This window comes from Mus musculus, chromosome X (assembly GCF_000001635.26).
Source record: "Mus musculus strain C57BL/6J chromosome X, GRCm38.p6 C57BL/6J".
NCBI lineage: Eukaryota > Metazoa > Chordata > Mammalia > Rodentia > Muridae > Mus > Mus musculus.
The window spans coordinates 150,913,966-151,035,861 of record NC_000086.7 but is presented as its reverse complement, the minus strand read 5'-3'; the positions used below and the strand labels follow the sequence as shown (position 1 = coordinate 151,035,861).

The window sequence follows — 121,896 nt, the reverse complement described above, 5'->3', positions numbered from 1 at the left end:
TTTGTTTGTTTGTTTTTTTTTTTTTTTGAGGAAGACACAGTTTAAAACAAACAAACACATAGAAGCCAGTGGGAAGGTAAAGGCCCTGTAACAGTTGTTTGGTTGGTTGGTTTGGTTTGTTGGTTTGGTTTTCTAGACAAATTCCCAAATGCTAAAATTAAAAGGGAAGTGCTACAATGCCCCTCTCTGTAATAATTCTTAGGAGCTGATGGCTTCTATTTTGCCACCGAAGCATGAGATGATAATGTCTTCTACTACAGAGGGAATAAAAGTAGTATTCAATTCTCAATACTGTGGTTGACAGAAATTTCTCTCTCTCTCTCTCTCTCTCTCTCTGTGTGTGTGTGTGTGTGTGTGTGTGTGCGCACGCCATAATGCATGATTGGAGGTCAGGGAATGAATTTCAGGAGTCAGTTCTTTCCTACCACTATACGGGGCCTGGAGATCTAACTTGGATCCTCAGATTGATGGCTGGTGTGTTTTCCACTCAAGCCCCTCACTGGCCCCACAAATATGCTCGTTTATTTAATTTTTCTTATTAATTAATTAATTAATTTACTTACTTACTTACTTACTTATAGGATTTTCAAGACAGGGTTTCTCTATATAGCCCTGGCTGTCCTGAAATTCTGTAGACCCGACTAGCCTCAAACTCGGACTTCTGCCTGCCTCTGCCTCCTGAGTGCTGCAATTAGAGGCATGTGCTGTCACCACCTGGCCAATGTTTTTTTTTTTTAACATTGGTAGTTTAAAAAAAGTTTTACAGCCGGGCGTGGTGGCACACGCCTTTAATCCCAGCACTCGGGAGGCAGAGGCAGGTGGATTTCTGAGTTCGAGGCCAGCCTGGTCTACAAAGTGAGTTCCAGGACAGCCAGGACTACACAGAGAAACCCTGTCTCAAAAACACCAAAAAAAAAAAGTTTTAATTTCATAATAACAATGTGTATATTTTAAAACCAGTGTCAAATTTGATAGAACATGTTTTGTTGCCTTTTATCTATGAAGTATAAGATTTTGGGGTATTTCCATCTGTTTTCCAGACTGGGTCTTGCTCACCAGGTACCCCTGGCTGGACTTGAGCTCCTTCAGCCTCCCAAGTGCTGGGATTACAGGTATGTATGAGCTACCACAACCAGCTGAGAGCTCACTTTTCTTACAGTAAGATAAGTTAGTACCTATGGAAATGAGATTTTTTTTTTTTTATTATATGTAAGTACACTGTAGCTGTCTTCAGACACACCAGAAGAGGGAGTCAGATCTCGTTATGGATGGTTGTGAGCCACCATGTGGTTGCCGGGATTTGAACTCAGGACCTTCAGAAGAGCAGTCGGGTGCTCTTACCTGTTGAACCATCTCACCAGCCCCGGAAATGAGATTTTCAACTCTTATGTAAATCTGTCCCTAATCTATCCGACTTGAGGAAGCTTTCTTTGCCTTCTCTTGGCCAACATTCTACCAGAGTGGGTTACTTCTACAATTCATAGAACTTTCCCACTCTGACGAAACTAGTTCTGTCTCTACCAGGAGATAGCAGAAGCTCCAGAGGACCAAGACCACTTGTCCTGGAGTGTCCAACAAGCCTTCATCGAAGCAGAATGCCCTGGTCAAAGATGTAGCCCTAGAAGCAGATTGACTGGACTCTGGCTTTTTAAAATAAAAGGTTTATTTATTCATTTTACAGTACACTGTAACTGTCTTCTTGCACACCAGAAGATGCACATACATCCCATAACAGGTGTTTGTGAGCCACCATGTGTGTGGTTGTTAGAAATTGAACTCAGGATCTCTGGAAGAGCAGCCACTCTCCCTCCCTCCCTCCCTCTCCCTCCCTCTCCCTCCCCCTCCCTCTCCCTCCCTCTCCCTCCCCCTCTCCCTCTCTTTATTTTATGTGTGTAGGTGTTTTTTTAAAGATTTATTTATTTTTATTATATATAAGTACACTGTAGCTGTCTTCAGACACTCCAGAAGAGGGAGTCAGATCTCATTATGGATGGTTGTGAGCCACCATGTGGTTGCTGGGATTTGAACTTCGGACCTTCGGAAGAGCAGTCGGGTGCTCTTACCCACTGAGCCATCTCACCAGCCCCGTAGGTGTTTTGCATACGTGTGTATCATTGCATCACATACATGATTGCTGCCCATTTAGGCCAAAAGAGGGTGCCAAATCCCCTGGAACTGGAGTTACAGACCATTGTGAGCTGCATGTGGGTGCTGGGAATTGAACCCTGGTCTCTCCAGGTCTTCTGCTCTTCTTCTAAGATTCTCTCTTCATCTTGTTCTTTTTTCTGTTACTGTCTTTATGTTTTGGGGCACCTTGTCTATGACATGTCTCTAATGCATGGTCTTCATCTTGGTCTGTCTCTTTGTCCTTATACAGGCTACATTGCTCTTGCAGAATTTGTGTCTTATTTCTCTTTCAGTTTCCACTGGTTTCTTGGTTTCTTTTGCATCCTGTACCTATGCTTTGTTCTGATCTGTCTTCTCTCTGCTTATCTCCAACTCATCTTCCTAATTGTGTTGCTGCATTCAGCCCCGCATCTCCTACTGTCTTTCTCTATTGTAGCTTTTCTCTTTCAATTTCCATATCTGTCTTCACCTCCGTCTTCCCTACTCACATCCTTTGTCCCTATCAACATGTTCATGGCATGAACATGACAGAACAGTGAAATGCATGTTCCCTGTGCTAAGTTGTCTGGATTCTATCTTAGCAGTTGTGTCACTGCCTTGCTGTGCTGTCCTTATCTGTAGAATAAGACAAATGATAACAGTCCTTACTCACTTGTTACTGTGAGGGCTAATGAGTTACTATATGGATAACTGGGAGAATGATACCTCAGAAAGAACAAATGCTCAACATCAATACCTTTCTGCCTATTGTCACCAGCTTATATCCATCTTTGTCTAATTTCATGTACTCCTTCCCAACCTACGTTTCTTACCCTTCATTTATTTATTCTTTCCTATTTATTTATTTATTTATTTATTGTTTTCCAGAAAAATTCCTCTATGTAACAGACCTGGTTGTCCTGGAACTTGCTCTGTAGACCAGACTGGCCTCAAAATCAAAGATCCACCTGCCTTTGACTCCTGAGTGCTGGGATCAAAGGTCTATGCCACTGCCGCCTGGGATGCAGTGATTTATTTTTATTTTATGTGTATAAATTCTGTCTGAATGCATGCATGAGCACCACATGTATACAGTACCCAACAAGGCCTGGAGGACACCAGATTACCCTGCAACTGGAGTTATAAACCTGGGTCCTCTGCAAGAGCCGCAAGCGCTTAACCACTAGGCCATCTCTCCAGCCTTCTTTTATTCCTCTTTTACACTATAGCTCAGGCTGTACTACAACTCACTACGTAGTCCAAGTTGACCTCGTGATGATCATCCTGCCTCAGTTTCTTGAATGTTGGGATAATAGAGAAAAGACATCATATTTAGCTTTTTATTTTGATAGGGTCTCACTGTATAGCCCAGGATGCCCTCAAAAATTCCTAGTCCTTCTGCTTCAGCCCACTGAGTGCTGGGATTACAGGGGTGTACCTTAATGTCGTTGTTGTCTTCTTCTTCTTCTTCTTCTTCTTCTTCTTCTTCTTCTTCTTCTTCTTCTTCCTCCTCCTCCTCCTCCTCTTCCTCTTCCTCTTCTTCTTCTTCCTCCTCCTTCTCCTCCTCCTCCTCTTCCTCCTCTTCTGCTTCTTCTGCTTCTACTTCTGCTTCTTCTTCTTCTTCTCCTCCTCCTCTTCCTCCTTCTCCTCTTCCTCCTCCTCCTCCTCCTTTTCCTTCTTGATTTTTCAAGACAAAGTTTCTCTGTGTAGCCCTGACTGTCCTGGAACTCACTCTGTACACCAGGCTAGCTCCAAACTCAGAGAGCCTCCAGCTTCTGCCTCCTTAGTGCTGGGACTAAAGGTATGAACCACCACACCTGGCTGAATGTGTCTCTTCTACATTTGGTCTCATCTAAGCTATGTCCTCTTTCTGCATAAACTTAACTTTATCTCTGTGTATCTTCCTCTACCTATTGCTTGCTTTGCTCTCCATTTCTGTCTGCCCCACTCTTTCAGAATCCTATTTTTTGTATCTGTCCCTTGTCCCCCTGTATAAATGTATTTGCTAGAAACAAAACTATAAAACCTGGTGCTGTTCTTTTGTCCCATTGTCCTGTGTCTTCATCTGGCCACTCTGAACAGTTTAGACTGGAATTAGTCTGGTAGATAATGTGAGGCTATAAAAGGGTTCAGGAGGAAGAAGTAGGCCTGGCAAGAGGCAAGTGGCAGGGTGTGGAATTTCATGGTTCTGCCAAAACCTCCTGAAAGGCATGGCCTTCGAGGTCAAGGTTAGCATACACCCCCTCAACTCAGCCTCTTGAAGAAAGACAAAGAATGCTGCATTTATTGAGAGGACTGGGAAGGAGTATTTTTGAGAGTGAAATTCCATCCGGAAGCCGGAATCTAGACTATTTCCTGTTGTAATGTTTCTTCCAGACGGGGAGAGTCTAAACTTGCCACGTAGCAGTGCACTTTTTACATATATATCTACAGTGAAACTCAGAGGTGCACTTAGAACCCCCCCCCCCCTTTAGCAAACCCCACACAAGCAGAGACATACCAATACTCAGAAACACTAACTTTTACAGATGCAGATTCTTAGGCACGGAAAAGCACGCAGAATTCATCACTCACTGGCAGAGATGCAAGAATACACAGGGACATTCAAAACTCATGGAATTGCCCCTTCCAGCTCAGAGATCTGTGCAAACTGGTACAGAAGAATAGCTACACAGAGTCATCCCACTGACTCCTTTCCTTTGAAAACTTCTCCTTCAGTCTTCTAATTGCTGTCTAACTGTGAGGGCAGCAGGGCATCACGTATAAACACACACACTCATAGACGAGTGTACACAATTATGGAGTCACAAATATTCAAAGTCAGGGAATTACACATAGCCAAGTTTTGGAAGTGCAAAGGAACAAAACTCCTTCCAGCCCCAAAATGAGAGGCAGGCTGTCCCTGCGGTGCCTTCCTCTTGCTTTTGTGAAGGCACTGCCAAGCACTCCAGCCAGAACCCTGACTTTTAGAAACTAGACAGAAAGCATCTGGAACCTTGGGTAAGAGAGGGAAATATAAAAGAACAAGAATGTTATAAAGTACTATAAAATCAACTTGAACAGATCAACACGAATCAGCAAAATTAGCTGTGAGGGGGTGGTGCACATCTTTAATCCCAGCACTTGGGAGGCAGAGGGAGGTGGATCTCTGAGTTCGAGGCCAGCCTGGTCTACAGAGCTAGTTCCAAGATAACCAGAGCTACACAGAGAAACCTGGTCTTGAGAAAAAGCAAAAAACAAACAAAACAAACAAACAAACAACAACAACAACAAATCAAACCAAACCAAAAGAATAACAATAAAAAGAATTGACAAAATTGAAATGTAACTCATGAACTGGGGATTTAACTCAATTGGTAGAGTGCTTATCCAGCATGTCCGAAGCTTTGGGTTTGTGGCTCATGCCTGTGATCCTCTGGGAGGTAGAGGCAAGAGTATCAGACATTCAAAGACATCCTTGGCTACATAGGGAGTTCAAGGCCAACCTACGGTATGTAAGAGATCACCTCAAGAAATCAAATCTGATACTGGCAGTCAGGAACCTCCCTTCTCCACCAACCTAGACCTAGCTGGGTTTACAGGTGCCTTGAAGTAGACTCTCAGGAAACAAGTTCCTCCTCTTTCCCCTCCCCCTCCCCCTCTCCCCTCCCTCCTCCTCCTCTTCCTCCTCCTCCTCCTCCTCTTCTTCTTCTTTTAAAGATTTATTTATTTATTATATGTAAGTACACTGTAGCTGTCTTCAGACACTCCAGAAGAGGGCGTCAGATCTCGTTACAGATGGTTGTGAGCCACCATGTGGTTGCTGGGATTTGAACTCCTGACCTTCGGAAGAGCAGTCGGGTGCTCTTACCCACTGAGCCATCTCACCAGCCCCTCCTCCTCCTCCTCCTCCTCCTCCTCCTCCTCCTCCTCCTCCTCCTCCTCCTCCTCCTCCTCCTCCTCCTCCTCCTCCTCTTCTTCCTCCTCCTCCTCCTTCTTCTTCTTCTTCTTCTTTTCTTCTTCTCCTCCTCCTCCTCCTCCTCCTCCTCTGATGCTAGACAGACTCTGAACCCAGGGCCTCATGAGCAAGGCTAACTGTGCTATACTTTTGACCAATTCTCTTTATTTTTAATTCATTATTTTATGTCTAGGAGTGTGTATGGTGTATGTGTATGCCGTGTACATGTGAGTGTAAGTACATATGGGCCACAGAATTCGTGTAGTCAGCACTTAAGAAGCAGAAGCAGGTGGATCCCTGTGAGTTGGAGGCATCCTGGGGATACAGGGTAAGTTGTAGGCTAGCCAGTGTTATATAAATGAGACCTTGTCTCAAAACAAAGCAAAACAAAAAACCAACCTGAGCAAATGGTTCCAATAGGGTTTGGGTTCCAGTTGTGGAAATGGGCAGAAGCTCAGCTAACATCTTTACAGCAGCCATTGCTAGCTGCGGATAAGAATTGCAACAGGTGGAATCCCTCACTGGTTCGACTTCATAACAGTAAAATCAGCTTGTCCAACTAAAGGTTGGATTGGAGACCATCTAATCAAGCCTCTTTCTGGGGTGATGATGGATAATCAGTCAACTTGACAAAAGCTAGAGTCTTCAGTGTAGAGGGGCCTCAATTGAGAAAATGGCTCTGTAAAAGATCAAGCTGTAGGCAAGCCTGTAGGATACTTTCTTAATTAGTTATTGAATAGGGAGGGCTCAGCCTATTGTGGGTGATGCCACCCCTGGGCTGGTGGTCCTGAGTTCTGGAAGTAAGCAGGTTGAGCAAGCCATGGAGAGACAGTCAGTAAGCAGCACTCCTCCATGGCCATGCAGCAGCTCCTGTCTTCAGGTTTCCACCCTGTTCGAGTTCCTGTCCTGACTTCCTGTAGTGATGAACAATCATATGGAACTGTGAGTGAAATAAACCATTTTCTCCCCAAATTGCTTTTTGGTGTATCATCACAGCAATAGTAACTCTAAGACAGGTGGCAGAGAACTAGACTCTGCAAAGGTGGCATACACATTTATAACAACTTAGAGCAGTGTCTTCGAGCCCTGTCATCAATACCATCCAGAAAGGGTTGGAACAATTGTCATTTTAAGTCACTGGTTCTCTCCAATAATGAACCAACAGCTAAGGTTGATATAATTTTGGAAGGAACATTACACGTTCCTGTCTCATACATAGATGGCATAAATCAGGGCACTAACAGGACTGGGTTGCTGTGGTGGCTTGGCTAAGAAATGTTCTGAATAGGCTCAGTATTTAAATACTTGATTCCCAGTTTGTGGTGCTGTTTGTGGAGGCTATGTAACCTTTTAAAGGATGAGCTTTGCTACAGGAAATACATATATATTACTTGGGGGCAGGCTTTGAGGGTCTGAGTCTCAGCCAACTCCCCCCTCATTTCCTGTGTATAGATGAAAATATGATGGGCCAGCTTCCTGTTCCTGATATTATGTCATACCTTTCCTGACATGATAGACTCCAGATATACAGCATATCCTGATTAGAATCTTGACAGATGGAGGCTCTGATGGGGACAGGCACATAAATTAACCTGTTCTGTGCAGGTGGACATCATAAGACCTAATGGCTGTCAGTGAGGGATAGCAATATGCCCTCATTTGTATGGATACTGCCACAAGTTTTTCAGTGTAAATAACCTTGATAAACTCACTGGTTCACTGAGTGGAATTCATTCTCCCTCCCTCCCTCCCTTCCTCCCTCCCTCCCTCCCTCTCTCTCTCTCCTTCCCTCTCTCTCTCTCCTTCCCTCTCTCTCTCTCTCTCCCTCCCTCCCCTCCTCCTCCTCCTCCTCCTCCTCCTCCTTCTCCACCTCCTTCTCTCTCTCTGTTTTTTGATCAGAGTTTCTCTGCATAGACCTGGCTGTTCTGGAGGCTGGCCTCCAAAATTAGAGATCCACCTGCCTCTGACTCCCAGATTCTGAGATTAAAGATATGTGCCACCAACACCTGTCTGTTTCTTTGGTTTCTTGTTGGTGTCCTATCTGCTATTCAATAGATAGTGTTCATGTCTCTCCAGGAAATGTCACATGCCAGCCAGCAATAATATAGAAAACCTAAACAACAAGTTAATTTTAACCATAAGAAAATTTCAGTGAGTTCCAAAAAGCAACACGAAGACAAATTTCTTTGCTTACAACTGGATAAATCAAGCCCTCAATATTAAACGTATCTTCCATTTGAATACACAAAAACTCTCAACTCCTGGGCCAAAGGAGAAATCTAACTAAAGATCTGAATCTCTAGACCACAGTACTACACAGAGAAACCCTGTCTCACCCCCCACACACAAAAAAGTAAGAAAGACAAAGGTGATTCTGTTTTTTAGAAGGCTATTATATAAAATAACTTATATGTTCAAGAAGAGGAAAAAGTACAAAAGCACCAATATACAAAAATAAGAAATGAAAAATTTGGATACAACTATAGTAAGAGGATGGTTTAAATATCATAAAGGTTTTTCTTTTTTTATTCCCTTTTTGGTTTTATAAGACAGAGTTTCTCTGTGTGGCCTTGGATGTCCTAGAACTGACTTTGTAGACCAGGCTGGCCTTGAACTCAGAGATCCACCTGCCTCTGCTTCCCAAGTGCTGGAATTAAAGGTGTGAGCCTCCAGTGCCCTGCATTGAGTGAAGTGATGAACACATTTTATTTATTTTTTTCATAAATGTTTTTGAGATAATCTTCCTATAGCTGGCCTCAAACTTGTCCAAGCTGGCCTCAGACTTATGGCTGGTCTCAAACTTGCCCAAGCTGGCCTCAGACTTGCTATGCCATCTTAGCTGGTTTGAACAAGCTGTGACTTTCTAGCCTTAGACTCCTGAGTGCAGGATTTGGAGAAATGTAGCATCATGCCCACCCATGAATCCTTTATGTAACTCCATACAAAAGGTTTCAAAGACCAGGAAGAAATGGATAATGTCATAGGAAAATGTTGTGTACCAGAGTGACCCTAAAAAGGCAAAACTTCCATATGGAACAATGTTCTTAGAAGACACAGAGATAGTTATAAGGAGCTATCTACCACCCCAAAGTACTGGTCCAAGATCTTTGTACATGGGGAGGCCCATTGACACCAAAAAAGCACGTAATCCCAATGATTTTGTTCTATGCAAGGGATCAAGCCCCAGGCCTTGTTCATGTTGGGAAAACGCTTTGCCATTAAGCTATACCCAAAGAACACTTTGAATTGTTTTTTGTTTGTTTGTTTGTTTGTTTTGGGTTGTTTTGTTTTGAGAAAGGGTTTTTCTGTGTAAAAATCTTGGCTGTCCTAGAACTTGCTCTGTAGACCAGGCTGGCCTCGAACTCATAAAGATTCTCCTATATCTACCTCCTAAGCACTGGGATTAAAGGCATGTGCCACCATGCCCAGCCCACTTTTAAAGCTTTATGAAGTAAATATACCACTGATACTGAGATCTCACAAAGATGTCACAAGTAAAGAGACTCATGTAAACTAAACCTCATTTGTGATTAGAGACGCAGATTCCTAACTAACAGAATTCATAATTGTGTGGGGCTTACTCCAGGGATGTAAGAATCATTTCAATAGTGGCAAATCTACTGATAAAACCTAACATTATTTAATTCAAGTAGAATAATTATATTATGACCTTCAGAGTACACAGAGCCATTTGAAAAACAACAAAAAACATAATCCCACCACTTGGGAGGCTGAGTATGGTGGACTGGGAATTTAAGGAAGGATCAAGTTATGTATTAAGGCCTTGTCTCAAAAAATTCAATAATAAATTCAACAAATGGGGCTGGAGAGATTTAAAGTGGTTAAGAGCTCTTGCTATAAGAGGAGCTGGGTTCAGTTCTCAGCACCCTCATGGTGGCTCACAACCATCCTTGAGTCCAGTTCCAAAGGATATGACGCCCTTTACTGGCCTCCATGTACACATATACAAATAAAAATAAATAAGTCTTTACAAATTTCAGTGAAAGAGGAATATGGTTTCTTCCTTTTTTAAAATTTTATTAAAAACTTACAAATAAATAAAACACTAAATTTATCCAGACTCTAAATCTATCCAACTCAATGAACTTATATATAGTTAGAATAGGCATTTGAAATAGAAACTGTGGAGCTTCACATTAAATTGTATACTTTCAGCAGCAAATATATTTTATACACTAATACACCACTAAAATAAAAAAGTCTTTAGGAGAATTAGAACTAAAAAATACTTTCATATTCTTTTTCAAAACTCACATCCATTACCTTCATTCAGGCTTTCCTCATAGCCTAATATTTTTTTAATATTTTGTTCACTTTTTTTGGTTTGGTTTTTCAAGACAGGGTTTCTCTGTGTAGCCCTGGCTGTCCTGGAACTCACTCTGTAGACCAGGCTGGCCTCGAACACAGAAATCTGCCTGCCTCTACCTCCCAAGTGCTGGGATTAAAGGCGTGCGCCACTACTGCCCGGCGTTCACTTTCTTCTTTATGCTATACTGTACCCACATGTACATTTGTTTACACACACACACACACACACACACACACACACACACACACACACACACTATTGGCTGAACTCCACATATGAAAGAGATCTTGCACTTTTTCTCTTTTCTTTCTGAGTCTGTATAACCTTGCTGAATATTATACATTTCAATTCATTCAATTTTCCTGCAGTTTTTTATTTTATTTTATTTTTTTGGTTTTTTGAGGCAGTTTTTTTCCCGTGTAGCCCAAGCTGTCCTGGAACTGAATCTGTAAACCAGGCTGGCCTCAAACTCAGAGGTTGCCTGTCTCTGTCTTGTTGGCACATGTCTTTAATCCCAGTACTAGGAAGGATCTAGGAGTTTGAGGCCAACCTGGATTACATAGAGAGTTCCAGGACAGCCAGGGCTATGCAGAAACACTGTATCAAAAAAAAAAAAAACAAAAAAAAACAAAAAACAAAAAACAAAAACCCCAAAAATCCTCAAAAACCCAACCAACTAACCAAACAAAAAGATGTGGGTCACCATCACATGGCTGAGAAAGCTCCATTTGCTTTGGCAATAGAAACATAAAATTCCTAGAAACAATTTCCAAAAGAAATGCCTAAAACCTTTTTGAGAAACATTCATAACATCCCAGAGGAAGAAATAGAAAGGTGTCTCATGTTCTTAGACAGGAAGATTCACAATTATAAAAATTCCAATTTAACTTTTGAGTTCTTCTTTTCTTTTTGATATTATAATTACATAACTTTACCCCTTCAAACCCTCCTTTTAATTAGTTGATAGAGGAGAAAATGATCAAAATAGATTGTATGAAAAAACTTTTAATAACAAATGTAATCTTTTCCCATGAATTAAGTATCTTCTCTCCCCTTTTCTGTTGCCATTGCTGGCTTTTCTTTTATTTCTAGAACCTTGTTAAATACTTAGAAAGAAAACTCTTGTCAGTGACGACTTTAGGGTTTTGTTTGTTTGTTTGTTTTGTTTTGTTTTGTTTCGAGACAGGGTTTCTCTGTTTGGCCCTGGCTGTCCTGGAACTCACTTTGAAGACCAGGCTGGCCTCGAACTCAGAAATCCGCCTGCCTAGTGCTGGGATTAAAGGCGTGCGCCACCACGCCCCGTGCCCTGTATTTTTAAAACTTTGCTAATGGCCATTTGTAATCAATTTTCTTAAGACTTTTAAAATTAAAAAAAAATCAAGACAAAAAAAATTTTCTGCCTGTCCTGGACCAGACTGTCGAACTCACAGAGACCCACCTGTCTTTGCCTCCCAAGTGCTGGGAGAAAAAGTATGCATCATGATGACCCAGATTGTTTTTTAAAATTTATTTATTTTATGCATATGAGTGTATTTTATGTGTACCATGTGCATGCCTAGTGCACCTAGAGGTCAGAAGACATCGGACTCCCTTGAATTGGAGTTATGAATGGTTGTGAGCTACTATATAGGTGTTGGGAATTGAACCCTGGTCCTCTGCAAGAACAACATATGCTCTAAACTACTGAGCCATCTTTCTAGCACCAGATTTATTTTATTTTAAATTGTATGCATGTGCATGTGCACATGAGTGTAGGTATCCTATGTACATTAATTTTTAAATTAACATACAAAATAATGGATTGCATTATGCCCTTTTTTTTTTCTTTTCTTCTTGTTTTCTCTGTTGTAGTAGCCCTGGCTGACTTGGAATTTGCTCTGTACACCATGCTTGCCTCAAACTCAGAGATCCATCTATCTCTGTTTCCCAAGCACTGGAATTACAGGCCTATACCACCACTGCCAAGGCTGTCCTGGAACTCACTTTGTAGACCAGGCTGGCCTCGAACTCAGAAATCCGCCTGCCTCTGCCTCCTGAGTGCTGGGATTAAAGGTGTGCGCCACCATGCCTGTTACCAGGCTTTTAAGGCAGGTGTCTATGCCTGCTAACCCATCTCACCAGCTCCTAGTTGGTATTTCTAAAGTACTTACTCTAAAATTATGAATATTAATTCATAAAAGCTAAGCCCAGTGGCACATACCTGTAGTCCCAGCTAACCTGGAGGTTGAGATGGCATTGCTTAAATCCTGCAGTTTAAGACCAGAGTGGCTAACATAATGAATTCTTAAAAATTAATTTTTATTATATCCATGACTGCCTAAGTATTAGGTGAACATGAACAACAGCAATAGACATATCAAAGTGGACAGGAGAAGGCCCCCATGCCTTCAACCATACACAAAAAACTGTAGGCAATTTAAGGGATACTGAGAATTGGAGAGAAATAGAATTCCCTAGGGAAGAGCACACTAATTGGTTGTTTAATACCAAATGATCAGTCCTGAAAACATACTTATAAGTAACATTATATTGACTGAGCAGGTTGTATTTAGGATTATGTATGTATATACATATACATATATACATACAATAACAATTAATGAAAAAAGGTCAGCCGGGCGTGGTGGCACATGCCTTTAATCCCAGCACTCGGGAGGAGGCAGGTGGATTTCTGAGTTTGAGGCCAGCCTGGTCTACAAAGTAGTTCCAGGACAGCCAGGGCTACACAGAGAAACCCTGTCTCGAAAAACCAAAAAAAAAAAAATAAAAGGTCATGTAAAAGAAAAGAAGAGAACATAGTTTGTATTTTGTTTGGTTGTATTCTTAGGCAGGATCTCACTGTGTAACCCCAGCTGGCCTGATTCTCACTATGTAGCCCAGAGTGGCCTTGAATACACACAGTGATTCTCCTAAAAATTATATTTATAAATAGCTTTGATGTTCAAAATATGTGTTAAACATTAAAAACAGAATTCAACAATGATGAAAACTCCAATACAATTATAAATCTTTATACAACAGTTCTTTTTCTTTCTGAGAAAGGTTTCAGTCCATGGTCCAGCCATGGTATTATTGCTGAACTAAACACAGATGTGCAGGTACCCTTGTACAGTGCCACCTTATGTTCCATTGGCACATTCCCAGGAATGCTAAAGCTGCTCCTTATGCTAGTTGAATTTTTAGTCTTAGTTTTTTGATGTACTCCCATACAAATTTTCTTTTGTTCTTTTCTGGCTTGTCTGTCTGTCTGTCTCTCTCTCTCTCTCTTTCTTTCGAGAAAGAGTTTCTCTGTGTAGTCCTGGCTGTCCTGGAACTCACTCTGTAGACCAGGATGGCCTTGAACTCAGAAATCCGCCTGCCTCTGCCTCCCATGAAGGTGTGTCAGGATCCCATTACAAATGGTTGTAAGTCATCATGTGATTGCTAGGAATTGAACTCAGGACCTCTGGAAGAATAGTCAGTGCTCTTAACAGCTGAGCCATCTCTTCAGCCCTGGATCCAGGTCTTTATATTTAGACAGAAACCAACAGAGTCATTTCTTCAGCCCTCAAACCTCTAAGATAATTCATAAATTCATCAAAACTCCTCTAAAAATCCCAATTGAAATTTTGAAATTTATGTGATAATATATAAAATCACCTTAAAGAACTAAAGAGAAGAAACTGCCTTATCAGATACTAAGTTACACTACAAAACATTACAATCAAAGTAATATTACTGCAAAAACAAAACAGACCTTTCTATAAGTATGTGTGTGTAAAGTTGTCATAATAATTTAATGGGAAAAAGAGAAATTATTTTGTATTTGATGGCAGGAAATCTGGCTTATTGCATGAAAAGAAGGACAACTGTATTTCTACCTACTGCTTAAAAGTGTGATTCTAATATATCTGGCACAGCAGCACAGGCTTTTAATCCCAGCAGAGGAGGCAGAAGCAGGCAGATCTGGTGAGTTCCAGGCCAGCCTAGTCTTGTCTCAAAACAAAAGGAAACAAAACAAAAAATGTGGATCCTACATAAACAGAGATCTAATATTAACCATTAAAACCATGTTGACAGAAAAACAAAAGAATCTTTTTGCAGCCTATAAGGGAACTGCTTTAAAAATTAAATTCCCAAACTAAATCTTCAAAAAAATGCAGTAAAGGCCCACTGCAGTAGCCAACTCAAGTTAGATGTGATGGAGATTCCCTACGTATTCTTATGTTCTATCCTGTTGAAAATACCCAATCGTAATATAATTACAATAGAACAAGAATATAAATTTCAAATTTGGGACATCCTAAAAGTCAAGTAGCCTAGACTCTTCAAATCTATCAATATATTCAAATAGTATCTGGGCAGAGTGACACTCATCTGTAATTCTAGTAGTTAAGGAGGTAGGGGCAGAAGCATCAGAAATTCAAGGTTATCTTCTAATACCTAGCCAACTTGAGATCAGCCTGAGCTACATGAGATCTTGTCTCAAATAACAAGCTCACAAAATACAGAAAAGGTACAAAAAATAAAAGAAAAACATACAACTCCTGACAAAATGTAGGAGTCCATTTATACATTAAAACAGGTTGTGTGTAATGCATGCATGTTGATGAGATGCTGGGATCCAAAAATAGAATTAGCTTTTAAAACATTTTGAGGATAATTGGGTAATTTGAGAATGTGACATGCACATATTTGTATACAGAAGATCTATGCATGCACTAGATATATACATTAATTTGCATTAACTTTTTGGCAGCATTGGGGATGGAATTCAGGGCCTTGTGCATGCTAGGAAAATATTCTGCCACTGAGCTACAACCCCAGCCCTAGACTATATTTAAGTTCATTATTAAATTATTGTGGTTTTTCTGTAGTCTTAGGGATTGAAATCTAGGCCTAGCCCATGCTAGACAAGTGATCTCACACTGAGCTATATCATCAGTCTCCTTTTTGACTTTTTTAAAAAAAGATTTTCTAAAAAGATTTATTTATCTAATAAATATATATCTAAGTACACTGTAGCTGTCTTCAGACGCAATGGAAGAGAGTATCAGATCTCATTACAGAAGGCTGTGAGCCACCATGTGGTTGCTGGGATTTGAACTCAGGACCTCCGGAAGAGTAGTCAGTGCTCTTAACTGCTGAGCCATCTCTCCAGCCCCCTTTTTGACTTTTTAAAATTTTAGACAGGATCTCATTCAGCTGCCCAGGTTAGTCTTGAACTCATTCTGTAGCTCAGATTGCAGGACTAGGGGTGAGTTTGGCTCAGTGGTAGAATGCTTGTAAATACACATTAAGTTCAAAATTCAAACTTAGTACTAAAAAGTACTACATAGGGGCTGCAAATTTAGCTCACCAGTTATGAGTACTGATAGCTTTTTAGGATTGAGGTTCAATTCCTAGCACTTGCAAGGTAGCTCACAACTGTAACTCTAGATACAGGGGATCTGACACCTTCTGGCCTCTCTAGGCAGCATGCATGCACATGATACACATACACGCACAAAGGCAAAACACCAATACACATAAAATAAATAAAATACTGCTAATTATAGTGGCTCATAGGTGTTGCAGCTGAACAGAACTGTTTAATTGCCTCCCTCCCTGGGTAGCTTGTATAGTATTTTTGGAAGCTTGGAAACTAGACCATAGGAAACAGGCTTTCAGGCTAGACCCAGCTCAAATCATAAGAGTTTGTCTTAAGTGTACAGTGTCTTCAGCATCAAGGGCTTACCCTCAAGCTCTGAGAGGCAACCAAGAGCTACATCAATAATCTATACTGTTTTCAGAGTCACTTTGACTACCCTGACCAATCATTTGAAAGGAGTTTTCTCATGCATGGTACTGGGGTTTTGTTAAGCTATGGTTTTTGTGGAAGTATTATCAGCTCAAGTGGTTTAACTTCCTTTAAGATAAAATAAATATTATTATATATTATATATTGTATAAACACACATATATACATTATATATAAATATATTATATATAATATACATGTATACACACACACACAAACACACACACATACACGCACAATTTTAGGTGCGTATAAAATGATTCCTGGATGCTTTATCAAATAACCTTGGTGTTGTTCACAGCCAGAGTTTTAGTTGAGAAAATTGGGTTTGATGCATAAATTTGCATTTCTAAGATCCTCTGGTAGTCCAAGTATCACATTTTGAAAAGCACTAATGGAAAAAATGAGATTATTTGCAAATTTTATCTTCATTCTGTTTCTGTGTTTTTCATGCAACCGATGAGCTTGTATTACTTTACAGGTTGTGTTGTATCATAAACTCTCTTTCATCTGTACTCCATACTTTGCTGTTCCTCCTGGAGACAATCATTTAAGATTGAACTGGGGATGTAGCTCAGATGGTACAGTGCTTGTCTAACATGCAAAAGGTATTGTGTTGGATCCACTGCAGGGCATACATTTAAATTGGGTGTGGCGGCACAGGCTTCTAATCTTATTATTCCAGAGCTGCACAGAGAAGGATCAGGAAGTTCAAGGTCATCCTGCGATACAGAGATTCTGAGAACATCCCGGGCTAGAAGACATTCTGTTTCAAAATCATGAATTTCCTTTTTAAATCACTCTGCCTGTGCAAACCAGGATGATCTTGAATTTCTGATCCTCCAATCTCAGACTCTGTACTCAGGGGATGTACTACCATACCTGGCATTTATATTTCTCTTTATCCTGATCCAATTTTCCCAATGCTACCTATTAAACTGTTCAATCCCCATTGACTTGTGGTGCAGCTCTTAATTTCAGTTGACAAATTTGCTTCCAGCCAGTTTTGTACTGGGTTTCTATGAGAGTTCAAAGATGAACTGTCATTTCTCTGAGGAGTCCTCTCTCCTGTGGTGATGAAGCCACATTAAGAACTATAGTGTACAGGGACTGGAGAGATGGCTCAGCAGTTAGGAGAGCCTGTTGCTTTTGCCGGCGACCTGAGCTCAGCAGCAAGCTTTCACATGCAGATGGCTCACAACCATCAGCAACTCCAGATTCAGAGGATCCAAAGCATCCTTCTGCTCTCCACATGCATCAGGAAGGTATATGGTGCACATACATACACACACACATAACAGCAAACTCACAAACTAGAACAAATCTACAAAAAATTTAAGAAAAAAACCTACTACAGTGTAGTATTGTGATAAAGGATGCTGTGATTCTTACTCAACTGGGAGTCATAAAAACGCTGGTATTAGAAATTTCATAGAGCTACAATAGGTAAATAGAGCCTGTAAATACTATGGCTACTTTGGGGGTCCAGAAGAATCTGGGGTCTAGAGAGAAAGGTAGCAGCCAATCCTGTACTATAAGGGGAGGGAGAGCAAAAGGGCTTGTTTTCAGCAGGAATGAGTTGCAGATGAAGAACACACGTTCTGGGTGGTTGCCTTACCTAGCCCAACCCCCACCCTTAAGGTTTAGACTTGAGGAGAGGGAAAGGACTGGAAGTAAATGACCAGGAAGGAATTAAATTAATAGTTACGCTTTTTGGAGGGTTATCTCACTTCCCAGTCAAGTCAGAAGTTTCCTGAAATGGTTATTAAAGACACCCTTACCTACCCTCGCTTTAGAGATAGGTTTATTTTCTGCAGACACAGGAATCATACATGAGGGAGAAGAGGGTAAACCGGTGAGTGACAATTCCAAAGAGTTTCGGTTGCTGCTCCCGGCTGAGCCTTGCTATGCTTTAGAGTCCCGTGAGACTGGAAAGCTGCTGAAAACAGCGAACTCATTTCAGGTGGGATATACGCAGCCAAATAGACACGTGATTCCGGCGGCCATTTTCTCGCACCCGGTCTGTCGCCATCTTCCAGGAGGACAAACTATTGCCCCCTACCCTCATCTAATGCTGCCAGTGATTACTTTGGTAACAGACTAGAGAAGATACATCCTTAACCCTAGCCAGGAAGCCGCACAAAAGAGTTCGTCTTACAAATAGCTTTTGTGGCCACATGAGTATACACACACACACACACACACACACACACACACAAACAAGACACAGATACACACAACTGCCCCCCCTCCCATCGCCAGGCTCCCGCCCCCCTCTTCGCTATTTCTTTACCCGCCGGCAGCCAGGAGGCGGGGCCAGCGTGGGAGCGGGGGCGGGACTGTGCGGCGCAGCAATTATATCGAAACTCCGCCCTTGCGTCTTACGCAAATTAGGCGGAGCAAAGAGCTGGGCTGGGATCCGGAAGTCTGGGCGGAGCCTAGCTGCGCACTCCTGGACTGGCGACGTTGTGCTTCTAACAGCTCTCCGAGGTCCCTGCCGGAAGTGTAGGTAAGAGACTACTCTCTTTTTTTTCGTGGTGAGTGCTCACCAGGCCAGCAGTATAGTAAAGATTGTTTTTTTAAAGGTGAAACCAGAGATGCTCGCCATCCTGGACTAGAGAGGTGAAAAGCTGGCTCTCTTGTAAAGTAGAAGGGCCTGGAAGAGGGATACGGATAGCTCCACATGTGGCGATGCGCTGAACTGCATTCTGGCGGCCTCCTAGAGAGGCTCTAAAGATGCATCCTGGCTATGTAGAGAGGCACTGACCATGCGTATGAGACAAAATGTCGGTTGCCCTCCGCCTTTCAGGATATTTGGGCGTCATTTCGCATTACTGCCATTTCTCCCATGTAGACAGACGCCCCCATCCATGTGTGAGAAGGTCTATTACGTTTATACTTTCATTGCGTAATGGAGACAGGTGTGTCGACCCATCAAATGGTGGATGATATCATCCCTGCCCTATAAGAAAATAATTTCCAATACAAGGTTGAGCAGGCCGACTTCTGGCTTATTAAGGCATAGGTCTTTAACGGGGCTTGTCCATCTCCATACTGCGATAGGGGAGCTCAGAATTGTGTAATATCTAGAGGAAGAGAGCTCCTAACGTAGAGACCCACCCTTCTCATGTTTACCCTTGTAACCAGTCACCAGACACCATCAGCCCTCAAAATCATTGGAGACAGAGACTTATGGGCAACCACACAGATTTACCCCTCCCCCTTCATTATGGAAAATTAGACCCCCATAGCTACCCCATAAAGAATTGCTGTTTTTCTGACGGTAGTAAAGGCCCACCCAAACTGGCTTACAGTACCTGGGAACAGACTTTAGTCCACTGAGATAATGCTATGCCTCTCAAGTAGACCCTCAGGGTAGAGAAACTCAGGTTTATTTTCTTCCCTTTTGAGGTAGAGACAGAACCCCACCCTCCAAATGATTTATAATCACCAGATTGACCAAGAGAGGGGGCATCTGAGCAGTAGAGATGCAGACAACTCCCCCCTCCCATTTAGCCCAGAAAGCCAGTGATATCACTGATCATCCTACAATGCAGTGCATTCGAAATCTCTCCTCATCCATAGAATAGGAGCTCAGATTTTCTCTACTTTTAAAATTGTATTTATTTATGTATATGAATGCTCTATTTATTTACATGTGCACCTGTATGACAGAAGAGGACATCGGATTCCACGATAGATGGCTGTGAGCTACTATATAGTTGCTGGGAATTGAACTCAGGACCTCTGGAAGAACAGGCAGTGCTCTTAACTGCTCTTAACCACTGAGCCATCTCTCCAGCCTCTTAATTTTTGTTGTTGATTTTTTTTAAAATTTATTACGTATTTTCCTCAATTACATTTCCAATGCTATCCCAAAAGTCCCCCATACCCCCCCCACTTCTCTCCCCCCCCCACTCCCATTTTTTTGGCCCTGGCGTTCCCCTGTACTGGGGAATATAAAGTTTGTTTGTCCAATGTGCCTCTCTTTCCAGTGATGGCCGACCAGGCCATCTTTTGATACATATGTAGCTAGAGTCAAGAGCTCCGGGGTACTGGTTAGTTTATAATGTTGTTGAAGCTACAGGGTTGCAGATCTCTTTAGCTCCTTGGATACTTTCTCTAGCTCCTCCATTGGGGGCCCTGTGATCCATCCAGTAGCTGACTGTGAGCATCCACTTATGTGTTTGCTAGGCCCCGGTGTTGTTGATTTTTTTTTTTGAGACAGTTTTTTTTTTTTTTTTTGTGGGGTGTGTGTGTCCTGGAAATCTCTCTGTAGACTAGGCTGGCCTTGAACTCAGAGATCTGCCAGCCTTTGCCTCCTGAGTGCTGGGATTAAAAGTATGCATCACAACTGCCAGATATTTCTTCTCACCTAAGGTAAAATGAGAGATGCACACTTCCCAAGGGAGGAGCAAATTCATTGAGTTTATAATTGCATGGCCTTATGCCTTGTTTTTTACTCTCATAGAGAACCAGAAGCCGGGCGTGGTGGCCCACGCCTTTAATCCCAGCACTTGGGAGGCAGAGTCAGGCAGATTTCTGAGTTCAAGGCCAGCCTGGTCTACAGAGTGAGTTCCAGGATAGCCAGAGCTACACAGAGAAACCCTGTCTCGAAAAAAAACAAAAAAAAAAAAAAGAAAAAAAAAAGAAAAAAAAGAAAACCAGAGGCCCTATTCCCTTCAATACTAATGTGCTGTTGACTTCAATCCACATGAAATCTATACACATCATTCTAGTCTTCTAGTCCACCACCTATGGAAGGATTCAGAATAGCTTCCATCAGGCAAAAGTGTGTGGACCCTACTCATTCAAAGCTGCCCACTTTCCTTCATACTACCTCATCATGGAAATAAGCATAGCAGCTTTGCCCCTCCTTGACAGATGAGTAATGAGACCCAGGCTCTATCTTCCCCAACAATTACAAATTGCGTGGACTAGTGTCCTCCCGTGTAGCAGAGACGCACATAGAGACATAGCCACTGTGCCGGATTCTTTAGTCAGTGACCCAAGAACAGAGGAACAAATGACATGTCCTTCCTCTTGCCAGGGTGCAGACCCTATCCACATAGGCAGGTGAGATGCCCCTGCACCGCCTCCTGACATTAGCATTGACTTCAATCTGTGCAGCCGAAAGTAAGGATTCTGAGGACCTATTTCTCCAGGATTGACTCCCGGGATTTGTTTCCTTCCCCCTCTTGAAGGGTAGATGACATGCAGAAGCTCCCTTCAAAAAGCACACTATCACTCCTCTTCACTGATGAAACATATTATCTGTTCTTCCCAGTGTGGAGGTGTTTAGCACCAGTCTTTTACCTGGGATATGATACTACAAGTACCCACTTGTATCAATTATTGTATCAATAATTGTATTGGAGGCATGGACTCCATCCAGGAAGAAAGGTTCTGATCTATTTCTTTCTTCGAGTGATATAATACTGCTTTCCTTGTGTCTGCTAAGCCATATTAGGCCCTAGATCCAGAATAGTATTCTCCCAATTTCCCAATTGTTTAGAGCTTCCCGATCATGTTCTGTGACATTTTATTTTGCCTTTCCAGGGCTTAAAGGAGAGTTGTGGTTCCTAGGTCTGTCTTCAAATTCCTGCTTCTGTTCCAACAGGAAGAAGCAGACAGATTTGAACATCTCTGTTTCCAGCTTCTCTGATCATCATGATGAAGATTAGACACAGTGAGTTTCTTCTACTAGTCTCTTCAAAGCCTATACATTTAATAGTCATAGTATTTTTCACAACAACTTTGCTGTCTTGTTTATTTATTTATGGGAGGTTGGCCTTGAACTTGCTATGTAGCTGAGTCTGGTCTTGAACTCTTTTTCTCCCCAAGACAAGAGTTTAATTGTGTGGCCCTGGCTGCCTTGGAACTTGATATGTAGGCTAGGCTGGCCTCAAACTCAGAGATCCACCTGCCTCTGCCTCCCAGTGCTGGGATTACAGGCGTGTTCCATCATATGTGGTTGCTTTTTTTTTTTTTGAGGCTAGCCTCAAGCTCTTTTAAGTACTCCATTGTGGCCTCAAACTCCCTTACCATCCTGCTTCAGTCTCTCAAGTATTGGGACTGTAGGAGTGTGTTGCTGTGCTCAGCTCACAACTTCAAAACTACTCAGTATGTTCCTGCTCTCTCAGTCTGGGTCTTTTACATATGATATCTTTGATAGTCTCATGATTTCTTGTAGTTCTTTCTCCCGTTCTTGTTTTATAAATAGGAAAATGGAGACTCAGCAAGGTTAAGTGACTGAATCTGAGGTAAACAGCAGTTAATATCATGTGATGCTGCATAGTAGGCCCTAACATCTGTCTTTAGAACTTAGACCTTCGGGGCCTAGCAAACACAGAAGTGGATGCTCACAGCCAGCTAATGGATGGATCACAGGGCTCCCAATGGAGGAGCTAGAGAAAGAACCCAAGGAGCTAAAGAGATCTGCAACCCTATAGGTGGAACAACATTATGAACTAACCAGTACCCCGGAGCTCTTGACTCTAGCTGCATATGTATCAAAAGATGGCCTAGTCGGCCATCACTGGAAAGAGAGGCCCATTGGAAACGCAAACTTTGTATGCCCCAATACAGGGGAACGCCAGGGCCAAAAAGGGGGAGTGGGTGGGTTGGGGAGTGGGGGTGGGTGGGTATGGGGGACTTTTGGTATAGCATTGGAAATGTAAATGAGCTAAATACCTAATAAAAAATGGAAAAAAAAAAGAACTTAGACCTTTCAGTGGATCCCATAAGTTGTACCAGTTCTATGCTGGAGCCACATTGATTTCATCTCACCTCTTTTTTAAAATTAGCTGGATAGCTTTGGCCAAGTCACTTAATTCCTTAACTCCATTTTCCTTATTTACAACACAGAGGTCATTGATTATAATATCCACCCATTTGTATTTGAGGATTTTATTGATTTTGTTCATTTTGACAAGAGGGTCTTTCCAGGTAGCTTGTGCTAGCTTTGAACTTGTCATCCTTCTGCCTGACTCCATCCCTGAATTGCTGACTTTACAGATGTCAAGAGGCACCACATCTGTCAAGAGGAATTTCTTTTTGAGCCAGTGTCTCATGTAGTTCAAGCTGGCCTTGAAGTCACTATATAGTTGAAGATGACCTGGAACAGACGGATCTTCCTGAATCCATCTCCTTAGTCCTAGGGTTATAGGCTGATGAAACCAATTCCTGGTATAGGATTCAAAACTGTTTCTTCATTTATGTATGCATGCATGTGTATGTATATGTGTGCAACTGTGTGGTATAGCACATGCATGGAGGTCAGAGACAACTTGTGGTAATCAGTTCTCTCCCTCTACCACCTGTGGGCCAAGGGGATTGAACTCAGGTTGGCACGCTTGATGACAGGTATCCTTTTATCCATTCAACCATCCACTGGGGCCCAGGAGAGGTTTTGGAGATTGTGTCTCACAATATTTCTCAGTCTGGCCCTCAAATGCTGAGCACAAGCTATCCTTTTACCCTAGTCTCCTGAGTTTCTGGAATGATGAAGAATTCATGAATGTAAAGAGATGAAATGGTTAGGGCAGTGCCTAGCACTTTGTAAGCACTTTCTGTGACTACAGTCGCTTCTGCATTTCCATTGGAGACTCTTTTCAAGGTCTCTGGCAGGTATAAAATCAGTGAGCACTCAAGTCTTTTTGTAAAACAGCATAGTATTGTCATCATAGCCTACACACACTTTCCCCTGTAATTCAAAACATTTCTAGGTTCCTTGTAATACAATGTAGAGTACAAGTAAATAGTTGTTAGACATGTTTAGGGAATGATGACAAATAATATCCAGTACAGATAGTTTTTTAATTACATGAATTTATGTATGTCTGCTTGTATATATTCATGCCATGGTATACATGTGAAGGTCCGAGAACAGCTTTCAGGAGTGAGTTCCTTTCACTGTGTGGACCCCAGAGATTGAGCCCTAAGGTCTGGTGGCAAGTTCCTTTACTCACTGAGCCATCTTGCTGGCCCATAGATGCAGTTATTGTTTCACAGTTAGTTGAGTCAATAGATGCATCACCCATAGATATGTAGAGTTAACTATGCTATAAGTATTTGAATAAAAAATTGAGCCAGGCATAACAGTGGACACCTTTAATCCCAGGACTCAGGAGGTAGAGCCAGGAGAATCTCTTGAGTTCAAGGCCAGCCTGGTCTACAGAGGGAATTCCAGAACAGCCAGGACTATACAGAGAAACCTTGTCTCAAAAATATAAATATATATACAAATATATACACACATATATAGATAGATATAAAAATATATATTTATATATATAATTTCCCCAGTTTCACTAGGCATGATGATGCATACTTATAATCCTAGCACTGAGAAGACAGAAGTAGGAGAAATATTACAAGTTTGAGTCTTAACTACATAGGGAATTGTAGCCAGCTTAGATTATATAGCAAGAACTTGTTTCAAAACACTGCCAACATCCAGACTTGTGCTCCTTGGAATTTAGCTCCCTAAAAGATGCTGCCATCACATTGCCTGATTTCTGAATGTTAGACATTTCTTAACTAAATCAGACCCAGTGGATGAATTGCTGTTCTTTCTTTCAGCCTTCAGAACTTGTCTCTTTTCTCTCTCATTTTTAAAATTCTTATGTTTTTATTGATGTAGTGTTTCACTCTGTAGCCCAGGCTGCCCCAACACACTATGTAAAGAGCCTCCAGCAGCAATTTTCCTACCTCTGCCTCCCAAGGGCTGAGATTACAGGCATGAGCCACCACACCGTGCCGGGGTAGATTTTTTTTTAAAATATATTTTTTTAAAGATTTATTTATTTATTATATGTAAGTACACTGTAGCTGTCTTCAGACACTCCAGAAGAGGGAGTCAGATCTCTCGTTACGGATGGTTGTGAGCCACCATGTGGTTGCTGGGATTTGAACTCCTGACCTTCAGAAGAGCAGTCGGGTGCTCTTACCCACTGAGCCATCTCACCAGCCCGGGGTAGATTTAAAGTGTATTTAGGTACATTTTTTGTAGTGATTGGTATCAAAATCCAGGACCTTGTGTGGACTAGGCAAGTGATCTCTACCTGAACTTTATCCCCAGATAATTTTAGTTGAACAGTCTTGAGGGATTATTTAAAAGGCAGAGTGTTTTATAATTTAAAGAGTTTACAGTAACCAGGCATGGTGATTCACACCTCTATTCTCGGCATGCTGAAGACAGAAGTAGGATTACTGCAAGTTTTAGGCCAACCTGAGTTATATGTTGAGATACTTCTCAAAAAAGAAAAAAAAATCTAGATTGAGGACCTAGCTTAGTGGATAAAGTGCCTTCCATGTAAGCATGAGGACTAGAGTTCAAATCCCTAGGACCCACATAAAAGCTGGGCAGCCTCTTGTTATCTCTGTACCTCAGGGGCAGGGATAGCAGTCCGTGGGGTACCGGTAAGCTGGCTAGGTAACGTTAGCCAGGTCAGTTAGCTCTGGGTTCAGTTGAGAGGCACTGTCCCAATAAAGTGGAGAGGAACTGAGGAAGACATGTGATGTGAACATTGGGCCTCCACATACATGCACATGTACCTCCATACCTACTTTGTGCCTCACATATGCAAGCATATATGTGCAGCACATGCATCATATCCACATTCACATGGAAATTAAAAAGCAAATTATTAGTTGGATGTGGAAGTTAATGCCTGTAATTTCAGCGCTTGAGATGCTGAATCAATAGAATTGCTGTGGGTTGCAGGTACACCTGGGATAAAAAGTGAGACACTGTATCAAATAAACTCAAAAATGCCCCAGACCCCAAACCTCATAATTGCAAGTATTGGTGGCAGAGTTTTTGCTGGAGGCAAATAATCTGGAGGTAGCCTTTTTGCTGGCCATTTGATTAATACACATTAGTAAAGATATCCTGGTGGGGCAACAGAGGGAAAGGAGGTGCCTGTATGACTAAAGAATGAATGCAAGGTTTCAGTATCTAGGAGACTGGACATGTAAACTTGAAGATGGTAGAGAGGCATCTGAGACTACTTTCAGAAGTTCAGGAAACTGAACACAGTGCCCCCTTTAGTCTAGTCATGAATGGATGGTTGGGCGTTAGTTGCATAAGGTCAGTGTAAGGGTAAGAGTAATTGTGAAGGTAAGGATTAGAGTTAGGTAGGGTTAGTGTTAGGGTTAGGGAAAAGGGAAGGGTTAGTGTTAGTATTAGCATAAATGTAAGGGAAGTGTTAGGGGATGGTTTTGTGTTTGGAATTGGTATTGTAGTAGGGAAAGTGGTAGGGGTAGGGTTAACAGTAGGGGTAAGGGTAAGCTAAGAAGAAAAGGTAAGTGTAAGGTTAGGGTTAATAGTAGAAATGGCCAAGGGGTAGGGGTCAGGTTGGGGCTAGGCATACATGTAGGGGAAATGGTAGGTGCATGTGTTGGAGTTGGAATTAGGGTTGGGCCTGGTTTAGGGTGGGGTATGGGTAAGGTAAGAGGTAAGGCTAAGTATAAAGGTAGGGGTAGGGATTGGGTTGGGGTTGGTGTATTGGAAGTGCTAGGAGTAGCAGTATGGTTAGTGGAGAGCTTTAGAGGTGAGGATACCAAGGAAGTGGGAAACCCAGGTTATTGGAAGGGCCACCTGGTGACCTCCAAGTGGATGGTGATTGAACTTGGTTGGAAAACAAAGCTGTAAGCCACAAACTTCAGTAAATGAGGAAAAGTGACTCTTTAGTGACAGACACAGCAGAATGATAGGGACCCCAGAAAAGGAGCAGGGTTTTTTTTTTCCAAGACAGGGTTTCTCTGTATAGCCCTGGCTATCCTGGAACTCAATTTGTAGACCAGGCTGGCCTTGAACTCAGAAATCCGCCTGCCTCTGCCTCCCAAGTGCTGGGATCAAAGGAGTGCGCCACCACTGCCCGGCTGGAGCAGGGGTTTTATTGTACTTTTTTTTTCCTTTTTTAACAAGATGGGGAGATATAGTTTCAGTCTGACAATGGTGAGTCTGGAGGACACCTCCTATCCCTTCTGGGCTCAAGATTAAAGTTCCAGGAAGAACATCCATCTTTTGAAAAATCTTACAAGTAAACCTTTGTTGCTGGGAGAGCTAAGACCAAGGGTGGGAGGTTGGCCAGCCGTCCTGAGGAGAGGCTAAAGGCATCTAAGAGTGCTGATCACCTATATATAGGAGTTCTAGAGGACATCAAGGAAAGTTAGATGCCAGGGGGAGGACGGAAGGGACAGGTGAAGTCAGTGCATCTGTGGGTATGCAGGGACATTTGGGTGGGAGAATATGAGAATAAGAGATATAAGGGGCAAATCTGTGTTAGATACTGATAAGAGAGTTGATGGTTTTAGGCCCAGATATTAGTAGATGCAGTTAATGGGTCTCAGGAATTAAAAAAAATTCAGTTATGTATGTATGTGATGGTGTATACCTCTATCTCCAGCTACTGGGGAGCTTGAGGTAGGAGGATTGCTTGAGTCATAGTTTCAGACCCGTCTGGGCAACATAGTAAGACTCACCTCTCTAAAACAAAAACAGTTCTTCAAAATCATATATCTAGGTAGGTGTTGGGCAGAGTAAGAAGCTGATCTTCCAGCTACATAGTGGTAGATGTTTCCCTAAGAAACTGTAGTAAAACCTGTGGCCAGAGGATCCTGAGTGCTGAGTAGTGACTGATTCTATCCCCTTCCCCCCTTTGTCCTCCCACTCTTTCTTTTCCTCTTTGAAGTGGATGCTTTCCTTTGAGTGATATCTTTTCTCTCATTGCTTGCCTGTATCCAGTGCTAGGACTCCTTTATCAAGGAAGTTAGGGGTGTGGAAATTGTTGAGTAAAAATACTGAGACCTAGTTCATTCTAGCTATCACCTTCCTTTTGCGGGGTTTTTTTTTTTTTTTTGGTTTTTCAAGATGGTTTCTCTGGCTGTCCTGGAACTCACTCTGTAGACCAGGCTGGCCTTGAACTCAGAAATCCACCTGCCTCTGGCTCCCAAGTGCTGGGATTAAAGGCGTGTGCCACCACCGCCCCACCTTCTTTTTTGTTGCAACAAAGTACTTTGGAAGTAAAGACTTGAGGGCTATTTTGTTGTTTTCAAGCAGCAACATTGCTGGGTTTGCTGGCTCATACCTGTGTTCCCAGCATTTGGGAGGCTGAGGCAGGACGATTGCAGCAAGTTCAAGACCAGCCCAGCCTACATAGTGAGACTGTATTGCTATGGCAACTAATATTCTGGTCAGATTTCTACCATCGCATTATATATTTATTGTTTCCTTTAACTCCCACTTTTTGCTAAACTGATTACAAACATGTTACCAGAGTTAAATAATAGCTTCTTTGTTCTTACCCATTCAGAGTGAGACTTGTAGCACATTTTGTGTTGTTGATTTTTCTGGTGCCCATCTCTTGATTCTTGGAAATTGTTGAAATTGATGTCTTTGTTCCCAGCTAGTCCCTTAGGATTTTCTTATTGGGTTTTAAGTTACAGTTCTCAGCCATATCACCAATTAATCAACTTCCTGTTTAACCCTATTTTGTTTGGTTTACTTTGCAGCCTTTATTCAGACTTAATTTTTTTATCTCCTATTCTTCCCCTTTCCTCCTCTTCCTACCCCACCCTCACTTGGACCTTGAACATATTGAATATATTTCTACAATAGTCCCTAATTTTTATTTTTTGGCAGTAGTCTTACAAGGAAGGAAATTTTCTTAACATAAAAGTGGTCAGATAGAGAGGAATTTGGCTGGAACATAATTAATCCCTTTCCTCAGGACTTACTGAACTTCCTTATTTATTTATTTATTTATTTATTTATTTATTTTAGTTTTTCGAGACAGGGTTTCTCTGTGTAGCTCTGGCTGTCCTGGAACTCACTTTGTAGACCAGGCTGGCCTCGAACTCAGAAATCCACCTGCCTCTGCCTCCTGAGTGCTGGGATTAAAGGCGTGCGCCACCATGCCTGGCTTCACTGAAACATTTTGCTTATATTAATGCTTTACATCTTGTGTTTGTATTAAAAAAATTCACACAAACAAAAACTAAGAAACTGACAATGCCTGATTCTGTCCCCTGTGTTTCCACTCACAATCATATACTTACAGACCTTTTGACCCTATGGAAAAATATCTAACATTCAGAACTACTGATAACAGGAAGAGGATTTTTTCTTTTGAGAATGAAATGTTTCCCCTCATATTGAACTCTGAAGCAAGTACTCCGAATATGCAGCATGCTAACTGGATATCTTTTGGCATAATTGTTACATGTTTGGTATGGATAGCACATAGTTTGGGATCTTCAAAAGGCCAACTTCCTCAGACATAATGATGACAAGTTGTGGCATGGATGTAGGGAAAGGTGAGCATTTATTCACTGCTGGTAGGCACGTGTAAACTGTACAGCCAATTTAGAAGTTAGTATAAAGGTTCCTCAGAAACCGAAGAATAGATCTGCCACATTTTATGGCACACACTTTGCGTAATGTTAGTTCTCATATAACCGTGTTTTTTACAGAATGTATTTTCATTCATATTTTTAATAAAGTTACTAGAAGATATTTTGAACTTAAAGAAAAAATAAAAGAGCCAACCAGATAGGCTTCACCTGCCTCCTGCAAAACACCAATAGCTGCACTCTGGAAGCACACATCTGTTTTGAAGTCCTGAGCAGTTTTTTGCACCAGACACTGAAAACAGAAGTTCAGTGGACTTCTGTTAGTATCTGATTTCATAGAGTGCTACAGTATCAGACTGTAACAATGAAGTTTCTTCATCTCCCGTAGAGGGCACCTCTTGTGAGGGGTTTTTGTAGCTAGTTGTTTCCTGGGTGCTTTACCAATGGCAGATAGATGGACAGTCTTCTTTGAAGGAGCCATGATATGGACACCACCTTACTTACCCTCCCCTTTGGCTGGAGCTCTGTGACTGAGAGGCCATGCTGGCATTATAGTGCCTGGCCTGCTTTCTTTCTTTTTTTTTTTTCTGAGTGTGTGGTCAATGAGGCCAAACTGTGACCCCAGGTGGACTTTTAGAGGGAATCCCCTGTTTACCATCTTATTTCTACGCCTAATCAGCCATCCCTTATGATTAAAATCAGGTATGTTATGAAAAGGGATATGAGCAGATGAATAATGAGTACATAACTTAATCTGTCAATCAAAGTAGACAACCACACACATTTTGTGTCCTGCAAATAAACTCTTCTTTTTTTTCATAATTTTTTTTCCATTTTTTATTAGGTATTTAGCTCATTTACATTTCCAATGCTATACCAAAAGTCCCCCATACCCACCCACCCCCACTCCCCTACCCACCCACTCCCCCTTTTTGGCCCTGGCGTTCCCCTGTACTGGGGCATACAAAGTTTACGTGTCCAATGGGCCTCTCTTTCCAGTGATGGCCGATTAGGCCATCTTTTGTTACATATGCAGCTAGAGTCAAGAGCTCCGGGGTACTGGTTAGTTCTGGCCTGCTTTCTTATAGAACCCTGGACCACCAGCCTAGGGATGGCACCACCTACAATGGGCTGCACCCTCTCCCATCAATCACTAAGAAAATGTCCCATGGGCCAATCTTATGGAGAGATTTTCTTAGGTGTAGTTCCCTTTTCTCCAGTTTGTCTCAATTTGACCAGAAGATCAACAGGGCACCTATGTTTTAATCTTGATGTTCTATATACCTTTCCCATCTAAAACCTTAAGCCTATCTTCAAGGTAAAGAATTTTCATCTGTTATTAAAAAAATACCTGATTCTCTATTTGTACCTTTCCTTTTTCAAGAATTCTGTTTTGAAGATTAGTTTCTATATTTTTCAGTCTTGTTCTCACTTATAACTTCTTTTCTTTGGATTTTTATTCAAATTAGCTCCCTCTGTGGTCTTTAGCCTGTCAATTCAGTTGTTGCTGCTGTCCTTAATGAAGAGCTTATTTTGACTTATGTGATGGGTTACATTCCACTGTGGCAGGGAAGTCATGGAGGGGAAAGTGTGATGCGGCTGGTCACTGGCAACTGTGGTTAGGAAGTGGAGACAGACGAATGCTGGTGCTCAGCTGCCTTCTGTCTTGTCTTCCTCTGATTCAGTCTGGGACTCTAGTCCATGGGATGATGCTTCTACCCATGCGTGTTTCAACCTCTGTGGAGACACCCCTAGAGACACACCCAAAGGTGTGTTTCATAGTCCTCCTAAGCAGTAACAAATGCACATTCAGGTGACTCAAGAGAATTTCATTAAGAATTTATGGAGTTTACACTGAGACAGTTCTCTGGGTATTATGCCTATTACTTCCTCTTGACAGGTGATGGTCTTTGCCATCTGCAGCTCTATCTTATGCTGAATCTAGACAGACATGGCATCTGAGATTTCTAAATTTCCTAGTTGTCCTGACCTTCTGATTAAAGCATTAATAGACATTGGGTAGGGGGGTGATAGCAACTCTTTCTCTCTCTCTCTTTTTTTGTAGAAAACAAAAAACCAGGTAAAGGTTCCAAAGGCTGTAAGAAGGTAAGTGGGCCTTACCATTAGGTGAGGTATGGGTATTGTTGGGAGTCAGATTAGTTATTGGGTGACTCCTCAGAGGGATGGACAGATCTGTCCTTTTTTCCCAGTTCATATGGCTGTAGGAGAGTTACCTGAATATCTGAAGTTTTTTTTTTTTTTTTGAAAGCCATATACTGCTTTGTGCTTGGTTTACATATAAGGGATTATTGACATCCCTATGTACTTTTGTAGTGGTGAGTATTGAGCCATACTGGGCCTTGAGCATATTTAGCAAGGGTTCTACCACTGAGCCACACACCCTCAACCCCCAAAATTTCTATTTTTTGATCAGTTCTCAGGGCTTGTTGCTCTGGCTTCCAAGACCTCATTTTGGGAGCTGTATGTCAAGAAAGGTTTCTCTTTGGCCTTGGGAAACCTTCCTGGCTGCCCTTGTCCCTACCACTTTCCTCTCAGTTCCTGCCTGGTTAGTAGGGAAGGGCCTTGCCCTAGCCAGACAAGCAGATTTCAACCCTCATCCAGACTATCTTCCATGCTCCTCTGGGTAAGAGGTGGTTTCCATGGATTCATTAACTGTGTTTAATTTTTCTTTTCTTGCTTGGCAACCAGCCTGCAAGGCAAAATGGGAAGAAAGTAACCTCCAGACCATCATCTGCTCCCCAGATTGTTCATGGCAATGACCATGCCAGTCGCGAGGCCGAATTAAAGAAGAAAAGGGTGAGCCTTTTGTCTTTGGGGAGTGATGGCCTGGTTTGAATCTCAGCTCTGCATAGTTTTGGGCAGAAGGGCAGGGGTTCTTGATGTTCTTTGTGGTTGGGGTGGGGGGAGTGAGATAGGTTAACTTGATACTGGTCTAAATTTTCCCATTTGTTTACCTTGTTTTGCCCTCCCAGCTCTCTCGTGTTGTCTCTGTCATTTCCCATTCTGTGTGTCTGGGTGCCTCCTTCCTCTGTTACTTAGCATTTTGCAGTCTTTTGCTGCTTTTTTTCTTGTTTCCCTTGTTGAGGCAGGATCTTGCCTTGTTGCCTAAGTTGGTTTTGAATGCTTGGGTGTGTGAAATCCTTCTACCTCAAACTCCAAGTATCTGTGGCTACAGGTATGTGCCAGTGTGGCAGCTCCCTCTTTCTGCCTAGTGCAGCCTATGACCTTGTCCTTGTTTGGACTTAAGTGTTTTCCTGTCAAAGTGCTTCTCTCTCTGCTTTGCAGCTACTCTTTTTATTTTTTGTCCTTTTATTGTTTTCAATTTTTAATAATTTTTTTGAGACTGAGTTTCTTTATATAAAAGTTCTGGCTGTCCTGGAACTCACTGTGTAGACCAGACTGGCCTTGAACTCAGAGAGCCACCTGCTTCTGCCTCTTGAGTGCTGGGATTAAAGGTGTGCACCGTGATCACTCAGCACTTTTACTAATTTTTAAAATATACCGTTTTTTCTTTCTTTGTGGTGGAGGTGGTGGTGGGAGGGGCAAATGCAAGCTTGAACATGCCATGGTTCATATGTAGAGGTTAGAGGACAACCTATGACAATTGGTTCTCTCCTTCCAGTATAGATCTCAGGGATTGAGCTTACATTGTCAGGCTTACATTGTCAGCCTTTCTACCCATGAAGCCACCTTGCCAGCCCCCAACCCCTTTTCATTTTTACACTTGCTTGAATGATATAGGGTCTTGCTACGTACTCTGGCTGGCCTGGTAGCCTAGAGGTCACTATGTGATCCTGGCTGGCCTTGATCTAATAATGACAATTCTCCTGCCTCAACCTCTCAAGTTGCTGGATTTAGAGTTGTGTGCTACTACACCCTGCTCTTTTATTTTTTCTCTGCCAGTCTCCTTCCCTTAGTCTCTACATTTTTATTCTGGCATATTTTTGCTCTCCTGTCTTCTTCCCTCTATCCTCAGTTCGTTCCTTCTATGTCCTACAGATCAACTCAAATCCAGTCACAGTGTGTGCTTGTTTGTTAGGTCGAGGAGATGAGGGAGAAGCAGCAAGTTGCCCGGGAGCAAGAGAGACAGAGACACAGGACCATGGAGAGCTATTGTCAGGATGTCCTGAAACGTCAGCAGGAATTTGAACAAAAGGTGAGAAAGCAGTTTTTGTTGCTGGCTGGGATTGGGGTGGGTTTGCTGTTTTGCTGTAAAGGAAGAAATACCTACATAGTGACACTTTGTCTCAAGGAAGGGAAAAAAGAGAAAAGAGAAGGGGTGTAAGGTCAGAAGAGGAAAGGGATGAGTGCAGAGAAGGAAAACAACTGGGGGGGGAGAGAGGGAAGAGAAGATGGAGGGAGGGGACCATCGGCAGCAGATGTGCCCACAGATGTGGAGAATGCCTTTCCTAAGTTTGAGCCTGAAGATGGAATGGCAGTGGGTCTGGGGAGCAGGAGAGGTCTGAGTAGGGTGTGGCAGGAGGGAGCATAGGAAAGGAAGACTGAGAGACACCTTCCTGGTGGGTGTCTTTCCCTTTCTGGCATTGTTGTCTCGCTGACAGGATGCGCGCTTGCAGCTCCCGCACCCTTGATGACATGCAGTAAAGGATTTGCTTCCTGCTCTCTCATGCATTGTTTTCTTCACACTTTCTTCTTGTTTCCCACCTAACACCCTTGTGACCAAGCAAGCCTATGCCTGGTGCTCACATGGAGTCAGTTGTTTCTTTCTACTGGTTTCAGGAATTGAACTCAGATCATCAGACTTCACAGTGAGTGTGTTTAGTGGCTGAGCTATCGGGCTGGCCTGGTCAGTGCTACTTTTAGGTGATCTGGGACTCACCTGAATCCTCCAGCTTCCTATGATTTTCTTTTAAATTTTTTTTTTACTTATTTATTTATAAAGATGTATGTATGTATGTATGTATGTATGTATATTAGTGCTCTTTCTGCACATATGCCTGCATAACAGAAAGCATCAGATCCCATTACAGATGGTTGTGAGCCACCATGTGGTCGCTGGGAATTGAACTCAGGATCTCTGGAAGAATAGTCAGTCCTCTTAACCACTGAGCCATCTCTCTAGCCCTCCTATAGTTTCCCAAAGCCTTGCTATATCCCCCTTCTTTCCTTATCTTCACTTCTTTCTTCTCTCTCCCTACTTGGCCCTGTTTCCCCTAGACTATTCTCTCTCTCTTTTTTCTTTTTCAGGAGGAAGTTTTGCAGGAATTAAACATGTTTCCTCAGTTGGATGATGAGGCCACAAGGAAGGCCTATTACAAGGAATTCCGGAAGGTAGGAGGACCCATTTTCCCTTTTTCTTTGCTTTGTTTTTAGATAAGATCTTATTCTTTAGTCTAGGCTAACCTAGAACTCACTAGATCCCAACTGTCCTTGAACTCCTTGCAATCCTCTTGCTTCATCAAGTGTTGGGAGTATATGCTTGAGTTGTATAACAAGTATCCATTTCTTAAAGCCCCTTGGTGAGGACCCCATTTATTTCTATTTCTTCTTCCTGTTCTTTTCCCTAGCTGAGATGGAGACTATGACCCCACTGCTCTCAACCTTCTTCCCCTGTATTTTCTGTCCTGCAGGTGGTAGAGTACTCTGATGTGATTCTGGAAGTCCTAGATGCCAGAGACCCATTGGGCTGCCGCTGTTTCCAGATGGAGGAGACTGTCCTTCGTGCAGAAGGCAACAAGAAGCTGGTCTTGGTCTTAAATAAGATAGGTAGGTTTGAGAAGGGTTGGGGAAGGCAGGGAAGGGTTAAGCTAAGGCTAGCTCAGATTAGGTGCTGCGACCCAGCAACTCATTTATATTGTTCAAATTTCCAAAGCCAGAAATATCTTCTGATATACGCACAGACATACACAGAATGTAACATGGGTTGAGGGGGTAGAGTCTGAACCTGTTTGCCTTTTAGCCCCCTTTCCTTGCAATTTTGAGCTAGTTCAATGGCTGGTCATTCTTAGAGACCTGTCTCCACAGACTGGAAGTGAAAGATTGGGGCAAGCACATGGCTTGGAACTCATTGAAGGTGTAGTCTTATCCTACTGTTGCTATTTTTTTTTTTTGGGATATCAGACAGGTCATACCAGTCACAAGAACTTCTATTTCTCAAACAGTAAAGAGGGTCCTGGACATCTCAGTCTCATAGCTTTGTTATGAGAATTAATACAGAGCTTGGTGTATAATCCACTTGCCACAAATCATAGCCATTCTGGGTGATGGCTTTTCTTTGACACTTAGTCTGACACAGAATGATTGGGAATGAAATATTTGTACACCTTTGCATGGAATGAGGTAGCTTCTTTACTTATTTTCTTGAAGAAAATAAACCTTAGGGACGGCCAACTGGGTCCGTGGATCAAATTGTCCTTTGTAACTCCATCCTGGGCACTAGGCAGGGTCAGTTAGGAAAAGATGAGAAATCCGTTAGTAGGAGGTAGACCTAGACATGGGTGTGTGGCTTGAGAGAAGCCATCAAAGTAATGATCTTACAAGTTGTGGCTGTCCCTATTTTTCCAAGATCTCGTTCCCAAGGAGATTGTGGAAAAGTGGCTGGAATACCTTCTCAATGAACTGCCAACTGTGGCTTTCAAGGCCAGCACCCAGCATCATCAGGTCAAAAACTTGGTAAGCTTTGAGTTAGGTGGTCTAGCCTCTTTCATTGTGGTTTGGGGCCATGGTTATACGTGTTAAGATTTGGATTGGGCTTCCAACTTTGAGTTATTTTCTCTAGTGGGTGACTTGTTAATTTTTATTTCAACTTCTTCCTGTATTATTGCCCTTCAGAAAGCATGTTTTTTTTCCACTTGTGAGGATGTACTAATACATGCTATCTACAGGAGATCTGGAAAATAGAGTTAACTACTTATTTTTTTCTGCATATATTTTTAATTAGGTATTTTCTTCATTTACATTTCAAATGCTCACCCAAAAGTCCCCCATAACCCCCCCACTTCCACTTCTTGGCCCTGGCGTTCCCCTGTACTGAGGTGTATAAAGTTTGCAAGACCAAGGGTCCTCTCTTCCCAGTTGTCTTAGTTAGGGTTTTACTGCTGTGAACAGACACCATGACCAAGGCAAGTCTTATAAAAAACAACATTTAATTGGGGCTGGCTGACAGGTTCAGAGGTTCAGTCCATTATCATCAAGGTGGGAGCATGGCAGTATCCAGGCAGGCATGGTGCAGGAGGAGCTGAGAGTTCTATGTCTTCATCCAAAGGCTGCTAGTGGAAGACTGACTTCCAGGCAACTAGGGTGGGGATCTTATACCCACACCCACAGTGACACACCCATTCCAACTAGGTCATACCTATTCCAACAAGACCACACCTTCAGATGATGCCACTCCCTGGTCCAAGGATATACAAACCATCACACCAGTGATGGCCGACTAGGCCATCTTCTGCTACACATGCAGCTAGAGACATGAGCTCTGGGGGTACTGGTTAGTTCATATTGTTGTTCCTCCTATAGGGTTGCAGACCCCCTCAGCTCCTTGGGTACTTTCTCTAGCTCCTCCATTGGGGGCCCGAGTTAACTACTTCTTAACTCTTCAAAAAATAACTGTTTTCCCCCTTCTTTAAAACAAGGCATAGGAGGTTGGAGAGATGACAGCTCAGTGGCTGAGAGTTCTTTCTGTTCTTCTGGGGGACCCAGGTTCAGTACCCAGCATCCACATGGTGCTTACAACCATCTGTAACTTCAGTTCTTTTGACCTCTCCAGATAATAGGCATGCATGTGGCACACAGACATACATACATGCAAAATGCTCATAAACATAAACATAAATAAATCTTTTCTGTTTTGTTTTGTTTTTCTGAGGCAGGGTTTCCTTGTGTTGCCTTGGCTGTCCTGGAACTCGCTGGACCAGGCTGGCCTTGAAGTTAAAGATCTTTCTTCTCTGCATCCTGAGTACTGGGATTAAAGGTGTATGCCACAATCACAGTTTAAGTAAATAAATAAAGCAAGTTCCAGGAGAGTCACAAAGAAACCTTGTCTTAAAAAACAAAGAAATACAAAACAAAGCTCCAAACAAGGCATAGTACTTCCTATTGATATCAATATAGAAATACTTGTAAAACATTAAGGTATTATTGTAGCATTGGTTGTTTCTGGAAAGGTAAATTGGTTACTGGGGGCCAAGCTTTTCAGTTTTGCATTATTCTTTTTTTTACAGTGTTGGGTAGGGAGCTCAGAGCATCTTGCTCTGACACCCTACCATCAAGACCCTATTCTTCAATTTTCATTGTTATTTAAGTAGTATTTTTTTTTATTAATCCACTTGCATGTATCTCCTTGGGATGTGGACAAGTGTTAATGTGGGTTAAGTACTGGCCAATGGTGTGGCTGGGTTATATATTGGACTTATGCTTTTGATATTTTCTTAGACACTGACAAATTATTCTTTATGACAGCAATGCCAATTAACCCTCCTCCCACTTGGGTTGATGGGTATGTGAAGAGAACCTCTTTTCCTAGAATCTTGCCAATATAAGGTGTCCCATTTACAATCTTGTGGCTCCCTGCTCTCCCACCATCAAAAGTAAAAGTAGGGAAGTCTGGATGGCCTTGTCCTGTGTGAGGGTCAAGGGAAGATCAGCTTTGGGCCTGGAACCCTTTCATCCAGCAGAGGCAGAGAGGCCAGGCTTCCCTTTTGTGCATATGAGACACCAGGGGCCCAGGAAGGAAGCTAGACTTTTCCTCATAGGCCTATGAGTGAGAGAGATAGTAATGAAATCTGTGTTGCCTCAAGCTGGGATTTCTGTCTCTGCTGTGGGAGTCAAAAGCCATGCATGTTGAGTTAGAAGCAGGGACAGAGGAAGTTGGAGACATACAGACAACAGCAACTGGAAACCAAGAAGTGCTGGGAAGGACTCAGTGGGATAAGCAACCAAGTTTAGCAATCCCAGAATATTCCACTGCAGGTTGGAAATTTAGGCTCAAATTCCATCTCTTCCTTGATGCACATTTTTGTAATATTCTTCATTTTCAGACTCGTTGTAAAGTTCCAGTGGACCAGGCCTCTGAGTCGCTTTTGAAAAGCAGAGCCTGCTTTGGAGCCGAAAATCTCATGAGGGTCCTGGGGAACTATTGTCGCCTGGGGGAAGTGCGTGGCCACATTCGTGTGGGTGTTGTAGGTAAGACTGGGTAAATTAGGCACAGGGCCCAGGCTCTTTTGGCTAGTGACTTCATTGAGGGAAAGGGTTTGGAATTTTGTGAGGCTTCTTTGGGGAAGATGGGAAGAGTTCTGGAGTGGTTTTGCATTTGCCATTTGGCTAGTGGGACATGGGAAGGCATATTCAGATTCAACGCTGTTAGAGCCAAATGCTTGGTACCAAACACTACAGGCTGTCAGCTGTGGGAGGGAAGTGTGATTCACCCGCCTCTTGTAGACAGTGAGACAGAACAGTGAGATCTACAAAAGGAAACAAGGAGGAGCTGAGGCTTAAGCCTCCGTCTTTCTGAAACCCAAATACTGTAGAAGGAGATGAAAGAGAATGGGAAAATTGAGGGGCAGGGAAAGATCATCAAAGAGGGAAAGTGTCTCAGCCTGAGATACTGAAGAGAACTCTACAGACTCTAGCTATATGCCACACTTTGGAATAGACAACAGAAAAAGAACAAGGAGGCCAGATTCTGAAGTTGGTAGATAATGAAAAGGACAAATTTAAGTTGCAGTTATAAAGAGAATGAAGAAGCTATTACCCCAAAGAAATGCTAAAAGGGACATTAAAAACTATTTTGTGGCCAGGCTTGCTGATCCAGACCTGTGTGTTAGCTGCTTTAGAAGGTTGAAAGTTTGAGTTCAAGGCCCGCCTTAGGGAACTTAATGCGACCTTGTTTCATAAAAAAGTTAAAGCTGGGAGTGTTGCTCAGTGGTGGAGGACTTCCCTAGTATTCGTGAGACCCTGGGTTTAGTCCCCAGTGTTAAAAACAACAGGAGATAGGTAAAGACACATGTACAGACACATGTAGAGGGTTTGGTGAAGAAGAGACACTTGGGATATGTACTTGGGTAGATATGCACGTCCAACAAAAGAACATGCAGGAATGTAGACAGTTTGAATGAAAGAGATAGATATAGACACAGGGATATACAACATATGTCTACATACACATACAGATCCTGAAGAACATATAAATGCCCGTGCATGGTGTCATGTACAGGTCCCTAAGGGACACATCTGCAGGCACAGACAGACTCGGAGGCAAAACATGCAGCCTAAGTTCTGCCACACTCAACACTGTCTCTGCTGCCCCAAAGCAAATGAAGCCACAGGGATCCCACATGTGCCCAGACCCACTGTAACTCTCTGATTCAACCTGGAATCACGCAGAGGCAGACATACCTGTGATGAGGTGAAGTGTTTGTATAGTGAGAATTAAAGACATAGTTAGGGAGGCACACAAGACAAGGCATAATGAAACATGAATGGGGATACATCAATAGACACACTCCAGAGAGAAGGAACGGAGTGGCCATGTGGTCAGAAGTGGAATGGACGAGGTGGAGAGAATCAGAAAAGATAGTGTCCAGAATGAGAAAGAACATTCTAGATACCCTGAGAAACAGCTGTGAGAGGTCCAACACAAGGAAAAAGTAGTCACATTTGAAATGAAAAGGACCAGGAGACACATAGAGATGCATAGACTTCCAAGTACCTACCACACCTGTACCTGAGCACACATGGAAGAGAGTAGTGCATACTGGTAAATTTCAGTACCCATAGAGGACAGTGAGAATGATATCCAGTGAGGCAGAAACTCACAAAGACAGCCCCAGACTGAAAGTGGTGCACAGGTGCTCGCTCAGATACAAAGATTCCACAGGCAAAAACAGCTGTGCAGAGAGGGGGGCTCTGGTGAGTAGTCCCTTCTCCCAGGGGAATTACAAGTTCGAACAGGTGGGCCTGTTTCAACACTTGATATCCACCTTCTGTTAGGTCATATCTGTGAGGCCGTATGTGGTGCACCCCTCTAGGCTGGTTGTGGTGGGAGGTGGACTGCACATCTAGAGAGAGGGCCATGTGTGCCTAGAATGCTGACAAAAGAGAGAACTAGAAAGACCCTTAGAGGCTTGGCCAGGGTCTGGGGTGGGAAGACAGGAGTGTACTTAGGCTCATCCATGGCCTGGTTACTGACTGTGCCAGGCCTGTTCTTAAACAGGCCGGCCTGAATTCCTGTGAGTACTTTTTGCCCTGAGTATTCTGCTCCTACTTTGCAGGCCTTCCCAATGTGGGGAAGAGCAGTCTGATCAATAGCCTGAAGCGCAGCCGTGCTTGTAGTGTGGGAGCTGTTCCTGGTGTCACAAAGTAAGATCTGCTCACTCCCCCGCTTCAAAAATCCTTGACATTACCATTCCATCCTAGTTCACGTGCCTTCATCAGCCCCTACTAATAGTCCTCATTTACCTGGCTCATCCCAGGCTTGCTGCCTTGCTGGGTCCTTCCTAACAACTACAAATAGCTCTGTTGCTTAGATGAAGAGAATCAGAAACTTGTCTGAGATCCTGCAGTTAAGTCCCCAGTATAAGAGAGTAAATTTTAGAATTAGCCTTGGGTCTATAGCACCTCAGATCTCCCTCCCTGGCCCGACATCTTTTTTTTTTTTTTTTTTTTTTGGTTTTTCGAGACAGGGTTTCTCTATAGCTCTGGCTGTCCTGGAACTCACTTTGTAGACCAGGCTGGCCTCGAACTCAGAAATCCACCTGCCTCTGCCTCCCGAGCGCCGGGATTAAAGGCGTGCACCACCACGCCGGGCCCTGGCCCTAAATCTTTGCACTTCACCTAAGACTTATATACCCTTCCCTCTCTTCTTTGATCTCCCTCCACCACCTTCCCACAAGACCCAACATTTGTGACTCAATATCACGTACAGCTGGGCCTTGTTTTTCCCTCTAGATTCATGCAGGAGGTCTACCTAGACAAGTTTATCAGGCTTCTGGATGCACCAGGCATTGTCCCAGGACCCAATTCAGAGGTGGGCACCATCCTGCGTAATTGCATCCATGTGCAGAAGCTGGCAGACCCTGTGACCCCGGTGGAGACCATCCTTCAGCGCTGCAACCTGGAGGAGGTATAGAGCAGGGTCCTCAGTGGATGCATGCCCCATCCTACTACTTCACTGGTCCTTCATTCCTTCTCATGGGTTTTCTTCTTAATTTTGTTAGATTTCCAGCTACTATGGTGTATCTGGATTCCAGACGACTGAGCACTTTCTGACTGCAGTGGCCCATCGCTTGGGAAAGAAGAAGAAGGGAGGTGTATATAGTCAGGAACAGGCTGCCAAAGCTGTGCTGGCTGACTGGGTGAGGTGAGGAAGGGCTTGAGCAGGAGGTGGTATTTATTGATGCCAGTAGGACAGCCTGACTTCCTGGATCGAAGGTTGGGAATCAACATTCTGTGCCTAGTGGTTATTCAGCAGTTCAACACATTGTTGAGACGCTGTTTTCTGGACTTTCTTGTCCTGCGTCCTCTTTTGGTGGGTTATTTGTTCTTAGTGACATCACTAGCGACCCCTCCTTATCTCCCAATACAGTGGGAAGATCAGCTTCTATACACTACCACCGCCCACTCACACTCTGCCCACCCATCTCAGTGCTGAGATTGTTAAGGAGATGACTGAGGTCTTTGATATAGAAGATACTGAGCACGCCAATGAAGACACCATGGAATGTAAGTGTGGATGGGTGGGGTACCTGTGTTTTCCTCATAGAGCCCAGACTTAATGTCAGAGCACACATTTGATCTCCCCTTCCCTGGGGCTACTTGGGATTAAGATTTATTGTCCTGCAAGGTAGAAAATTCTAGTTTGGGCTGTGAGGGTATGGGTAAGGGTGGTGTTTGTGGTGAACTTTTGGTAGATTGGCTGACTAACTATAGACCCTTTAGGTTCTCTGAAAGTGAGGCTTCATTTCTTTTGGGTGGAAACATTCTTTTAAAAAGCTCTTGTGTGTGGTGGGGAGGGGGCTGGATGTTTTTAAGACACAGTCTCACTATGTAATTCTTGGCTGGCCTGTAACTCATTATGTAGACCAGGCTGACCATAAACTACCTCTGCCTCCCAAATGCTGGGATTAAAGGCTCAAAAATGGCTGTGTATGTTTACATGGGCCTGTAATTGCAGCCAAACAACTGAGTTAAACACCTAAATGGTCCTTCTTCCTATTCTCCTCCCTCCTGTTGCCCTAGGCTTGAAAAAAGGATGTTGAGGATTAAACCCAGAGCCTTGTGCATGCTGTCATAGCACTCCTATGTAGCTTTAACTGACTTAGTGCTCACTGTATAGCCCAGGCTGACTTTGAACTTGAGATAATTCTCTCTCATCAGGCTTCTGAGTACTGGTCTGTGCCGCTGTATCTGGCTTCGCTACGGTCTTCTCAGCTTGCTTAGATTTTGTTTTCTACCTCTATTGGCTAGTAAGATATTCTAGTGAAAAAAGATTATGTTTACTGGGGGTGGTGGAACATACCTTTTAATCCCACTACCTGAGAGGCAGAAGCAGGTGTTCTCTATGAGTTCCAAGCTTGACAGAGCTTCATAGTGAGACCCTGTGTCAAAAGAGTCATCTGAAGGGCTCTGATGGTAGCTCTCCTGTTCTGTTGTTTTAAATTCCTCAGCAGAGTAGTGAGGTGGTTATAAGTGTGGACTACAGGAATTTAAATAAATTTAAGTTTTCTTCCTCATTTGTTGTATGATATTGAGCAAGTCTGTTCACTTCACTCTCTCTGTGATACCATTTGTAAAACAAGAACAGTAGCACCCATTCCAGAAGGGTATTGTGTAGATTTACCTAATTTGTAAACGAGGGCAAGGGGTATAGCCCAGGGATACAGCTCGTGCTTAGTATTCACAAGGCCCTGGTTCGACCCTCAGCACTAAAAAACAGTAAAGCATATAGAACTATAGAGCCTGGCATATAGTACATCAGTGCTCTGTAGATGCTATCTGGGGGATATGGAGGAGTGACTTTCCAAAACTGGTGAACAGGTTTCTGCTCTTAGACACTACTATTTGTAGTCCTGGTCTGTGCCTGTAGTTCCTACTTCATTCTCTACTCTGTCCAGGACTCTCTGGCCACACATTAGGGAATAGTTGAGAAAGCATTGTTTGACCTGCAGTCCTATTTTCTGCTAAAGGCCAGTCATTTCCTTCTGTGGGTGCTCTGAAGTCCTGGATTACAAATGAGGACAAGAAGACTTGCCTGCCTTCTAGTTTATTCCATGTGTGGCTTGAGTCAAGTCAGCCTGCTTGCTGAATTTTAATTTCTGATTCTGTCAAGTAGACAGTTGAGAGGGACTTAAAATTATGTTTTAATGGTGATGCTTGAGCCTGGATTTTTAAGGGCAAGAAGAGTGTCATCACTGTAGGGAGAAGTCAAGGGTGGGGAAGAGGTTATAGGTAAAAAGTATTTGAAGGAGTTGGTCCTAGTGTGGCATCTTGAAGAGTGAGCAGGAGTTAAGGCATTCAGTAAAGTAGGTAGGATAAGGTTGGTAGAGGTGAGGTCTGAGGGTGGTGTGGCACTAAAGCGATAGGGATGGCTGAATATTGCACTGGAGCTACTTCTAGGCAAGGGGCAAGAGGACAGAGGCTGGTTCTAGGAAGGAATACTCATGGCTGTCTTCATCACATTTGAGCCAGAGTACAGTAGATGCCTTCTGCTTGGTTTTCTCTTAATCCTCTAAATAAGAGTTATGGAATTCCCATTTCTCACATGAGCAAGCTGAAGCTTTAAGGCTAACTTCCAGCAGGCAAGGGTTCTATAATCATGCCGTTGTTCTGTTTTTATTTTGAGACAGGGTCTCTCACTATATATAGCCCAGGCTGGTCTTGAACACATGATCCTCCTGTTTTACCCTCCTGAGTCCTTAGATTACAGGTACGCACCACCTGGATTTACTAAGCATGCTTTTAAATATTTGTTATGTAGCCTCTAGGCAGAAACAACCTCACCTACCCCCACAACACTGGTGGCACCCTCATGTCCTTTCTGCTGAGACCTAGCCTGAAGGCTGCCAGCAAGGGGGAGCCAGGATTCTAACAGTGATGTTTGTCTTACAGGCTTAGCTGTGGGAGAATCCGATGAGCTGTTGGGTGACATGGACCCACAAGAAATGGAGGTCAGGTGGCTCCATTCTCCACTGGTGAAAATAGCAGATGCTATTGAAAATAGAAGCACCGTGTATAAGGTATTTCTGCACATCTTCATGGCAGCTGTCTCATGCACAGCGTTCTGGGAAGGAGTCAGTTCCTTCTGCATATCTCCCCTGGGGTGGTGAGGTGTGAGTCCCTCACATACTTTCTATGGACTTGTAGATGTTTGACCTGGTGTGTTTTGGGCTAGACAGTGACGTGTCTAAGGAGCTCTTTCAAGCAAGCTTTCCCAGCCCTGGTAGCAGATGACTCCTTCCGTTGACTAGTATACAGAATCACATACATACATTGCTAGTCACCAAATCTATGGCTATTCCTTACCATATTTCTTGAGACATGGTCAAAATCTGTTATGATTCCTGTAATCCTAGTGTATGCTTTCAGGCCTCAACTTACCAGGACATATGCTCCATGGTTTCTTTTGTTGCTGTTTGAGACAGGATCTCATGTAGTCATGACTGGCTTTGAACACCTGATCCTCCTGCCTCCCAACTCCTCAGTGCTGAGATGACAGGTGTACATCATCATGCCTGGCTATTCTATGGTTCTAGTCTGAACCTGTTAGTTCCCCTGCTTAAACACCTTTCCATGGCTTGCTATACAACACCTTCAGAGCATCATATAACTCTGTTTTGTTGTTATTTTCTTTTTCAAGACAGGGTTTCTCTGTGTAACAGCTCTGATGTAGACCAATCTGGTCTCAGATGCACAGAGATCCACCTCCCTCTCTGCTTCTCAAGTGCTGGGATTAAAGGCGTGCTCCTCCATGGTTGGGCCACTCTTGGTTTTTCTAGTATCTTTTTTTTTTCTTAGTCGCCCATCTCTGCTCCTCCAAAGTTTTCATTTCAAACACATAGAAGGAGTGATTATGGGTGGGCAGTAATAGGGGAAGAGCCTGTATTTAAGTGCCCTAAAATGTACTACTTGTTAGTTGGTCAGAGAACCCTTAATCTCCATCTTGAAGGCTGAGTTCTCTGGGCTCATAACAGGGCTCAAAGAGATGGTGTTTGGAGTGAATTGCTTGTGCTATTAGGTGACTGGAGTAGAGGTTGAAAAAGATGAATCTGGCATCTGAGCATAGCTTGCCTTAAGTTTGACCTTGGCCCTTAAGGCAACAAGAAAGCATTGATGGTTGCCTGTTTTCATTTCTGGGTCAAATCTCCTCCCTAGTTTTACATATTGAAATTTTTAACTAGGCAATATATGCTTATTAGTTAAAATTGAGAATGGATTGAAGGCTGCACAATGAAAAGTAAGTCTTTGATTTCTGTCCCCCATTCACTCTGTTCCCTCTTTGGAGACAGTCACTATTATCAGACTTTGGGATGTCCTTTCAGACCTATCTTGTAGTGTTTATTTACACACACACACACACACACACACACTAGTTTGAGATAGCCTTTTTTATAAAATTTGAGGCAGGGTCTTTCTGTATAGCCCTGGTTGTTCTGGAACTCACTCTGTAGACCAGGCTGGCCTTGAACTCACAGAGATCTATCTACCCATCACTGCCTCCCAAGTGCTGGGATTTAAGATGTGCGTCACTCTATGCCAGACTGAGATAAATTTTTTGTCAGTGCTGGGGAATGAACCCAGGGTCTCTTATATACTAGGCAAGCCCTTTACCACTGAGCCACATACAGCCCCAAGTAACTATTTTAGTTAAAATAGAGGAGGCTTTCCCCATTGTTCTGTACTTTACTTATTTCACTTACAAATTTGTTTAGTGATTACTTCAAGACCTCTAATTTTTTTTATGGTGACATAATATCTGGAAATAGTTAAGAAACATCTCTTGTTGTCCTGCCAGTGAGACTAGTCATTCGGGTTCAGGTTGGCCAGGGAGGAAATTTCCCTCTAATGAGTATGCTGTAGAAGGTAAGGTGTGAACGTGTATAATGTCGGGGACCACACTCTTCCCATCTTCATGTAGGGCTAGAAGTTTCCATGCCTAAAGAAAAACATCTACAAACCTGTCGATTTAAGGCTTCCTTCACAAATATTTTTCACTGAGCCATAAGCCCCTGGACATAGTATGTTTCTTAGAAACTGACAGTAGTCTCCCCTTTTGTGCTACAAGTTCCAGATTCTATCCAGGGCCCTCAGCAGACCTCCCCATTACACAACTCCCAAGGAATACTATATATGTGTATGCTACCTTGACAGAATCTTCATTGTGGAAATACCATAGAGTGTACTACCATAAACTAAGATGCTCATGGCAGGCCACCAGCACATATGTGACCCATTGTTGCCTGAATCATGTTTATGTGACTGTGTACTTCCATATTTACATGTTAGATTGGTACATGATACATAGTAAATGCTCTGTTAATATTTGCTTTTACTACTAACATGTGCCCAGCACACAGATATCCTTCATACTGCCCTGATGGGTAGTCAGCATGCTTTGGTTAGGCTTAGCCTAGTTATTTACTGAAGGTGGAAGTAAGTCTAACATTTCTTTGTTCCCAGGTTTTTCCCATATAGCTGGGTCCAAAGTGGGTGTTAAAAGTACTACCTGAGTAAGGCCTTACAAGGGTTACTTCAACAAAGGATTAGTTGTCACTAATCAAGTAAATATTTCTCTCTCTCTTTTTTTTTGAGACAGTCTCTGTAGCCCAATCTAACCTAGAACTCATCCATCTAGTCCAGGCTGGCCTTATGCTTATAGCAGTCCTGCCTCAGCCTTTGACTGCAAAGATTACAGGTGTAAACCATCACTGCTTCCTTTCCTTTATCAAAGTCTTGTAGCCAAGGTGGTGGTGGCATACACCTTAAAGCCTTCCCAGCACTTGAGAGGCAGAGGCAGGTTTATTCCTGTGAGTTCAAGGCCAGTCTGGTCTACAGAGTGAGTTCCAGCACAGCCAGGGCTGTTAAACAGAGAAACTGTCTTGGAAAAAAAAAACAACAGAAAGTTTTGCAAGCTACCCATTAGTCACCTTGTTGGACAGATGAACAAATTGAGGCTAATGGGCCCACTAAGCATTAGTTAGAATATGGTGGAGCCATAATTGGCTCCAGATTTCTTCTTACCCATCCCTATATTAGGTTTCTCTGTAGGAGTGTTTGGAGATCCAGACCTCATCATTATTCTTTTTCTTTCCAGATTGGAAATCTCACTGGGTATTGTACCAAACCAAACCGTAATCAGATGGGGTGGCCTAAACGCAATGTGGACCACCATTGCCCCCAAAATAACCGTGTAGTAGAGGTCAGTTCTGTGGACCGCCGCCCGATGTTGCAGAGGATCCTGGAGACAGACCCACTTCAGCAAGGCCAGGCTCTGGCATCTGCCTTGAAGAATAAGAAAAAATTGCAGAAGCGTTCAGGTAGGGGTACTTGACCATTCCTGTGCTCTGGAAAATGTCTGATGAGGGCTAGGACTAGGGACTTTTGAATAAGCATTTCCATATGTCTATCTCCATGGAAGAGTTGGAGAGATGGGGTTTGGAAACTCACGAACTGGCAAGTGGTTCTCAAAATTTTAGCTTGCATCAGTGTCACCTGAAGGGTTTGTCAAGGCTGATCTTTGGAGCCTACACTTGTAGAACCACTGACCTTGTCTGTGTATCATGCTCCCATATCTTGGGAACTCTCTGTCTGTTATATTATCATTTGTACTCTATAAATAGGCAGTGCTTCTAAAACTCAGAGGACTCACAATATAATCTCTTAAGGCTTCTTGTCATAGGCAGCTGGTTAATTTCTTGCCCTTCTTTAGACAGATACATGGAGAAGTCATATGTTTCTTTTCCACACAAATGCTTGTCACTGAGCATACAGTTTTTGTCTCATAATTTCTCCATTCTGTATCATAGGAATATTTTCACATCACTATATGAATTGTCTCTTTGTATTAATGGCAGTCTTTTGTGTAGTTGACATGTACAGGTTTTCAGGTTACTTACAGTAACCTCCATATCTGTGGCTTCTGTACTACAGATTCAGTTAAGTGGAAATAAAAAACATTTGGAAGAAATTGCGTCTCTTAGGGGCTGGAAAGATGGCTCCATTGTTAAGAGCACTTGTTGCTCTTCCAGAGAACCCAGATTTGGTTCCTAGTACCCACACATGACTCACAAGTGTCTGTAACTGGAGTTCTAGGGCATCCAACTCTTTTGACCTCTGAAGGCACTTAGCATGTGCTTCACATACATACTCTCAGGCAGACATACATAGACATAAAATAATTTTTTAAAGAAAGGGTCTCACTATGTAGCCTATGTATAAAATGTATATATGCATACATATATACACTATGTATAAAAATGTAAGTAGTGTTGATTGACTCTGTCATCTTTTTTTTTTTTTTTTTTTGCTACGCCATATTTTATAGCTATCTTGTTCTGGCTCTACAGTGAGTCCTGGGAATCCAAGGGCGACTTGCCCTTAAACTCCAAGTCTTGTTAGAGAGTATAGAGGAGACAAAACAAACAGTGGCAGTGTAGAACAGTCACCGTGAGGTCACACACACAATAAGCACTTCTAGGAAGCTTAGCCCAGCTTGGAGATAGGGCTGATCAGAAGAGGGAGAAGTCTGGAGAAGTCTCAGGGAACCCCGAGGAACAAGTGTATCTTGAGGATGAGACTGTGAGTGGTAAGCACTCAAGTTCAAAGCTAGTACTAGTGTGCACTCCATTGCTATGAGTGATTGTTTGGGGGTGGGTAGGGGTAATGGAGGAATGCTAAGTTCACACAATAGAAGGAAATTATTATTTTAGTACTCAGAAGACACAAAAATACTTGGAATCCTTCGAGTCTGAAATCATGAGAAAGAAACTATGCTGGGGTGATCACTTATAGGTGAATGGATCTCCTTGTGAGGTTGACAGGTGTAATGGCCTGTTTTGTTGAATGATTAGACGTGTAACTGAGCCGATTTGGAGGTTGGTATGGGCCAAGTTAGTGATTTTATTTACGTGTGGCAGGCCTGTTGGCTAAGGCAGCTACCCAGAGATTGCCTGTATTTCTCCCTCTACAGATAAAATCGCCACTAAGTTGTCTGACTCCATGATGTCCATGCTTGACCTCTCTGGCAACTCCGATGACTGTGCAGGTGACTGAGCAGCTGACCTTCCCCCTCATACTGCAAGTACTGCTTCCCGTGCGATGGGAGAGTCCAGATGCCTTTCCATTCTCCCTGATGTACTTAATAGGAGAACACCTCCATGTCATGTATCTTCTGCTGCCGTGCCCTCCATTCTTATCAAAGGTCTGGAGCTGCCAAACCCTACTACCCTCTACTTAATCCTTCCTGTCTTTGAAAATGACCTTGTGTTTGTTTTGTGGTGCCAGGGATTGAACATAATAGGTTCTCACAAATGTTAGACAACCATTCTATTACCAAGCTGTAGTATTACCATCATTACCATCCATCATTATCATTGGGGAGTCTGCTTACTCAACCTCCCAAGTACTGGGATTACAGGCTTTTGCCACCATTCCCAGCTCCCACTGTGTTTTCTAAGGTAAATAAAATCAGCAGACTCTTGGCATGGTGGCAACATATCTATAACCCTGACACTTGGGAGACTGGAGCTAGGAGGACTGTAAGTTATGGGCCAGCCTGAACTATCTGGCAAGACCCTTTCTCAACAAAACAGCCCAAAACAAATAAGCAGAGTCCAGCTGGGCATACACCTTTAATCCTAGCACTCTGGAGGCAGAGGCAGATGAATCTCGTGAGTTTCAGGCCAGCCTGGTCTACCGAGCAAGTTCCAGGATAGCCAGGGCTGCATAGAGAAACTCCGTCTCGAAAAGTGAACAATAAAACAACAAAAAGAATTTGTAATTATTTAAAAAGCAAATAAGCAGAGTCCAAGTGCTGACAATGTACCTTGGACTCTAAATTCCTGTGTCGTACCCTGTGAGTTAGGCTGATAAGGGTTAACCTTTTGGACAGGTAAATGTCCTAAAGGCTAGACTGCTGAGAAACCTGGTAGCAGTGGCGGGGGAGGTGGCGGTTGTCCCTGGATGGGTGATCCTTTTCATTTTTATCACCCTACAAGATCTCAGTGCCAAGGCTCTTGCCTGTGTATTTTCCAAATCAATAGCTAGCTCCTCATCTGGGTAGTGTAGGAGTAGAGAAGGATAGTGTGAGTCTCCTGTCTCTGGAAGTGTCTGGGGATAGTGTAGAGGATGACGATTCTAGAAAGGGTATACCTATCATAGTAAGTTGGAAAGCCATTGGCTGCAGGATGTTCAGGAAATGTAGACCGTACCTGTTTTCTGGACGGTTAGGGGCTGAGCACAAACTACTAAACAATGAGAAACAGTTACCACCTTTAACTTTCACTATATCCGTATCAGGAAGGGGTAAGGCTCAGAAAGCCGACAGAATGTGCTCATGTCAACAGTAAGTGGTGGTGTGCTAGATGTCAAACTTGAGTCTAATTTAAACCTTATGCTAGCCTTTTGGTTTGCATTATTTTGCCTTTTCAACAAGGGCACACCACTCTGGTATTTTCTGTTGTCATATATTTAAAATATATTTTCTCTACTCTGTTTTTTATTTTTATTTATTTATTTATTTTTTGGGTTTTTCGAGACAGGGTTTCTCTGTATAGTCTTGGCTGTCCTGGAACTCACTTTGTAGACCAGGCTGGCCTCGAACTCAGAAATCCGCCTACCTCTGCCTCCCAAGTGCTGGGATTAAAGGCGTGCGCCACCACCGCCCGGCTCTGTTTTTTAAAAAATGGTAGTATTTATTGAAAAACTATGCTTTCTAAGTCTCTTTAAATGATGTCCAACTTAATTCACTGATCTCATCTTAAGTTTTGCTAGACAATAATATATTAGAAATAAAAGTATCTAGATTCTTGGGAACATAATCATGTCAAAATAAAATAGAACTAAAACCAGGTGGGTGGCTCACACCAGTGCTCCAAGCACTAAGAATGCTGAAGCAGGAAGATGTCTGAAGCTGAGTCCAGCCTGGGCTGCAGAGTAAGAGGCAGTCTCAGGGCGAAACAAAATAATGTGGGACTTTAGATATTCTAACTCTAATGTATCTCAAGGTTGGGGGTAGCATGCGCACGCACGCACAGAGAGAGAGTTTCCCCCATATAACCCAGTGTGGTCCTGAACTTTTTAGGCCCCCCCCCCATTAGCTTTCCAAGTGCTGGGATTGCAGGTGTTTGCTTTCATGCCTGGATATTTCTTTGTTCTTAAAACAATTTCTTGGGTCTTTACTCTCCCCTTAAAAATCATTTTTATACAATAAATCTCATCCTTCATGGTTCTATGGTTCTGTAAGTTTAGACACCTTTTTTTTTTTTTTTTTTTTCCGAGACAGGGTTTCTCTGTGTAATCCTGGCTGTCCTGGAACTCACCAGGCTGGCCTCGAACTCAGAAATCCGCCTGCCTCTGCCTCCCAAGTGCTGGGATTAAAGGCGTGCGCCACCACGCCCGGTTATTTAGACACCTTTTAACAGGGGTGGCCTGCCATCATAATCAAGATAAGAGAATTTTGTGGCATTTCCCCAAACTTATTGTGTCCTCTTGTAGTATAGTCCTGCCCCCATCCTCAAATCCTAGCAGGCACAGACCTCTTTCCTGTTCCTTAATATAAGTGTCGTAAGTCACACGGGGGCTTATTTTATGGCATTAAGCTTTTAGCTTTTTCCTTTTAGATCTTACATTGAAGTTAGATGCAGTTGTATAAGCTCGGATAAATGGATAAAGCCGAGTAATCATTAATACAGGACAGAAGAGTTCTATTAGCCTCTCCTTTACCATTCCTGGTAATTTATAGTCAAACCTTGTTCTCTCCCTGACAGTCACGGACTTGTGCTTTCACTTTATGGCTTGTCTTTTGAAAAGAGTTGTAAGTGGAATTTAATAGTATGTAACTTTTGAGATTAATGTGTTATAAATTATAGACTTGAGATCCATATCACTGGATGTATCAATAGTTTGATTTCTGTTTCATATGCTATTGTGTGGATGTCTTATTGCTTATTCAACCCTAAGTTGGATTACATTCTTTACAGTTGAGGAGGAAGTTATAAATAAAGCTGCTAAAAATCCTTGTGTGAGACTGTTTTCATTTCTTTGGCATTACTACCTAGAGTTGGATTGCTGCAATATATGGTAAGCATATGACTAACAATCTAAGCAACTGCTGAACTTCTTTGTTCTCTTGATGCACATTAGAATATTATTTTGCCTGCATGTGTGTCTGTGTATCATGTACATGGCTTCCTGTCCACAGAGGCCAGAAAAGGTGTCAGATCCCATGGAGTGAAATTATAGATGGTTGGTTGTGAGCCACACACACACACACATTATCCACCTGTTGATGGATATCTTGGCTGGTCATCAGCTTGTCTTTTGTAAACAATATAGCGACAAACATGAATGTGCAGCTCCCCCTGTGCTCTCCTTACTTGGATTCCTTCAAGCATAGATCCAGAATTAGTATTGTTGTTTTGTATGATGGTTGCTTCCCTCCCTCCCTCCCTCCCTCCCTCCCTCCCTCCCTCCCTCCCTCCCTCCCTCTCCTTCTTTCTTTCATCTATCCATCTATCTATCTATCTATCTATCTATCTATCTATCTATCTATCTATCTATCTACATGCGTACACTGTGTCAGTCTTAAGACACACCAGAAGAGGGCATCAGATCCCATTAGATGGTTGTGAGCCACCATGTGGTTGCTGGGATTTGAACTCAGGACCTCTGAAAGAGCAGTTGGTGCTCTTAACCACTGAGCCATCTCTCCAGCCCCTGCTAGTTGTACTTTTTAAAGGTCTATATACGTGTGGGGGGTGTGCCTGTAAAGCCAGAACACATCAAATTCCTTGGAGCTGGGGTTACAGTTTTGGTAATATAGGTGCCAGGAAACAAAACTCAGGTCCTCTGGAAGAGCAGCAGATGTTTATAACTATTGAGCTGCCTCTCCAGCCCCAGTAATTGGACTTTTAACTTTCTGAGGACTCTCCATACTGCTTTCCTTGGCGGTTACACCGGTTTCATTTCCCAAAAGCAGTTCCTAATGGTTTCTTCCCCACATCCTCACCAGCATTTATTGTCCTTCATTTTCCTGATGATGGCCATTCTTACTGGGAGAAGATAGATTCTCAAAGCAGTTTTAAGGGGCTGCTTCCCCTGTTGGCTAAGGATGATGAACATTAAAAATATATTGCCAATTGCTGTTTTTTTTAAAAAATGTTTTCATTTTTTTTTGAGAATTTCATACATGCACTGTTGGATGTATACTTGGCAAAGATAGTCATTCTGTGGGCTGTCTCTGCTCATGGTTTCCTTTGCTGTGCAGAAACTTTTTAATTTTGTACAATCCCATCTGTCAGTGTTGGGGAGTTACTTCCTGTTCTCTAGGAGTCATTTCCAGAAAGTCCTTGTCTGTGTGTACCTTAAGTGTTCCCCTCCCCCCATGTTTTGCCAGCAGTTTCAGTTTCAGGTCTGACTTTAAACTGATTTTTCTGCAGGGTGAAAGAGATGGATCACGTTTCATTCTTCTACAGGCTGTCATCAGTACCATGTTCTGAAGAACTTTTTTCCAGTGTATATTTTAACAGCTTTGTCAAAGAGTAGGTAGCTGTAGGTGTATGGGTTTATTTCTGGCTCCTTTATTCTCTCCCATTTGTCTGTGTGTCTTTGCTAACCCATTTCCACTGTGGCACTAACATGGGATTAAAGGCATGCATATGCTACCATACCCAGCTTATAATGTCCTTCCTAAGGTGCTATAGAGTTTTCAGCATTTGAAGTGTAATAGATAAAAATTCTAATCTCAGCACTTGGGAGACAAGTTTCTTTGAAACTTTGAAAATGAGTTTCTTTTTCACTGTATCCTCTCTAAAACTTGTCTTTTGACAGTTTTTTCCCCTTGGTTTTTGAGACAAGAGTCTTTCTATGTAGCCCAGGCTGGTCTTAAACTTCTGAGAATCCTACCTCTGCCTCTTGAGTACTTGGATCGCAAGGGTGTGCCACTATGTCTGGCTTCTCTTACCTTTTTTAGAGTATCCATCCAAATATGTGATATCCTATTGTGATTTTGATTTGGCATCTCTTCATTATAGCTATTAATACACTTGGCCAGGTTTACTTCTTTTTCTTCAACAGAAACTTCCTGGGCATGGAGTACATTCCCAGCACAGAGTTAGGCATGTTATACCAAGATGAAAAGACAAATTTCGTGCCCCCAGGAAGTTCTTGGTCTACAGTGAAAACACCAGTATGGTTGTTGCTACAGCAGAGACTTCTGCAGTCTTTGTAGCCTGGGATACGAAGGCCTAATTTGGCAAGGAAAAGGTTTCTAGGAGTGAGCTTTTGAGCTGAAACTTGAAAGGCGTGTGAAAGGCTTGCTAGGCAAACTGAGCAGATCCAGGCCAGCTCATTTCTTGAACAAGAGTTACTATTTTTTAAAGAAATGGTCTTTTCCTCATTGTTTGTTCTTTGCACTTTTGTTCAAAATGGGTCTAGGTACATGGATCTAGACCTAGTTTTTATTAGACTTGTGATAGAATTAGAAATTCTATCACTAGAAAGCAAGTGTGATCCTTCCAGCTTTGTTCTTCTTAGGATTGCTTTATTTATTAAGGACTATCTTTTTTTCCCCTAGGATTTTGGTAGTAATTACATTGAACTTATAGATTACTTTGGTTAGTATGAACAACAATACTAATTTCCATGCTACCTGAACAAGGATATCTGTCCATTTATTTGCGTTTGTATTTTTTCTTTTCCCTTTCTTACCTGCTACTTTCTCTTTTACATTGATTTTTAATATTATTATGATAAATGTTTTTAAAAGTGTTTTTTTTTATTTTTAGGTGTATGAGTGTTTTCCCTGCTTGCCTGCATGTATGAATACCCCATTTGTGTGTGGTGTCTACTGCCCATGGAGGTCAGAAGAGGATGTTGGATCCCCTGAAATTATGGTTGGTTGTAAACCATCATATTTGATCTTGGAACTGAACTATGGTCCCCTGAGAGAGCAGCAAGTGGTCTTAATGGCTAAGGCATCCAACTCCTATGCTATTATAATTATTAAATTTACTTTATATTATTTTACGAGTATGGGTATTTTGCCTGCCTGTATGTTTGTGTACTCCTTGTGTGCTTGGTGCCTGTGGAGACCAGAAGAGGGTTTCAGGTTCCCTGGAACTGAGGTTCCAGATGGTAAGTCACCATGTGGGTGTTGGGAATCAAACCTGGGTCTTCTGGAAGTGTAGCCAGTGCTCTTCTGAGCCGTCTTTCTATGCAATGTATATTGAACATTTTCATCTCCCCTTCCCCAAATCTCCCTATGACCACCCTCCCATCCCTTCCTACCCAATTTTGAAATTTCCTCTCTCCTTTTTTCTTTCTTGAGTCCAGTTTGTGTATCCAGTTGGTCTCAGGAGTCTTGGGATCAGGGCTTGCTCTAGCATGTGGCCAACTTAACCAGGGGTTACATAAAGAAAACTGACTCTCCTGGCAGCTATCACATGCTCTTCAATGCTATTAATGGCTCTTCAGCGAGTGGTAGGATTTTTTAAATACTTTTTATTAGGTATTTTCCTCACTTACATTTCCAATGCTATCCCAAAAGTCCCCCATACCCTCCCACCCACTCCCCTACCCACCCACTCCCACTTTTTGGCCCTGGCGTTGCCCTGTACTGGGGCATATAAAGTTTGTGTGTCCAATGGGCCTCTCTTTCCAGTGATGGCCGACTAGGCCATCTTTTGATATATATGCAGCTAGAGTCAAGAGCTCCGGGGTACTGGTTAGTTCATAGTGTTGTTCTACCTATAGGGTTGCAGATCCCTTTAGTTCCTTGGGTACTTTCTCTAGCTCCTCCATTGGGGGCCCTGTGATCCATCCAATAGCTGACTGTGAGCATCCACTTCTGTGTTTGCTAGGCCCCGGCATAGTCTCACAAGAGACAGCTATATCTGGGTCCTTTCAGCAAAATCTTGCTAGTATATGACATGGTGTCAGCGTTTGGAAGCTGATTATGGGATGGAACCCTTTTATTTTATTTTATTTATTTATTTATTTTTGGTTTTTCGAGACAGGGTTTCTCTGTGTAGCCCTGGCTGTCCTGGAACTCATTCTGTAGACCAGGCTGGCCTCAAACTCAGAAATCCGCCTGCCTCTGCTTCCCAAGTGCTGGGATTAAAGGCGTGTACCACCACGTCTGGCTAGTGGTAGGATTTTGTGACTACCTCTACCTCTCCACTCTGGGATTTGATCTAGCTTAAGCTTGAGCAGGTCTTGTTCTTGCTGTCACAATCACTGTGAGAGCTGTATAGCTTTGGCTGCCTAGGCTGGCCTTAAACTCGGATCCACCTGTCTCTGCCTCCCAAGTGCTGGGGTTAAAGGCATGTGCTGCTGCCACCACCACCTGGCTTTTAAACTAATGTTGTGAACTCATCATTTGTCATGTGTGGCCACTGAAGGTTCTTCTTGGTGAGCAAAGTGGTCAGCTAATGGCTGCCCATATGTTTCCTTAAGTGTCCAGAACCAGTAACTGTCGTTTCGAAGCATGCCCATCTTTTGTTGAGGCACATCTTTCTCCTTGCAATGCAGCTCACAGGTCTGTCCCAAGTTCTATTTCTCTGGTTTCAGTCACATATGGGGTTATGGTACCCTCATTGTTCATTAGTGTGCACAGCCCTATGTATGAGCACAGTCCTGGGTAGCATGGAACATTCTAGATTGCTGGAAATATATTGGAGTTTTTGAGGATTCTATGGGCATCCCATTTCTCAGCATTGTAATATACTCTTTGGAAGCTTCTTTTTTTTAAATTTTTATTAGGTATTTTCCTCACTTACATTTCCAATGCTATCCCAGAAGTCCCCCATACCCACCTCCCCACTCCCCTACCCACCCACTCCCCCTTTTTGGCCCTGGCATTCCCCTGTACTGGGGCATATAAAGTTTGCAAGTCCAATGGGCCTCTCTTTGCAGTGATGGCCGACTAGGCCATCTTTTGATACATATGCAGCTAGAGTCAAGAGCTCCGGGGTACTGGTTAGTTCATAATGTTGTTCCACCTATAGGGTTGCAGATCCCTTTAGCTCCTTGGGTACTTTCTCTAGCTCCTCCATTGGGGGCCCTGTGATCCATCCAATAGCTGACTGTGAGCATCCACTTCTGTGTTTGCTAGGCCCCGGCATAGTCTCACAAGAGACAGCTCTATCTGGGTCCTTTCAGCAAAATCTTGCTAGTGTATGCAATGGTGTTAGTGTTTGGAAGCTGATTATGGGATGGATTCCCGGATATGGCAATCACTAGATGGTCCATCCTTTCGTCACAGCTCCAAATTTTGTCTCTGTAACTCCTTCCATGGGTGTTTTGTTCCCAATTCTAAGAAGGGGCAAAGTGTCCACACTTTGGTCTTCGTTCTTCTTGAGTTTCATGCGTTTAGCAAATTGTATCTTATATCTTGGGTATCCTAAGTTTCTGGGCTAATTTCTTTAAAATCTTACTAGGAATTTCAGGTTTGGGTAGAAATAACACTAAACAAATGCATTTGATTTTGATAGTTGCCTTTTTAAGGCCCAAGGTCAAAGCTATCTTCTCCACATGGACACAGGCTCAACTGTGTCAGTCCTTGAGAAACCTTCCTGTCCATCAGTCTGCCTCCTGATTTCTTGTGCAAAGATGGTGGATTGTGTGCAACTGGTCCAGAAGGCTGAATAGGCCACAAAGACGGGTGCAGTCTCACACTGTATAAGAGAACACTCATCTCCAGCTGCCGCCTTTTGTCTGGGATACAGCATCCTGCCTGTTTTTTGCCCCTTTTCCACTTCCACAGGAAAGTGAGTGATCTGTGTCCATAGCAACCCAGTGATGTCACACACAGTGACACAGAGTACAATGAGTCTAAGGTCTGGTAGGAAATTACAGATGACATTTGTCCAAGATAATATCGAAAAGAGCTGTTTTTCTAGACAGGATCTTTCACTAGGACTCACCAATTAGGTTAGGCTGGCTGGCCATGGAGATCTGGCCCATAAAATACTGTTTTATATTTTATTTGGAAAAAACGTTAGATGTATAGAAAGGTTGCAAAGATAGTAGGGGTCCCATGTGCTCCATACATATCCTATTCCTTGTGTAAGGTCCCCAGCAGGAGTCAGAAGAAAGAGAGGATGATCAGTAGTCGTGGCATTCCAGCCTTTTCAGCTTTCCCCAATCTCCATCGATGTCTTCTTTCCTCTTTAGGATCTAGTAGTATACAGATGATTCCTTCCTGTCCTTTAGGAGGGACAACCAGGTCCCTGTGATATTCCTAGTCTTGTGTTCCTTTATACTTTGATAAGAGGTATGGGTTTCAAAGAGAGTGTTACAGAAGCATGGGCCTCATTTTATAGCCACCAAGTTTGCCCCTGACAAACCCATATTAGTCACCTCTATGGCTTTCTCTGAGCTGTTCCTAAGCCATAGTCTTCTTTTCTGTTTTACTCATTCCACATCCCTTTGGCCTTACTTGAGAAAGCCTACTTTTATTACCCTCCAACTCCAACCAGTCTGTGTCCCCAGGATTTCTAACTTGGGTCCTTTATGTCCTCCCTTTCCAGACACTGAAAACACACAGCACAGCGTTTACTGTTTCCACAACATGTAGTTTCTTAACATGTAGTTGCCACCACAACCTTAGGATGTCACAAAGGTGCCACTGTCTCAGAGGGGGAAACTGAGGCACAACAACTCAATCAAGATAATGCACTCATTTTTGTGTTTGGTTTTTTTGAGACAGAGTTTCTCTGTGTAGTCCCGACTGTCCTGGAACTCACTCTATAGACCAGGTTCACCTCAAACTCACAAAGATCCATCTGCCTCTGCTTCCCAAGTGCTGGGATGACAGGCATACACCACCACACCCAACACCACACTTTTTTTTTATTTTATTTGAAAGTTTTCTTCTTGTGTACTGATTCTTTTTGTAGTGAAAATAAAGAAAATATTTTTGTTAATAAAAGTAAAAATGATACAAAAGTCAGTACAATTCCAAAGGTACATATTTAAAGGTGACTTTGATGACTATGCTGTCTTTTGTAACTAAGCATATTCTCTAGATAAAAATTATTTTTTAACCTTTAAAGTGTTTTTAGTTTAAATAATATTACACTACTTTCCCCTCCTTTCCTTTGTCCAGAGTCTCAGACCCCTCCTGCGTATTCTCTCAATTCGATGGCTTCTTTTTCCTTGATTATATTTGTGGTATACATACATACATACACACACACACACACATACACACACACACATATACATGTATATGTGTGTGTATATCTGTATATGTGAAAATATATATTCAGCAGGTTTTCTCTCGGAGGCAGAGAGAGAAACAGAGAGAGAGCCCATTGAATGTGTTTTTGTTTGTGTGAATGATTTGCATCGGATAACGAATTAAGGGGCTCATTGGGAAAGGCTAATTCTCCCTCTTTCAGTAGTCATTCATTGTCTGTAGTTCTTTGTATAGGGATGGAACCCATTGAGATTTTTCTCCCTTTAGTGTTGGCCTATGTAATTATATGGCTCTTGTTCCAGTCTTGTGTATGCACTCATGTCTATTCCTGGCTCTTACAACCTTTGCCCCCTCTTCCACAATGTTCCCTGAGTCATAGATGTCTGGTTTCTTTTACAGCAGTTACATGCGCGCGCACACACACACACACACACACACACACACACATTTCAAATGATGGAATTTTAATAAATGTAACATAAAATGAGGGCTGGGTGGAGAGATGGCACTGTGGCTAAGATCACTTGTCACTTGCAGAGGACCAGGTTTGATTCCCAGTAGCTACAATGGTAGCTCACAATCATCCATATGTAACTCCAGTTTCAGGGGATCTAAAACATCCTTTGAGGATGTCAGGCATGCACATGGTACATATACCTACATGCAGGCAAAATACTAATACATGTGAAATAAAATTAAAAACAAACCACAACAAGATGAGGGCTGGGCGTGTCGGTCAGTACTAGCACACTTGCTTAGCATGTTCAGTGGCTTGGATTTCACCACAAGTACCACTACCACTATAACATACAACATTCTTGTTTTGAGACGGTATATTTTCCCCAAGCAGTCAAGAAAAGCTTTTTATTAGGGACGAGGAAACACATATAGGCACACAGAGAAAAGACTGTTGTCAGTGTGTGTGTGTGTGTGTGTGTGTGTGTGTGTGTGAGAGAGAGAGAGAGAGAGAGAGAGAGAGAGAGAGAGAGAGAGAGAGAGAGAGAGGTGGTGGTTGTCTTGGGAAGTCAAACTCCTCCTTGGATTGGCTTTTTAAAAAAGCCTCTGAAGGGTCTTTCTTCCCTAATTTAGAGTTGCTCAGTTTGAAGAAAGACAGGATGGCTGATTGACCCAAGTGCTGTGTAAACATGTCCTGATCTGGCCTTGAACTTGTTGAGTCAGTCCATCAGTTTGGGAACTAGCAGGAGGGAAAGCCCACAAGGCCTTTATTTTAAGCTGTCAGGCTTTTTTCTCAGGTCAGGAGGGTGGTCAGGGAGCCAGCCATGTTGGAAGCTCACCACCTTTGTTTCCTAGCCATGGCCATGCTCCCTATCTGTCTGCCTACCAGGGAGTCTGTCCAACTCGTAGTCCCCCATCCCTTCTTAGAGGTCACCCTACTGCTGTTAGGAGTTTTTGGGCACAGACACCTAATTGCTTCTGAACTGATTGAAAGGGACCATGATGTGGAAGAGGTTTGAGTGTGCCAGAAAAGGGTCAATCTATGAGGCTATGATAAAAGTTAGTAGAAAGGGCTAGAGAGATGGCTCAGTGGTTAAGAGCACTGGCTGCTCTTCTATAGGTCCTGAGTTCAATTCCCAGCAACCACATGGTGGCTCACAACCATCTGTATTGGGATCTGATGCCCTCTTCTGGTGTGTCTGAAGATAGTAACAGTGTACTTACATATAATAAATAAATAAATCTTAAAAAAAAGCCCAACTTAGTAGATATCAAAGATCCAGAACACAAGAATGCTCTGTGATGATAGCATGGATCCTTGGTGTGTACACAAGGTAGCATCTGTAACATGCAAAAAGTGACACTGTTGGTGCTACTGGAATTCCTGGAAAACAGGATTGGGGCAGATTTACCCTTACTAGAGGAAGAGTACAGGCAACAAGACCATCCAATGAAATTTTGGCAGGCTTTGTCATAGGCATTTGCAAAGTTGATGACTTTTTTTTTTGTCACCACCATGCACTACATGATGTACACCATGAGTAGGCTTGGTTTGAAATAAGAGCTCAGGATACTTTTTATTGGCTACTGTAAGTTCAGAAGTCGGCCCTTGGGTCTCCTCAATTTCAATGTCATGGTGAGCATTAAGAGAACATTAATGGGGAAGATTCTTCAGCATTATTATTAACAGAACTCTTGGTTTAGTAAGGGGAAGCTTAATTGTGTAGCTGGCTGTTCTGTGTCCCAGAACCTGTAGAAGGATAAGTTCAGAAAAATGGTCTTCTTTTTTATTTAGATTGACATAAGTTGTGTTTGACAGATCAGAGGGTAACTATGCAATCAGCTGTCTGTTAGCATCAGACTTCTGCCTGGAAAATTGGAAAGATAAGTTAATTAAAATAAGTGTTCCTTCAAAGCAAGAGCCTCTGTGTACAGATGTAGTGTCTAATGGGAATGGACAGTATGGGCCAAACCTGAGTGAATCCGGATTCCATTTGTTGAGGCTACTAACATCTAATTGAGATACTAGCATCTAATTTACAATCTAAAAGAAAATGTGGTCCTATAATATCTTTTTTTTGGGGGAGGGGAGGTTTCGAGACAGGGTTTCTCTGTGTAGCTCTGGCTATCCTGGAACTCACTTTGTAGACCAGGCTGGCCTCGAACTCAGAAATCTGCCTGCCTCTGCCTCCTGAGTACTGGGATTAAAGGCGTGCGCCACCACGGCCGGCTCTTTTTTTTAAAAATAGGATTTCTTAGTACTGTCCCAGGGAAAACACTTGGATATTCTGAATAACTTCCCCCAAACCTATGAGTTCGACAGAGTTATCTGGAGCCTCCTTTAATCACTGAACATGAGTGCTTTGGGTATAGAAGGACACATTACAGCTCCGAGGAATACTCTTCTGAATGTGATAGTGGAGTTCTTATTTCATTGTTGGTAAATACAGGTTTTTTTTACTTTGTTTCTTTTAGATTTGGTCTCCATATTTGATAAGACAAGCCTGTTTTTCTCAGCTTCAGTTAGATACTTCAGTGCTGAAGTGAGCCAAGGTCTTGTCCTATATCTGGGTAATATGTATTTTTTTATTAAGAAGAGAATTTTTAGTGAAAAGTAGCTGTTCAAATAATATCTTACATAGTTAAATAATGTCCAAGGACTACAGTCCCTCAAACTGTTAAAGAAACATACTGATCATTTTAATCCTGGCTATACTGGGTATTTAAGACCATATAGGTGGCCAAATTGAAACACTTTCTTTTTACTGTTAATAAAAACTGTATATTCTCTTTAGCTGGCCTGGATCTCACTATACACACCACACTGGCCTCAGATGTTCAGTGATCCCTCCTGTCTCTGCCTCTCAAGTGCTGGGTGTGAGCCACCCACACCTGCCTTAAGATTTTCATTCCAGCTTGTTCTCATAATGCTTTCCTACATTTAGGAATGAAATGATGCTGGGTGATCCTGCGTGTACTGTTACATGCCTGTAATCCCAGTGCTTTGGAGGTACTGGCAGGCAGATCATGAGTTCAAGGACAATTTTGGCTATATAGCAAGTTTAAGGTTATCCTGGATTATATTCGACCCTATCGCTGAAAACAAAACAAACAAAAACAGTGACTTGTTGGCTTGTATTAATAACATGGTTGTGCCAGGCAGTGATGGCACATGCCTTTAATCCCAGCACTTGGGAGGCAGAGGCAGGCAGATTTATGAGTTGGAGGCCAGCCTGGTCTACAGAGTGAGTTCCCTGTCTCGAAAAACCAAAACCAAAAAACCAACCAACCAACCAACCAACCATGGTCGTGTTGTTTAATTACATGACAATGGATCACTTAGAACCTCAGAAATAATCTTGAGATCCTCACGTGGGTTTTCCAACTTTCCAAAGGTCATCTCTAGTCCTTCCTACATTTTAGCCACACTTCTGTGGATTGAGGATGATGAAATGGTGGACTAGATAGGTAGACTATCCGTTCTTGTGGACTGTTCAGTCTAATGGGTGCATAGTTGTGAGAACACAGTCAAAAGAATGACGCACAATGAGCAATGCCTTGAGGATCTGTGACGGAGGCTCCAGGAAAAAAGGCAGAGGGCCTTTACCTGAGGTGCAGTCTGTTCCTTGGATTGTCCTTGGACATGATTGTGACTCTTTGGACAAACATTTACATTCAATTTATAGAACATATTTATTCTTGTTGGATATCAGAACAGAGCTTTAGCACCCAACCTGTTCAGTGTACCCCAAACCTGGATATAGCCTTCTGCCTTGCTTTTGTGCTTTCCCAGATATAATCTATAGTATGTGTCACCAGGCAGTTGTGTTTAAATTTGTCTGTCCTTAGGAAGTTCTGGAAAGGAGCTGCTCTGTTAATACTTACTGGCATTTATTTACATGTTTTTCTGATCATAGTTTTCTGAACTTGGGCAGGCTTCCTTGGATCATTGCTTTCTAGGTTACATTTGTATATAAAGTCCTCTAAAACTGAAGTAAGGTTGTCTACAACATTAGATGGTAGTCCACCCTATTCTTTCAGGTCCTCAGATCTCAGGTCTAGCAGACATGATCTGCACAGGTCGGCCAAAATGTTGACAAGGGGTTGATTGAGTGACCCAAATGAAAAGCCATGAGAGGACAGGAGGGCCCTTGCAGGAGGAGGAGGTAAGCAGGGATTAATATGGGGCTAACAGTAGGAAGACGGCAACATATATATGAGTTGATTCATTGTTTCTTTAAAAAGACTAGAGCTGCCATGTCTAAAGCCCAGCTGCAAAACTGTTGGGATTTAATAACAAAATATAATCCTTGGTTTCCTGAGAAGGCCACTCTAGATCCTGGAGTATGGGATTAAATTAAAGAAAATATAGTGAAATTTCATAGACAAGGAGGAATTATTTTAATATAGTCCTGGGTGACTTGAGCAATTGTTCATATTCATTTGTTCATATTCAATTGTTCATATTGGGATACAAAAAAAATAAAGCCAATGGATTTAGAAAAGGCCATGACATGTGAGGATTAGATAGATAATGAAACACACACACACACACACACACACACACACACACACACACACACTCACACATACATTACAAGATAGAAAGAATTTTTTTACAGTGCAATGTCATAAAGGACCCAGTAGAGCAAAATTAAAAGCAAAACTGTTGGCTCTGTTTGAGTATGAACACCCCTCATTGTCCACTCCTTGGCCTGAAATATTGTATCTTCCGCTACCTGAGGACTATAATGATAATTGGTAGGCAAAGGGGCAAGAGGGAGGTGAGGAGCGTCTTTGCTTCCTGGGAGTGAGGACACATGGCATGAAGTTACCAGATTCTGGAAAAAGTGAGAGTGGAGCTTTCAGAAATTAGACAGGGGCCTGATGAGCCACATCAAGATTTTGTTTCTCATCTTCTACAGCTGGTCAAATGTCTTATAGTTGATGGAGAGGCAGAAATACTTATTAATACACAACTGGCATATGAGAATGCTAATGTGGCATGCCAGACTCTCCTCCCTCCCTTTAGAAAGAAAGGAGATGTTAATGGTTACATCTGTCTCTGTGTTGATAGTAGTCTTATACTCAAGACTTAACTCAAAAAGTTGGCTGTTACTGCTTTAAAAAGAGCTGAAGAGCTGTTTCTTCTTGCTTTTATTATACATCATATAGATGATATTCTGCTTTCTATAGAAAATAATACAATGCTAACAGATTTGCTTACAAAAATAAATATTAGATTAACCCTTTACATTTGTATTCCTCATTAAAAAATTAAAATTTTTGTTATATACTTTGGATGACTTAACAGTGGGTTTGCTATTTTATGCTCCTGTAAAATACTTAAGAACTAACAATGTTCCTATATACATTGCCAATCCTTTTCAGGAATTTTGCCAACAGTTTGATATAGCCCATAGCACAGGCATTTCTTATACTGCTCTGGGTCAATCTTTTGTGGGAAGAGCTAATGGACAACTTAAACATTATTTAAAAACAGAGGAGGGGGAGTAGGATAGTTTGATTATTGTTCAAAATATCTTCTATTTTATATACTTAAAAAAAATTGGTCAAGGATGCTGCAGAATGTCTTGGGGTTGCTCCAGAACAATTCAGTGTCACGGTTCTTTGGAGAGATGTTATATGTGGCCAATCAAGTTGCCTGGCTTCAATAAGTCACCTGAGCCAAGGCTGTGTTTGTGCCTTTTCCTCAGACTGCTGAAAAGCCAGTGTCGGTATCTAAAAGACTGACTTGACCAATGGCAGATGGGTAAAGATGTTCCAAAGCATCTACAAAAGGCTACACCTGAGGAAAAGATAGAAATGGAACAACAGAGCTGTTAAACTCAAGGGGCAGAGACTCAGGTGAAGAATTTAGTGGCCGAGAGAAAAGAGTTGATGAATTTTGTCTCTGTTGAATGCATCTGTTGCTCCGGAGACACACTGGGCTTATGATCCTCCTGTGCTTCATTTTGTTAATTGGGAAGAGACTAACATTCCAGTTTATATCACTGACTCTGAGATCTTGGGTACCCCAATTGCTAATTATATTGTTCCTCAAGGAAAGATGGTCACCTGACAGTTTAAGTATTGATGTTCAAGCCTTACATGATAAAATAGTATTCAAAGTTAGATAAATTACCCTCCTCCAAAGCTTTATTTCCCATCTTATTGCAGACATTCACTGTTATGGGTATTCCTGTACAGTTAAAAACTGATAATTATTCAACTTTTACTAGTAGGAGTTTTAAGAAATTCTATGAAGAATGGCAAATTAAACACATCATTAGAATCCCTTTTAACCTATAAGGTCAAACATTTGTAGAACATACACATTCTACCTGTAGGAAACAACTTTTATGGGCTGGAGAGATGGCTTAGCAGTTCAGAGCACTGGCTGCTCTTCCAGAGGACCTGTATTCAGTTCCTAGCATCCACATGGTGACTCACAAGTGTCTGTAACTCCTGGGAGATCTGACACCCTCAGGGAATCCAACACCCTCACACAGACATACGTGCAGTCAAACACCAATGTACAGAAAAATTAATATATAAAAAAGGAAACATTTTTTTTTAAAAATAAAAGGGGGCAGGGAAGTACTTTCCAAGATATTCCCCTTGCTATTACCTTATTTACTTAAACTTTGTGCTCCAAGAGGTACTATTATTCCTGGCATTCTTAGGATACTAAGCCATGCAACCATTGTTGTGTCCCATATAGTATAAAGAACTAGACCACTGGCTACCAGGATGAAAATTTTCAGACATTTTCTAAACAATTGCCTGAAATTTGAGAAGCAATAGAAGGAGATCCTTCTTCCTGGTGATAAAGTACCATGCATAATGCTCTTACATCTTACACTTATATGTCTGATCATCATTCTCTTAGGATTGTGATGGCCCCAAAGAAGATTAAATAGCTTAAAATGGAAACAAACAAAAAGAGGGAAATATCGGAACACAGTCAAAAGAATGACGCATGGTGAGCAATGCCTTGAGGATCTGTGACGGAGACTCCAGGAAAAAAGGCAGAGGGCCTTTACCTGAGGTGCAGTCTGTTCCTTGGATTGTCCTTGGACAGGATTTCATGATTCCTGGAACAAATAATTTACATTCAGTTTAATAAGGCATCTTTATTCTTGGTAGGCATCAGATTATAGCTATCATGCCAGAACCCAATCTGGTCAGTGTACCCTGAACTTGGATATGGCCTCCTGCCTTGTTTTTGTTCTTTCCCAGATATAATCTATAGTATGTGTCACCAGGCAGTGACACATACTATAGATTGTGTTTAAATTCGTCTGTCCTCAGGAAGTTCTGGAAAGGGGCTGCTCTGTTAATACTTAGTCTGTGCTTACTGGCACTTATTTACATGTTTTTCTGATCATACTTTTTTTTTAAAAGATTTATTTATTCTTATATCTAAGTACACTGTAGCTGTCTTCAGACATACCAGAAGGAGGCCTCCACAATTAAGATGCTCAGAGGTTTTTTTTGTTTTTGTTTTTTAAAGATTTACTTATTTATTATATGTAAGTACATTGTATCTGTCTTCAGACACACCAGAAGAGGGCGTCAGATCTCGTTATGGATGGTTGTGAGCCACCATGTGGTTGCTGGGATTTGAACTCTGGACCTTAGGAAGAACAGTCGGGTGCTCTTACCCACTGAGCCATCTCACCAGCCCCTGATCATACTTTTCTGAACTTGGACAGACTTCCTTGGATCATTGCTTTCTTGGTTACATTCATGTACAAAGTCCTCTAAAATTGAGGTAATGTTGTCTACAGTATCACACTATAGTCTACCCTATTTTAGGTCCTCAGATCTTAGGTCCAGCAGACATGATCTGCACAGGTCAACAAAAGTCAACAATAGTCATTAAGGAAACACAGTTGTCCCTAGGTATCCCTGGGGATTTGATTCCAGGTTTTGCTGCAAATACCAAAACCCCATGCTTAAGACTGTTTTATAAAAATGCATGACATTTGCATGTAGACTTTGCATATCCTACTGCATACTTTGTTATTATTTTAGTTAGGATACGAAACAATGGCTGTAATTATGACATCTTCATCCATATATACAAGTATGGTTTGCTCATATCTGCTCCCTAGTTTGTTGTTTCTCTTCCTTTCTGTTCACTCCCTTCTTTGTCCAAATAGTTCCTCTTCTGTTTTCATGTCACACAAACTAGATTCTACATATAAAACATGGCATTCATGGTTTTTATTGTATTTTCTTATACATGCTACGCACACACCTTCTTTTGATATTCTTTTAAGATTTATTTATTTATTTTATGAGTTATGAGTACATTGTAGCTGTACAGAAGGTTGTGAGCCACCATGTGGTTGCTGGGATTTGAACTCAGGACTTCTGGAAGAGCAGTCAGTGCTCTTACCTGCTGAGCCATCTCTCCAGCTCCTGATATTTTTATATTAAGATATGGTCTCACTGAAATTACTCTGACTAAACTTGAACTCACTGAAGCCCAGGCAGGCTTTGAATCTGAGATCCTTCTGCCTCAACTTCGTAAGTTGCTGACATTACAGGTCTGAGTTACCCGGCTAGACGAATTTAATTTTGAGACAAGGCCTTACTATCTTTCCCAGAATGGTCTCAAAATGATGGGTTCAAGTGATCTCTTGTGCTGTTTGTCCTTCCTGGCTCTTCTGTATATTTTAAAGCATTTTAAAATTACTTATAAGAGTTAACACAGGGGCTGGCGAGATGGCTCAGTGGATAAGAGCACACGGTGGCTCACAACCACTTGTAGTAAGATCTGACGCCCTCTTCTGGTGCGTCTGAAGCCAGCTACAGTGTACTTATGTATAATAATAAATAAATCTTTGGGCCGGAGTGAGCATGGACTGATTGAGCAGGGCTGACTGGAGCTAGCAGAGAGGTCCTAAAACTTCAATTCCCAACAACCACATGAAGGCTCACAACCATCTGTACAGCTACAATGTACTCATATACATAAAATAAATACTTTTTTTTAAAATTTTTCAAGACAGGGTTTCTCTGTGTAGCCTTGGCTGTCCTGGAACTCACTCACTCTGTAGACCAGGCTGGCTTCGAATTCAGAAATTCACCTGCCTCTGCCTCCCAAGTGCTGGGATTAAAGGTGTGTGCCACCATGCCCGGCACAAATATTTTTGTTTTTTGTTTTTTTTCAAGACAGGGTTTCTCTGTATAGCCCTGGCTGTCCTGGATCTCATTTTGTAGACCAGGCTGGCCTCAAACTCAGAAATCCTCCTGCCTCTGTCTCCTGAGTGCTGGGATTAAAGGAGTGCACCAACACGTCCGGCTACAAATAATTTTTAAAAAAATAAAATTACTTGTAAGAGTTAACAGAGGGGCTGGTGATATGGCTCAGCGGGTAAGAGCACTGACTGCTCTTCCGAAGGTCCTGAGTTCAAATCCCAGCAACCACATGGTGGCCCACAACCATCCATAATGAGATCTGATGCCCTCTTCTAGTGTGTCTGAAGTCAGCTACAGTGTGCTTATACAGTGTATAATAATAAATAAAAAAGATTAAGACAAAAAAAGATTTAACACAATGTAAATACCATAGAAACAGCAGTTGTACTGTATTGTTCAGGGTGAAAAATGTATACATGTGTAGTATCGAAACATTTCTTCAAATGTTTTCAATCTGTGGTTATTTGAATCTGTAGCTGTAGAAATTACAGTTTTGGAGGGATGACTTGATAGTATTGTGTAAGGCAGTTATGACTGCTATGAAGAAAAATAAAGCAAGGTAAGGAGAATAGAATATGTTATGTGTACTAGTTTAACTGGGGTATTTGAAGGCTGGAGTTTGCTGAATGAATAAAAGATCACTACATCTTCATCTCTATATGCATTTCCCAAATGTGGTCCATTTCGCCTATTTAAGAGCTTGCAAATTGTGCCCCTTTTATTCATCCTCATATCTCAACCACCTTGGCTTATATCCTTTGTCTGTGACTTAGATAGCCAGCCTGCTCTTCATATTAGCTCTTGTGGGGTGGTTCTCCTAACGCAGAATTCTGTAATTCTCTCTTGTCTATAAGATAGACATTAAGCCTCTGCAGTTGAAATTCAAAGTCTGTTTTGACCTGGTATCTGTCACCTCCTCCCTCATCTCCCACCTCCTCTCTACCTGTGATTGATCTTGGGGGCATTCAGCTATGTGCTGGCTTTACAAAAAAACCAAACTGACCAATGATTACCATTTTGTACCACATTCTTATCTATTTCTTTGGTCAAAGCTGCCATGGGATAAAGTCAAGAGATTGTGGCCCTAAGGGCTGCCCAATTGGAGATAAGAGCAGCCCAGATGAAACATAGTAACTAGTAAGTAATAACTTGGGATTATTGATAGGAAAGTAGATTCTAATAGCACAAAGGATAGGCAGCTGCCCAGCTAATATTAAGGCTATGAGTGTGTCTCTCATCCAGGAAGTCAATGTCAAGGTGGGGTAGAAGCCCCAGGTCAGGATTAAAATAATTTCTACTATATTTGATCAGAGAGGTAAAACTACTACAACTAGAATCCAATACTCTCTCCCCTTTTCTTAAAACATGTATATGACTCCCAACTCTATTAAAATGTTGCAGTCCTCACACAGAGAAGTGTGTGATGTGGTTTCTATCACTCCACTGAGCTTTCTCCCTGCTCTCTAAACAGGCCGAATCCACTCCCACCTCCTTCAGTTGCTCCCTGTGTCTACGGGGCTCTTTCCCTATTTGAGTAGTTAATTCTGATTGCTATGCTTACAGGACTCTTTCTTGAGATGATATCCCTGAATCTGATCTGTAAGAAACATATTAATACTATGTTGAGGGAATTTTAATAATGATTATGTGACTCTGAATTCATGTTGGATAAGGTTGGCATCTTTATTTTTCCCATTTGACTTGTTTTTAATTTTTAAAAATTTTTTATTGGTTATTTTATTTATTTACATTTCTTTTTTTCTTAGATATTAATTTCAGTTCGTATCATCAGGGATTTTGGCCCATCATGGGAGAGCCATGGTGGGGTTCATGTATGGCCATGGCTCCATATATGGCACCCTGAAGGAGGTCTGCTGGAAGAAGTAAGTCACTGGTAGAGGCCTCTACCTTATATTGTCATATGGTTTCAGTCTGTGTTTTCTGCTTTGCCATCCTAGATGCCATTCCTTCCCTGCTGTGATGGACTGAAATTTCTGAAATCATGAATAAAAATAAGTCCTTCCTCTTTTAAGTTGACTCTATGAATTACAGGCCCATGACACTTGTTATCAAGGAGGAATATGGAAAATAGTTTGGAGCTGTGGGCTAGAGAAACCCTAGAGAACTATAAGCAGAGAGTAACAGGCCATCTTGGTTGGGAGAAGACCAGAATGCTTATACAAATGTTGATAGTAAGTATTGTTCTCATGAGGATTCAGATTGGAATGAGGAAAGGCTCAGGGCTATGCTGGGATCACAAAGACCCAGTGTAGTTGTTGGCCAGCTAGTAAAGACTTTCTATTGGCTTAAACCATGTGCAAGCATTCTCTTCTGCTGGGTACCCCACAATAGGATTTGATCAGTACCGACTGTATGTATAGGGACATATCACACTAAACTTACTATATGTAAAGTTTATATATGCTAATGAAAAAGTTATTGTTGTAGGCATAGTAGCACAGACTGCCAATCTCAGCACTTGAGAGGCAGAGGCAGGTAGATTTCTGAGTTTAAGGCAAGCCTGGTCTACATAGTGAGTTCTAGGCCAACCAGAGCTACATAGTCAGACTCCTTATTTCAAAAACTGTTTCTTAAAAAGCTATATCTTGGGGCTGGTGAGATGGCTCAGCAGGTAAGAGCTCTTCCAAAGGTCCTGAGTTCAAATCCCAGCAAGCACATGATGGCTTACAACTACCCGTAATGAGATTTGACACCCTCTTATGGCGTGTCTGAAGACAGCTGCAGTGTACTTATGCATAATAATAAATAAATCTTTGGGCCGGAGTGAGCAGGGACTGAGCCAGCAGGGCCAACCGGAGTGAGCAGAGGTCCTAAAAATTCATTTCCCAACAACCACATGAAGGCATACAACCTTCAGTTCAGCTACAGTGTACCCATGTACATAAAATAAATAAATATTTTAAAAAAAGAAAAAGTTATATCTTGGAGCTAGAGAGATGGCTCAGTGGTTAAGAGCACTGACTGCTCTTCCAGAGGTCTTGATTTCAATTCCCTACAACCACATGGTAGCTCACAGCCATCTGTAATGGGATCTTGCGCCCTCTTCTGGTGCATCTGAAGAGAGCAACAGTGTAAGCACATACATGAAATAAATAAATGAACCTTTTTTTTTTTTTTAAAGTTATCTTTTCCACCTCCAGTAGATAGGCACGGCCCCTGGTTTAGGGATGGAACCACCCACCCATCTCAAAGTTTTTTAACCTAGAAATGTTCCTGTCCAAAGGAAGAACAGGGATAAAAAATGGAACAGAGACGGAAGGAAGGGCCAACTGGGAATGGTCCCACCTGGGGACACATCATGTTGGCAGACACCAAACCCAACACTGTTGCCTGGTAAAGAGGCACTTGCAGACAGGAACCAAGTATGGCAGTTCCTGGGGAGGTCCGGCCAGCAACTGACCAATGCCGATGTGGATGCTTGGAGCTAACGTTCAGACTGAACTCAGGGAACCTGGTGGGGGAGATGGCAGAAGGACTGGGATAGCATAGGGCGGGGGGTTTGCAACCCCATTTGAAGAACAACATAGGCTGGCCTGACCACCCAGTTCTCCCTAGACCACTAACCAAGGAGTGGTGTACCTGGAGGGATCCATGTCTCCAGATACATATGTAGCAGAGGATGGCCTTGTCAGACAGCAACGGGAGAGGAGGTCCTTTTTCCCGGGGAGGTTGGATGCCCAGAGTAGGGGGATGCTGGAGTGGAGGGGCAGGAGAGTGTGGATGAGTGGGGGAACATTCTCATACAGGCAAAGGGGAGGGGAGCAGGCAGATGTGGGATAGGGGGGTTGGTGGAGGGGTAACCGGGAAGTTGGATATCATGGGATGGGGAGTTGGTGGAGGGCGTAACCAGGAAGTAGGATATCATTTGAGATGTAAATGGATGGAATGATTAATTTAAAATGTTATCTTTATTTTTAATGAAGACATGGAGGTTTTTATATGGATGACATTCAACTTATATATTATTACAAGAAATATGGACATTTAAATGATATTCACTCAATTTATGAGCATTGAACATTTATTTATGTCCTTTTCAATTTCTTTCATTAGTGTTTTATAGTTTGCAGTGAATAAACTGTCCGATTTTCTTTTTAACTTTATATCTATGTATTTTGATATTTAAGCTTTTAAAAACACTCATTTTACTTTATGTGCATGTATAAGTGTTTTGCCTACATGAATGTGTGTGTGCCACATGTGAACTGGCAGAGGGTATCGGACACCTTGGGATTAGAGTTACAAATGGTTGAGCATCCATGGGGGTAATGTGAATTGAACCTGAGTCCCTTGCAAGAGCAACATGTACTCTAAACCACAGAGCCATCTCTCTAGCCTCTACGTTATATTTTGATACAGGTCTTTCACCCATCCTGGAGCTTGTTGATTTTACTATTTAGAATGGCTGGTAAGCACATTGCTGGCCTTCTCCTATCTGTGTCCCAGCACTGGGATTACTGGTGCTCGCTGCGATGTCTTTTTTTGTTGTTGTTGTTTCGAGACAGGGTTTCACTGTGTAGCTCTGGCTGTCCTGGAACTCTCTCTGTAGACCAGGCTGGCCTTGAACTCAGAGATCCACCTGCTTCTGCCTCCTGAGTGCAGGGATTAAGGCATAAGCGGTCACCACCCAATGCCATTTCCATATTTTTATGCCAATGATGGAGATCTGAACACAGGTCCTTATGCTTGGGTGGCAAGCACCTTAATGAGTTATCTCCCCATCCTCAACTTGTTTTATGTTATTTGAGAATTTTGTATAAATATTTATCACAGATCCTGCTTTGTAGATAATTTGGGGTGATGTCTCCATCCACCTTAGGTATGAAGTGACATTAATTTCATGAAGTGTGTTAGGAAGAAGTGCCCTCAGAACCTTTTGTAATGTTTTCTTCCATATGTGTGTGTGTGTGTGTGTGTGTGTGTGTGTGTGTATATATATATATATATATATATATATATATATATATATATATATATATATTTAAAATTAGTTCTTTGGGAATTTCAAAGTGTGAGCTTTGGCTGTATTCACCTGTCCCCCAACTCCTTCCAGATCCCCCCATCTTTCTCTATGTACCCAACTTTGTGTCCTTTTTCTCCCTCTTCAGCCATCAAGTCCAATTTGTCCCCATATTTTCATGAATGTGTCACTTCCCACTGGAGTCTGGTCAGTAGATCAGTAGCTGTACTCTTAAAGAAAGCGTACGCTGCCTCTGCCAGCAGCTCTCAATTGTCAGGAGTTCCTTGGCTAAGGGTGACACTTCATATCCATCTCTCCATGCAGGGATTTCTTCTGGCTGGAGCTCGCACAAACCTTGTGCATGCTGTCATAACTGCTATGAGCTCGCGTGTGCAGGTGCCCTCTAGTGTCTGGAGGACACCATTTCCTTGTAGACACCTACCATCTTCAGCTTTTACAGCTTTTACAGTCTTTCTGTCCCCTCTTCTACAAAGATCCCTGAGCCTTGTGAGGAGGGGCTGCAGTACAGATGTTCCTTTTAGGGCTGACTATTCTGCAGGCTCTTACTCTCTACACCTTGGCCAGCTGTGGGTCTTCATGTTAATTATTGCCTCTTGCTAATAAATGCTTCAAATTTCTTTCTGTGTGCTCTCTCTCTCTCTCTCTCTCTCTCTCTCTCTCTCTCTCTCTCTCATGCTACATTATATATGTGAAGGTCAACGGGCATTCGAGTGTTGATTCTTTCTGTCCACCATGTGGTCCCTGAGGATTGAACAGGTCTGCAGCCTAGACAATAGGTACCTTTAACCTCTGAGCCATCTTGCCAGTTCTAGTGTGAATTCTTTTTTGAAAGTTTGATACAATTCAGCTGTAAAGTCACCTTGCCCTGGGCTTTTTGTAGAAGTGGGAGTTTCATAATTATTACTTTGATCTATGCTATTTTGTCTGTTCTTGCTACTTTTTCCTATTCTACTTTAGAAAGTTGTAGTTTTCTTCAGGGATTCATCAATATCTTTGATATTATCATATTTCCATGTAATTGTCCATAAAGTTCTTATTTTTTATGATGATTTCTCCAACTCAATTTTGAATAAATTTACATCTATTTATTTATTTGTCTTTGTATGCACCCTGGTACATGGAGTTCAGGGGACCAAGTAAGGGAGTTGCTTTTCTCCTTCTTCCATGTATGGTTCAGGGATTGGCCTCAAGGTGTCAGACTTAGCTACAAGCACCTTTGCCTGCTGAACCATCTCACTGGCCCTCTGGCTGGATTTTATGTATTTCAGGTTTGTTAGTTTAGTAAAGCATTTACCATCTCAAAAATCAAGCCTTATCTTTTCTCTTTTATACTTTATTTCTGTTCTAATCTTTATACTTAGAGCTTTTGTTCAAATGTCTCTGATGGGCTTTTCAATTTCTGTAGTTTTCATAGTCACCATTTCTTTTTGGTTTCTCTTATATTAACACACAATTAGAACATTATTTCTTTCAATTTTTGCCTATGTTTTCCTCTAGCTATCTGAGTATATTTGAGCTTACTGAGTTAAAGTGTTTATTTGGTTAACGTAATTCTTTGTACTTCCCAAGGGATGGTTTCTACCAATTTATTTGGTTCCTTTTTTGAAGATTGATTTTTATTTATGTGTCTCTGTGTGTCCCTGTATGAGTATGTGCACTTGTGTGTGGGTGTCCATGTGGACCAGACCTGGGCATTTGAGTACTTGGTGCTAGAGTTCCAGGCAGTTGTGAGCTGCTTGCCATGGTTGCTGGGAACTAATCTCAGGCCTTACATGAGCAGCAAGTAATCTTAAATACTAAAGCCATCTCCTGGGTCCTTATTTTGTTCCTTTAACTGGACTATTCTTTCCTTTTATTAAATTTTTAAAAAAGATGTATTTATTTATTTTATGTATATGAGTACACTGTAGCTGTATAGATGGTACTCTCCCAATCATGGAATTGAATTTTAGGACCTCTGCTCCCTCCGGTTGGCCCTGCTCACTCAGCCCTTGCTTGCTCCGGCCCAAAGATGTATTTATTATTATTAATAAGTACACTGTAGCTGTCTTCAGACACAACAGAAGAGGGTGTCAGACCTCATCACTGGTGCTTGTAAGCCACCATGTGGTTGCTGGGATTTGAACTCAGGACCTTCAGAAGAGCACTCAGTGCTCTTACCCTCTGAGCTCTCTTGCCAGCCCCTTCTGTGTGTTTTTTTTTTTTTAACACGCATTGTGATTTTTAATTTTTGTGGCAAACCTTACATTTAGATGGGGATTGAGGCTGAAGGATCTAAGTTCAAGACCAGACAAAGGAAAATACATTTGAATATCTTAACATGTTAATGCTGCAAATTATAGTTCCTCTTCCCTTCGCTCTGAGTTTGCTGTTTTTGAAAGCCTTAGTGTTTGTTAGGTGACTTTTCCAAACTAATTTTGTGAACACTGTATTCCTTATGTGTACTCACTGAAGTCTCTCTTTCTTAGTTGGTGTTTTTATAGAGATTTCCTAAACATAAAGAGCCAAAACACACATACACTCCCTCCCCAAAGCCTCCAGCGAACCAACAACCAAATTTACAAAAAATGCCAAAAGTAATAGAGAAAACTTATCTTATTTTTGCAAAAGCTGCTCTGTTTTAGGGTAGTGTTGCCTTAAGAGTCACTCAAGGTGATGGCCCAGTTCTTTTCTGAGCACATTTTCTGAATTCTGCCATTTATGTTTTTCTCTTGAATATTCCAGTTTCTCAAAGAAACCCACCTCAGCTTTGCTCGCAGACTTTAAGTGGTCCAGTTTACATTTTGGCTCAGTCTTTTACTCCAGGCATCTATGCATTCCTAGTTTTTCTCATATTAATTTTGAGGAATTCAATCTCATTTTTTAAATAAAAAATCATTTATTTTTTGAAAATATCATACATGTATATGATGGGGCTTTTCACTTAAAGTTTTTCCTACACTCTATTTTGATCCTTTTTCCTCTCCCCTCCCGAATTCTGAGTGGGGTGAAACAGAGTCCAGTGTCCTCTGTCACTCCTCCAAATCTCAGCAAGTTAGAACACAAGTGAAGGGTAACTTACCCAGCGAGTCTGCTTTTTTCCCTCAGAACCAAATGTCAGGCTTACACATGGGAATTCAGGCTTCTCTTTTCAAGACCACCTATGTACTGGGGACCAAGTAAAGATTCTGATAAGCTTTCCTATTCTGCTGGCTGGTTTGGTGTCAACTTGACACAAGCTAGAGTTACCAGTGAGGAAGGAGCCTCAGTCAAGGAAATGCCTCCATCAGGTCCAGCTGTAAGGCATTTTCTTAATTAGTGATCAATGGGGGGGGGGGGGGAGGGCCCAGCTCATTGTGGATGGTGCCACTCCTGGGCTGGCGGTGCTGGGTTCTATAAGAAAGCTGAGCAAGTTATGGAGAGCAAGGCCAGGAAGGAGTAATCCCTTCATGGCCTCTGCATCAGCTCCTGCCTCCAGGTTCCAGCCCTGTTTGAGCTCCTGTCCTGACTTCCTTCAGTGATGAACAGTGATATGGAGTGTAAGTAAGCCCTTTTCTCCCCAACTTGATTTTCAGTCATGGTGTTTTATCATACCAATAGTAACCATAACTAAGATACCTACCATTTTAAAATTGCCTTTTTAAATTCAACATTTGTTTAGTTGCTGTAAACCCTTTTCTTGGTTCTTAGTGCTTTGACAAGTTGGTTTCTGCTTAGTCTGCAGTGTTTTTATGGAGAAGTAAGACTTTTGAGGTGTCTGTGTATCATTTGGATAATGTACTGCCCCCACCACGGAGTATCTTTTCATATCAATTTGTAAGTATGTAGCATAACCTGTTTTTGTTGTTGTTGTTTGTTTGTTTTTTGAATACAGCATCCAGACTGGCCTCAAACTCGTGATCCTCCTGCACGTTTTAAACCAATGGACACAGAATCCCCGACAGTTCCTGACTCCCGATGGTCTTGGTTTAACAAGCCCTGTAGGTAATTCTGACGCATTACCCTAGGTAGGCCTCCGAGGTTTGTATGCATTTACAGAAATGGGCTTACTGCGGGGAGAGCTACTGCAGGAACTCTTTTTCTTCCCAGCACCCCATTCACCAGATGTTCTCCACTAGCTTCCAAATTGCATCAGCCTAGCGTTAGCCTGCCCTGGTGTTCACACTCAGCTGGCTAGCAGCAAGGAGGGCGGAGCCTCATCTGGATGTCTGGAGGAGGGGGCCACCAGGCTTTGGCAGGGTGGGCAGTCTGTGCTGTAGAGCTGTGGATATTGTTAAGATGGGGCCAAACAAGTAGTTGGCTTGGAGACTGTAGCTTTTTGTGTGTGCCACTGTCTTTTAGAACCTCGAATTTGGAGGATGGCCTTAGTACTAGATTTTCTCCATTTTTTTTTTTCAATTACGGGGAAAAATCAGAGGGGAGGCCCTGGGGCCTATGGCAGTGACGGTCCATCATTGGTCGGTGGCGAGTGCGCATGCGAACCACTGACAAAGACGTCATTGCAGCTGGAGGAGACTGTGTGAGGAAGGTGTGAGAGCGCAACCTGGTGGGGATTTCGTGCCAGCGGTGCAGACCACTGAGAGTCCGCCCAGAAGGACAGAAAGGGAGGAGTCTTGGACGCCAGGAAAAAAGCTGGGGCTGGGCCGGGGAGAGGTGAGCCCGCTGTCCACCCGAAGGCGACCGACCAGGCGAGTCGCCACCAGGGGGTGACCATGCCTGCAAAAGACTCCAAGTGGGCTCCACGCAGTCTGCACCATATGTTTTGAAAGCTTTTTTTTTTAATTTATTTTTTTATCCTACCTTTCTTGCCTCGACATATGAGAGAAAATGGATACTTGGTGGTGGCTTGGCCTTTGTCAGAGCAGCACTCAGTGAAGAACTGATAGAAAACAGACATATGATTAAGACCCTTGACTGAAAGATGAGACTGGCTAAATAAGTCAACAGCTGGAGGATAATTCATAAATGACAATGTTTGGATCTTAATTTTTAACTTCACAGAGAAGAAAATTTAAATGTCCTCCTAGCCAATCCTATGCCCCCACAATTTTTACATTGTTGCAATCAGAGTATACACATAGCCCTGTATCCTTAGTTACAGAATAATAATTTTTCCTTGTTGCTATAGAATCTCCACAGCTTTCATCCCTAAGCAATAGTTGTAGACAGCTGTGCTTAACCCTTTTACTTTTGTTGGATGCGAAGACTGCTTCCCAGTCATTCATCAGAGAAACAAAGGGCCCCACAAGGGATAATTTTGTGTTTAGAATGTTTATTTCTCAGGAGGGGACACAGATAAATGGTCATTGATTCTGAAGCAAAATCTCTGGGAAAAATACCATGAACATTTTTTTTAGGCTTTTGTCGACCCGCTTTCCCAAAAGGGATTATACTAGTTGACATCAGAGGTCAAATCAGAAACTGACTCTGGTGACGCTGGGTCTTGTCTGTCTCCAGGCTGGGTTTAATTTTCCTGCCCTGCTGCTCAGCTCAACTTTATTATTAGTCTTGACCTTTGGGGCAAGGCAAACACACACCAAAGGTTCAGGGACAACTTTAGCAACTGTGACAGCTGACATGAGCCACTGCAGCTCATGTTTCAGGCTTGAGCAAGTGGCTTGGATGAATTTGCTTCGCTGAGAGGGAATCTGAGATGACGAACAGGTTTGGGAGGGAGCAGATGAGATCAGTTTTAAATATGTTTAGTTCTAAGTGCCTTTGGGACATCTAAGGGGAGGTAGCTAGGAGACAGGAGTACATATGGATAAACAACAGCCTGCCCTTCTCTGAACTCCCAGGGCCCCCTGTCTGGATCTCTGTGGCTTATGTTGTCTGTTACCTTGCAGTGTGCCCCAGGAGCTGCTCCTTCAGGCTGGGATAAAGGCCTGCTTTGTGTGTGTGTGTGTGTGTGTGTGTGTGTGTGTGTGTGTGTGTGTGGTGTGTGTGTGTTTTCTTCTCAGGGCCTAGCACAGTACTTTCCAACTTGAAAGCATTGGATGATTCCTGTTGGTGTGGCTCTCACTCGAGAGGAAAAGCTTAGGGAACTTGATTGTGTTCCGGGAAGGCTTCCTGTAAGAGGTGGCATAATGTTACTGTTAATAATTATGACCATTTGTTGTATCATATATACCACATGCCAGTTACTCTGTTACCTACATAGTCAGAGATGCCACTTCTTGCTTACCATCCTTACATCTCCTTGTATGTAGAGTCCAGGACTTCTACTTACTGACAGCTCTTGCTAAACAGCTAAGCAAGGAATAACCATGCAGCCCATCTTTCACTTTAGGGCACAGCACCCAACCCAAGGCCACTACCTGTGAGTGAATGGCCCAGCTTTAGTAGATGAGGTGGACCAATCCGATCTGCTCTCCTTGGGAATGTGAAATAAGAGATGCAGAGGGATGTTGCCAGTTAGTTGTGGGGAGCTAAGCTGAGAGGTCCAGTACACCAAGATGTTGGTTGGGTTGGGAGTGCTATGGACTAGGTCAAGTGCCTGTTGAACAGCTAAATGTAGTTGGCCAAGCAAGGAGCATGGGGCAGTTGTGCAGAGAGAAGCAGGCATGTAATATGGATGAGCCATATGAACGGCAGACCTCTAGAGCAGAGAGGTTCATGCTACAGCTAGACATTTCCTCAAGCTCCAGGTACAATAAGCTCTATTTGAATTCCTACCCTTGGATTTCTGCATCCTGATCTCTCTTCATTTGCTTTCTGTTTCTTGCATCCAAAAGAGGCCCAACCCAAGCAACCCTTTCCATAGATTCCATTTAATTTGTGCTTCGTCCCCTCAGAGGTGAGTGTTCTTTTCCTCATTTTACAAAGTGGAGAAACTGAGGCTTAATGAAATTAGCTCGACTAAGGGATGTACCCAGTCTACCTGTGTCTCTGAATTGGTTTCTTAATTTCTTATTTAAAATTGCTACCAGTATTTTATTTATAAAAAAGTAAAAGAGGATATAAGTTTAATCTCATCTGATCTTACCTGATCCAACTGTCAATCAGCTATTCCAGCTCTCCCGTTCAGTTTCTAGTTGGACTGCTTTTCCTCTTGATTTTCTGGTGGTTGGCCCCTTCATGTCATTTAAGTCCCGACTTGTCACCTCCTCAGAGAGGCCTTTGGTCAACTTCACAACTTCACTCTCTGAAGTCTTCTTGCTCATTTGTATAATTTTCTTATTGTCTAGTTCCCCTTCAAAATATAGCAGCTGAAGCCTTACCTGTATCCTTTGGACCTAAAAGATACTCCATAGAACAACTTAAACGGCTATTTGATGAATGAATGAATGGATGTATAAACTAAAAAAAAAGTCCTTCATCAACCCTGTCCTCTCAGTGTCTCTCCAGAGGCACCATGAATTACTTCTCTGTGTTCTGAGACATTTTGTATGACTCTTCAAGTGTGCACATATCTTTCTATAAAGATAAATATGATCACTTTTTAAAAAAAACCAATGGAAATTCTGCAACTTGTTTTTATGCAGTGTATAACAGTTTATCAATAATATCTTTGTGTAGCAGAACCTCTTTAAAATGATAACCCTATAGTATGGCAGTATGTGTATATACTAGAAATTATGTAACCAGTGTTTTCTTAGTGGGTGTCATTTCCTCTTATTATTGAAAGAAGTGATGTTGAATAGAATTCTTGTCAAATACATATTTTCCCAAATGCTTCCCCTACCCACTTGTTGTCTTTTAACTTTCTTTTTCATAGATGTGATGCCCAACCTTATTTAAAGTTATATTGGTCATGTTTGTTGATTCTTTCCTTTATGGAGTCTGGGTTTCATTTTATGCCTTATAAAGATGTTATTAGTTCCAAATATTAATATTAAAAGAGATTTATCCAACCTTTCTGCTAGTGCATTCATGGTTCCACTTTTACAGTTTTAAGCCTATGATCGATGTGGAACTTATTTTGGGGTAGAGTTTGGAACAGGCTATAGCTTCTTTGCCCTTCAAATGCTAGGTCTGCTTCAGTCCAACAGCTATTGAGTAATTCCCTGGACCCATAGAATTGGATTCTTACCATCAAGGTTTCATATGCAACTCTGTTTATTTTTGTCCTTTGTCTTCTACTCTGTTAACCTGGGTGTCTACACCTGTGCAAGTGCCTTCCTGTTTTAATCGACATAACTTTAGGATACATTTTCATATTTGGGAGGGCAGTACTTCTTTTTGATTCCTTTCTAGAACATTTTTTTGTATATTTCCACATACTCTTCCACGTGAATCTGATTATTCCAAAATACCCACTGAGCTTTTGATATTGAATTTTTTGGTGAGATTGTTGAATCTTTCTAGCCCAGAGGAGGGTTTGAGTTTTGAATTATTCCTGTGCTTTCTGTTTCTCAACAGCATTTTCAAGTTCCTAGATCTATTTTCTGAGTATTTCTGAATATTTCTGAAATGTCTCTGAATACTTTTGGTTGTTGCTGTGTAGAAACTCCCCTTAGTATTATTATCCATACTCATTATGGAGCAGTGATTATTAGTATATCATTCATGCCTGTTATTGCTTCAAATATGTTTTCTACAGATTCCATCATGCTTCCACATTATATGCCCCTGCCATCAACAAATAAGATTGTTGTCTAGTTCAAAGTTTATGCCTCCTTTCGTTCTTTTGTCTATGGTATTATGCATTGTTTTCAGAATAGTCATTGTGGTGATGACTTTACTAAAAATTCTCACATTTCATTATTTATCCTGATATTGGTGTTTGGTTTAAACTAAGATTCTTTAACAATTATGTACTTGTTTGGGAATATGTGCTTTGTCCAAGGCTCTTTGATGTTTTGAGAGCTCAGTTTTTAAATCATTGACTAGCATTTGTGCTAGGATTTGTTTACTCATTAAAGGGACTCTTGATTTCTTTCAAGGTTTAACAATTTTGAGTAAAGTCTCTCTAAGTGTTTGTGTGCAGACTTTTGCATAAACATGTTTCGACTCACTTGAGTAAGCAGCAGGGGTGTAATTACAGGATCATAAGGTAAACATGAGGTTTAGCTTTGTAAGAAATAGCCAAACTGTCTTCTGAAGGGTCCACACTGCTTTCTCTTCATCCAGCAGTGTATGAGAGTTCTGTTGTTCTGTATTCTCACCACCCCACTGTGCTTCCAGAACTTTGGATTTGGACAGTTCTTATAAGTGTGTAGTGGTGTTTCATTATCATTGGAACTTTTGCTGCTCTAATGAAATAAGCAGAATAAGCAGGACAAACAAGTACTGCGCATTGTCTTTCGTATGCTATAGTAAATCTGAATGCAGAGTAATGGTAGGAATGTAGAATAGTTAGAAGCTGGGAGGTGGGCACGAGGATGAAAGGAAGATGGATAGCATACCCTGAAGAGGACAGCAAGTTGCTACCTGCATATCTTCTTTGATGAGGTGTTTTCCAGGCATTCTGCCAATCACAATTTATTTATTTATTTATTTATTTATTTATTTATTTATTTATCTATTTATTTAATGCATTATGAAGGGTGTACATGGATGTGCAGGTTCTCATAACTGTGGCACATAAGTGTGCAAAGACAGGAAGAAGTCACTGGGTGGCCTTGACTACTCTTGAGCTATTATTCCTTTCAAGCATGGTTTCTCTTTGAACCTGTGGCTCATATTTTTTCATCAAAGCCTGGAAACTAGCAAAGCTCTAGTTATCCTCCTGTCTTTGCCTCTCTAGAAGCTGGGTTACAGGCATGCTTGGGACATTCAGGTTGTTATGTGAGTGCTGGAATCCAAACTCCACGCGCCATGGTTATGTAGCAACCACTATTAACCACTGAGCCATGTCTCAAATTCCATTTTTTTGCATTTATTATTTATTTGTGTATGCATGCATGTGTGTGCATGTATGTGTGTGTGTGTGCGCGCGCGCATGTGCATGTGTGTGTGTGTGTGTGTGTGTGTGTGTGTATGAATGGATGTAGGTGGCTGCGTGTGTGTGGTCATGTATGTGGAGGTAAGAGGACAATTTGTCAGTTCTCTCCTTCCACCTTATGGATTTTGGAGATCAAACACAGGTACTTGTTGAAGACAGGTACCCAATGAGCCATTTTACCAGCTCATCATTTGGTCAGTTTAAAACAACTCAGTCATTATGACTGGGGATTTGGCTTGGTGTAAAGCACTTGCAAGTATTTATGTGATCCAAGAGAAAATAATATTTTTTAAAAAATAATTGCATGCTGGCATATTTTTGCTTATTTTGAATAGCTGTTCTTTATCAAGTATTTTTTTTTTCATCCTGAGACCTTTCTTTCATTCTCTAGATAATGTCTTTCATGGAACAGAGCAGAAGGGTATTATCTTTCTTTCTTTCTTTCTTTCTTTCTTTCTTTCTTTCTTTCTTTCTTTCTTTCTTTCTTTCTTTCTTCCTATTTTTTTTTGAGGGATCTTCCTATGTAGCCCAAGATAGATTGGAGTCTATGATCCTCCTGCCACAGTCTTCTGTGTGCTGGGATTACAGGCTTCATTGAGATGCGTGAATCCTTGTTGCTGTGTTCTTATACTCATATTTATTATTTGGATTTTTTATATGCATACAATTTTGTTTCTTTTGAGACATGTTTTTTCTGTATGACCCTGGCTGTCCTGAAATGCATTCTGTAGACCAGGTTGGCCTCAAATGCATAGAGAGCTGCCTGCCTCTGCCTCTGCCTCCTGAGTGCTGGGATTAAAGGCATATGCCATCACACCTGGCTCTAGACCCTATTCTTTCCAGTTGTAGCATTGTACCCATTGACAAATCTTCTCTGTTTTGGTCTTTTCTCACCTACTTCAACCTCTGTTCACCACTGTTTTATAAAAGCAACTTTTCAAGTATTCTATAGGTGATAGGAATGCTGTGAGTTGCCCCCAGTGCCTGTTTTATTTCACTTAGCTTCATGTCCTCTTCTTAGTCATATAATTGCAAATGATAGGCTTTCATTCTTTCTATTGCCAAATGGTGATCCATTATGTATATACAGCACATTTTCTTTATCTATTCATCTGTTTATGAACATTTAGACTGATCTTATATTTTGGCTATTGTAAACAGCATGACAATAAAACCCACGGCTGCTAGGATTGTTGGATTATACAGTAATTGTGTTTTTATTTTTTCATGAATCGCCATATTCACTTCCACATGAGTATGTTAATTTTTATTCATACCAAAAGTGTGCAAGCATTTTCTTTCTCCACATTCTTTTGAGGAATCGTTATTTTTATCTCTTTATTATTATGATTTTTTCATACAATATATATTTTGTTCATATTCTCCCTCCCTAACTCCTCTCAGGCCTTCTCCATCTCCCTACCTAGCCAACTTCATCACGCTGTTTTCTTTCTCTCTATCTACAAAAACAAAAACCTCCCTAAACAGCAACAGCAACAACAGCAGCAGCAACAACAACAAAACCCAAAATGAAAATCAAAACAAACAAAAAACCCAATAAGACAAACAAAACAAAACAAAACAAAACATCCCCAAACCAAAAGCACACAGACCTCATGGAATGGAATAGGAAGGGGTTGGAAGTGTCCTCCGTGACTCCAAGGAAACAGTTTTACAGACACAGACTGATACATCCAGGAACCCACAGAGACTGTGGCAGCATGGGTGCACAAGACCTGTGCAGGGGTGCACAAGACCTGTGCAGGTGTAAACCAGATACAATTCCAGAACTGAGAAGTGGACATTAAGTCCCATCCTCTAGCCAAGAAACTATATGTTTTTGCCCTCCTGATAATGGCCATTTTAGCTGAGCTGAGATGATATTATACTCTGTTTTTTTATTGCATTTCTCTGATGGTTAATGTTGAGCATTTCTTGGATGTTTGGCCATTTGTATGTCTTCTTTTCTGAAATGTTTGCTCATGACTTTAACCTCTTCTGAAATTAGCTTATTGGTTTTTGCTGTTGAGTCATTGGAGTTTCTTATCCTTATATTATTCATTTGTCAAATGTGGAATTTGCATATATTTCCCCCTATTCTGTTGACTGTGTCTTTACTGTGTTGATTAAGGTCCTTTATTATTATCCCGGAAAGTTTGCTCTCCTCCAGTTCACCTGTTTGTGCTTTTGAGGTTTTCTTTCAAAAACATTCTTGGCCAGATCAGTAGCATATAGTATTTCCTCTGTGTTTTCTTGTGGTTGTTTTAAGGTTTTAGAACTTCCACTCTGAGTTGCTTTTTATGCATGATGAGAGACAATGTCTAATTTCATTCCTCTCTCTATGAATATTCAGTTATCCCATTTAAAACTATGTTTTTATGATGGTATGTTATTGATGCATTTATAAAAATCAGTTGGCTAGAAATGTATGGGTCTTCTTGTGGGTAGTCTATATTGTTTAATTGGTTTGCATGCCTGGTTTTAATGCTTAGTACCACACCATTTTGCTGTTTTTAGAATTTATGTATATAGGTGTAAAGAAGTTGCTATGAGCTGGTGGTGCATGCCTTTAATCTCAGCACTTGGGAGGCAGAGGCAGGCAGATCTCTGTGAGTTCAAGGCCAGTCTTGTCTACAAAGTGGGTTCTAGGACAACCATAGCTACACAGAGAAACCCTGTCTCAACAAACAAACAAACAAACAAACAAACAAACAAACCAACCAACCAACAAATGAAGTTGGTGTGAAAAGAGCAACACATACACACACACACACACACACACACACACACACACACACACACACACACACACACAGAGAGAGAGAGAGAGAGAGAGAGAGAAAGAGAGAGGGGGGAAGGGGGAGGGGGAGGGAGAGGGAGAGGGAGAGAGATATTCAAAATTGTAGGTGTCAAAATACCTTATTTCAAGTTTTAGTACCAAAATAGCATAATCTTTACATGAAACACAGCAAAGTAACAGAACAGAGAATACACACACACACACACACACACACACACACACACACACACACACACACACAAACAAAGCAGTTTACCACCAGGTAAGTTTTGATGATTGTTGGTAAAAACAGACATTGCAGAAAGGACATCCTCTTTAAAAACTGGGGCTGGGAAAACTGAAAAGTGATGTGCAGAGAACAGGCACACTGGCTCCCATGTTTAATCCTCTACTAAAACTAACTCAAAATGCTTTCTAGGCTTTAATATAAGACCCGAAATTCTGAAACTCTTATTAGAAACCATAAACAAATACTTCAAGATATAAACATAGGCGATGTTTTTCTAGATAGGACTTGAACAGTGTAGGAAGCAAAAGCAAAAATTAATGAATGAGGTTTCATCAAGCATAGCAAAGTAATAGGAGAGTGAGCAGACAATCTGTAGAATGGAAGGGAATACTTGCTAGGTATTTATTTATCTGCTAGGATTTACATCCCCCCAAAATTCAACAAAGATTGGCAAATAATCTCAATAGTGACTTCCCAAATGAAGAAATATGAATGACAAACTGACAAATATATGAAAATTGTTTAATATCATTAGCTATGATGGAAACACAAATCAAGCACACAGCGCATGCCCCTTGTAACCACAGTTATAGTGGCTAGCCCTATCCCCATACAAATGCTGGCATGAGAAATGGGAACCCTTCCACTCTTGGAGGAATGCAAAATAATGCAGCCATGAAGAAGGGAATGAAGTAGGGGCATGAAAAATTGCATTTACACTAATATGTCACCTTTTAATTTATGCCCATTGGCATTTGGGGGCTTCTCCAGAGTGTATTCAAGGGACAGAATAGAGAAGCCCCCAAATGGCATGGGCATAAATTAAAAAGCTGCAATAATTAAATCTCATTGTGCATACCTGGTCAAAAAAGTCAGATGAATACTTGGCCCCCATTTTCAGTACTTCATTCTCTTTAATGGATGAATAGGGTTCTATTGTATGATTATGTCATATTTTGTGTACCCATTTGTTTGTGTCTAAGTACAGGCATGTGTGTGCCATGGCACAAGTGTAGAAGTCAGAAGACAACCTTCTAAAGTTGGTTCTCTCCTACCTCATTTAGTCAGGGTCCCTTTAGTTTCTATTGCATTGTGTACTCCAAGCTCACTGGCCCACTAGCGTAATTTCCCTGTCTCTAGCTGCCATCTTACATGTAGGAGTGCTCAGATTATAGATATGTATTGTCACCACATGCTACTTTAGATGGTTATCAGGCTTGTGTGACTGGCATTTGTTTTTCTGCAGAGCTGTTGCCCCAGTCCTACTTTTCTCTTTTAAGTTAACAGTTATATCTTAGAGATCTTCCACTTAAGTGCATAGAGAACTCTTGATTCTTATCTGCTGGCTTTATAGTATTCCATTGATAGTCATAGTTATGTGGCCTGAGATGATCATGTGGAAAGATTATAATGGGGCTGAAAAACTCTCTCTCTTCCTTCCTTCCTTCCTTCCTTCCTTCCTTCCTTCCTTCCTTCCTTCCTTCCTTCCTTCCTCCCTTCCTTCCTTTCTCTCTCTCTCTCTCTTTCTTTCTTCCTACCTCCCCTCTTCCCTTCTTTCATTCCTTTCTTCTTTCCTTCTTTCCTTCCTTTCATTTATTCTTTCTTTTCTTTCTTCTAAAGATGATATCTTATAGCCCATGTTGGCCCAACATCTCATTATGTAGCCCAGGATAACACCAAACTCATGATTTACTTCTGTTGCCTCCCAAGTACTTGGGATTACAGGCACATGCCACCATGCTTGCCTTGAGCTGAATAATTTCCATGATCTAGTGATACTAACCATCAAAACATTCCAGTGCAATATATTATTCTTGTATTTGTTTTGGATGCTAGTTAAAAAAAAACTACTATGCTTCCAGATATAGATGGAGCACCTACAGTAATATATAGCACATAATACTTGAAAATCAATCATCACCAATGACTACAATACTTGCTTATGAATTTAACATATAACACTTAAATTAGGGGTTGCAAGTATACTACTTATATACAGAGTTCAGGGCTGAGTATGTGGCTCAGAGGAGTGCTTACATTTGTGAGACCCTAGGCTCAATTCCTCACACCATAAAACTAAAAAGGACTAAAAAGGAAGACTAAAAAGGAAGCTCTGAAGCAAAACAGGGTTTTGCTGGAAAATGATCAACCTTGTGCATCCCATGCCTACCATGCCTCTTGATTGCATCAAGAGACCACATTAAGGACTTGAGAGATAGCTCAGTGGTTAAGAACCCTGGCTGCTCTTTCAGGGGTCTCAGCAACCACATGGTGGATCACAACCATCTATAATGGAATCTGATGTCCTCTTCTGTCATGTAGACAAATATGAGACAGAGTACTCATATACATAAAAAAGGAGAAGAGAGAGGAGGAAGAGGAGGGAGGAGGAGGGGGGAGAACAGGGAGAGGAGGAGGAGGGGAGGAGGAAAGCAGTATTGAAAATGATCAAATTATACTATCTTGGTTTGCATAATTACACTTTTTGACTGTACAATAATGAAACTTTGCAATAACACATTTTTTTTCTCAAAATGAATCTCCACGATTAAGGGACACATGTCTGTGTACCACAATTTATTTAACCAGTCTCCAAATTCCAGACATTTGGGTGGGTGTCTTAGTTAGGGTTTCTATTGCTACAACAAAACACCATGGCCATAAGCAAGTTGGAGAGGAAAAGGTTTATTCAGCTTATACTTCCATATTACTGTTCAGCATCAAAGGAAGTCAGGACAGGAATTCAAACAAGGCAGGAACCTGTAAGCAGGAGCTGATATAGAGGCCATAGAGGGCGCTGCTTACTGACTTGCTCCCCATGGCTTGTTCAGCCTGTTTTCTTATAGAATCCAGTGATGCCACAACCCACAATGGACTGGGCTCTCCCACATTGATAACTAGTTGATAAAATGCCTTATAGCTGGATCTCATGAAGGCATTTCCTTGACTGACGCTCTGTCCTCTCTGATGACTTTAGCTTGTATCAAGTTGACACAAAACCAGCTAGTACAGTGGGTTTCAAACTGCTTTCACTGCTAAGGGATCTAAATAGATTGCAACCCATGCTGGTCTAGCATATCACCAGGAACCATGTCCTCAACTGTTTGTTTTGTAGAGGCAAAGTCCCATTATGTAGCTGGGGCTGATTGCATCCCAAACACTGGAATCATAGGTATGTGCTACCACTTTTGGCTTTGAAAAACAGTATTTGCATTGCAAATTGTTTCTGTTCTTTGCCTTTTGTATGTATTTGTGAGACAAATTTCTATAAGTAGAATTACTGGGCTAAATAATATGCAGTTTTAAATTTTGTTGTATTTTTCCTTAACAATCCACAAACATTTAGATAAGCAACTTCTTGTTAGGCATGTTGTCATTTTTTTCTTTAAATACCACGCAAAGAACCCTGACTGTTTAGCAGGGTAAAGTACACAATCTACAGAATCATAGTGCCTTCAGTTTCCCTACATGACTTCTGTTGGTATGGAAAGGTAGTTGAAATCATTTAACTCTTAAAGTGGAGGTTTTTCAGGTGTGAGATGCTATCTCCAGTTTATGTCAAGTCCCTTCTTGCCCATTTCTATTATGAAAAACTTGATAGAATCTGTTGTCTTTATTTTTGCATTTGTGCTAACCATCTTTACTGTTGTTTTATTTATTCTTCTGTTAACCCAAATATAGTACATGGCATACTCCATACCATACATACACTTCAATATCCATATGGAGTTATTCACAGTAGTCAAGATGCAGAATCAGATTAGAAGCCTATCAACAAGTGTTTAGTAAAGAAAATACTGTGTATGTATGCAATGGAAGTTTCTTTTATTTAGTTCATCTTTGACTTTTTTGGTTAATTTTTTAGTTATTTACTTTTTTTTAATAATAGTAGTTCTTGGAGGGTTTCTTTTTCCTTCATTCTTCCTTCCTTCCTTCCTTCCTTCCTTCCTTCCTTCCTTCCTTCCTTCCTTCCTTCCTTCCTTCCTCCTTCCTTCCTTCCTTCCTTCCTTCCTTCCTTCCTTCCTTCCTTCCTTCCTTCCTTTTTTTTGGAAACAATTTCTATGTAGTTCTCAAATTTACTCTATATATCATCAGGCTGGCCTTGAACTCAAAGATTAGCCTGCCCCTGCCTCCTGAATGCTGGGATTAAAGGCATGCATCACCATGCCTGGTTCAGTTCTTCAAGAATTTTGACCATATACACCTCTCCCCCAACTTCTTTCAGATCCACCTTCCTTCTTTACTCACTCACCATTGTGTCCTCTTTTATTTTTTTAATCCACCAAGTCTAACTTGTGCTACCCACTTACTCTTGTATGTCTGACCTTCCCCTGGACTGCAGTCATTCTACCAGAGGCCATGTTCTTAAGGAAAACCAACTTTCCTCCTTCTAGCAACTGTTAACTGCCAACAGCATCTCATCTAGGAGTGGGACTCCATGTGTACCTCCTCTCCTCTTCCTGCTTGGACTCTGTTTGGCTTGAGCACGCACAGGGCTTCTGCATGCTGTCTCAACTGTTGTGTGTTCATATGCATGGTTGCCCTGCTGTGCTTAGAAAATGCTATTTACTTGAAGTCATCCATCTCTTCTTGCTAAAGATTCTTTCTACCCTCTCTTCTTCAATGGTCCCTGAGCCTCAGAAGGATGCGGTTTTATATAGAGATTCTGTTAAGGGCTGAATATTGAATTTTATTTTTTCATGGGACCCTGGCTTCTTTCTTAATACAAGTGGGATCTCTGGTATTGTATTCTATTGTAATGCCATTAAATCCAGTCAAATATTAGAAAACACACTGTCGAGAATTATGTAGTCCAGTAATAATTTAAGTGTGCCAAATAATAAGTTAAAAACCACCAACTCATCCCATCCTTCTCAATTTATATGAGACATTGTAATTTTCACAATATTGACTGTGCTTCATGAAAATTAACTCACATATTTTCCAAAACTCAGTCAATATTCTGTCTTCAAAAATCATTTTTGTGATGTGCCAGATGATAACTCCATTAAGGCCTTTCTTAAGTTCTGTTAAATGCAAAGGAATGGGAACCATTTGTCTGGTAAAAGGATTGGGTCAGTCAAAGGAGTAATTCTTGTTATTATGAATGTCAGCATTTGTGAATAGTTTCTTTGGCACTGGGAGTATCTTGTACTTTAAGACAACACACCACTGAACTTTTTTTTTATTACATATTTTCCTCAATTACATTTCCAATGCTATCCCAAAAGTCCCCCATACCCTCCCCCCCACTCCCCTACCCACCCACTCCTACTTTTTGGCCCTGGCGTTCCCCTGTACTGGGGCATATACAGTTTGCGTGTCCAATGGGCCATCTTTTGATACATATGCAGCTAGAGTCCAGAGCTCCGGGGTACTGGTTAGTTCATAATGTTGTTCCACCTATAGGGTTGCAGATCCCTTTAGCTCCTTGGGTACTTTCTCTAGCTCCTCCATTGGGAGCCCTATCACTGAACTTTTGTTAGGAAGGAAAAGGGCTAGGAGGAAGAAAGAGCCCACTCAACATGGCCTTCACTATTCCTGATGTTAGCATGCATTCTCTTTTTATAATGAATTCAGGACCATCACAATGGAATAATTTGACATACACCTCAGCCTTCGAAGCCGAAGATGGCTCTTGTCTTCATTCACTGTGTCTTTATTTCCTTTGATCCCTCATAAACTTTAGCAGTTTCTTGGTGAAGCAGGAGGTAATCAGCTTCCCATTTGTGTCTGGAGCAAGTACATACTCTTTGAAAAAATGAGTTCAGTTTTTCTTTTCTTTTTTTTTTTTAATTTATTTTTTTTAATTAGGTATTTAGCTCATTTACATTTCCAATGCTATACCAAAAGTCCCCCATACCCACCCACCCCCACTCCCCTACCCGCCCACTCCCCCTTTTTGGCCCTGGCGTTCCCCTGTTCTGGGGCATATAAAGTTTGCGTGTCCAATGGGCCTCTCTTTCCAGTGATGGCCGACTAGGCCCTCTTTTGATACATATGCAGCTAGAGTCAAGAGCTCCGGGGTACTGGTTAGTTCATAATGTTGATCCACCTATAGGGTTGCAGATCCCTTTAGCTCCTTGGGTACTTTCTCTAGCTCCTCCATTGGGGGCCCTGTGATCCATCCATTAGCTGACTGTGAGCATCCACTTTTGTGTTTGCTAGGCCCCGGCATAGTCTCGCAAGAGACAGCTACATCTGGGTCCTTTCGATAAAATCTTGCTAGTGTATGCAATGGTGTCAGCGTTTGGATGCTGATTATGGGGTGGATCCCTGGATATGGCAGTCTCTACATGGTCCATCCTTTCATCTCAGCTCCAAACTTTGTCTCTGTAACTCCTTCCAAGGGTGTTTTGTTCCCACTTCTAAGGAGGGGCATAGTGTCCACACTTCATTCTTAATTTTTCTTGAGTTTCATGTGTTTAGGAAATTGTATCTTATATCTTGGGTATCCTAGGTTTTGGGCTAATATCCACTTATCAGTGAGTACATATTGTGTGAGTTCCTTTGTGAATGTGTAACCTCACTCAGGATGATGCCCTCCAGGTCCATCCATTTGGCTAGGAATTTCATAAATTCATTCTTTTTAATAGCTGAGTAGTACTCCACTGTGTAGATGTACCACATTTTCTGTATCCATTCCTCTGTTGAGGGGCATCTGGGTTCTTTCCAGTTTCTGGCTATTATAAATAAGGCTGCTATGAACATAGTGGAGCATGTGTCCTTCTTACCAGTTGGGGCATCTTCTGGATATATGCCCAGGAGAGGTATTGCTGGATCCTCCGGTAGTACTATGTCCAATTTTCTGAGGAACCGCCAGACTGATTTCCAGAGTGGTTGTACAAGCCTGCAATCCCACCAACAATGGAGGAGTGTTCCTCTTTCTCCACATCCTCGCCAGCATCTGCTGTCACCTGAATTTATGATCTTAGCCATTCTGACTGGTGTGAGGTGGAATCTCAGGGTTGTTTTGATTTGCATTTCCCTGATGATTAAGGATGTTGAACATTTTTTCAGGTGCTTCTCTGTAATCCATTATATAAACAAACTCAAAGACAAAAACCACATGATCATCTCGTTAGATGCAGAAAAAGCATTTGACAAGATCCAACACCCATTCATGATAAAAGTTCTGGAAAGATCAGGAATTCAAGGCCCATACCTAAACATGATAAAAGCAATCTACAGCAAACCAGTAGCCAACATCAAAGTAAATGGAGAGAAGCTGGAAGTAATCCCACTAAAATCAGGGACTAGACAAGGCTGCCCACTTTCTCCCTACCTTTTCAACATAGTACTTGAAGTATTAGCCAGAGCAATTCGACAACAAAAGGAGATCAAGGGGATACAAATTGGAAAGGAGGAAGTCAAAATATCACTTTTTGCAGATGATATGATAGTATATATAAGTGACCCTAAAATTCCACCAGAGAACTCCTAAACCTGATAAACAGCTTCGGTGAAGTAGCTGGATATAAAATAAACTCAAACAAGTCAATGGCCTTTCTCTACACAAAGAATAAACAGGCTGAGAAAGAAATTAGGGAAACAACACCCTTCTCAATAGTCACAAATAATATAAAATATCTCGGCGTGACTCTAACTAAGGAAGTGAAAGATCTGTATGATAAAAACTTCAAGTCTCTGAAGAAAGAAATTAAAGAAGATCTCAGAAGATGGAAAGATCTCCCATGCTCATGGATTGGCAGGATCAACATTGTAAAAATGGCTATCTTGCCAAAAGCAATCTACAGATTCAATGCAATCCCCATCAAAATTCCAACTCAATTCTTCAACGAATTAGAAGGAGCAATCTGCAAATTCATCTGGAATAACAAAAAACCTAGGATAGCAAAAACTCTTCTCAAGGATAAAAGAACCTCTGGTGGAATCACCATGCCTGACCTAAAGCTTTACTACAGAGCAATTGTGATAAAAACTGCATGGTACTGGTATAGAGACAGACAAGTAGACCAATGGAATAGAATTGAAGACCCAGAAATGAACCCACACACCTATGGTCACTTGATCTTTGACAAGGGAGCTAAAACCATCCAGTGGAAGAAAGACAGCATTTTCAACAATTGGTGCTGGCACAACTGGTTGTTATCATGTAGAAGAATGCGAATCGATCCATACTTATCTCCTTGTACTAAGGTCAAATCTAAATGGATCAAAGAACTTCACATAAAACCAGAGACACTGAAACTTATAGAGGAGAAAGTGGGGAAAAGCCTTGAAGATATGGGCACAGGGGAAAAATTCCTGAACAGAACAGCAATGGCTTGTGCTGTAAGATCGAGAATTGACAAATGGGACCTAATGAAACTCCAAAGTTTCTGCAAGGCAAAAGACACCGTCAGTAAGACAAAAAGACCACCAACAGATTGGGAAAGGATCTTTACCTATCCTAAATCAGATAGGGGACTAATATCCAACATATATAAAGAACTCAAGAAGGTGGACTTCAGAAAATCAAATAACCCCATTAAAAAATGGGGCTCAGAACTGAACAAAGAATTCTCACCTGAGGAGTTCAGTTTTTCAAATGGGCATAAGTGTATGGCTATCCATTCTTGGACCATGGGCAACCTACCGAGGGCTGCATCCCTGAAGAAAACCGACATTCTCTCCCTTAGAAGGCATCAACTGTCAGTACTTCCACAGCTAAGGGTGGGAACTCATGAACCCCTCCCCTATTATTGATGGACTGTCGACTATCCTAACCTAATGTAAGTCTGGTATGCAGGCACAGCCCGTGAGTTCTTATGTGTAGTGGCCTTGCTGTGTGCAGCCAATAATTTCAAAGTAGTTTTTCCCAGCCTCTGGCTCCTACATGTGACTCTTCCCTCCCCCTCTTCTGTGTTGATCCCTGAGCCTTGTAGGGAGTGGTGCCATACAGATGTTCCATCCCATTTAGGGCTGGGTACTCCACAGTCTCATAGTCTCTGCAGTTTGATGAGTTAGGAATCTTTTTTATTGTGGAAATGACATTATTTTATTTTATTTTATTTTTGTTGACAGTATCTATATTAAGTTCTATAGTGTCTCTTAAACCAGATTGCATTGTTAAGTAGTTTAATAAACACTTAACAGATCACGTTAAAATTAATTTTGTTCTACCATAGGGCAGATTACATATAAATTCCTAATTATTGAAATATTTTTGCCTTAGGATAAGCTTTCCATATAAAAAACCATTTCAATGTACAATGCTACTTAATATATAGACTATATTTAGGTAGATAATCTTTATTAATGTGGCTAATCTTGGTTGTTAACCTGACTGCATGTAGATTTCTTTCTTTTTTTTTTTTTTTGAGACAAGGTTTCTCTGTGTAGCCCTGGCTGTCCTGGAACTCACTCTGTAGACCAGGCTGGCCTCGAACTCAGAAATTCGCCTGCCTCTGCCTTCCAAGTGCTGGGATTAAAGGCATGCACCACCATGCCCGGCTGCATGTAGATTTTTTTAAAATCCGGAATTAACTAAAACCCAAGCAGCTGGGCACACCTGTGAGGGATTTTTTTCTTCGTTGGATTATTTGATGTGGAAGGCCCACCCTACATGTGGGCTGTCACAGCCTCTGGTGGCATCTTCCAAGATGGACATGCCTTTTGTCTGCTTGCCCTGACTTTTTTTGGCAGGTTCATCTATCCTGTTCTGGGGCATTCCTTCATTCATGTTAGAAGCCAATTCTTTGGGATTCCAAAGTACACTGAAACCTAGAATCTCTTTAGAACTTCTCTAGGATTCCAGTACTGGATTCAGACTGCTGAGACAACCAGTCTTATGGACTGAACAACTATGGGATCATTGGTCTTTCTGTCAGGAGACAACCATTATTTGTCTACTTGGACCTTTAGAGAACCGTGACCAGTACGGGTTGTAGTACCAGGAGTGCCTTTAGAGAAACAGAATTGTGAGGGTGACTTTTTTAAGTCTCTGGAGCAGGTTTGGCAATTCACCAACACAGTTACTGAAGATTTCCCTGATAGAAGGGAGAACACTGAAAGACCATGGTTAGACATATTTGAAGGGTTTGCTGTGGAGAAAAAGGAATTTAGTGGTTCTGTATATAAAACTGTTGACAACTCTGTGGAAAAATTAGGGAAATAACGATACTGGCTGGCTGTTTCTAGCATTTCTGGATAAACTGACAAAGTAAAACCAAAAAAGATTTGGTATAAAATTAACCAACTTTAACCAACAGGATACAGTGTCAAAGGAAAAGAATGAACTCGGTGATGGAATTGGCTCCAGAGGCACAGAAACAATCTAAAGTTTTCTGAGTGTGCTCAAAAAGAGAATCTTCTCTCCAACAGCCACAGAACTCAAGTAGCAGGAAATCCAAACCCAATTCCACGTTATAAGACTGGTTAAATTACAGTGAAAGTTCAAGTTCTAGCCTCAGAGGGTGTTGGTGGTCAAACTAAGGGCACTTATTGGTAAAGGATGGGATCCTGTACCTTGGGATGTGGATGTGTGGTTGGATCCTATTGAAGCTGAGAACTTTGAATTCTGAAGGGTCTTTCTCACCTGAGGAAGTAGTCTCTCCATCCAAAGCAGATACTCACACCCCCCCATAACCTTTTCACCTGATTGTGTAAATCAATCCTCCATTGTCTGCCAAACCAGCAGAAACACTCTGAAGGAGATGCCAGGCAAGACAAAATTGATGTCCCCAAGGGCCTACCAATAGTTGCCTCTAGACTTATAAGCAGACAGACATAAGGCAAAGCAGACTGCTAGTGGGGAGACAGAAAGTGTAGTCTGCAAGAAGGTGCCCTACACTATTGAAGAACTTCATGAGCCTCGGGAGTATGTATGGGAATACATTTTAAGGGTGTGGGCTAGTGGTGGAAAGAACATAAGACAAGATCTGGCTGAGTTTATTGATATGAGCCCACTGAGTGGAGATTCTAGGTTTGATATGGAGGCATGCACAGTTTACAAAAAAAAAGGTATCAAAGTTTGAATGGTTGGCTGAAGCATTGTCAAAAGTTGGCCTACTGAAAAGGAGTTTGAGATGCCTGATATTCCTTGGCTTAGTGTTGATGAAGGGATTTTTTTTTATTATCTGCTCCCCGATTTTAAGGCTTAGGGAAATTGTTTTTTGGTTGGTGCTTCAGACTCTGAGAGCCCCAAGGATATGAGCTAATGATTTAAAGTCACATAGCAAGTGATTTAAGGGGGAAAGTGGCAGAAGAACTTGTGGAGGTGTCTTGGTTCTCTTAGCACATTTACACTATTATTGTGGCTATACTAAATTTGACATAATACATTATATATTTTTAATTTTTATATTTTACTTATTTACATTTTAGGGAACATGTGCCATGGAGCCCATGTGGGGGTCAGAGGAAAACTTGTGGGTATTGGTTCTCTCTACCACGCAGGTCTTGGAATGGAACTCAGGTAGTAGGCTTAGCAGCAAGTATTTTTTTTAACCACTGATCCATTTTGTAGCAAGTTCTTTTAAACCACCAAGCCATCTTGCTAACCCATAGATATATGTTTTGAAAGAATATATAGTAGATGCTTTTGTTGAGGCTGAGCATATATTATCATAATTATTTATTACCTGTGATGGTACTACATATTACCTACGACCACAGAAGGCCATCATTTATCAACTAGTCCATTTTAAATCTAGCAGAGTAGAGGTGGCATGAGCTGTCTGGCGCTGCACATCTGCAGAGCATTGCTTCTGTTCTAGACTCCATTGATTTTTGTCTCCCGAACAACTGATGTCAAAGGTCAGGAAGAGATGCACAGATTAGTACCGCAGGAGCTGTAATATAGGGCATGTCACTTTCTTTCGAGAGACAGGGACAACCAGAATATGGATACAGGCCAGAGAACTTGGATCCTATAGAGAATAGAAACTTTCTGGTGGTGCCTGTGTGAGATGGAGGTTTGGCTTTGTGCTTGGAAGTCTGCCAGGAGTTGGGGCATGTTCTGTCTTTCACACTCTGTGGCTGGCGGACCCTGCTGGGGACTACAACCACTGTTCCATAGTCAAGGACTATTGATCCTTTTAATTCTTATTACAAGACAGCCCTTCCCTCCTTGTCAACACTGAGGCCCAGTGCAAATTGAATGACAACTGACTAGCATGAGTTGATTAAACTTCCAGTAATTATGGGCTCTTCACTGGCCTGTTTGTCCAAATCATTGTAAGTATTAGTTTCTGGACTAGCTAATCTTGTTTCCAAATAAAGTCCTAGAGAATGGAGGGCTAGGCCTGGGTTGGGGGTCAGCTGGACCTTCCCCACTCATGTATATTCCAGGCAGCATTCAACAGATACCCTGGGACCAAGAAAGCCAAGTCCCCTCTTTCTGTTCTGAAACAATAGTTCATATTGAAACAGTTAACGGAGGCCCTTGCTTACCTAATGGGATTTTCAGTAACCCTGTCTGTAAAAATGGGTATTTTTTTTCCAGCAGGAACTCTGAGCTTTGTGAAAACTAGTAGATTCTCTTTTATCCCTGCATTTGACTTGTGGAAGTTTAACCATGATTCAATGAATAAATGTGGACTCCAGGAAGGAGACCTGGCTATGCTGGTCCTATAGCCTGCCTTATCAATTGCCTCTCACATCATATCATGATACCATAAGAATTCTAATGTTTAGACAACATTTCCTTACACATTACAGTGCTCCAAGATTACATGAAGAAATGGGCATCTTTCATGACTCTGAGCTGGTGCTTATCTCTACAATAATGTACTTTCTTTTCTTTTTTTTTTTCCCATTTCTTTATAACATAACTGTGATGGCAGTGCCTTCTTCTTTTCTTTTCTCTTCTTTTCTCTTCTTTTCTTTTCTTTTCTTTTCTTTTCCTTTCTTTTCTTTCTTCTCTCTTTTTTTTCTTTTTTTCTTTTGTGTTTATGCTTGATTTGATTTAGAACCCAGCTTCTGGAAAATCAATTTCATTTTATAGCAATGGTCATTAAGTAGAAAATGCAAACATATAAATTTTAGTCTATGTTTAGAAAGTTGTTGGGTTTGAGTGATTATTTAGTTTTGTTTTTCTAGGGATAGTACGCTCTTTCACATCCTGTTTTGTTTCCTGCCCTTGCTAGTTGTAGCGATTTAGACAAAAGACAAGGAAGACAAGCTGTCTTTTAGGAAGGAGCTATTGTTTATGTCATCAAGAAGAATGACGACATTCTCGATGTGAGAGGGAGTGTCTGGGCTTGTAGTCATTATTTTTCTGTAATAAGTAAATCTAAAAAAAGGAAACAAGATCTTCTGCAAAGAAAGGTCAGAAAGGGCGCACCATCCTCCACTTCCATCACTTCTCCTGTGTCCTTAGATCGTCTTTGGCTTGTATGTGCTTTTCCTTGTTTAGTGGGTCCTATACTGTCAACAGATCCTTAAAATGTCTTGCGCTTTATCTCAGGCATACATCCCTTTGTAAAAGGCCAGGCCCTTTCCCATTTAACCTTGCTCCTTTATTTTGACTTCCTTGCAAGTTCCCAAGGAAAGATCTACCAAACATTCAAATAGATTTTCCAACTGTCAGATTATTTTTTGAGGGCAAATTATTGGATGTGACACATCTTTCCTCATTACTTTGAGCCAAAATCCAGGTGTGTACCATGGATGGGGAGGTGCAGAGTTACCGAACGACAATGAGGAGGACGTTTTCATTTAGTTTGAGTTTGCTCATAGTTTTTCTTCATAAATGTTTGCTTTATTAAAAGCTTCTATGCACCAATTAATGTGATTATATGCTTTGACTTATTTACATTGATAATGATGTGGATTGTATGGATTACTTTCAGAATATTGAACTAACCTGTATTCCCAGGATAATCTCTGGCTGTGAGGTAGTACGATTTTTATATATTACTGTATGTGATTAGCTACAGTTTTTTTTCACTTAAAAAAAGAGTTTTACATATATATATATATACACACACATATATATATATGCACTTTAAAAAGAAATACACACACACACACACACACACACACACACACACACACACACACACACACACATTGCTCGATCTGCATGGACACCAGTATGTCAAAAGAGGGCACCAGATCCCATTACAGATGGTTGTGAGCCACCATGTGGTTGCTGGTATTTGAACTCAGGACTTCTGGAAGAGCAGTCAGTGCTCTTAAACCACTGAGCCATCTCTCCAGCCCACTATATATGTATTTCTATATTCATAATTGTGGGAGGTATTGGTATAGTTTTCTATCTTCTAGAAAGAAAACTGTGTATATTTAAATTAGTGTTGGTCCCATACATTTTGCTGAGCAGTGCTATTTTCTTTTGTTTTCTAGTACAGATGGGAAGAATTGGCATTATATCCTCTTTTACTATTTAAGAGCCTTAGCGAATAGAATGATTTAAGTTATTTATTTTCAGTTGGCTGAGTTTTCATGATTTATGATATTTGAGAGTTTAGTCCATTTCATCTCAGTTTCAAATTGAAGTGCAAAATATATTTGAACTATTCTCTAATTATATATAATATCTTCCGGCTCTGTAATGATATTATAATATGCCCCTTATCACTCAGAATTTTGATAAACTGGTCAGTCTTGTCAGCTTTATCAATTTTTAATCTTTTCAGAGAATCACTGTTTCCTGCAACTGGTTTTATTTACTATTCTTCTGGTTTGAAAATTTACTTATTCTTTTTCTTAACTTTATCTCTTGCCCTCTTTAGCTTAATTTGAATACATTTTCTTTTTTTGACTTTCAGCTCTGCCTAGTAAGTATCGCCACAAAACTTGCAATAAGCTGCATTTTCATTTCTATGAAGGTCAAAATATTATCTAATTCATCTTTATACTCTTTGACCTACAAGTTACTTAGAAGTATTTACAAAATTTCATGTTATCTTTCTATTGTTTCGTTGTACTTCAGTTGTTGTGTGAAAAGATACTTTGTGTGATTTCTATTCTTTTAGATTTGTTAAGGATTATTTAATAACCTAGGATATGTTTTTTTCTGGTCTAGTGCTTCTTGCACAATTAGAAAGAATTTGTACTCTGATGCCAAGTGGAGTCTTCTAAACATCAGAGTCAGAGAAAAATGGTAAGTTGTGCTTTACCTTCATTTTCTGTAGCTCCTCCATGATTGTTTCCTTCCTCCCTTCCTCCTTTCCTTCCTTCCTTCCTTCCTCCCTCCCTTCCTCCCTCCTTCCCTCCTTTCCTCTCCTCCTCCTCCTCCTCCTCCTCCTCCTCCTCCTCCTCCTCCTCCTCCTCCTCCTCCTCCTCCTCTTCCTCCTCCTATCCTCCTCTTGTTTGTTTTTTGTTTTTGAGACAGGGTTTCTTTGTGTAGCTTGGCTTCCTGGAACCTGCTTTGCAGACCAGGCTGGCTTCAAACTCACAGAGACCTGCCTCTATTTCCCAAGTGTTGGGATTAAAAGGGTGTGCCACCACTACCAAGTCCTTGATAACTTCTATACACTGGTTTTACAAACTGCATTTTGAACATTTCATCATTTAAATGCATTAATTAGACTTATCTTTTTTCCTGAATAAACTGTTGGGAATTTTCTTAATAAGGGTCACACTGGCCTGGAATAAAGGTGATTTGTCTTATTTCTAAATTGGTCTTTTTTTTTCTGGTTTTTCAAGACAGGGTTTCTATGTGTATCTCTGTGTAGCCCTGGCTGTCCTGGAACCCACTCTGTAGACCAGGCTGGCCTTGAACTCAGAAATCTGCCTGCCTCTGCCTCCCAAGTGCTGGGATTAAAGGCATGCGCCATCAGTTAAAAAGAAAGTTTAGCATTTGATTTTTTATTTTATTTTTTGTCTGCGTATAAAAAGTAACTATTATTCTCCTGTTATAATTGTTGTATCCAAGGCTTACTGCCTTCATCTGCTAACCTAGGCCTAGTCCTGGAAGCTTCTAGACTGTACAATCTAATCTAGGCCTAGAATATTTCCAGACTCTGATATTTACTGCCAAATAAACTCAACCTTTCTAGTTCTTTCTGAACTCTGGCTTGCTAGTTCAACTCAGCTGTTTTGGCTTAAACTCCTCTTCCAGCTGATTTATTCAATCTGACTTCTCTTGGCTTCTCCTGAATTGCTCTGCTTGGCCTCGTACTAACTCTAGTAATTTTTTCAAATCTTCTGGCTCCTTCATTCTCATTCTCTGTCTCATCTTGTCTTTACCTGTGTCTAGCTTGCTGTCTCTTCAATCTGTCCCTGTAAAACTCTCCTGATAAAGCTGCTTCCTCTTCCCTCTCCGCTGCTCTACTCCCTTCTCAACTCTACTGCCCTGCTCTCCATGAACTTTACAGTATTCTCTTCTGTACTGTCTGTCTCACTCCCTTAAGTAACTTCCCTTTCCTCTCTTGTCTCCCGAGAGTTGGGCATATCCTATTCTATCAAATCTTTCTCTGATTTGTCACTTTGTCTGTCACTCATTTAGACATCACTTTCAAACATGGGTGCTTCCTTCTACAAACTAATGTTACCTTCATTGTTTGGGATTAAAGGTGTATGTTAAGGGCTGGGCCACACAAGTAGAAATAGGTTCAAATAATCCTATAAGGGGTGTGTGTGTGTGTGTGTGTGTGTGTGTGTGTGTGTGTGAGAGAGAGAGAGAGAGAGAGAGAGAGAGAGAGAGAGAGAGAGAGAGGGGGAGGGGGAGGGGGAGGGGGAGGGGGAGAGAGAGATTGGACCTGGCTTGAGCATTTGAAAACCAAAAGCCCACCCCCAGTGACACACCTACCCCAACAAGGCCACACTTACTCCCACAAGCTACACTTACTGATCCTTGTCAGAAACACTTCTTAATGACTAAGTATTCACATTTATGACCCTATAGGGGCCATTCTTATTCAAACTACCACATGCCTTATCAAGGAAACTTCCTTTACAACACACCATAACTGATCAAAATTCAGAAAACAAGTGATTATGGGATACCCACCCCCAACTGATATATCTATAATACAACTCCTACCTCGAAGGCTTAGGGATCATTGCAGAAGAGGTGACAGAGAGTGTGTAAGAGCCAGAGGACCAGAAAATGTGCTGTGAGATTGTGTATTTCAGAAATGACAGGGAAACTTTATTCATGATACCTCAACAATATGGCTTCTCAAATAAGACCTGAACAAGCATACCACCAATAGGCATGCTAACATGGAAATGGGAAATCTCATGGGGCCCCATTCCTGGGCAAAGACCTACAGAAAACTAAGAACTACTGAGGTCCTCTTCAAGGAGGAGCCCCCTAGTTGGTAATCCAACACTGAGTGACCAGCCTTGAAATTCTATACATACAAGTAACGAGAAACAGACTGTGCAGATTGGATTTATATATTTAGGCATTTATACACATCTGTAACAATGATGGTCAATGAAAGAGACAAAGCAAGTATGGTATATGGGAGGAATTGCAGGAAAAAGGGAAGAGGGAAATAATGTAATATTTTAATTTTAAAATTAAAAATATTTAAAATTGTTACTTGTTTTTTTTAAAGCATCTTCTCTGTATTTGCTGAGACTTTTAATCTTATCATTTGTTGCAATCTTAAAGAATATGTGAAAGTATGGGAACACCTTTCTGTTGTCCTAGCTCTTGGGAGATGGAGGCAGGAGGATCAGGGTTCAAGGCCAGTCATGACCACATAACAAATTCCAGGTCAGCCTGGACTAACTGAAACAAGACAAAGCAAGAAAAACTATATATAGTAGTACTAGGTGTGTTCTGGGTGCCAGTGCTTCAGTCTTTCTCAGTTAATAAAGATAATCCAAGCACATGTCTTTATACACATCTACATTTCTGCTTCTGTCTGTCTTTCTCTCCATTGGGTCACATCAGTAACTCCAATTCTGAACCACGATTCTATTGCAATACGAATACAGTAAATTCCTCCTTTGGTCACAAGAAACTTGCTTCTAGTAGAACAACTATGCTACTTATTGAGTGTAATTGGTTTATAAATAATCACACATCTTTCAAGTGTACAATTTGCTGTTTTAACATATATAACATATATTCATAAAAATCCATTATCACTATCGGGATCATGAAAATATCCTTCACTTTCAAAAGTACTTTTTAGAATAAGATCTAATCAGATTTTTGGGCATCCCATGTTCCACCCAATGTTGGTATGCAAAACTGACTACTAAAACTTATAAATGTTTTAAAATTCTGCTTTAACAATACCAACGTCATTGCCATATCCGAGTCTGTTTCTTACATTTCCCGTTTCTTCAATCTGTGTTTGTCTTTTTGTTTCAGTGTACCTTGTAAAACTGGTTATAACTTCTGTGAGCTGTCCTTCAGTGATTTGGGGGTCAAGTGTGGAGAAGGGAGGTCACATGTAATCTACTTCTATGATTAGAATTCATTCTTTCTGTGAGCCTGTCTTTGAACTTGGAAGTTTAATATTTACCGCCTCATAAACACAGCAGCAGTTCGACATTTTCCTTCCTGCAGGTTCCTTGGACCCTCATGAAACATCAATAGCTTAGGCTCTGAGAGAACAGTTTGACTTTCTGGAAACCCTTGATAAGAATAGAATGTGCTTGCACATTCCAAAATGTCTCATGTTCCTATCTTTTTGCCAGAAATGCAGGGGGACTTAACCCTGATAATCCTTGTGAGAATTATCCTGAACTTCTACAGGTAGAACTCAAAAATATGGGACCCCTGCTGTAATATTCAGTTCCTCTTGATCTTTTTATATTTAGAACCCTCTATTGTCTCACCAGCAGACAAACCATATTGTTTTCATAGAAGAACGATATGGTCTGTGGAAAATTCATATTTCAAGTAGCTAACCTAGGAACCAGAGCAAAGTCAAGCTGGTGTGCAGAGTCAAAGACACAATTGGACCAAATGCAATTAGCATGCGGAAAAAATATGCATGTTAGAAAAAAGTCTATGAATGATTGGGTAAAAGAATATGGAGGTCATTACACTGACATCTGAGGAACAGAAAATGCAGTCCCTCTGAGACAACTTAGTAGTTTGTAGGCACAAGGAATCCCTGTTCGATAACCATGAGTTGAATTCATGTTCTTCTTTTTGTATTGATTATTTTATTTATTTACATTTCAAATGCTGTCCCCCTTTCCAGTCTCCCCTCTGCAACCTCCCCATTCCATGCCCCTTCCCCTTCACCTCTAAGAGAGTGCTCCCCCACTCACCCACCCACACCTGCCTCACCCACTCACTCCTGCCTCACCCCTCTAGCACCCCCCTTCACTGGGGCAACAAGCCTCCATAGGACCAAGCGCCTCCCCTCCTACTGATGCCAGATATGTGGCCTCTACATATGTGGCTGGAGCTATGAGTCGCTCCATGTGTACTCTTTGATTGGTGGTTTAGTCCCTGGGAGTTTTGAGGGGTCTGGTTAGTTGATACTGTTGCTCTTCCTATGTGGTGTCAATCCCCTTCAGCTCCTTCAGTCCTTCCCCTAACTCTTCCATTAGGGTCACTGGGCTCTGTCCAGTGGTTGACTGTGAGTACCTGCATTTGTTTTAGGCTCTGGCCTAAAACAGAGTCTCTCAGAGGACAGCCATACTAGGCTCCTGTCTGCAAACACTTCTTGGCATTAGCAATAGTGTCTAGGTGAGGCAGTCTCTTCATGACCTTTCCTTCAGTCTCTGCTCCATTTATTGTCCCTGCATTTCCTTTAGACAGGAGCAATTCTGGGTTGAAAAATTTGAGATGGGTGGGTGGCTCCTTCCCTCCACTGGTGCCCATGCCTATCTACTGGAGGTGGTCTCTTCAGGTTCTATCTCCTTTCTGTTGGGTATTTTGGCTAATGTCATCCCCATTGGGTCCTGGGAGCCTCTTGAATCCCTGGCAACTGGGACTTTCTAGTGGTTCCCCTGTTCCCTGTTCCCCACTGCTACATCTTTCAATTCATCTCCTGACCCTCTGGACTTCTCTCCTGTCTCTTCCCATACCTGAACCTGCCCCACCTTTCCCCCTCCCCTCCCCTCTCCCACCAGGACCCTTCCTCCTTCTACCTCCTATGATTATTTTGCTCCCTCTTTTAAGTGGGGTTGAAGCATCCACACTTTGGCCTTCCTTCTTGTTAAGCGTCATATGGTCTGTGGGTTATATCCTAGGTATTCTGTACTTTATTCCTAATATCAACTTACCATGTGTGTCATTTTGGGTCTGGGTTACCTCACTCAGGATGATATATTCTAGTTCCATCCATTTGCCTGCAATTTTGTGAAGTTGTTGTTTTTAATAGCTAAGTAGTATTCCATTGTGTAAAGTACCACATTTTCTGTATCCATTATTCCTTGAGGGACATCTAGGTTATTTCCAGCTTCTGGCTATTATAAATAAGGCTGCTATCATAGTGGACCACATGTCTGTGTTATATGTTGGAGCATCTTTTGGGTATATGTCCAGGAGTGGTATAGCTGGGTGTTCAGGTAGAACTATTTCTAATTTTTTGAGGAATCTCTAGATTGATTTCCAAAGTGGTTGTACCAGCTTGCAATCCCACCAGCAATGAAGGAGTGTTCCTCTTTCTCCACATCCTCTCCAGCATTTGCTGTCACCTGAGTTTTTGATCTTAGTCATTCTGATTGGTGTAAGATAGAACTCAGGGTCATTTTGATTTGCATTTCCCCGATGGATAAGGATGTTGAACATTTCTTTAGGCACTTTTCAGCCACTTGAGATTCCTCAGTTGAGAATTCTCTGTTTAGCTCTGTACCCCATTTTAAAATTGGGTTATTTGTCTTTTGGAGGCTAGCTTCTTGAATTCTTTATATATTTTGGATATTAACCCTTTATTGGGTGTGGGGTTGGTGAGAATTTTTTCCCAATCTGTAGGTTGCTGATTTGTCCTATTGACTGTGTCTTTTGCCTTACAGAAGTTTTTCAGTTTCATGAGGTCCCATTTATCAATTCTTGATCTTAGAGCCTGAACCATTGGAGTTCTGTTGAGGAAATTTCCCCCAGTGCCAATGAGTGTGAGGCTCTTCCTCACTTTCTCTTCTATTAGATTCAGTGTATCTGGTTTTATGTGGAGGTCCTTGATCCACTTGGACTTAAGCTTTGTGAAAGGAGATAAGAATGGATCTATTTTCATTCTTCTACATGCAGACTGCCAGTTGAACCAACACCATTTGTTGAAAATGCTGTCTTTTTCCCACTGGATGGTTTTAGCTCCCTTGTCAAAGATCAAGTGACCATAGTTGTGTGGGTTCATTTCTGGGTCTTCAATTCTATTCCATTGATCTACCTGTCTGTCATTGTACCAGTACCATACAGTTTTTATCACTATTACTCTGTAGTACAGCTTGAGGTCAGGGATTGGGATTCCCCAGAAGATCAAGAATATTATACATGTTAATGCGGAGAATATTATTACACAGCAAGCCATCTTTAGTCTAATCTGTAACGGACAAACCCACATGTAGATATTTCGTGCTGTTTTCCATCTCAAGCTAAGGGTAACAAGACCTGAGGTAAGCAAAGCAATAACAATATCCCCACCCTGAGAATCCACTACCAACAATGACAGGAAAACCCAGTAGATTTAGGCATCTTTATTGTTTGTTTTCATCATACAGGGTCTCATGTAGTCCAGGTTGGCGTCCAACTTCCTATGTACCTCTGGCTGGCCTGGAACCCCTGACGTTGCCTGGCCATCTTTATTAGAAGCTTGAGTAAACCTTTGTTCTCACTTCCTTGAGAAACAAACTATAAAACATAATGAGGGCAGCTGTTAAGGTTAGTTAGATTTAGTTTGACTTAAGGCAAAAACAATTTTTATGTATGTAAGCTAAAAATAACCCCATAGATGTCTTTAACAAAATACTGGGAAATAAGCTCAAACACAATTACTTTTCAGAACAGTTTTCAGAAACTGGTCCTGATAGCACTGAGTTATAGATTATCGTGAGGATCTCATCGCACCTGGTTATTGGAAGTTTTGGGGTCAGGCTTGTGTCCTAATCTGGATTTTGCTCAGATATTATCTTTTTTTTTTTTTAACAAGAAAATACCCAATCTATCACGATGAAGTCAAGACTCAAATAATTTAAGGGTATCCATGAAACTTGTCTCAAATATTCAAAAATTACATATGGTGTAACCTTAGAATCTATCCTTACCCTGGTCTAAATCTTGTCCCTTCTATTTGTTGCTTTTTTTGAGAGAGGATATAGTCAAGGATGGCTTTGAAATCTTAATCCTCCTGCCTCTGCCTTCCAGGTGTTGGGGTTGTAGCTATGCACCACCACATCTGATACTACTGTTTGGGAAGGTCACCAGCCTTCTCATACTGAAGGGGAAGACCCAAGCCTTCGATGAGATGCACATCCAGGAAGTTGCTGACATCACACATCAGCAGTACCAGTGCCATGCTGACAGCCCAACTATGTGTAGTTCTCTAAACACAAGGTGGTCAAGACCAATAGCTCCCCCAAACAAGGTGCATGCCAATGGGTTGGCCTCGCAGGTGGTGAAGTCCAGTACATTTGGGAAACCTGGCTTTCATGGACTCCAGTGGCCCACGGACACCAGAATGGCGATGGCTGACCAGAAAGAATGCCGGTCAGGATCATCATGGGAAAATCTCTGTGACCCAGTGATCCTGGATGTTCTGCACCAGACTTTCTCCAAGTGTGGCATTGTCCTCGGTATCATCATCTTCACTAAGACCAACCAGTTCCAGGTACTGCTGTACTATGCTCACCGCTTGAGCATCTAGCATGCTAAGCTGTCTCTAGACAGCCAGAACACCTACAATGCTTGCTGCATACCACATATCAACTTTTCCAAGGTCACAGTGCCAGTTGGTTTTTTGTCCACTTGACAATAAACCAAGACCTATATATCTGGGAAGAGGGAATCTTATGTTTTTCACTGCCTTCATAAGTTTAGCCTTACATAAATTGGTGGGGGTATTATCATGATTAATGATTGATGTGGCAGGACCCAGCCCACTGTGGATGCTACCACTTGTGGACAGGTGGTCTTGGGGTATGTAACAAAGCAGACTGGGAAAGCTGTAAAAGCAAGCCAGTACACAGCATTTCTCCATGACCTCTGCTTCAGTTCCTGTTTCTAGGTTCCGACTCCTTCCCTGACTTCCCTTAGTGACAGAGGGTGACCTGAGAGGTATAAGCTGAAGTAACCTTTCCTCCCCGCATTGCTCTTGGTCATGTTTTATCACAGCATTGGAATCCTAGCTAGGACACGTCACCATCTGCAGCAGCAAGTACAAGAGTCATGACTGTGCTCTCTGAGGCCTGCCTTTGGGGAACAGACAGCTTCTTGGAGCAGGCCATGGTGACAGCATTGTCCCTTTTGACCCTAATGTCTGCTTCCTCTCCAACCTCCACCAAGCATACCATCAGCAGCAGTTACAGCTGCAGCAGGCTGCTTCGCCATTTCAAGTCTGCTGGTGTCAGGGATTCCATCTTGCTGGTTAGCAACTTGAATACTGAACTCACACAGCCAAGCCCCTTTGTTCTCTTCAGTATCTATGGTTACATGAAGAGGTGAGGCACCCAAATACGTTGTGTGGGAAGCCAACATACATCACAGTGTCAAAGCACCAAAGTATCCTGCTGCCTCATGAGGGCCTGGAAGAGCATGGTTTCACCAAAGACTCTGACAGCTTGCCTCTGCACTGCTTCAAGAAGCTAGGCTCCAAATTCTTTAAGAACTTCTTCCTGCTCTCAGCCACTCTGCACCTCACCAACATCCCTTCCTTGTTGTCAGAGGAGTTCCTCAAGAACTTATCAATCATCAAGGGCATGACCAAGGGCTTAAAATTCTTCTAGGGACTGCAGCCCTGACTCCTTGCTCTATATCCCATCCATTATCCCTACTGGAAGGATCACTAGATGGTTCTGATCCAGATGATTTTGTTGGAGGAGGATTTGTAGGCACCAATTAAGCTGTAAATCTACAACCCAAGCAGCCCTGAACAAATAAAACAATGTTGGTGTGATTGCTATCCCAGAATCCAGGATATATTATAGCCCTGTAGTAATGAAAATATGGCACTGGCACCAAACAGACATGTTTGCCAATAGGACAAAACAGAAGACCCAAACATGGGTACTTATAACTGCAGCCATCTGCTATTTCATAGAGGCAAAAAACACACCCTGGAGAAAAGACAGAGCATCTTTAACAAGTGGTGGATACAGTTGAAAACTGTATGGCCACATGAAAAGGAATGGATTAGATTCATACCTGTCACCCTGCACAAAAATTAGATCCAAAGTGTACCAGTGACTTCAAATTTGAAACCTGCAACATCAAAGCTGCTAGAAGCAAAGGTATGCAGTTCCCTATAAGTGATAGATGACGGAAAGGACTTTCTCAACAGGATCACGTTTGTTCAGGAATTAAGGTCACCAATTGACAACAGGGACCTCATAAAACTGAAAAGCTTCTGTGCAGCTAAGGAAATAATCAAGTGAGGAGGAAGCCCACAGAATGGGAGAGAGTCTTTGCCAGCTACACATCTGTCAGCGGACTAATATCTACAATATATGACGAACTCAAAGAACAAAGAGTCAAGGAAACAAACAACCCAATTAAATAGTGGGCTGGGCATGTAGACAGTTTCAACAGAAAATAGAAAGGGCTAAGAAATACCTCAGAAAAAACATTCAACTTCCTTAGCAGTTAGGGTAATGTAAATTAAACCAATGCTGACAATTCTTAACAAGACCACTGGCAACAATTGCTGCTGTAGATATGTCACTGGGAATGCAAACTGCTGCAGCCACTCTGGATGTCAGTTTGGAGACTCCTCTGAAAGCTAGAAATAAATCTATCAAATAACCCAGCCCTACCCCTTTGGCATATGCCCAAGGGGCATCCTACTCCATAGATACTTTCTCTGCCGTGTTCACTATTGCTTTATAGCTAGGAAATGGAAACAAATTAAATGTTTGACAACTGACAAATGAATAATGAAGATATGATTCCAGAAGATCTAAGAATTCAGTAGCTGTTCAGTACAGAAGGTGGATATGTCAGCTGGTCTTCAGTATATGTCAGAGTCCTGAAAAAAGCAGGCTCTAATGCCAGTGAAGGGATGGACTTGCTAACAAGGTGAGAGCAAGCAGGCAAAGAGAGAACAAGCTGCCTTCTTCTATGTCCTTCATATAGACTGCCACCACAGAAGGTGTGGCCCAGATTAAAGGTGGATCTTTCCAGCCTCAAAAGATCTGAATTAAAGGTGATTTTTTTTCTCATTTCAAATTATTTAATTAAGAAAAAATTCCCTCACGGGGATAGCCACTTGAGTTTAATTAACCCCAGAAGTAGTCAAATTGACAGTCAAGAATAGCGATTACAGAAACTGTAAGTGGAGTGGGTAGGTGGATGTTGGGCTTGAGACAGGAATAGCAAGCAGGACACAGGCAATCCGGAGTGAGAAACAACAAAAAATAGGGAAGGGGTCCAACTTGGGAGGAAAGAGGGAGGTCAGTGTGTGTGTATGTGAGTTTGTGTGTGTTATTTGGATTATTTGGTAGATTTAGCTTTTTTTTTTTTTTTTTTTAAATCTTTGTAATCTTTTTTTTTTCTTTTCCATTTTTTATTAGGTATTTAACTCATTTACATTTCCAATGCTATACCAAAAGTCCCCCATATCCACCCACCCCCACTCCCCTGCCCACCCACTCCCCCAGATTTAGCTTTTTAAAAAAAGATTTATTTATTTTATGTGTATGAGTACACTGTAGCTGTACAGATGGTTGTGAGCCATCATGTGGTTGCTGGGAATTGGACTCTGCTTGCTCCGGCCCAGTTCACTCTGGCCCAAAGATTTATTATTATTATATGTAAGTGCACTGTAACTTGGTTGCCTGCCAGGGGTTGAGGATAGACCCTATTGCTGGATACACCAAACACTTAGGATATACAGTCTTGAGCTGGATGTGACCTGAAAACCTCTTTCCTGTGGCCTAGCTTCTACTGTTCCAGAAAATACTATGGAAGCCATCAAGGAAGAGCACTTAAACAGTCCTAGCCAGTGTTACCTGTGAACCAGAACAATTGCCATCATAGAAAGGTGTACCTGCAGGTAGAATAAGTGGCACTCACATGTTGGTGGCAACCAACAGCTCTGTTATAGACTTAAAGCCCACTCAGTAGGAGGGAAATCATGCCTGGTACTTGAAACCTTATCAACTTCATGGGGCTAGTGAGGTTATGGACTGCAGAAAAGAATGTACTGTTGCTACTTCGCTAGAGTAGCATAATTCCTAATACATTTGAAATCTTATCCTTATACCCACAGATAAATGTAGCTACCACTAGGAAGCCTCTCTCTACTGCAAATGGAGACCATCACAGGACACCACAACTGGACACACTGCAGAGATTGGCGGATTGGGGGAGCTCAGGCCCAGCGGACACATCTAAAGCTCAGCTCTTTCATCCATTGCTCAGGAAACACTGAGGAAGAGAGAGTGGAAAGATTGTAAAAGCGAGAATACCTGGAAGCCTGCAGTGAAACAGTTTCTTCTAGAAATGGCTGTATAAACAAAACCAGAACAATGCCAACATCAATGGAGATTTTAACATGGGAGAGAAAATTTTTCACTGGATTCTACCACCGGACAGAGAACTATAGGCAACTAATGAGTTCTCAGAGAATTAGCCTCTCCCAAGGATAAACCCATATACTTATTGGTTGTTTGAGGCAGAATAATCAGACTGGAAACCATACATATTCAAACAACAAAAATGGACTCAGTATTTTGGATCACACACACACACACATATGCATAGATATGCATGTAACAGTAATAACAAAAAGAGCCAATCAGCTTGAGAGTGAGGGCTGGATGGGCAGAGGCTGCAGGGAGAAAAGGCAGGGAGAGAAGCAAGGTGTAATTCTGCTTTAATTATGCTGGCGAGGATGTGGAGAAAGAGGAACACTCCTCCATTGTTAGTGGGATTGCAAGCTTGTACAATCACTCTGGAAATCAGTCTGGCGGTTCCTCAGAAAATTGGGCCTAGTACTACCGGAGGATCCCGCAATACCTCTCCTGGGCATATATCCAGAAGATGCCCCAACTGGTAAGAAGGACACATGCTCCACTATGTTCATAGCAGCCTTATTTATAATAGCCAGAAGCTGGAAAGAACCCAGATGCCCCTCAACAGAGGAATGGATACGAAAAATGTGGTACATTTACACAATGAAGTACTACTCAGCTATTAAAAACAATGAATTTATGAAATTCCTAGGCAAATGGATGGACCTGGAGGGCATCATCCCGAGTGAGGTAACCCAATCACAAAAGAACTCACATGATATGTACTCACTGATAAGTAGATATTAGCCCAGATACTTAGAATACCCAGGATATAAGATACAATTTGTGAAACACATGAAACTCAAGAAGAGCAAAGACCAAAGTGTGGACACTTTGCCCATTCTTAGAATTGGGAACAAAACACCCATGGAAGGAGTTACAGAGACAAAGTTTGGACCTGTGACGAAAGGATGGACCATCTACAGACTGCCATATCCTGGGATCCATCCCTAATCAGCCTCCAAACGCTGACACCATTGCATACACTAGCAAGATTTTATCGAAAGGACCCAGATGTAGCTGTCTCTTGCGAGACTATGCCGGGGCCTAGCAAACACAGAAGTGGATGCTCATAGTCAGCTATTGGATGGATCACAGGGCCCCCAATGGAGGAACTAGAGAAAGTACCCAAGGAGCTAAAGGGATCTGCAACCCTATAGGTGGAACAACAATATGAACTAACCAGTACTCCCCCGGAGCTCGTGTCTCTAGCTGCATATGTAGCAGAAGATGGCCTAGTTGGCCATCAGTGGCAAGAGAGGCCCATTGGTCGTGCAAACTTTATATGCCTCAGTACAGGGGAATGCCAGGGCCAAGAAGTGGGAGTGAGTGGGTAGGGGAGTGGGGGGGAGGGTATGGGGGACTTGAAATGTAAATGAAGAAAATACCTAATAAAAAAACTTATCAACTTAAAATAACTTTACAGATCAGGTGTATATTTTAAAAATAATCAATTTACCTGTTTTTTTTAAAGATTTATTTATTTATTATATGTAAGTACACTGTAGCTGTCTTCAGACACCCCAGAAGAGGGCGTCAGATCTGATTTCGGGTGGTTGTGAGCCACCATGTGGTTGCTGGGATTTGAACTCTGGACCTTCGGAAGAGTAGTTGTGTGCTCTTAACTGCTGAGCCATCTCTCCAGCCCTTACCTGTTCTTTTAAAAATTAAAACTTAGTCAGGCATGTTGGCATGCATCTTTAGTCCCAACACTTGGGAGGCAAAGGCATGTGGATCTCTGTGAGTTCAAGACCAGCCTGGACTACAGGACAGCCAAGGGCTACACAGAGAAATCCTGTTTAAAAAAAAAAACCAACAAAACTAAAATAAAATAAATAAAATTAAGCAATAAATAATAAAAATAAATTAAATCTAACAATTAAATAATAATTAAAATAGTAAATAAAAAAATAAAAATGAATCTAGCTTGTTTTACAGTCTGTGCGGGGGCCTATGCCTGGCAAGGCCCAAGTGTGAGGTCTCAGCAGCCCCTAGAACACAGCTACCTTTTTGGGCCTTATACACTAGTACCCCACAACTCACCTACTTAGGCCACCAAGGTCTGTTTTGACCTCCATCTGAATGAGGTGGCCTGCACCATGGGATTCCTAGGCTGTTCAGAGCCTGTGACTGCCACTCCTAACCTTGTAATCAAGTGATATGATTCTTCTAGATTGATAGCCGGACCAGAGGATCCTTGGCTGCAGAGCTTTTCATGATGTTTTATGTGGCTGCAGACCCATCCCTAGCAATATTTCCAGTAGGATCCTGAACTTTTCCCATTTATGTGTAGTTTTATGTAACTTTTTATAGCCACGATACAATGGTGTGTGTGTAGTCTTAGCTTCTATGCACCTATGCTATTCTCTTCCTGGTGGCTAGCTCACAGTTGGGACACAAGCTGGCACAGCCACCACCTGCCCTATCAGGAGAAACAGCTTTGAAACTGTTGGCACATTTCCACCTTCAAATTTTGTACCAAAGTTTGGTTTCTATCCACCTCTGACTCGTGCCCAGGTGGAAGGGCTGATTCCAGGCCTTACCAGGTCTCCCCAACCCCCACCTCTATATTTATCCTGTCTTCAAGGGAGGGTGACTGTGGACTTGGTGGTTCTATGAAGAACCAAGTCAAGAGCGTGAAAAATTATGATTTTATATCTGTTGGAGGGCATCAGTCTAGTGTTTATTTTTAATGGTGGTAGGTGTATATTTTGGTAATAACTACAGGCTCGGTTCCCTGGTGACATTCCACCCTATCTCAAATGATGGTGTGTGTGTGTGCGTGTATGTTTCCATTAAAGTCAGTTTACAACCTGTGTCTTTCCTTCTGTGTTGTAGACGGAAGCATCAGCTGGGCTGAGTCTGGATTCAGTAAGCTTCAGTGGGTGATGGGAGGACTCGTTAAATTACACGGGACCAGCATTCAAGCAATGCAAATGCAATGTCAGCTTTACCCACTCTACAACTCACTCTAATTTGACTATAATACCTATAAATAAAAACCATACTTCAAAAAAATCTGTTTTTTATATAGTTACCTGAAAGTTTAACATATTTTTTAACAACTTAGAAGAAAAACCCTACTTTGAAGGATTTCCAACAGATAATTTTCAATTCAGGCAACACTTGTCTATGTAAAAGCATGAGTATGGATGTTTTGCCTGCATGCATAACTGGTCCCCACAGAGGACAGAAGAGAGTGTTTAATCCCATGTAACTGGAGTTCCAGACAGTTCTGAGCTGTCATGTAGGTGCTGGGAGTTGAACCTGGGTCTTCTCAAAGTGCAATGAGTTCTCTTAACCACTGAGCTATCTCTCTGGCCCCTGCTTCCTCTTGGTTCCCTATTTTTTTTTTTAGATATTTTCTTTGTTTACATTTCAAATGTTATCCCCTTTCCTTGTTTCCCCTCCAAAAGTCCCCTATCCCCTCCCCATTCCCCCTGCTCCCCAATCCACCCACTCCCATTCCCAGTCCTGGCATTCTCCTATACTGGGGCATAGAACCTTCACAGGACCAAGAGCCTCTCCTCCCATTTATGACCAACTAGGCCATCCTCTGCTACATATGCAGATAGAGCCATGAGTTCCACCATGTGTTTTCTTTGGTTGGTGGTTTTGTCCCAGGGATCTCTGGAGGTACTGGTTAGTTCATATTGTTGTTCCTCTTATGGGGCTTCAGTCCCCTTCAGCTCCTTGGGTACTTCTCTGGCTCCTTCATGGGAGACCCTGTGCTCCATCCAATGGAGACTGTGAGCATCCACTTCTATATTTGTCAGGCACTGGCAAAGCCTCTCAGGAGACAGCTATATCAGGCTCCTGTCAGCAAGCTCTTGTTGGCATCTGCAATAGTGTCTGAGTTTGGTGATTATTTATGGGATGGATCCCCAGGTGGGGCAGTCTCTGAATGGTCATTCCTTCAGTCTCTGCTCCACACTTTGTCTCTGTAACTCCTTCCATGGGTATTTTGTTCCCCCTTCTAAGAAGGATTGAAGTATCCACACTTTGGTCTTCCTTCTTTTCGAGTTTCATGTGTTTTGCGAATTGTATCTTGGGTATTCTGAGCTTCTGGGCTAATATCCACTTATCAGTGAGTGTATATCATGTGTGTTCTTTTGTGATTGGGTTACCTCACTCAGGATGATATCCTCCAGATCCATCCATTTGTCTAAGAATTTCATAAACTCATTGTTTTTAATAGCTGTGTAGTACTCCATTGTGAGAGCTATCAAACACATGAAGACCAAACTTCATAGGTTAAGAGGCTCACCCATCTCCAATGATTTATCTGCTGGAACTCCTATATGAAACTCTCATATCCTAGCATGGTCCCATCATCTGGTTGGCTGATTCCAGGGTAATTCTGTCTATGGCAGGTAAAGAGCTTTTTTATTATTATTATTATTATTAGAAAATTAGGGTCACCTGTCCTTCCTGAATTTCTTTTCTTGTATTATCTTAATAGTCAACAGTCAACAAGTCAATGACATTTTCTCTCAACCTGTGCCTGCTCCTCTGTTGTCTTGGACCTTGCAGGGTCAGCTTTGTGCCAGTCCTTCCTCCTCTCATCTGCTCAGTTCTTTTGTTATGAAGAGATATTATGTCCAATTTGCAGACTACATTTAGGTCATAAGTTGCCCCATCCTCATTCCCTTGATCTATTAACTGTGACAAATCAGGAATTTCCAGTCCTCTCTATCCTTCAGTATACTCCCTCCCCATTAATAGCACTCTGCTTCTGTCTGGGGGATACATGAACTCCAGGCAGTGCCTCTAAAATTCTTCCCATTTTCAATATACTGAATAGACCACTTTCATTTCCACCTCAATACCCTCTCAAACTGAAGTTCTTCAAAGGGCTCCAGCCTCTTGTTTCTTGTTTTGATTCTTAAAGTCTAGGGTCCTTATTTTTACTAATTCACATACAAACCTTTCCATTTCTACTGTAAAGGACTTTGATGGCTGTTTACATCTAGCTCAAGATCTATCATTAATGAAATTTTCTTCTATACCTGGTTGTCCCCATCCCATATCCTCTGCTCAGGACCATTCCCCATCACACCCTGTTTCACTGTTTCATATCGGAAAGATGCTATATTCCTCATTGTCCTGTCTCTTGAGTCTCTGGATACTTTTGTCTGCATCCAGACTTCTGACAGCCATCATTCCCAACAGCTCAAAGATGGTCCTTCTTCAAAGATTATAAGACAACTTGCATTCATTTTGATAGGTTCTTGCTTTAGAGCTTTCTTTTCCTTAGCACATCCTTCTCTAATATGTTGACAGTCTATTTCTTTGTAAGTCTTCTCTTCAAATGTTACCTCACCATACCATCACCTTCCTAAATTTCCTAGGACAATAGGGATACAAGTTGTCTCAGGCCATGGTCAAGCTTAGTCAACAATTTGTTACTAGGGGCTCCTCTTCACACCAGTGCAAAGGTCTGTTACAATGCAGAGAAATCACTTTATTGTTGCCTTACAACCCCCGCAGATCAAAAAAAAAAAAAAAATCTCAAAACTTTTTTGGCCTCATAGCATCTTTAGAAACTGTATCACTAATTACAGACTTATTTTGAAACTATATGAAGTCCTATGGGAAACCTGACTTCTTCCTCCACAAACTACTCCAAACAAACTAAAAATTACACATGCCACCAAATTATATTTAACAAGCTGTCCCCAAATTTTGCCTTTAGCTTTACTTTAAAAGTGTGTTTGGAGATCTTTTTAAAAAATATTTATTTTTTATTATATATATGAGTACACTGTAGCTGTATAGATGGTTGTGAGCCTTCATGTGTTTGTTGGGAACTGAATTTAGGACCTCTGCCTGCTCCAGTCCGTCCTGCTCACTCCAGAAGAAGGCATCAGATCTTATTATGGGTGGTTGTGAGCCACCATGTGGTTGCTGAGATTTGAACTCAGAACCTTTGGAAGAGCAGCTGGTGCTCTTACCCACGGACCCATCTCTCCAGCCTTGCCTTTAGCTTTTTGAAGCCACTCCTAGGATGCTTTTTACAATTAAGTCCTTTCATGCTAATGTACAGTAGATCTCTTCCCTCCACGCTCATGGTCCTACCAAACACCATTCTTTGGTTAATAACTATTTTGGAGCTTGCTAGAAGTATGCTGATGGAGAATGATGATCAATATCTTCTCATAACTTCCCCACACTCCACCTTTAACATGAAACAGAAGACAGATTCCTCCTTTAGGACCTACCAAGACCAATACAAACTCTTTAACCACCTCAGAAGGAATTCTTTGGAGTTATTTTCACCACACCCACTGCAACTAAACATTTAGGGCACCCACTTTAGACCCACCTCTCTTTCTAGTTGTCTTAGTCAGGGTTTCTATTCCTGGACAAAACATCATTACCAAGAAGCAAGTTGGGGAGCAAAGGGTTTATTCAGCTTACGTTTCCACATTGCTGTTCATCACTGAAAGAAGTCAGGACTGGAACTCAAGCAGGTCAGGGGGCAGGAGCTGATACAGAGGCCATGGAGGGATGTTCTTTACTGGCTTGCTCTCCCTGGCTTGCTCAGCCTGCTCTCTTATATAACCCAAGACTACCAGCCCAGAGATGGTACCACTTACAAGGGGACCTTCCCCCTTGATCACTAATTGAGAAAATGCCTTACAGCTGGATCTCGTGGAGGCATATCCCCAACTGAAACTCCTTTCTCTGTGATAACTCCAGCCTGTGTCAAGTTGACACAAAACTATCCAGTACACTAGTCATGCCAACCTCCTCACCTGTTCTAAAACAACTAAGGTCTCAGACTACTGGATTCTCATACATAGTTTACTAGCAAGCTCTTCTTCAACAGGTAAAATAAGTCATTTTCTTTTATATGTTTTCCCAGAATTAATTCCATCTCTTTTGTTACTCTAACCCACTCTATCCCCCTTGTGAAAACACTCAGCCATCTAAGCATTAAATTAAAAAATAAGGCTGAAGACGTGGTTCAGTTGCTAAAGTACTGAAAAAGAGGTACTTAGTAAATGACAAGTATATTAATTAAACTTAATTAAAAGTATATTTTTGCTGTGCAAGAAAGAGGTACTAAGTTTGAGCCCTAGCACCTACATATAAGGTCAGGCATGGTGATGCATGCTTGTAATCATAGCTCTGTGGGAGTGTAGGTAGGTGGGCCCCTGAGCTAGTGGTGAGCCCAAGCTTGTCTGGAGAAAACAATTTCCTGAGGAATGATACCCAAGGTTGACTTCTGTCCTCGACATGAACCCTCACATAGACTGACACTCTCTCTCTCTCTCTCTCTCTCTCTCTCTCTCTCTCTCTCTCTCACACACACACACACACACACACACACACACACACACACGCACAAATGCATGCATCTTCACTTGCATGTAAACACACGGACAGACAAAGAATTGCATGTACAAAGGTTATTGGTATATTCTGCCACATTTCTGAATAAGGGGCTCATCTCCATTTCAGTAAATCTTTTAAATTGAATTATCATTGATGCCATCTTTCATATTCAGACAAAAGACATAAAAGTGCCACTTTTTTGCAGCAAAAAGAAAACATGATTTAAAAAAATCATATTTATGAGAGTATCATATTTATGAGAGAACATTAACTATAAATGAAACTTTTATGCCCACTGACGGCTAGGCATCACCCCCAAATTAAGTTAAAATCTTCACTCACTTTGATAAATCCCTACCAGAATATGGACCCATGCTCCTCAGGTTAAAATTAACCCAGTCAGTTCCCATTTGTAATAAAACCTGCAATTATGGACCTCTCTTCATATTCCATAGAATCTACAGTTGTTCCTTCCATTATCCCCTTTAAGCTCTCAATCCATCCCTGGTCTAGAAGAAGGCTAGATGAC

General features: G+C 41.7%; 1 protein-coding gene and 1 pseudogene across 3 annotated transcripts; both read left to right on the top strand.

Annotated features, from left to right (window-relative positions):
* Positions 1–18,539: 18,539 nt before the first annotated feature.
* On the top strand, positions 18,540–52,729 carry Gnl3l (guanine nucleotide binding protein-like 3 (nucleolar)-like). Of its 3 annotated transcripts, none has more exons than NM_198110.2 (16): positions 18,540–18,661; positions 21,773–21,841; positions 31,577–31,617; positions 32,221–32,328; positions 33,572–33,688; positions 34,741–34,824; positions 35,124–35,259; positions 36,059–36,165; positions 38,532–38,676; positions 40,764–40,851; positions 41,440–41,614; positions 41,709–41,851; positions 42,077–42,213; positions 44,599–44,726; positions 47,801–48,023; positions 49,676–52,729. In NM_198110.2, exons 2-16 carry the CDS (start codon positions 21,823–21,825, stop codon positions 49,756–49,758), a joined length of 1,734 nt encoding a protein of 577 aa, NP_932778.1. In that variant the 5' UTR covers positions 18,540–18,661; positions 21,773–21,822; the 3' UTR covers positions 49,759–52,729. The 3 variants fall into 3 exon arrangements, with proteins under 3 accessions (NP_932778.1, XP_006528868.1, NP_001162071.1); XM_006528805.4 differs by having other exon boundaries at positions 18,555–18,661; positions 21,712–21,841; positions 49,676–52,725; NM_001168600.1 differs by having other exon boundaries at positions 18,569–18,657.
* Gm8424 (predicted gene 8424) lies at positions 109,697–111,362 on the top strand (annotated as a pseudogene).

Bases quoted from the DNA above. Each gene is read 5' to 3' on its own strand.
- Gnl3l (NM_198110.2), top strand. The intron at 38,677-40,763 runs GTAAGACTGGGT...CCTACTTTGCAG, and splicing joins CATTCGTGTGGGTGTTGTAG to GCCTTCCCAATGTGGGGAAG. The intron at 42,214-44,598 runs GTAAGTGTGGAT...TTTGTCTTACAG, and splicing joins CAATGAAGACACCATGGAAT to GCTTAGCTGTGGGAGAATCC.